The 121,896-nt window shown below is 50.6% G+C and overlaps 1 protein-coding gene and 1 long non-coding RNA gene across 8 annotated transcripts in view; one reads left to right on the forward strand and one right to left on the reverse strand.

Moving 5' to 3' along the window:
• LOC146766717 (uncharacterized) overlaps window positions 1–631 on the reverse strand; it is an 8,469-nt gene extending 7,838 nt beyond the window's left edge. The window contains exon 1 of the long non-coding RNA XR_014956983.1: window positions 264–631. This is a non-coding gene — a long non-coding RNA (uncharacterized LOC146766717). The remainder of the gene's footprint in view (window positions 1–263) is intronic.
• Window positions 632–26,534: 25,903 nt separating this feature from the next.
• LRRC7 (leucine rich repeat containing 7) lies at window positions 26,535–121,644 on the forward strand. 7 transcript variants are annotated; one of them, XM_085586075.1, is made up of 26 exons: window positions 30,591–30,884; window positions 69,739–69,941; window positions 73,233–73,350; window positions 74,188–74,266; window positions 75,033–75,122; window positions 77,603–77,659; window positions 80,649–80,712; window positions 83,389–83,463; window positions 83,910–84,054; window positions 84,858–84,930; window positions 86,431–86,560; window positions 87,554–87,669; window positions 92,975–93,044; window positions 94,773–94,872; window positions 97,458–97,582; window positions 100,504–100,704; window positions 104,457–104,570; window positions 105,867–105,978; window positions 106,184–106,364; window positions 107,232–108,906; window positions 110,565–110,714; window positions 114,091–114,210; window positions 117,042–117,260; window positions 118,689–118,781; window positions 120,155–120,229; window positions 121,346–121,599. In XM_085586075.1, the coding sequence occupies exons 1-26, from the start codon at window positions 30,707–30,709 to the stop codon at window positions 121,451–121,453; spliced, it is 4,671 nt and encodes a 1,556-aa protein (XP_085442201.1). In that variant the 5' UTR covers window positions 30,591–30,706; the 3' UTR covers window positions 121,454–121,599. The 7 variants fall into 7 exon arrangements, 5 of the variants coding, with proteins under 5 accessions (XP_077641424.1, XP_085442199.1, XP_085442201.1 ...); XM_077785298.2 differs by lacking the exons at window positions 30,591–30,884; window positions 104,457–104,570 and adding an exon at window positions 26,535–26,664 and having other exon boundaries at window positions 121,346–121,644; XM_085586073.1 differs by lacking the exon at window positions 104,457–104,570 and having other exon boundaries at window positions 30,536–30,884; window positions 121,346–121,644.
• Window positions 121,645–121,896: the final 252 nt, after the last annotated feature.

Below are 121,896 nucleotides of genomic sequence, written 5' to 3' on the forward strand. Positions count from 1 at the left end.
CAGCCCTGCTCCACAGGCAGTGCTGCCACCTGGGACCTGTCGAGCGTGCAGGACACAGCTGCTGGAACACCAAGGGAAGCCTTTGCTCTGGGTTTGTCACCAACAGCAGCAAATCCAGCTGGAATGGATGGTGATGGAGCCCTTTTCCCACCTCAGGGATCCCATGGGATGCACACCTGGGATGCTGCAGCCTCCCGGGGCAGGCAGGGCACGGCTGCTCTCCTGGGGGATGGATCCAGTGATCCCAGTGCTCCCTCCCTTACCTGCCACTGCTTCTCCAGGGAAAGCAGCAGAAACATCTCTGCATGTCCAGATCGGTGACCTTCAAGCCTTCAGAATCCAATAACTGTGGATTTCCCCCCTCCTCCCTGAAGTGCCACTTTCCCAGGTCCCAGGCAGTTGATTACGTTTAGCTGGATTTGATTCTTTTTGCTATCGATTTGATTCTTTTGGATCGATAGGCAGGGAAGGCAAATAAATATTTCTGCAAGATGAATATGAACTTGTGAGGCAAAATGCCAGTGAAGTCATCCCCGGCTCCTTTTTTAGCTCCTTTATTCCCTGTTGTGACAGCGCCGTTCCTTCCCTGCGCTAAGAATAGCCGCGAGTCTCCCAGGAGCAGCCTCAGCCGAGCGCTCCCTGGGCTTCCCGGGAAGAGCCAGCTCTGCAGGAGTGTGCCAAGGGGAAAAGCACCTCCAGCACCTTGGGTTTGTGTCTGGACCGCCCAGGAGGGATTTTTGTCCACTGCCCTCTCTGCTGGAATAAAAGTGTGGAATTCAGTGAGGGGGAGATTTGAGGGTAAATCCGAAGTTCTCTGTGCCTGCTGCAGAGATGCCTTGGACCAGTCTGGATGATTTTAATGCAGGAATGGACAAGTGCTGTGCCCAGGGGAGCTTTCCTGGTGTTCCCTTCTCCCTGCACGCTCCTGGGAGCAGAGGGGCAGGTGGAGGGGTCCCTGGCCCTGGCCCTGGGCAGGGGCAGGGGCTGCCTGCAGGCTGGAGCCTGTTTTTCCAAGGCAAAGTCATGGATTTGCAGCATAACCCATAGCTGATGGCAGGGAAGCAGCAGCACGGATGGGGACATCTGTACAACGTGCCACTCCCAGAATCCCAGATCACTGAGGTCAGAAAGGAACTCCAGCATCAGCAGGGCCAAGCTGTGCCTGATCCCCAGCCCAGAGCACCGAGTGCCACCTCCAGGCCTTGCTTGGACACCTCCAGGGATGGGGACTCCACCCCTCCTCCCTTTCCAATGCCTGAGCACCATTTCCATGAGGAAATTCTCCCTGAGACATGTCCCAGGTAGAAATAGAGCCACACCTCGCCCCAGGTGGGAGTTGAGTCCCTGCTGAGGTGTCCCACCAACCAAACCATGCCAAGTTCCCCACCTCCGTGTTGGATCCTGGAGCTCATCCCTGGATTTGGGACCCAGGGAGCTGCTCCTGTCCCCATGACCCCAGATAACCCCAGGCCAGATCAGAAAATTCTTCTTATTCTTCTATCTGCATCCAGCCCTCCCCATGCAAGGATTTGCATTTCCTCCTGAGGTGTTGCCACCATCAGCAGCCTCTGCACCGCACAGATTCCAGAGAGCTTGGGAAAGCAGCCCTTTCTTTCCAGGGAATTCAAGTCCTCCTTGACACAGCCATGCTCTTGGGGAGCTGCAGTCATTTTGCAGGAGTGTGGTGGCAGCAAATGGCATCTCCCACCAGAGAGGCTAAAATCACGGGCTGGCTTTATTCCCAGCGCTTTAGTTTGGATGGAATTTGCAAAGGTGCCACCCCGTGCTCACACCAGCCCTGCATTTCACCACGGAGCTCTCCAGTTGGGAATTAATTAACCCTGAGTGCTCAGCCATGGGAAACAATGGATTGCAGCAGCTCCAAACCCGCTTTTATGCCTTTGTGAGTATTTGTGAACCAAAGTGCAGAAAAGTCCCTCATACCAATTTTCTGGCAGCTTTTAGAGCTTAGAATTATCTCATTAAGCACTGAAGGAGAGATGAACTCACAGTGAGAAACCTCAGCTCTAAACTTGCAAATAATTGCTGAGAGCAAGGTGAATATTCCTGATGTTTTCCAAGGGCTTAATGTGCCCGACTTGGTTCCAAAGACATTTTCCCCCTGAGCTGTTTTTATTGTAACTTGTCCTGGCTCGTGTTTTTGTTCCTTTTTTTTTTAAGAATGTCAGTTTTTCTTTCAAGTCCTTACATTTTAATAATTGGTTTTGTGCCTTTGAATGTCTTTTGCTCCTGGCCACTGCTGCCAGTGCTCCTCCAGCTGCCTGGCTCCACGCTGGGATGCATCCAGCTGTTCCACACATCCTGGCATTCCCGTGCCCCTGTGCTGACTGGCAGGAGGAACTGCAATCATTCCCGTTGCCCAGGTCATTCCACCAGGAGCTGGAGCTCTTCCACCAGGAGCTCGTTCTGCCGCCGCTCCCCCCGCTCCACGATCCCTCGTTAAATCCGGGAACACTCGACATAATTGGATCCCAGTCCAGAGCTGGAGCTTGGAGTGCCACAGCAGCACAAATAAACATCTTCACCACAGCTGTGGGGATAAAAATGCGCTCAGCTCCTGAGAAAAACACAAAATCACGGAATCATGAGTTTGGAAAAGCCCCTGAAGGCCATCCAGCCATTCCCATGGCACTGCCAGCTCCTCCAGCTGGTCAGCAAGGGTTGGAGTGGGTGGTGTGGAAGATCCTGTCCAACCTTCCATTGATTGGTCTGTGGAATAAAACATCCACAGTGGGGAAGAAAGCTGGGATGGAAAAGGAGCTCAGGAAAGCTCAGGTTTCAGACGTGCTGCTCCTCACCTTAACCCTGACACAGCTGCTGAAGGTCGTCGGGAACAGGGATCTGTGATTTTCCTGAAATCAGGTTTTGTGGTTCAACCTTCAGTGTCTTAGTGCAATTACCATTTACCTAATGAACTCTTCCACTTTAATTAGCATAAGTGGGGCCGATTTTGTGCCATATCATCCATCCTGCTGCAAGGAACGTTCCCCTGGAATTCACCCATCCCTGCGGAGGCCTGGGCTGGCAAATCCTCCTGGGAATGCTCCTCAGAGCCAGGGGATGCTTCTGCACTGGCTTCTCCCTTCCCAGCTCCCCTGGTTTGCTGGGACAGCAATCCAGGACTAGGGTGCCCCAGCCAACCCAGACATGGGGTCCAGCCCAGCCAAGCCCAGCCCAGCTAAGCCCAGGTCTGAGCATTGTGTTGGTGTGGGCAGTGGCACTGCAAATATGGGTGAGACCAGGTTGGGAACAGAAATATCCATGGATATTTCTTGACCTGGATCAGCCAAGAGCTCACATCCGTCTCTGTGGGGCAGATGGGAAAGGGGTGGGACCTGATCCTGCTCGGAGTCAGTCTGGAATGCAAAATCTCTTCTTTCCATCCCTGTCCTGCCCACAGGATTCATCCTCCATTCGGCCATTGGGAGAATTCACAGTAATTTGGGATTTAAGCCCTTCCCAAAAGCGATGGAATGCCACAGAGTCATTAAGGTTGGAAAATTTCTTCAAGATAATCAAGTGCAACCTTCAACCAAACCCCCCCATATCCATTAAACATATCCCAAAGTGCCACATCCAGCTGGTTTTTGGACACTTCCAGGGATGGTGATTCCAGCACCTCCTGAGCAGCCCTTCCAAGGCTCAATCTCTCAGGGAGGAAATTTATCCCAATATCCCACCAATATCTACTCATAAAAATCTGGAGGTTCTGGCCAACATCCAGAGGGAGAAATTTGCTGTGTGACAAATATCCTTTACATCTGGCACAGGACAGCTGGCAAGGATTTCCAGCTGGGTTGGACAGAAAAAATGGAAAACTGCTGGGTGAGGGGCTGCTCAGCAGGAGCAAGGTCGGGTTTTGGAGAATCCCAGAATCCCCAACTGTTTTGGGTTGGGAAGAGCCTCAGAGGCCATCTTGTTCCATGAGCAGGGGTATCTTCCATAGACCAGATCTTTTCCAGCAGGAACTTGGGATGCAAAGCTGCCTTCTTGGAGTCCTCCCAGGCACCAAAATGGATTAATCCACGTTTTCTCCCCGCAGGTGTTTTTCCCAGCAGTACCCAGATTTGGGCAGTTTTACTGGAGCAGATTCCCACCCACAGCGATCCCATTTTAATGGGAAAAGCTGTTCCACAGCCAAGTCCTCAGGACAAAGCGCCAGTATTCCTGATTATTCCTCCTAAATGAACCTGACTTTGTTAATTCCCAGATACAAGAAGTGCAGAGGAACATATGTTCTGCCAAACAAGCTCTGTCCCTCAGGGCTCCCGTCTGAGCCGTGCTGCTCCACGTTCCACCACGGCACAGGAGCCCTTCTCCTTGGATAAATCCCGACTGGAATTTGCTCCAGCAGTCACAGTTGGGCTGAAGAAATCATTTGTTCCACGGGACTGGGGAGGGCCTGGCTCTGGAGCCTGGGGGAGATGTGGGAGAGCCAGGCCATGATTTATTCCTTGTGGGAATAGCAAGGATCCGTTGGGCCGGGTCAGTTTGTCCCTTCCCAGCTGAAGTGATGGCTGGAGTCTGGGTTAAAAGTGGAACTGAATTTAAAATTGGGGTTTATTTGCTGCAGCTCCACACCTTCTGTCATTCCAGTGGGCCCTCCTGAGCTGCTTGGCCTCCCCTCACGTCTCTGCGCCAGGGCTGCGATTGATGTGAAGCAGAGCAGGAAAAGGGGAGGTTGCAGACTGGTCCCAGTCCTGCTCATCCAGCGGGAGGGCTGACAGCCTCACACTGCTCCAGGAATTCCTGGGGGTTCAGCAGCCTCTTCCCTTGGGAGCCACCACTTCAAAGTGCCTTTCCTGAAGGAATGGATGCCCAAGGGCTCATTCTGGAATGGATTCACCCCTGCAGTGCCACCCCTGTCTCATTCCCAGCCTGGCACTGCCAGGCTCCTGTGGGATCCATCTCATCTCCTTGGTGACCACAGCAGCCTGGTTTTCCAGGGAAAAGAGCTCCTTCCTGCTGGTCCATGTGGATTTCCTAAATCCTCCAGCATCCCAGGATGCTGCAGCTCAAAGAGAGGGTGGCAGGAGGGAAAGCAGCTGGGAATGTCCTTGGAGCTGCAGATCTTGGTCTGCCCAGTCCCAGACTGGCAGCTGCTGCTGCTCAACTCTTGGGATTGGGATGTGTGGAAATAATCATGGAAGCCAGAAGAGCTGGAGTGTTAAACGTGCAGGGAGCGAGCTGCTGACACAGCTGCAGCCTTTGTCAGCCCAGAGCTGCTGGGAGCTGCAATCCCTGTGCTTAATCACGCAGGGAGAACATTCTAGACTTTTTTTGCAGTGTAGATAATGTTGAATTTGCCCTCTTTGCCTCCCTGATGAGGTTTCATTTGTGTTTACGGGTATCAGAGGTGAGGGGAGGCTGCTCTGGGCACAGCAGCAGCTCCCAGGTCGTGCCTGTGCCGGGAGAATCCCACCTCCAGTGCCTCCAGTTTCTGTGGAAACAGCACGTCTCCACAGCTCCCACTTCCACATGCTCCAGAAGTTATTAATAACACTGGAATTGCTTCCCTGGGAGCTCTCACTCCAGGGATACCAGGCTGGAGTCCGTGCCCGGGTGTGTGGCCTGCCCTGGATGCCAGCCAGAGCTCAGGTTGGAGGAGGTTGGGAATGGGAAGCGCTCCCAGAGCAGCTCCCAGACTCTGCATTCCTGGTGTTGGGAATTGCAGCCGTGGATCATTGTCCCGGGCTGCTTCATGGGAATACTGGGGGGTTTGGGGGCTCTCCTGGATTTCTGTCTGCCTGTAGAGCTGGGGCTGGCTGTGCCAACCTCAGGTCCTGCTCTCCACCGTCCCAAGCTTGAAAGAAAAACAACAAAATACAACAAAATTCTTCATCCCTCCCAATATCCTTAATTGTGTGGCCCGGATACAGCCAGAAAAACGTAATCTGATTTTTCCAGCATTAATTTCATTTCTGCTGGTTTGAATCGGTTAATGAGCAGCTTTGCTTTGCCCAGCATGTGTGGGTGGAGAGTTTTGGGGGGAATTTGCTGCTCCACTCGCTGCACTTGTCCCACATTGAGGAGGAATTCCCGTGGGCTGGGCCAGCTGGGACGGGAACACAGCGGTCACACTGCAGCTCCTGGTCTGGAGCATCCCTGCTCTGCTCAGCCACTCGTGCCATGGAGATGCTTTAGGGCTGGCAGGGAAAACCCCAAGAAGCTTCGCTGCCCAAGCGGTGACGGTGATGGAACGTTGGGAGCAGGAGCCTGGGAAGGGGGGATGGAGCTGGAGCTCACCAGGAGCTGCCGCTGCTCAGGAGATGGGCTACTCCCAGCTGAGGGGGAGAGGGGAGGGGAATTTCCCCCTGGAGCAAAAATTCGTTTAGGATTCCTTTAGTATTTCCCACGAGCAGCTGGCTTTTTGTGGGTTTGCCCCTTTGTTCTTGGTCTCGGGGGTGCAAACACCCAGAGCTCACCCTGAACGTTCCATGTCCAGGCTGGACCTGGATCTGGGTTGTCTTGTCCATGGGATGCTCAGCTTCCAACAGGAATTTCAGATTTTTGGGATTCTGCTGGTTTTTTCCCCATGGAAGAGCAGAGGGCAGCAGGATGAGGTGCTCAGTTTAGATCATCCTCGAATTTGGAGTGATCTCAATACAATTTTTAGGAATGCATTCCTTTCTAGGACAGATCCATAAAGGTTTTTTTGCTGCAGCCTCGTCTGTTCCAATTGATTTCAAGTGAAACTCACATAATTCGGTTTCTGCTTAATGAAGTTATGAAGCCTTGTTGCAAATTAGTTAAAAAACACATTTATTCTGCTTTGGAGTCTGCCAGGAAAAAGCAGCTGCAGTGGAAGGGGCAGCAGGACTGAGGGACCGAGCAGAATTTCCAGGGCATCACAAGGAAAGCACAAAAATTCTTTTAAAAGTGAAAATAACTTAGAATTTCCATTGTTGCAGCCTTGTAGCTTGGAAGATCTCCTTTAAAATGCAAGATTTTTAGGGAATAATATTCCCTTCTTCTCTTCCTTTTTTTTTAATGAGGAAAATATGGTTAGCACAAAGTTTGTGTTTTCTGCTGTTCAAAAATGTGTTAAAAATAAGGAGTAAACCTGCCAGTGGCCTTTAGAAGGTGCTAAATTTGCTCATGAGAGAGAGCCAGGAGTGTTTCCCACCTCCAGAGGATTTTTGGGATGCTTCCATATCCCGATTATGGGAGGGAGGCCAAAGTCTGTCTCTATAAATGTCATCCAAAGGCTGCCTAATGGAATTAGCAGGAATGAGGCAGTGGAACTCCACTGGAGTCAATTGAGTTGCTTCTACTTAATTGGTGAATTTGTCATCAAATTCTTCATTTGCTCTCGGAGGGATGGAAAGATGCCATAAATTCTGGATGCTAAAACAGTCCCCACGTTGGGCTTGGTGAATAAAACCCAAACAAGGAATTGTGTGAGGCAGGAAAGAGCCAGGAGAGTTAATGAGCATTAATTGGTGACGCAGGTTGGTTCTGAGGGAGGCCGGGGACCTGCAGGTGGCTCCAGGGAAACCGGGTGTCCCTCATTCCCTCTGCCTGCAGAGTTTCTTCCTTTATTTATTCAGATTTGTGGATTTACTCTTGGAAACACCAGTGATGGGAACAAACTGGGGCCAGTTTGATGCTGAAGTTTTTTCCCTTTTTCCGGATTCCAAAGACTGGAGGTGCTGGTGCTGTAAAATGCCAAAGTTACAGCCAGGAATGGTGACACCAGCAAGGGGAGCTGGATGTTCCCATCCTTGGGAGAGACGAGGAGCCCTCGGAGCTCCCGGTGACCCCAAAACTTGTGGAAGTGCCAGCAGCCTGTTCTGCTTCATCCTCCTCTTCCTGTGCCCGCTACCAACACAAAATACCCAGAGAATTTGTCTGCCAGCCACCCCCTCTGCCCCATGTCCCCAGACCCTCTGCTCAGGGGCTGTTTTAAACGTGTGGAGGATTTAGAGCCAGACCTGGCGAGCAAAGTGTGGCTTTGTCTGGGGTGGTTTATTTATGAGGTTGGGAAGAGGAAATGGTTTGTGCTGAGGAAGATGAGGGAGCTGGGAAGGGTCTGGAGAATCCCTGAGGGAGATGAGGGGGCTGGAGAATCCCTGAGGAGCTGAGGGGGATGGAGAATCCCTGAGGGAGCTGGGAAGGGGCTGGAGAATCCCTGAGGGAGCTGAGGGGGCTGGAGAATCCCTGAGGAGCTGAGGGGGCTGGAGAATCCCTGAGGAGCTGAGGGGGCTGGAGAATCCCTGAGGAGCTGGGAAGGGGCTGGAGAATCCCTGAGGAGCTGGGAAGGGGCTGGAGAATCCCTGAGGGAGCCGGGAAGGGGCTGGAGAATCCCTGAGGAGCTGGGAAGGGGCTGGAGAATCCCTGAGGGAGCTGAGGGGGCTGGAGAATCCCTGAGGAGCCGGGAAGGGGCTGGAGAATCCCTGAGGAGCTGAGGGGGCTGGAGAATCCCTGAGGAGCTGAAGGGGCTGGAGAATCCCTGAGGAGCTGAGGGGGCTGGAGAATCCCTGAGGAGCTGAGGGGGCTCAGCCTGGAGCAAAGGAGGCTCAGGGCCCTTGTGGCTCTCACAGCTCCTGCCAGGAGAGGTTTGGGATCTGCTCCAGGAACAGGGACAGGAGGAGAAGGAATGGCCCCAGGCTGGGCCAGGGCAGCTCAGGGTTGATATTTGGGAAAATTCCTTCCTGGAAAGGTTCTCCAGCCCTGGCAGAGCTGCCCAGGGCAGGGCTGAGTCCCCATCCCTGGAGGGGTTTCAAATCCCTGTGGATGTGGCCCCTGGGGACACGGTCAGGGGTGGCCTGGGCAGTGCTGGGGATGGCTGGACCCTCTCTTTGAGCTGTTCCCCTCAATTCCAGCTGGTTTCTGCCAGCAGGGTTGGTGACCAAAGCTGCTAAAAGGGCACTGACAATTTGGGTTTGCAGCATCTGCTGTTTCTCACTTGTTCCAACCTCTGCTTTTCCCAAATTGGCTGCAAAGATTTCCTGACAGGTTTTCAGCCTGTGTGAATTGCTGCAGCTCCCCTCAAGCCTGGTGAGGTTTCTGACCCCGTGGCAGCCAATAATTGGGCCCCTGGTTGTCAAAAAATACTCAAGGCTCATGTCCACGATGGGGAAAAGTTATTAGGAGGTGAAAATTGCTTCCTTGACTTTTCCTGCTTCTCATAGTGACAGTAAATAGCACAAGAACCCTCTGGTAAAAGCGCAGAAAATCTCTGGTGAAAGCACAGAAAGAAACAGGTAAAAAATCCAGCTGCAAGGGGGAGGCCCCAGGGTGGGTCAGGATTTCCCCTCCCTCTGCCAGGGACGTGCCCCGGGTGCCAGGGGGGCTGCAGGGGTGGTGTGGCAGCACATTTCTGTCCCTCTCAGGATTTTTCATAGAGGTGCACAGAGAGAAATGAAAGAGAAAACAATTTCTATTTCTGCTCCTTGTTTTCCCCATGTGGAATGTGCTTGGAGAATTGTTTCCCTGGGGTGATGCTTGGTTGGATTCTGATGAGGATTGTTTGAGCCTATGGCAAATCCAACCCACCTGGGGCTGGGCTCTGAGAGGGGCACCAGTTGTGTTAGAGATAGGGTCAGAGAAAGTAGTATGTTGTTTTAGTATTCTCCTTTTATATAGCATATTAATGTATTTTAGCATAGTTATAATAAAGAAATCATTCCGCCTTCTCAATTGAGTCAGACATCCTCATTTCTTCCCATTGGGTTTGTCTGCATTTACAATAGGGTGAGACCCAGCTGGAGGGAAGAATAAATGGAATTTCAGCTGCTCAGGCCCTGCCCAAGAGCTGAGGGTGGAGCTTTTCTTTCAGCAGGTTGGATCCCGGGATCTTCCCCTGGCCTGGGCTTACCCTGGGACTGAGAGAAACCAGGGCTGTGAAATGGAAAAATGAGCTGGGTTCTTGTCTGCATTGGTTCAATTAAGCTGAGTGAGGCTTTGAAGCTCAGGTTTATTTGATGGAATTATTGTGTGGAATTTATAAATGTGATGCTTTAACCCCCGGAGAGCCTCTCCTGCTCGGGTGAGGGCTGAAGAAGCTGAGCTGTGCCCTGTTCCCTGGGCTCGGATGGAATGAGTGTAATTCTTGCAGGCCTTGACCCAAATCTCTTTTTCATCTCTTGCTCCTGGATTAAGCCCCTGATCGAGGAGAGGCTTGAAGAAATTCTTGTCAGAGATGCTTCAGTCACTCAAGAAAAGGATGAGACAAAAAGAGCTGGGAGATTCTAGTAAACACTGAATGGTTTTTGCATGATTTCAGAGGCATTTGAGAACCCCACATGTAAAATAGAAACGGGGTCTGGGAGGATGAGGAGCTACAGGGGGTGTCCAGCCCCTCCTGGGCTCCAGCATCCTTTAATTAAAGAGAGAAAAACCAATGGGAGCCTCCACAATCTGAGGGCAGCCACATTAGTAAAGTCTTACTAATTTTGGGTAGGCAATAAATAAAGGGTCTGGGTCTGTTGGGACAGCTCAGCATCCTCAAAGCAGGGCACGGGACACCCTGAGGAATGGGGAGTTACTTAAAGCAGGCCAGGAGTAATTAGAGATGGGAGACTGGAATAATTAGAGATGGGAGGCTTGAAACCACTCTGAAGAAATTATAATTATTCTTGATACATTTTAATAAATGAGTTATTTAGAAATAAAAGAGAAAACTGGCTTGGAGTGAGAAAAAGCTGCGGATTTAGGGAGCAGCCTCGGTGCACGAGGGGAGGGAAGGAGCTGGGACTGCTCGTGGTGATGGCCAGGGGACAGTTATTGCTCCAGCAGGGTGGGACACAGCAGCTGGGATCCCCCATGGGAGCCTCATCTCCAGGGAATTTCTCCCTTTTTTGGTGTTTTAGGAACGTGGCAGATTGAAAAACTCCCCCCTGGCAGCACCTGTGGGTCCCTGAGAAGGGATTCCTGGAAAAGGGAGGATTCCTTTGGGACATTCCCGTTTTTTGCTGAGATATCCTTTCGGCCCATGCAGGAAGGAATGAGGAGCTGATGTTGGTGCTGATCCACTCCCAGCTCCTCCCGAGTTCAGGAGTGCCACATTCCAGCTGGGAATGAGGTCCAGACTCCCCGGGACTGGGACAGGAATAACTCCAAGGGCAAAGTGGCTCCCCATTGTTATTTTTCCAATCCATGGTTTTGTCTGTAAATTCATGAGCTTTCCAACAAACAAAAAAAAAAAAAAAAAAAAAAAAAAAAAAAAAAAAAAAAAAAAAAAAAAAAAAAAAAAAAAGGAAAGATTCCTAAAGATTCTTATCAAAGAGTGCTCCCTGGTAGCTTTTTAAATGGAAATGTTTGCAGAGGGTTCACTATTTCCCAGAAAGGAAAGAAAATCCATCTTGTTGCTGCAGTGCTCCGTAGCATCCTAAGGAGGGAAGCAGGGAAATGCTGCCCGGGAAGTGCCGATATCTCCAGTCTCCGCGCTCATTATCGGCAGGAGAGACAGCATCTACATAAAATGTAGGTCAGAGCATCGCGTTCAGCGCCGGGTTGATGCAGCCCCGGAGCTCCTCCTTGGCTCCCAGATAAGCAGGAGTGCCGCGGCCCCGGGGATGCTTTTCCAGCTCCTCCCGGGGCTGGCCCGGCCGGGAATGTCCCGCTGGAAGGGCTGGGGGCACCGCGGGGCATCTCCGGGGGCAGCTGGGCAGGAGGGAGGGAGGATGGGCGCTGCGGAGGGCAGGGCTGCAGGGAGAGGAGCCCGAGGGTCCTCAGGGGCAGGAATTGGGATGGAGCAGCCAGGGAATCCCAGAGCTGGGAAAATCCCAGACCTGAGAAATCCCCCAGTGCTACTGGAAATGCAGGCGAAGCCAGTGGGAAGAAATGAGGATGTCTGACTCAATTCAGAAGGCTGAATGATTTCTTTATTATAACTATGCTAAAATACATTAATATGTTATATAAAAGGAGGATACTAAAACTCCATACTACTTTCTCTGACTCTCACAACTGGTGCCCCTCTCTGAGATCCAGCCCCAGGTGGGTTGGATTGGATTGGATTGGATTGGATTGGATTGGATTGGATTGGCCACCAGGCTCAAACCATCCTCACCAGAACCCAACCAAGCATCACCCCAGGAAAACAATTCTCCAAACACATTCCACATGGGAAAACAAGGAGCAGGATTAGAAATTGTTTTCTCTTTCATTTCTCTCTGTGCACCTCTATGAAAAATCCCAAGAGAGAGAAAAATGTGCTTGCCACCCAGTGGGCTCTCTCCAGCAGCTCCAGGTCCCTCGTGTGCTGGGGTTGGTGCCAGGGCAGCTCTGCAGGTGGGGCCTCACCTGAGCAGGGCACAGGGACAGAATTCCCCTCTCCAGCCTGCCCGGGGTCCTTCCCTTCCCTTCCCTTCCCTTCCCTTCCCTTCCCTTCCCTTCCCTTCCCTTCCCTTCCCTTCCCTTCCCTTCCCTTCCCTTCCCTTCCCTTCCCTTCCCTTCCCTTCCCTTCCCTTCCCTTCCCTGGGAATCCTTAACAGGACACAGATCCAAGGAAAATCTCCCTTTGGGGAGGCAGGCTCAGCACCAGCCAGCTCCAGCTCAGGGAGGCAAAAAGAACCCAAAATACCAATTCTTGAGAGGAGAGCAGCTTGGAGCTGGATTAAAACCAGGACACAGGGTGTGTGTGCAGCAAATTCCCAGAAAAACTCACAAAATTCCCAATCCCTGCATGGATCACATGGAGCCCGTACAGGAAATATTCCTGCAGAAGCTCTCTGGACTGTTCATAGAATTTGAAATATCTGCTCCGTTTAACACCAGCAAAACCTCAGCCTCGTGTTTGCACCGCTCGTGGCTGTATAAATATAGAAGCTGCTCTCCTCCAAATTTTTTCCAGCTTAATTTAAGTTTCCTTGGATCGAGTAAGGAACTAGGTTCATTCCCTGTCATGGGGAATGTGGTTCATGGAATGAATTCAAGGGGGGCTTTCCAGATGGAAAGGAGAAAACAAAATATATAAATATATCTGTATATAAAAATACGTGTATATAAATTTCTTTTTATATTTATATAAAATTCTATATTTAATATAGAGTTATATATAATAGATAAGATATAAAAATACAATTTATATATATATATACGTGTGTGTGTGTGTGTGTGTGTGTGTGTGTGTATATTTAAATTCTTTTTAAAGTCAGGTTATGTGGGTTCCACAGGTTTAAAAATAAAACCTGACAGAAAATTTAGTGTAAAAAAAAAAAAAAAATGGGGAGGAAAATGTCAGAATCTGTCAATGAAACTGATCTTCAGCAGGAAGGACTCAAGGGTGGGACGTGTTTTTGCTGTGGCTGCACCCAAGGTACTGGGGAGGCCTGGCTGGTTCCTCGCTCCAGGAAAAAGCAGGAGCAGCGTGGCAGGGGATGGGCTGCAGGAGCAGGACCCTCCCTTGGCATCACCCCAGGGCTGCCCTGCCCAGCTGATTTTTGGGAATGATCCTCCGGAGCGGCTCCAAGGTTCCCAGCTCAGCGTCCCTGGAAGCGCTGAGGCCTCGCGCCCCCGCTCAGGTCTGGGGGCAGGAAGAGCCTGCAAAGCTGGGCAGCTCCAGAGCCTTCCTCATGCCTGAGGAACCCCGAAAATCCCGGCCTTTACCCACCGTGTCCTCCACTGCTCAAGGGAAATTCGGACTTTTCTCCTCTTCCAGCAGCCTGGGCTGGGGCACGGCTCGCTCCTGCTCACCTGGGCACGGCTTTATTTGATGTCTTGCTCTACTTTCCAGAACTTCCACACATCTAAAGTTGAGCCAAAGCACCTGAAGCTTCCACCCTCCCTCCTTCCCTCCATCCCTTTGCTCTTGGAACACCCTGGACTCGTCCCCAGGGGGGCTGGTGACACGGTGGCCTTTGCTCTCTTTTACTCCCCTTTTGCTCTCCTTTACTTGTTCACAGTTTTTATACTTCCCATGCTCTATAAAGGTATTTTTTCCCTCCAAATTCTTTTCCTGTTCCTGTCCTTAACCTCACGTTTAGATCCAGGTCCCTGTTCCCATTTCACACCACTCACAGATTTTTTTAATAGCTTTTTTCCTGACCTCTGCCACCACTGCTGCTCTTCCCGAGGAAGGATTGAATTCCCCAGCTCCTCATGCCCATGGCGAAGAAATGCAGATTTGCCCATGGGGAAGAAATGCAGATTTGTTGGAATGCTTGGCTTTAATTCCCCTTTGAGTTCCAGGGAATCTGGTGGAGCCCAAGGGGAAGGGCAGGCAGAGCTTTCCCAATGGCCAGAGGGCTGCAGGGAGGGATGGAGGGATGGAGCAGGATGCCAGGGAAGCAGGACGCCAAGGAAGCAGGATGCCAGGGAAGCAGGATGCCCGGGAAGCAGGATGCCAGGGAAGCAGGATGCCAGGGAAGCAGGACGCCAGGGAAGCAGGATGCCCGGGAAGCTGGGCACCCAGGAATTGTCCCTGCCCATGGGGCAGAGGCAGCTGGAAGGGCCCTTCCAGCCAAACCATTCCAGGACTCCTGGGGCTGTGGATGGGACCCCCAGGAGCCCCAGCTCGGACAGCTCTGGCCACCAGCCCCTGCCTGCAGCTGCCCTGGCTCTGGAGCTCCCCGTGGGCTGTTTTTGGGATGGGGAGGTGGTTCCAGGATCTGCTCCTGCTGCTAAAACAGCCAGAATTTGGGGCTATTCCCATTTTCTGAGGTGCTGGGGTGTCCCACTCCTGGGTGACTCAGACCCGTTCCAGCCTCTCCAGGCCCCATGGCTGCACTCCTGACATCCTGACTCCTGATCTCCGGGGCAGGGGAGGGCAAGCAGCATCTCCCTTGCCCGATTATTTCATCATCCCAATGGTTTTTCCCCCTCCTCCTCCTCCTCCTCCTCTCGTGTTCCCCACTTTGTCATTTCTGGTGCTGCTTCACCTGCAGCAGTTCCCGAGGATGGATCCGCAGCTCCTGCCCACTCCTGAAACTCCCTGGGTTTCTCCTGCTGCTCCCTCCATCCCTCAGATCTCTGGAGCTGCAGCTCTTCGGGTCCTGCTGGTGGGAAAAGCTCCCAGGGAGAGCTCAGAGCCCCTGCAGGGCCTGGAGGGGCTCCAGGAGAGCTGGAGAGGGGCTGGGGACAAGGATGGAGGGACAGGACACAGGGAATGGCTCCCAGCACCAGATATTGGGAATTGGGAATTGTTCCCTGGGAATTCAGCCTGTCCAGTGGGAGGTGTCCCTGCCCATGGCATGGAGCTGGAATGACTTCAAGGTGACTTCCAAGCCAGCCCATCCCAGAAGTGTTTGGTGGGGCAGGCTGTGCTCCTGCCGCCCCAGCGGAGCAGCGAGGGAGCCCAGCTCCCTCTGCCCAAGGGATTTCCATGCTTTTATCCCAACGGGCTGGCAGGAGAGTAAACACAGCAGCCGTGCCCACGTGAACAGTCCTGTTTCATTTTGATGGAATGTTTATTCACTGCCAGTTTAATATTAATCGTAAATTGATGTCTGGAATTTTTTTTTCCCATCAAAAATTAATGGGATGCACTCTTTGCTTTTGTGCATGGAAAGCATCTCCCAATTAATTGGGAGATCACCACTGGAAATCCAACACTGCCACTCAGCCAGTCTCAGGCCATTCATTTCCTTAAGTGCACAAGCACTCCATGAATAATTAATATTGATTAATAGTGGCATTAAACTATTACTGGTGGATCAGGAGAGCGGAGCAGGTACCAATTTGTGATTTACAGCCGGGAAGGAATCTGGGAAGGAATGAATCCCTGTTTGAGCTGGGCTCTGCACCCTGTGGGGGGATGCATTACAAATGTGCCTTCACCCCCACATGGCCACGCAGGTGCCACCTCCGGGGCTTGGAGGATTCCCAGACTTTTCCAGGGATTCGAACAAACTCCTCCCAGCTCGGTCCAAGGTGGGCGTTGGGCGCTCTGGGTTCTCTCCATGAGGGAGGGGGCAGAGGTGCCCCAGTGCCAGCGGGGTGTGACACAGTCATTGTGGGGTAGTGTGGGAACCCCGGCCTTATTCTGGGGTCCCATGTGGTGGTGAAATTCCTCCTCCCACCCGTGATTCCAAAGAAAAACTGCGCAGGCTCTTGTTGTTCGGTCTCAAGGCAGTTTCTTGTGAATTATCTAAAAGATTTTCTTCTCAGGCTGCTGCAGTTTGCTCAGCAGCTCTGGCAGAGGCACACACACACCCTGACATCCTCTCTGACCCCGACTGCTTCTTCTCTCCCCGCCAGGGCTGCTGCTGTCTTTCATATGATATATTATGTATTACATGTTTATAGTTTTCCCCCAATACCTACTACCTATATTACAAAGTGCTTTTCTACTCTAAACCAATCTGTGAGTGCCAACATCACCAAGAACATGGAGGCAAGGAAGAAGAAGAAGAAGGACAGGGTCAGCCCACTTTCCTCCATCTTAGAACTTCTGACCCCCATGTACAAAGTAAAACCCCCCTGTACAGGTGCTAAAACCCCCCTGTACAATACTAAAAAAATTTCCCCTCTATTTTGTAACTACTTTTACTATCCCATCTAACCCTTTGTGACTGCTTGTTCCACCTCCAAAGTTGGTAACTCATTCCATGGCTCAAACCCAAAATCACAGCTGTGTCCAGCTGCCTGCCAGGGTCTCAAATGCTTCTGACCTGGGCCTGAAACATCCAAAAATGTCTGAGGGACATTTTGAGTTCCGACAGGGCAGAGGCAGGGGAAGGGGAGAAGGAGCTTTCTCCATGGCCGTGAGCCAAGGAACAGCCCCACACCTCCATCCACGGCAGGATCCACGCTTTCCCTGGAGAAAGCTCCGTGCTGGGCTGCTCTGCACAAGGCAGGAACGTGCCTGGGCTGACAACATTAATATTGATTAAAGGCTTTATGACTAAGTGTGAGGAGGAAGCAGAAGCCTGTGCAGAGCTCGGAATAATTTGGAGTGGTTATTTTTGGGCCAGGATGAGATAATGGATTTACACCGAGCCAAGGGCCGGGTGCTTCATCCCATTCCCGGCCTTTATGGCTTCGGGTTCCAGAGTCCCTGGGCACATCACCCCTGGGCCACCCTCCATCCTCCTTCCCTCAGGAGCAAGCAGCACCTTCTGCAAATTCCACTGCTCCTTACCCGGTGCTTTCTGCCTCATCAGCACCTCTTGAATCCATAAGGAAACCAGAGAAGCTGGAAAGAAATTAGTAAATGTAATTAACCAGGAGAAACTTCTCCAAACCCTTCTTTCCATATGTTTGTTTGCTAAGCCATGGATTTTCCTTGGATGTTCTCACGCAACCAACCCGCTGAGATTAAAGAATTGTTCAAATATTCAACACAGAAAATGTGAAACATTCCAGCCTTCAAAAGAATGGTCTTGGGAAGCGCCGTTTGCACTGCTGGGATCCCAGAACGGGCTGGAACTGGGAAGGACCTTAAAGCTCATTTTGTTTACACCTTTGCCATGGGCAGGGACACCCTCCACTGTCCCAGGTTGCTGCAAGGTCCATGCAGCTGGCCTTGGGCATCGCAGGGATGTGGGCAGGGCAGGGCCACGCCTTTATCCCTGGGAATTCCGTCCCATCCATCCCAGCCGTGGCCTCCTGGAGGGAACTGCTCCTCCAATTCCTCCATGGAGATCGGAGCCAAACCCCTGCCCTTGGCCTGGCCAAGCACGGAAAGAGGAGGAATTCCATCCAGCCACGTCCTTTGGCGGGGCTGGGGAGGGGAAAGCAGGAACGGACCCCTTCCCCTGCTGTGCCATTCACCAGAGGAGTGGCTGCGATTTTCCCTGTCCCTTCCAGGGAAGGAGTGTCTCCTGCAGGAGAGCCGGATGATTCAGCGGCGTGGAGCTCTCCCAGCCTCCCCTGTCTCCCTCGGTTGTCAGGGAGGATGGGCTGAGCTGAATTTTAACAAACCCACGTCCCTGCAGCTCCTGCAGCACCGGCGGCGAAAAACAAGCGGAGGCTGGGAGCCATCCTGGGCAGGGATCACATCCCACTGCAGAGCTGGGTCCTGTGGAGCTCCTGTGGAGCTCCTGGCCTGAGCCCACAGAGATCCTCCGCACGGGCACCTCCTGCTCTCTCCATGCCAAAGAAAAGGGATAGAAAAAGCATTGGATGCACTTCCGTGTGTTTGGAAACAAATCCTCCTCCTCCAAATGTGTCCTGGGTCCCTTCGCTTTGGAGTCTTTGAGATTCAGCCCCTGGAGGGGCTCCAGGAGAGCTGGAGAGGGGCTGGGGACAAGGATGGAGGGACAGGACACAGGGAATGGCTTCACTGCCAGAGGGCAGGGACGGATGGGACATTGGGAATTGGGAATTGTTCCCTGGGCTGGAATTCCCAGAGCAGCTGGGGCTGCCCCTGGATCCCTGGCAGTGCCCAAGGCCAGGCTGGACACTGGGGCTGGAGCACTTGGGACAGTGGGAGGTGTCCCTGCCACGGCAGGGGAGGGATGGGATGTCCCACCAGAAATCCATCCAGGATTCTATGATGCTGCCGCATGGAAACGGAATTTTGGGAAACTCCCTGTGGGAAGGCTGTGCCCTGGGGGGAAGGCTGGATCCCCCTCATTCCCTGCAGGATGGGGGAGCCTCACTGGATCCACGGGATTCACCCCCTCACTGAGGGATTCCCTCCCTAGCAGAGGCTGCAGAGCCCAGGGTGGAATTTTATGGAAGCACTGGATCAGCAGAAGAGGAGGTGGAAGTCGAGGCTCCCCCGTGCCAGCCTGGGAGCAGGGAGCAGCTGCTGCAGGCACCACTCCTTCCACAGCCACTTGCTATTTTTTCCTGCAGAAAATAAATTTTTTAGGATTTTTTTTTTTTTGCAGTGCCTGTCCTAGAGCATGGACAAGAAAGGCTGGCTATAAATTATGGAGGGCTGAGTCCTCTGTGGAGGGGGAAGAAAAATCCAGGGATCTTCGGGAAGGGGAACGCAGCAGCACCCTGCATGGATGAGGATGAGCCAAGGGAGATGGGGATCCCACCAAAGCCATCTCCTGGCTTGGGAAGAGCTCCTGGGGCTCTCTGGCTGGGCAGGGAGCAGCCACATTCCATAACCCAACCCCAAGGTAGCTCCGGAGCCTTGCCAGGGCAATGAAAAACTCAGCAAAGGCAGTCGGAGAGAAAGGCAGGATCAGGGAATTCTTTAGGGTGGAAAAGGCCTCCAGGATCACCGAGTTGGAGCCTTGAAGCAGCAGCTGAGCACAGAAACTTTAACTGGGCTCTGCTCGGGGAAGAGGAGGCAGCGTCTTCCTCCCTGCTCCTTCGGCAGCTCCGCTGCTGGATTCGGGATGTGAAGGAAGTCGGGAGCTCCAAGAGAGGGAAATGTGGTTTAGTCACTTTGTGGGGGAATTAAACAGGTTTTGCTTTTGCCAAAGAGGGAAAGAGCAGAGCTGGGCAGAACCCAGAGCTCGGAGCAGCCCCTGGGTGCCAGAGGAGAGGAGCTCCTGGCTGCTGGGATTGGAGGGGATGTGGGATCTGGGGACATCCCTGTTCTGGGACAGAGCAGAATTCCAGCACAGGGAGAGGAGCTCCTGGCTGCTGGGATTGGAGGGGATGAGGGATTTGGGAGATCCCTGTTCTGGGATGGAGCAGAATTCCAGCACAGGGAGAGGAGCTCCTGGCTGCTGGGATTGGAGGGGATGTGGGATTTGGGAGATCCCTGTTCTGGGACAGAGCAGAATTCCAGCACAGGGAGAGGAGCTCCTGGCTGCTGGGATTGGAGGGGATGTGGGATTTGGGAGATCCCTGTTCTGGGATGGAGCAGAATTCCAGCACAGGGAGAGGAGCTCCTGGCTGCTGGGATTGGAGGGGATGAGGGATTTGGGAGATCCCTGTTCTGGGACAGAGCAGAATTCCAGCACCAGGACAGTGGCCCCTGGGCTGTGCAGGGATGTGAAATCCAGCATGGATTTCCAGCAGCAAACTTCCATGGGAGCCTGGGATCCTTTCCTGGCTGTTTTCCCACCTTCCCTGTGAGGAGCAGCTCCATCCCTGCTTTTCCAGCCCCCCTGGCTCCTGCTCCACCCTTGGGCTCTGGCTCGTCCCTCAGCAGCTTCTTGGGAAGCAACACGGTTTGGACAAAGAGCTCACCCCTTCCGTGTTTTCCTGCCATTCCCTATTCCCAAATTTTGGAGCCCTTTGGAGCAAACAGAAGGGTTAAGAACATTCACCCTCCCCTCTAAGCTGCAGCCTCCAAGTTGAACCCAGGGACCTCCCAGGAAAAAAGCCCCATCCCTGCTGGCTGCCAAAGGGAGATGGAGGGATTGGACTGGGCAAGGATTTGCTCATCCCAGTTTTCCTCACCTTTTCCCAGTCCAAGGGGAGCTGCTCCTGGAGCACACAAAGCCATCACATCTCACTGGCTCCCAGCCCTGCACACGTGGCTCCTGAAGCTCCCTCATTCCAGCCTCAAATCCCAAATCCTCCATTCAACGGGGGGCAGAGATCTGGAATCCTGCTGCTGAAATCGAGATTCCCAAAGAACTGTTGGGATGGGCTGAGCCTCCCCCTCCCACACGGCCACGGCTGCACGTGGGCAAAGCCAAGCTCTGCCTCTCCACTGCTGCATTCCCAATTATTTTGATACAGAAGAGCCTGGATTTGGGACAAATCCATCATTCCTTTGGATAATTTCAATGTATGAGTGGGATTCTTAATACCCAGGCTTCTCCAGCTGCATCTTCCCATTTTTTATGACATTTTCCCCATTTTCTGGAGCAGGCCAATCAATTCTCTGCTGCTTTCTTCCTCTTGCTTAATTGAAAATGTCACTTCTTGTATTTAATGAGAATTTCTGCCTTATTCTAACCCCGTCAGAAGAGACTTTATCCCAAATCCAGCCCTAAAAACCCACTGCAAAAATTTCTGCTGCCATAAATCCATAAGGGATTTGAGCCCATGTAGGAAAATTACAGCTATTTTTCCAATTTCTGTCCATCTTTTTATTAATTCCATAAATTTCCCTCGTCCGCCGGTGCTGCTCTTGGCTTTGTCCAGGGACACGGAGCCCCAGGAAGGGAAGGGAGCCGGAGAAGCAGCGGGTGCTGGGTCCCTCATCCCTGGAGGGATCCCAAAGCCCTGTGGATGTGGCACTCGGGGACACGGGGCAGGGCTGGCCTTGCCACTGCTTGGACCCCTGCAGCTCTCGCCCCCATGGTTCCCCCACCCCATGAGAAGATCATCCCACTTATTGTCTCTTTTATTTTGGAAAGATGTGTGGAAAATCTGGAAAACCTGGCCCGCAAAGCGAGGCGGAGTGAGAACAAACAGCTCCTGGTGCCGCTGCCACCGGTTTGGGGGTGATGGGAGAGCAGCAGTGGGGATGGGAGGGAGGGAATGGGGGCAGGCTCTGATTCACAGCTCCTCATCCCACAGTGCTTACAGCACTTGGGCTGGGAAAAATACCTGTTCCCAGGAATGCTCCTCCATAGGCTTGGCTTTCTCCTCGCTGCCATTGCTTAGTAACAGCTCTATTTTTAAATGCTAAGAGGGTAATAGACCAAAAAATGGGAGTTTGCTCAGTCTCTGATCCAACGGGCGCTAAACCCAGCGGGACGGGGCCCTTGGGATCACGGGAGGCACCTCAAACCCATCCAGTGCCACCTCCCGCTGTCCCAGGTGCTCCAAGCCCATCCAGCCTGGCCTTGGGCACTGCCAGGGATCCAGGGGCAGCCCCAGCTGCTCTGGGAATTCCATGCCAGCCCTGCCCACCCTCCCGGGGGATAACTCCTTCCCAATATCCCATCCCTTCCTTCCCTCTTCCAGCTTAAAGCAAATCTCCAGCAGTTTCTGCTAAAATGCACTCCCAGGAGTACCCAAACTTGCTAAAATCTCCTCCATCCAGCACATCCAGGGAGGTTTGGGGCTCTTCATCCAGCTCCACATCCTCCATCCAGAGCATCCAGGGAGGTTTGGGGCTCTCCATCCAGCCCCACATCCTCCATCCAGCGCATCCAGGGAGGTTTGGGGCTCTCCATCCAGCCCCACATCCTCCATCCAGCACATCCAGGGAGGTTTGGGGCTCTCCATCCAGCCCCACATCCTCCATCCAGCAGGCAGGGAAGCGGGGCTTGGAGGGGAAAGGATGGAAGGCGTGTCCCGGGCAGAGTGCTGCGGGTGGAACTGGCATTTCGCGGGTGTTTAAACCCGGAGTGAGCGCGGCAGTGAAGCCCAGAGCAGGGGAACCCGGAGCAGCCGCCGTGCTGCGGCTGTCGGGGAGGTTTGCGCCGGGCCGGCTCCGGGAGCTGCCCTGGAGCTCTCCTTGGTGCCATTCCCGTGTCCAGCTGGGAAGGGACCTTCAGGATGCTCCAGACCCTTAAAACCGCACGGAGCCCCAGGCACATCCCAGCAGAGCCGGGCACCGCCTCCGCCCGTGGCCGCAGCCGCGCACAGCGGGCACAGCGGGACTGGCATCCCTGCTTTCCCCTTCCCGGCGGGACTGGCATCCCTGCTTTCCCCTTCCCGGCGGGACTGGCGTGCTCCGGGGCCGGGGGCTGCCCGGGGCTGCCCCTCAGCCCCGCGGTCCCGTTCCAGAGGCCGAGAAAGCTCCGGTGGCCCGCAGGTCAGAGGACGTGAGAGAGGAAAGGAGGGAGCCCGTTCCAGCCTGGCCCGACAGAAGCTCCGCTGCTGCTGCACAGCCCGCAGCTGCTGTGCCACACGCTGCTGCAGCGCGCAGCCACTGCAGCAGGCAGGGAGAGAATTCCCTTCCCGGCTCTGTGCTCCGAGCAGAGCTCTGCCCGGGCTCCGGAGCATCCCTGCAGCAGGCAGGGAGAGGATTCCCTGCCCCGGGATGCTCTGAGCTCCGAGCAGAGCTCTGCCCGGGCTCCGGAGCATCCCGGCAGCAGGGCAGGGAGAGGATTCCCTTCCCCGGGATGCTCTGTGCTCCGAGCAGAGCTCTGCCCAAGCTCCGGAGCATCCCTGCAGCAGGGCAGGGACAGAATTCCCTTCCCGGGATGCTCTGTGCCCCGAGCAGAGCTCTGCCCGGGCTCCGGAGCATCCCTGCAGCAGGGCAGGGACAGAATTCCCTTCCCGGGATGCTCTGTGCTCCGAGCAGAGGCTCTGCCCGGGCTCTGGAGCATCCCTGCAGCAGGCAGGGAGAGGATTCCCTGCCCCGGGATGCTCTGTGCTCCGAGCAGAGGCTCTGCCCGGGCTCTGGAGCATCCCTGCAGCAGGGCAGGGAGAGGATTCCCTTCCCGGCTCTGTGCTCCGAGCAGAGGCTCTGCCCGGGCTCCGGAGCATCCGTGCAGCAGGGCAGGGACAGAATTCCCTTCCCGGGATGCTCTGAGCTCCGAGCAGGGCTCTGCCCGGGCTCCGGAGCATCCCTGCAGCAGGGCAGGGAGATGATTCCCTGCCCCGGGATGCTCTGAGCTCCGAGCAGGGCTCTGCCCGGGCTCCGGAGCATCCCTGGCAGCCCTGGCAGTGCCATATCCTGCCCTGGCAGCCCTGGCAGTGCCATATCCTGCCCTGGCAGCCCTGGCAGTGCCATATCCTGCCCTGGCAGCCCGGCAGCCCTGCAGCAGGGGGGCTCTGCAATGCTGCTGCCCCCACGCTGGCACAGCAGCTGGCAGTGACCTTCAGCTGCTCTTCAGACGGCAGCTCCGGCTGCGAGAGCCGCGCCTGGATTTGGGGAGCTGAGAGGGAATTGTGCGTCTGAGAGGCAGCTGCAAGCAGGGATTGAAACACTTTTTGTGTGTAAACCCGGAGAGCTCAGCTGCTCCAGGGAGGGACTGAAATGCCGGGGGAGGGTTTTGACGCCGCCTGATCTCCAGGTCCCGGCAAGGCGAGAATGGAAATTGGAGCGGGGATTCTTCTGGCAGCGTTCCTGAGCCCTGTGGCCAGCACTGGACATCCCAGTGGCGCCCGGGATGCTCAAGGGACCACGGAATCCCAGACTGGTTTGGTCAGAAGGACCTTGAAGCTCATCTCACTGCAGCAGGACACCTCCCGCTGTCCCAGGGCACATCCCAGAGCAGGAGATCGGGATGGTCCCAGCTCCTCTCCTGAATTCCTCTGTCCTTTTGTGAGACAGGGAAGAGGGAGCAGTTCAATCTCCCCGGTTGTTACATTTTAAAACAGGTTTTTGAGGTGCTTCCAGATGATAGAAATGCAATCATTTCAGTGTTAAAAGAAGAAATTAGCTGTTCCAGGTTTAAGAGTTATCATTTTTGCAGGTCCAGCCTGATGATGTCATCGCTCCAGAAAAAAGGAACTTTTCCCCAAATTACCTTTAGTACAGGGATGCAAATACCCCAAGTTATTCCAGTGTCATCCTGGTGGAACAGCTCCAGCAATTCCCCATGGACAGTGACAATTATCCACACTGGGGCTGAGGGGGGAGGGCAGCACCCGGCTGCTTTTTGGGTTTCCATTAAGATTTTCCTTCCTTTTCCACTCCCGTTTTTCATCTCCTAAATTCTGCCTCAATCAAAATCCCCAAACCCATTGGCCATTTTGGGCAGAGCCTGGCAGATCCCTCCTGCCCAGCTCAATTCTTTGCCACCTGAACCCCCCTTGTGTCTGTGGCACCAGGGCCGTGCCTCATCCCCTCCTCTCAACCCCACAAGGAAAGGCTCCAAAATTGGAGATCAGCTTTGTCCGGGAATACTTCAAGTAGTACTTGAGTGAACTTGGTGAAACCAGAGGGAAAAAATATATTGGGAGTTCTAAAGGGAAAATGTTCAAAGCTGTGCAGCTCCACCATTTATTGAACAGAAGGAGCTGAGTCCTTAAAACCGGTCCTTCTCTCTATAGTCCAGACTTTTAAAAAATGGGGAATAAAAATATCTTTATTTCAGGGTTATCTATGTGCTGCTTTGATTCACCCCCCTTCTTCCCAGCTGGACTTGACCAGACCCTTCTGAGCCCAAACCTGCAGAACGCTTCTAGGGAACACATCCAGCTTTCCTGGGAAATTTGCTGAAAGAATTTCATTGTTCTAATGTAGCCAGGCCCAGAGCAGGAAAGGGGAAATGCATGGAAGAGCAGAGGCAAAGCCCAGCTTAGGGACTTGTTCCACTGCCCAGCTGGAGCTCTGCCTCAGCAGAGCTCAGGGGGTGCTGGAACCCACATTTCCCACTGTTCCCTGGAGCTCACATTCCTCACTGTTCATGGAACCCACATTTGTCACTGTTCTCTGGAACCCACATTCCTCACTGTTCCCTGGAACCCACGTTCCTCACTGTTCTCTGGAACCCACGTTCCTCACTGTTCTCTGGATTCTCTGGAACCCACATTCCTCACTGTTCTGGCCTGCTCTTTGCTGCCCTTGCTTTTCCTGTTTGCTGGAGTCGGTGGAACCACTGTGGAACTGGTGTGAGGTGATGGGAATTGAGGGTTTCAGTTCCACAGCTCCAGCCTTGGCCTTCCCAGCTCCAGGCTTGGGGGGTTTGGTTCCCACCTCCCCCTGGCACATCCCTGTGTTCCTCCCTCTGCACATTTGTCTTTTCAGGGAAGAAAAGTCTCTGTTTTCTCAATAAGAACTCGGCTCTTCCAGGGGTTTTCCAGTTCCTTTGTGCCCTTCAGAATCTTGGTGTTTTTCAGGAACATCAGCACAGAGCTGTGATGTCACCGTGTCCCTGCGGCCACCCCGTGTCACCGCCAGGCCTGCCAGCACCCGTGGGTGGCAGTGGCTGCCCCGGAGCCCCAGAATGGGACACGGCAGGAGCAGGGCCGGCTTTGCTGCCTTTGGGAACACAGAAGGGAGCTGAGCAGCTCCAGGACTTGCTGCTGGCCCAGCTGCTCCGAGGGCCACCAGGAGAGGCTGCAGGAGCCCAGCCGCGGGCAGGGCTGTGGCAGGAGGTGTCCCTGCCGCGGCAGGGCTGGAACGAGGTGAGCTTTAAGGTCCCTCCCAGCCCAACGCGTTCTGTGTCTCCGAGAGCCCCGGAGGGTTCCCAGGGTCGCTGCAGGTCACACAGCGACAGCGGGCAGGGTGGCACAGGGTGGCACAGGGTGGCACAGGGTGGCACAGGGTGGCACAGGGTGGCACAGGCACGGGCGTGCCCTGCTCTGTGCTCCGGGGATGGAGGACAGCAGGGCAGCCTCGGGTCCCTGCCGGGGGTTCCCCATGACCCCCGCGGGTTTAGCCCGTGGCCCGTGACACCGCAGCCCGCAGGGGACACCGAGCTGTGCCCAGCACTGCTCCCGGGAGGCTGCGAGCCCTTCCCGCACCTTGGCCCGGGTGAGGAAACCGCTCCTGTGGGAAGGAGCGATGAGCGGCCCGGAGCTGCCCCGGGGCCGTGGCTGGGGGCCGGGGGATGCTCCGGGGATGCTCCGGGGATGCTCCGGGGATGCTCCGCGCGCGGGGCGCCCCGTCGGGACGGGGACGGGCGGGGACGGGCGCGGGCACCGCCTGCGCGCTCCGCTCCGCACCGCATCCCCCGCACATCCCACACGGCATCCCCCGCCCCGCATCCTCCCGCATCCTCCCGCATCCTCCCGCATCCCCGCTCCGCACCGCCCCGCGGGGGGGGCGCGGCCGCGTCCCGCCCCCCCGCACCGCCCCTGCGCCGCCGCGGAGCGCAGCGCGGGCGCGCAGCGGGACCGGACCCGCCCCGCCGCCGCCGCCGCCGCCGCCGCCGCCGCCGCCGCCGCCGCCGCCGCCGCCGCCGCTTTGTGTCTGGGCGCCGCCCGCGGAGGCGGAGCGGGCCCGGCCCTGGGCTCCGCGGCGCGGCGGGGCGGGCGGCGGGACAGCCGCGGGCAGCCCCCGCACCGCGGCTCGGCCGCGCATGGACGCGCGCTCCCGCCTGCACCGTGAGTAGCGGGGCCGGGGCCGGGGGGTGCCCGGGCCGCCGCCGGGCGCGGGGAGGGGGCGCGGGGCGGCCCCGCCGGGGACAAAGAGCGCGGGCAGCGCCCGGGGCGCGCCGCCGCCGGCCCCGCGCAGCCCCCGCGGCGCGGCCGCGCAACCTGCCTGCGGCGCGCTCGGGCTCGGCGCGGCTCCTGGAAAATTCTGCGCCCTTCGCAGCGCCGGTGGAGGCGCGGGGAGGTGCGGAGGAGGCTCCCTCCCTCCCTCTCTCCCTCCCTCCATCCCTCCTTCCCTCCCTCCCTCCCTCCCTCCCTCCCTCCGCGCAGGGACATCGCCGCCTCCCGCGGTCCCGCGTGGCGCTGCCGCTGCGTGCCCCGGCCCGTTCTGTGTCCGGCCCGTTCTGTGTCCGGCCCGGTGCCCAGCGCGGTGCCCAGCGCGGTGTCCGGGGTCTGGGGGCAGCGGGCGATGGGCACCGGCTCCCCCCGTGCTGGGGGATTCGGGGGAGGCTGGGCAGGAGCCGGGCCCTGCGCTCGGAGCCCGCGTGTCCGTGCCCGTGTCCGTGTCCCTGTCCGTGCCCGTGCCCGTGCCCGTGCCCGTGCCCGTGCCCGTGTCCATGTCCCTGTCCCTGTCCGTGCCCGTGTCCCTGTCCCTGTCCGTGTCCGTGCCCGTGTCCGTGTCCGTGCCCGTGCCCGTGTCCCTGTCCCTGTCCCTGTCCGTGCCCGTGTCCCTGTCCCTGTCCGTGTCCGTGCCCGTGTCCGTGCCCGTGCCCGTGTCCGTGCCCGTGCCCGTGCCCGTGTCCATGTCCCTGTCCCTGTCCGTGCCCGTGTCCGTGTCCCTGTCCGTGTCCGTGTCCATGCCCATGTCCATGCCCATGTCCGTGCCCGTGTCCGTGTCCGTGCCCGTGTCCGTGCCCGTGTCCGTGTCCCTGTCCCTGTCCGTGCCCGTGCCCGTGCCCGTGTCCGTGCCCGTGTCGCTGCTGAGGGACAGCGTGTGCCGAGGGCACCGAGCCGCCTTCGCTCGTTTGCCCTGGGAGGCTGGGCCGGGGAGGGTCACGGACAGGAGAGCCCTGCTGGAAGTTCCTTGGCTTTTGGGAAATGGAAACGGTCCGATGGGGATTTTTGCCGTGGCCCACACTCCATCTAAATCCCTTCCTTTCGCTCCTGTCCGCCCGTGATTTCCAGCTAAAAACTCCGGCCACGTGCCGTTGGTTGGTGCCTTTAACCTCAGGTGCTTGGGTGGGAATAATCCTTGGGAAGAGCTGAAATCCAACGCGTTTCCCTCAGCGCCCCACGAGCAGAGAAGTGACTTAACCCGCCGGCTTGTGCTGCTCCGCATCTGCTCGCTCAGCTCCTCGCGGAGGAGGAGGAGGAGGAGGAGGGAGGGATGCTCGCCATGGCAACCTCGCAGATTGCGGCCGCTCCGGGGAAGGAGCAGCGCTCGGGAAGGAGCAGAGCAGCGCTCGGGAAGGAGCAGAGCAGCGCTCGGGAAGGAGCAGAGCAGCCGAGCCGGGACCCGGCGTGCTCGGGCGGGACGGTGGCCCCGGGAGCGGGACCCGCTCTGGGGAGCGCTCCCGGTGCCTGGCCGTGGAGAGGGAAGGGCCCCGGGAGGTCACGGAGCCTCCTCTGCGTGCAGCCGCAGCGAGAGGAGGGCTCTTCGTTCTCCAAACATCATTAATTACCGTGATTATTCCGAAATTCAGTGATTTTATCATCCGGTGCCTCGCTGCGCCGCTTTACCTCGGTGTCCCTGTGAACTTTAACCTTGGCCTGTATTCCATCTGTAAAACTTTTTCTTTGGATAAAGCGGCGATTTTAATTTTTTAATTACCTCACGGAGGAGGAGCTTTGCTCTGTGCTTCTGTTACACAGTTGGTGTGAATCCCCTGAAAAAGGGGGGTTAGATTCCACTGATTTTAGCAGTTGCTGGAGTAACAAAAGCATTCCGGGGTGCCTGGTGGATCCGGGGAGCTGCAGCTCGGGAGCAAAGGCTGCGGAGGGCTGCGCTGGACTCCCTGGGAAGGTGCTGCCTGCCCAGCAGCAAATTCCCCACTCCCTGCTCCTGCAGCAATTCCTCGCTGCTTCCCACAATGCATTCACAATTGGTTCAAGTTTAAAACCCCACAGAAAGGATTTTAAAAGCTTGGGCGCTGTTCCTGGAATATTTCAAGGCAGCAGCACCGTTAGAGCCCCCAAAATTCAGAATAATCACCTGATTTAAGGTGTTTGCACCTGGTGAGGCTTTGCTGGGAGCGTTGATCCTAAAGCAGAGACTCCAGGGATCCCGAGCACAGCAGGACATGGCAATCCATGCCAGGACAGGCTGGGGCCGTGCGGTGGCAGCCCCCGAGTCCCCCCGAGCCCCGTGGCCACGGTGCCATCCCCTGGGCCAGCCCCGTCCCCTGGGGCAGCCGGGGCAAACCGGGAGAGGCCTGGGGTCAGGGAGGGGGACTGAGGGACAGCAGGGCTTCAGGAAGGGTGGATCCTCCTGGGCATTCAGGGAATTTTATCCTGCTGGAATTCAGCTGACACCCCTCCCCTGCCCGGCGGGGAGGCGCTCCAGGGTGCCCGTCCCGGCTGGCCCGCCTGGCACCGGGCTGGGCACGGTTTTCGGCAGGTGGAGGAGGAGCTGCTCCCCTGCGGGCTGTGGATCCATCGGGCTGAGCATCGGCACGGGAAAAGCCGCTGGGACACAGCTGGGGCCGGGAGCCCACCCGCAGCACCCCGAGAGGGTCCCAGGAGCAGCCAGGGCCGCTTGAGAATCCCAATTAAGGAATTCGGGATTTCGGTGGATGCGAGCCCAGCGCAGCCCGAGCTCCTCGAGGTGGTACCAAGCCCTATTTAAAGATTTCCAAGAGCCACGATGTGTCCTTGGTTTTCATCTCAGCTCCCTCTAATTTTAGCGTGGTTTCCGTAGGCTCTCATTTGCAGATTGCATCAAATCCTAGGACAAGGCTTGCAGAACTCGGGGCTGGGTTTTGGTGGCTTTTTTTTTTTTTTTTTTTTTTTTTTTGTGATTTTTTTTTTTTTTCCTTGGGAATGCAGCAATTTGTCGAGAGCAGAGAAATCCTCCGTGTTTGACTGGGCAGAGCCGCCCCTCCCGGTGCGAGCTGCGGAGAAGTTGGGGAAGGGAGGAAGGTGGAGGGATGAGCAGGGATGGCTGGAAGCAGCTCGAATGAGGCTGGAGAGCCCCGGGGAGAAGCTGCTGCTGGCGGGGCTGGAGCCAAGCGCAGAATCAGGGGAAGAAAGGAGCCTTAAATCCCCGCGCTCTGGGAAAAGGGAGCAAATACCGTGTTAATGGATCAGGTTCTGGTGAATAAAGAAGAAAAGAAGCTGTAAGATCAGGAAGGCTCTTTTTTATTATAAGGAGGAGAACATTCCTCATCCTTTAGTTCCCTTGGATCCGGAGTGAATGACTTTAGAGCTGCAAGAGTTTAAGCTCATCGGAGGAAAACGGTGCTTTTTAATTTTTTTCTTTTTTTTTTTTTTTCCTTCCCGAATATTTTTGCTGGGGAAAAGATTTGGAAATGAGACTCGGCGCCAAGAGAATCCGTGGAGAGCAAATGTAACCTTTTCTAGGCTAGGAAGCAGTGGCCAGCGGGCAGAAATAATCCGAATTCGTGCGAGTCGGGCGGAGGAGAGCGCAGAGCCGAGCCGATCCCGGCGCTCGGGATGTAGGAGCCGCGGCGGGACTGGGAGCGCCGGGCACATTCCCACGGCCGGGAATCCAGCGCTGCAATCCGCCTCCCGGGGGTCGCGGGGCGCCGCTCGGGCAGCGCCCGCGCCGGAGGTCCGGAGCGTCCTTGGGATGCTCGGCAGCTCGGACCGACTCCGGGGGATCCGCCGGGAATAAAACCGCCTCTGAGGAGCCTTCGGGCAGCCGCGGAGCTCGGGAATCGTCCCCGCGGGCCAGGCGCGCAGCGGGCAGGGCGAGCATCCCCCCGCGCTGCCCCGAGCGCTGCCCGGGCACCGGGGCTCGGCCCGGCCCTGGATCGCCGCACGACCCCGCTCCCGTCACTCGGACATCGCCGCCGCGGCGGCCCCGGAGCGAGGGATGGCATGGCACGGGCACGGGCACGGGCACGGGCACGGCGGCATCCCCGAATTCCCCCCGCGAGGAACGCGCCGAGGCAGCGGATTCATCCCTCCCCCGAGCCACGGCAGGAGCCGCGAGCGGGGCCGGCGCCGGCGCCTGGTGTCCCTGCTGCAGAACCCGAGCCTGCTCTGCAGAGGTGCTGGCGACACCCGGGGGACACCCAGGGACGGGGGGGACACACCTGGGGGGCCGGGGGGACACCCGGGGGGCTCGGGGGGACACACCTGGGGGGCCGGGGGGACACCCGGGGGGCTCGGGGGGACAGACCCTGTGGAGCTCAGAGCTGCTGCCACCAGGGGACACGGCTCGGGGGGGTGGGGGACACACCTTGGTGGCTTTGTTTGGGGACAAACCCTGCTGGGGTTGAGGAGATGCTGGCAGGAGGGACAGCGCTCGGTGCAGATGCGCCTTGGTGGCTTTAGGAAGGACAATGATGGCTTTTGGGGGAGACAAACCCTGCTGGGGTTGTGGAGATGCTGGCAGGAGGGACACAGCTCTGTGAGCACAGACCTTGGTGGCTTTAGAAGGGGCAATGGTGGCTTTGAGGGGGACAAACCCTGCTGGGGTTGAGGAGATGCTGGCAGGAGGGACAGCGCTCGGTGTGGATGCGCCTTGGTGGCTTTAGGAGGGACAATGGTGGTTTTGAGGGGGACAAACCCTGCTGGGGTTGAGGAGATGCTGGCAGGAGGGACAGAGCTCTGTGGGGACACACCTTGGTAGCTCTGTGGGGACAGACAATGATGGCTTTGGTGGGGGACAGATGCTGCTGGGGTTGGGGAGCTGCTGTCCAGAAGGGGACACAGCTCTGGGGGGACACACCTTGGTGGCTCTGGGGGGACAGACCCTGTGGAGCTCAGAGCTGCTGCCACCAGGGGACACGGCTCAGGGGGGTGGAGGACACACCTTGGTGGCTTTAGGAGTGACAATGGTGGCTTTGGCAGGGGACAAAACCTGCTGGGGTTGAGGAGAGAGCTCTGTGGGGACAGACAATGATGGCTTTGGTGGGGGACAGATGCTGCTCGGGTTGAGGAGATGCTGGCAGGAGGGACAGAGCTCTGTGAGCACAGACCTTGGTGGCTTTAGGAGGGACAATGGTGGCTTTGTTTGGGGACAAATGCTGCTGGGGTTGAGGAGATGCTGGCACGAGGCGACAGCTCTGGGCAGGGGGACTTTGGTGGCTTTAGGAGAGCCAAACCCCACTGGGGGTTGAGGAGCTGCTCTCCAGAAGGGGACACAGCTCTGGGGGACACACCTTGGTGGCTCTGGGGGGGACAAACCCTGCTGAGGGTTGAGGAGATGCTGCCAGGAGGGGACACAGCTCTGTGGGGACGTGCCTTGGTGGCTTTAGGAGGGACAATGGTGGCTTTGTTTGGGGACAAACCCTGCTGGGGTTGAGGAGATGCTGCCAGGAGGGGACACAGCTCTGTGGGGACGTGCCTTGTTGGCTTTAGGAGGGACAATGGTGGCTTTGTTTGGGGACAAACCCTGCTGGGGTTGAGGAGATGCTGCCAGGAGGGGACACAGCTCTGGGTGGGGAGACTTTGGTGGCTCTGGGGGCCAGGGAGCTGAGCTGTGGCTGCCAGGAGCTCTGTCTCCAGCTCTTCCCAGGTCAAACCCCAGCAGTCTCTGCTTTTCTCGCTTTTCCCCCCCAATATATAAAAAATCAGCTCCATGCAGACACCTCCACAAGTTCTGTTTCCAGCAGCACCTTCCATCTTCCCTTCGCCGCTGCCCTTCCCAGTGCTCATCTTTGAGGAGTCTCTGGGACAGAGGTTCCTCAGCTCTGGGACACGTCTGGGAGATGTTTTTGGCTCCGTGCTCCTGCCGGGAGGGCACTTGGACAGCCTGGGGCAGAGGGACAGGTTGGGATGGTGGTGGAGCCATGCTGGGAATGGAGGGATGAGGCTGGGAAGGGCCATTCCCTTCATAGGCAGCAATAAAATCAGGACTCTGGTGGTCCTCCCAGTGGGGGTATCCTGGCTCCATCCTCTGAAGGGGTGGGAATCTCGGTGCAATTTGATTTTGCCCCAGGTATTTGCTGTGTGTGCGGCGTGGAGGCAGCTCTGCCTGTTGTTCCAAGAAATATCCCTACATTCTCCAGCCTGAGCACTAAATTGGTGGCTTTCAGCAGTTCCCTAATTATGTGAGACATTTTTTGTACTTAACAAATGGTTCTGATTCCTGCCAGCACTTCAGCCTGGTGTTCCAGGCCCGTGGGTGTCGGGGAACAGAACATATTTCTGTGTCTGTGAATATGATCCCACACGTTGTCTTAAGTGGGAAAATGTTCGCAGCCCTTATATGGAGAGGGATTTTTTTTTGATTCTTTTTTTTCCCCCTCTAAATCCATCAGCGCTCGCTCCTGCAGCACGAAGGCAGTTTGATCCTCCCGGTGCTCTCCTGGCTGGATTGGGAAGCAGAAATACGCAATGGGCTTCCTCCTGCTCCTGGCAGGAGCGGGGCTCTGCCCTCCAGCCCTGCAGGAGTTGGGTTTGGGGTGGGGGATGCTGTCCCCACCTGCGGGGGAAGGGACCTGGGGGCTGCAGGTGCTGCTCCTCCTGGGACTGTGCTCCCTCCTTACCCTGCCTGGGAGCTCCCACCCCAGCCTGGGCTGGCATCGCTGCAGCCAGGAGCTGTGGGGAAGCTGGGGATTGTGGAAAAACCTGGGAATTGTGGGGAAAGCTGGGAATTGTGTCACAGCAGAGTGACGGGGCCCTGCTGTGCCGTGGGATGTGCCGTGTCACGCAGGGAAATCCGGGGAGCACAGCAGGGCTGGGAGCGCTCGGTGCTGTCCTGAGGGAGCTCTGGGGAGAGCCTGGGACAGACTCCTGGAGCAGAGCCTTGGGAGGAGCTCCTCGGGCTGATGGAGGGCTGGAATTGCCTTCCAACGGGTTTTGTCCAGGAATAGCCACGGCTGCACGAGGTGTTCCTGTTTGGGAGCATCAATCCCAAATCCTCTGGGCTTTGTGGTGCTCATGGGGGAGCAGGAGGGGAGTGAGGCCAGGCTGGAGTGGCCGTGGTCACTCAGGCTGTGGATGGGACCCTGCCCCAGGGCTGGGCACAGGGGCAGGATCAGCCCTGAGCTGCTGGGAATGCTCTTCCCAATCCAGGATCCACTGGGCACTGCTGGCCAGGGACATTTCATTGTCCCTCAGGATCCCACTGCTGGCCAGGACAGCTCCTTGTCCCAGGTCCCTGTCCAGGGACTCCTGCAGGTTGTGCCATTTTGGGAATGAGGTTCTGCATGAGCCTTGGGCACCAGCTCAGTGAATGGACCCGTATTTGTAGGAATTTTCCTTGGGATGTAGAACAGAGCTTTCTGGGTTGGTTGATCTATGGCTGAAGGTGCTGCAGTGTTTTTCTCAGGATTCTTTTTCCCGCAGCAAAGCCACTTCTCAGGATTCCTGCAGAAATACCTCTGTGGAAAGAGGCCACACTGAAAACTGGGAGCCTGGGCACAGAAAACCCTGAAAGCAGGGAATTCTGTGCATTTTCCAGGGCTGCCCTTGTCTCCACGTGCCAGCAAAAGGCACCCTTTGAACGGGATGTCATTGTCACTCTGCTGGATGAGCATTTCCAGTTGTGATGACAACCGAGTGAGGACTTGGAGGGGTGGAAAAGGGAGCTCCAGGAGCTGCCAGGCTCAGGCCTTTCCTCAGAGCTGCTATTTTGGGGGGACTGCTGCAGCAGCAGCAGGTGTGAGGCAGCGTGTCAGCCTGGATTTCATCCCTGCCCGAGACACCCTGGCCTTGGAGCGGTGACTTTGGAGAAATCCATCCCCGAGGTCGCTTGTATCCATGGGAAGGGCTGGCAGCATCCACCCACAGAGCAGCTGCCTGCTTTGTGTCCTCCTTCGGTTTCTCTTTAGTCCAAGTGAGTTTGGGGGAAATACAAACCAGGGTGGGGGCAAGGAGGCAGGAGAGTGGCATTCCAGGGAATTCTGGAGTGCCCATCCCTGGAGGTGTCCAAGGAAGGGCTGGGGGTGACCCTCAGTGCCCGGGCTGGGGACAGGGTGGGGATTGGGCACAGCTGGGACCTTGGAGGGCTTTTCCTCAGGAATTCTGGGATTCTCAGGATTTGCTGGAATCTCATGCACGGGGTCAGTGAAGCGGGAGACCCTGGTTGCTGTGAGCCCCCAGACGAAGCCGGGGCTGGGTAAATGAGAATTCGGGGCTGGGTTGGACCCTGCCTGGCCCCCTGTGCCCGTCCAGCCAGGGCCAGCCTCTCCTGCAGCTGCAGGCAGCAGCACAGGGGCCTGGAGCTGTGGGCAGCGAGAGTTGTGGTGCTGGGCACTCGCGTGCAGCTGTGAGCCACAATTCCAGTCACCATTTGTTTCCCAGGAATTCCCAGGCAGCTCGTCCCCATATCCAAACACATTTGCTTTTTCCTTGTCTAATTTAGTTCCTCTCTGCCCAGCATTTGTGACTGCATGCAGCAGATCTGACTCTGAGCTATCCCACAGCTTTTTCTTTTTCTTTTTCTTTTTCTTTTTCTTTTTCTTTTTCTTTTTCTTTTTCTTTTTCTTTTTCTTTTTCTTTTTCTTTTCCTTTTCCTTTTCCTTTTCCTTTTTCCTTTTTCCTTTTCCTTTTCCTTTTCCTTTTCCTTTTCCTTTTCCTTTTCCTTTTCCTTTTCCTTTTCCTTTTCCTTTTCCTTTTCCTTTTCCTTTTCCTTTTCCTTTTCCTTTTCCTTTTTCCTTTTTCCTTTTTCCTTTTCCTTTTCCTTTTCCTTTTCCTTTTCCTTTTCCTTTTCCTTTTCCTTTTCCTTTTCCTTTTCCTTTTCCTTTTCCTTTTCCTTTTCCTTTTCCTTTTCCTTTTCCTTTTCCTTTACCATATTCTTTTCCTTTTCCTCTGTATCCTCACAATTTGCCTGGAGTCAGGAGAGCTCCACGGGCTGCATTCCGTGGGTCCCAGTGCAGGGCAGGAGGCTGCTGGACCTGCAGGAGCTTTTGAGTGAATCCGCTGCTTTGTTGAGAGACTCATCCATGTTTATCCCAAAAAAAAACCTTCCCAAATTTCCTCTGGAGCAGCTACAACCCAGCTAATTAAAACAGGGATCAAAACGGGCGTTTGAAATGGAAGTGAAAATGAAATTAAGAGAAAATAAAGAAAATAAAGATTGAAATAGAAATAAAACACAGAGTGGTGGCTGCTGCCACCATTTAACTGCAGATACAACATGAGCACTTCTTCTTAATTAAGGAGTGGAAAAAGCTAATTAGCAAACTGCATCGTGGCATTGTTGTGGAGATGAGGGCTTTGTGACTAAAGTTGCTTTGAGGAAGCAGGCCAGGAAAGAAATCCAGGTTTCCTGCAAGATCTGTAACGATTTTGTAATTGATTTCCTGGAGCAGGATTCTTCATTTGATGGGATTTCAGCTGCTTGTGTGTTTGTGATTTCTTTGTCAACAAGAGGAGCACAAGCCAGGTTTGTTTGGGGCAGTTCTGAGAGCCTGGGACAAGGTTTAGTGGGTGAAGTGCAGTGGGTGGAAGGGAACTTGAGCTGTGGTTTATTCTGCACAGGCAAATTGGGAATTTGGGATGGCATTAGAGGAGCTTTGGGGGTTGGAATCAAATGATCTTTCATAGAGCCCCAGAATATGCTGAATTGGAAGGGACCCTCAGCATTATTGAGCCCAAGTCTGTCCCTGGTCAGGACATCCCAAGTGGGAATCCCAAAAAAGGGGAAAACACCCGAAAAAAAAATCAGCAAAATCCAACTCAGACCATCCCACAATCCTGTGACTCGGAACACATGCAAATGTTAAAAAAAACAAAAAACCCTTAATTTTAAGCACGTTCAGGCAATTCCAGGGCACGTGGAGAAGCCGAAAAGGAAAGATCCTTTCCCACAGGAGCCCTTGGACTGGGCAGACGCAGGGATGAGCAGGGTCTGGTTTGGAGCAGCCCTGGCAGGAGCCCACCCCACGCTCCCTGAGCGTCCCTGGGGTGGGCTGGGAGCGTCTGGTGGCCTCGGGCAGAGGGGACTGTCCCCTGCAGGTGCTGTCCCTTTTCCCTGCCAGGCTCCCGCCGCTCCCATTTGCAGCCTCATTTCACCTGGGACAGTGCCTGGAGCAGCCCGGGGGACCCTGGAGCAGCAGAGCTTCGTGGATGAGTAAATCAGCAGCTCCTGCAAGTGATTCAATGAAGGTGGCATCTCCGGGCAGCCTCCTGGCGTGGTTTTGCCAGGTTTGGATGGATTATTTGAGTGTTTGCAGGAGGCTTTCCATGCTGGGAGCAGCGGGCAGAGCATTAAATGCAGGGATGCCAGGTTGTGCTGAAGGGCAGCATTCCCCGTGCCAGGCGCAGGGCTGTGCATGCTGCACAAATATTGCAGTTTTTCCATTCAGGGGGTGGCGTTTGTGCCTTTTCCTCCCGTTCCTTCGGTTTCATTGCTGCAGGGTTCTCTGGAATAAATGGGGGAGAAGCTGTGGCAGAGCACAAACGTTGGGATTTCTCTGCCACGTGTTCCCTGCCTCCTGGGAGGCCGTGGCCTGACGGCTGCACTGATTCCTTTGGCCTTTCGGGCAGTTTTCCATGGAATCCCAGAGTGGTTTGGGTTGGGAGGGACCTTAAAGCTCATCCCATGCCAGCCCTGCCATGGCAGGGACACCTCCATGTCCCAGTGCCTGGGCACTGCCAGGGATCCAGGGGCAGCCACAGCCTGCCCAGCCCAGCCTGATCCCAGCTCAGTTCCACCCCAGCCTGGGCTGGAATTCCTGCCCAGATGATCCCAGCTCAGTTCCACCCCAGCCTGGGCTGGAATTCCTGCCCAGATGATCCCAGCTCAAATCCACTCCAGCCTGGGCTGGAATTCCTGCCTGATCCCAGCTCAAATCCACCCCAGCCTGGGCTGGAATTCCTGCCCAGATGATCCCAGCTCAGTTCCACCCCAGCCTGGGCTGGAATTCCTGCCCAGATGATCCCAGCTCAGTTCCACCCCAGCCTGGGCTGGAATTCCTGCCTGATCCCAGCTCAGTTCCACCCCAGCCTGGGCTGGAATTCCTGCCTGATCCCAGCTCAGTTCCACCCCAGCCTGGGCTGGAATTCCTGCCTGATCCCAGCTCAAATCCACATCAGCCTGGGCTGGAATTCCTGCCCAACTGATCCCAGCTCAGTTCCACCCCAGCCTGGGCTGGAATTCCTGCCTGATCCCAGCTCAGTTCCACCCCAGCCTGGGCTGGAATTCCTGCCTGATCCCAGCTCAATTCCACCCCAGCCTGGGCTGGAATTCCTGCCTGATCCCAGCTCAAATCCACTCCAGCCTGGGCTGGAATTCCTGCCCAGATGATCCCAGCTCAAATCCACCCCAGCCTGGGCTGGAATTCCTGCCTGATCCCAGCTCAATTCCACACCAGCCTGGGCTGGAATTCCTGCCTGATCCCAGCTCAAATCCACCCCAGCCTGGGCTGGAATTCCTGCCTGATCCCAGCTCAGTTCCACCCCAGCCTGGGCTGGAATTCCTGCCTGATCCCAGCTCAGTTCCACACCAGCCTGGGCTGGAATTCCTGCCTGATCCCAGCTCAGTTCCACCCCAGCCTGGGCTGGAATTCCTGCCCAGATGATCCCAGCTCAAATCCACATCAGCCTGGGCTGGAATTCCTGCCTGATCCCAGCTCAGTTCCACTCCAGCCTGGGCTGGAATTCCTGCCTGATCCCAGCTCAAATCCACATCAGCCTGGGCTGGAATTCCTGCCTGATCCCAGCTCAAATCCACCCCAGCCTGGGCTGGAATTCCTGCCTGATCCCAGCTCAGTTCCACCCCAGCCTGGGCTGGAATTCCTGCCTGATCCCAGCTCAGTTCCACCCCAGCCTGGGCTGGAATTCCTGCCCAGCTGATCCCAGCTCAAATCCACATCAGCCTGGGCTGGAATTCCTGCCTGATCCCAGCTCAGTTCCACACCAGCCTGGGCTGGAATTCCTGCCTGATCCCAGCTCAAATCCACATCAGCCTGGGCTGGAATTCCTGCCTGATCCCAGCTCAAATCCACATCAGCCTGGGCTGGAATTCCTGCCTGATCCCAGCTCAGTTCCACCCCAGCCTGGGCTGGAATTCCTGCCTGATCCCAGCTCAGTTCCACCCCAGCCTGGGCTGGAATTCCTGCCTGATCCCAGCCTGATCCCAGCTCAGTTCCACCCCAGCCTGGGCTGGAATTCCTGCCTGATCCCAGCTCAGTTCCACCCCAGCCCAGGTGAATCCTTTCCTGCCCAGCCCAGCCTCAGCAGCAGCACTCTGCACCATTCCAAACCTCGTCTAAGCCCTCGCATCAATCGGAGCTCATTTCAAATCTGGGAGTGCAAGCACTGAATATTTTAGATATTTTAGGAACCGCAGCCCGTGTGCTTCGGCAGCGTCGGGGTTTGGGTTTGGAGTTTGGTGGGGATTGGTTTGGGGATATTTATTTTTTTTTTTTGGTATGTTCATTGGCATGGCCAGGCACTTTCCTTTCAATTTTTCTGGATGTTTCCCTTTCCTTTGTTTGTTGGCAGCTGAACAAGTGTCTGTGCCTGATGGTTGGGTGAGAGTTTGGTTGCCCCGTGAAGGGGATGATGCTGCAGGGGGAGGATTAAACCCAAGGCTGGTTATTTTACGTATCCTGAGACTTTTCACCCTAAAATGGAGGTTGTGCTTCCCACTGTTAGCCTGGAGGAAAGGAGGAATTTCTCAAAAGGTGGTCAGGCCTTGGAGCTGCCTGGGGAAGTGGTGGAGTCCCCATTCCTGGAGGGGGTTCACAGCAGCAATGGAAGGAAGGTCCCTGTCCATTCTCCACGCTGGATTTGGGATCAGCTCCAGCATTCGGTGACGTAAGAATTCCAACAACTGCAGAAGAAGCTCTCAGGGACTCTGCCTGTCCCTGAAAGGCTTTGCTCCTTCTGATGGCTTCCAACATTGCTTCCAGTTCCACAGCTTTTAAAAATATCCTTCCCAGTTTTGGTAGGAGGAAGTTTTCCTGCAGGAAGAGCGAAATTGCCATAAAAGGCTTGTTATTAAATCTTACGAGCTCGGTGTTTTTAATTTAACTTGTTACATCACAGGAGTGTGAATTCATTAAACCTCCTATTCTTATATGTGGGATCTATTTTAGCTGATGAATCTCTAAGAAAAAGGTTGGAGATGCGTCAGCAGCTCCTGTGGCTCTCTGGGAGGAAAATAGATGGAACGCAAAAGGACAGTATGGAAGGGAAGGGAGCAGTGAGTGTGGCTGGATGCAGAGGAGGGATCAGCCCCTGATCAAACCTGGGGGGATGTTCTGGAATGTTCCCATTCCCGTCCCACCCTCGGGATGGGTTGGCTCCTCCTCCAGCCCCTCACACCTGAGGCTCTCTGGCAGCTTTACTGGGAACACATTCACCTTACAGCACCCGAGCAGGGCAAAATGGGCTTTTCTGGGGTCGTGCCAGTGCAGGAGAACGTTCCTGTGGGGCTCTGGAAAATCCCCTGTGCCCTCCTCAGGGGATGTGGCACTGTGGGGCAGCTCTGGGCGTGCTCTTTGCCTTTTATTCTGTTTTTATTCCACGTGTTGTAACACCCCAAGCAGATCTTGCTTGCTTCCTGCTGTCCCAGATCCCTCTGCAGCACAGCGTTCCCAAGGGAAGCTGGGCCTCCTGCCTTTGGCTCTCCCCGAGGGCTTGAACTTAAATTTAAACTTTGTTTGGGTTGGGGGGAGCTTAAATCCCACCCAGTACCACCCCAGCCACGGCAGGGTCACCTCCCACTGTCCCAGGTGCTCCAGCCCCAGTGTCCAGCCTGGCCTTGGGCACTGCCAGGGAATTCCAGCTGCTCTGGGAATTCCGTCCCAGCCCTGCCCACCCTCCCAGGGAACAATTCCCAATTCCCAATATCCCATCCATCCCTGCCATCAGGCTTGGAAGCCACTCCCTGTGTCCCGTCCCTGATTTTAAATCACTTTATATCACCTTTAACTCACTTGCCTTCAGTCTTGGAAGCCACTCCCTGTGTCCCGTCCCTGATTTTAAATCACTTTATATCACCTTTAACTCACTTGCCTTCAGTCTTGGAAGCCACTCCCTGTGTCTGTCCCTGATTTTAAATCACTTTATATCACCTTTAAGTCACTCTGGGGGAGATCTGAGTGTCCAAAGGCTCGGAGCTGTTCCCTGGTGATCCCGCTCTGCCTGTGGAGATTCCCACTCACAATTTGGCTTCTCCCCTCAACCCTCCCTGTGTGCACCCCAAGTTGTTCAGTGCAGCCCCCCGAGCTCCCCGTGCAGCTGGAGATGCATTTCTGGGCTCCCTGATCCCCCTAATCCCAGCAGCAGGAATGCTGAGGCACGTGGACTGGCATTAATTTCATTAAGCTGCTGTAATTCTCCCTAAAGAACAATCACGGTGCTGCTGATTCCGTGGCAGTGCAGGATCAGTGTCAGGCTGCCAGGCCTGGGACTATCCCCTTATCCCATTTTCCCCAGGAATTCCGTGCAGCAGCTGCCTGCTCCCTCCTAATTCCCTTCGCCAAGGAAGAGCCGTTTGTCACCAAAAAAGTGTTATTTTAGTTATGGTTTAGTCCTTGTCTCAGAACACAAAGGCTCCAGACACAATCCCAAAGATTTTTGGAAAAGAAGCACCACGAAAAGCAGGAATCTGAATCTAGTTCCTGCTGAAATAAACCCCCCAGAAATTCCCATAAATTCTCATTAATCCAGTGTTAGAGCCATCACAGAGGCATCAATATATTCACGGCTCCAATAAGAGATAAATTAATTTTATTTCTAGATTTCTTCCCTAAATCCTGACCAACAGGGCACCCCTTTGGCCTGAGCTCTCCCAGATTTGGGAAGCAGGGAAATTCCTGCAGAATGTGGAAACCTCTGCAGGCCAGCCCCTGCTCCTCCAGGGATGACTGAACACTCCAGAAATCAGGACACACACCCGAGCACTAAAAAGGGACAATAGCTCAAGGTACCCTAGAGAAAAGTAACATTATTTGCAAATTTTGGCGATCAGTGTCACCCTGCTTGCTTATTTACAAGAGGAATAATTCACCCAAACTCGGCAGTGAGGGGGGGGAGCTGCCATCTGAGGCTGGGAATTTTTTGGCAATTTAGTTGTCAGGAAAGCACTGCTGGGAAACACAAATTTTTGGATTCTTGGTTTTTTTGGAAAACACTGCTGGAAAACACAATTTTAAACAGGGAAAGTGCATCTGGGACTGGCCTCATGTTTCTCACATGAAAACATCCCTGGGTGGTGAATTTATACCCCAGAAAATTCCCAGCATTTCTGTCAGTGCAAGTCAGAAACATGGAAGGAGATGGGGAAAAAAAAATCCAGCAGTTTTTGGGAGAAATTTCTTTCCCTGCGGTTTGTAGGATATAAATCTCCTTTGTGATGAGAGAGTTGTTATCACCGGGGGCTAAACCCCGCCAAATAAAGCAGTTAAAAGGTTCATTCTGCTCCTAAAAAAGAACTCCTATAATTCCCATTACTGCCATTCCGAGTTAAGCATGCAGGATGCACAGGAAAGAAATTTCAGACTAAAATAATATTTTTACTGTGAAAATTAATATAAAATTATCAAATTTATATGTTAAAATATATTTATTTTAAATAGATCCCTCTTTTAATTCTGAAGGGACTCAGGTACATTAAATAATTTCTCAATGTTTCTTTAGTTAAAAGGTGAATTTAAAAAAATATTTATAAATCAATAACTATAATTATGTAATATGCATTTATATAAATATAAACAGACATTTATAAATGCCTCATGTACAAGTAGATAAATACATACATTTATTAATACAAATATGGACGTATAAATACCCGAGCCACACAGAAATTTAAATATGTAAACACGCAAATATAGCTTAATACACCAAACCCAGGGCTATTTCCATATGCAAACACACACACACATAAATAAATATAGAAAATAGAAATAGAGATGTTTCAGGACAGAAAGGAACAATTATAAATGCAGGTGTTTGGCTCAGATTTTGTAGTTTCTTTTTAAGCACTGCCCGGTTTCTGGGCAGGAGCATCCCGGGTGCCAGGGCTGGGACATGGATGGTGTTCCAGCAGGGATTTGGTTTTGTGGGATCGCCTCTGGGGCCCTCGGTGTGAGCAGGGTGAGAAGCTCCTCAGCTCCCGTGGAAGCGTGAGGAGCGGAGCTGGGGGGGTTAAGGTCCTTCCCAGTCCAAACCAATCCGGGGTTCTGGGATCCCGTTTTTGGGGGATGGAGAGGAGGAGGGAGGCGCCGGGAAGGGAACGAGGAATGTCGGAGCTGTCAGACTCTGCATCCACAAGGGAAATGTTCCACCTGAACAGAAAGAAAGTGGAATCATCCCAGAATCCTGGAATGGTTTGGGTTGGGAGGGACCTCAAATCCCACCCAGTGCCACCCTGCCCTGGCAGGGACACCTCCCACTGTGCCAGGAGCTCCAGCCCCAGTGCCCAGCCTGGCTCTGGGATCCAGGGGCAGCTCCAGCTGCTCTGGAATTCCATCCCAGCCCTGCCCACCCTGCCAGGTGATTGAGGTGAGGTGAGCTGAGGTGAGGTGCTGTTCCTTCCCAATATCCCATCCAGCCCTGCCCTCTGGCACTGGGAATCCATTCCCTGTGTCCTGGCTCTGGGGCAAGTTAAAACCTCTGTTCTCTGGGAAGTTAAAACCTCTGTTCTCTGGGAAGTTAAAACCTCTGTTCTCTGGGAAGTTAAATCCTCTGTTCTCTGGGAAGTTAAATCCTCTGTTCTCTGGCACTTTCTGGGAACCCGGGCGGGTGTGAGGGTGAATCTGCTCGCTCTGTGTGAGGGGGTCTGTCGTTCCTGCAGAGTGCCCTGGGAGCTGTCCCTGAGGGTCCCTAGGGTCCCACATTCCCAGCTCCCTGTCCTGTGCAGGGCTGTGGGTGCTGGGAATGGCTCCAGCCCTGGAATGTGGGAATGCACGAGTTCTTTCCTGTGGAAATCATGGGAAGCAGGCAGGAAAGCAGCCTGGCTCCAAATGCCACATCCATACACAAAACAGACAATGAATATGCATGGCATGGTTTTCAATGAGGTCGCTGAACACAGAATAACCCCTGGGAGAATCTGGGGCTGAAAACAGGGACAAGCCTCATGTGCTCATGCACTGGTGTGAAATGTCCTGTGAAACAGCTGGGATGTGGATGTGCAGTGATTTGGGATTCCTCCCCAAAGCACTGAGCACAGCTGAGTTCACTCTTGGCTTTCTAAGGAGCACAAAAGGTAAAGCCACGGCTAAAGTCCTGTCTCAGCTGCAGAATTCCCTGAGAATTCCTCTGTGCCTCTTGCCTGCAGCCAGCCCAGCAGCAGGCAGGATTCCTGACCCATCCCTGCCACCCATCCCTGCATCCAGGCTGCAGCAGCCTGGGACAGTGGAAGCTGTCCCTGCCATGGCAGGGGTGGCACTGGGGGGATTTTGGGGTCCCTCCCAACCCAACCATTCCATAATTCCAGCATCCTCTGACAGAAAACTCCAAACAGGAAAATCCTTTCTTAAAACTCCTTTTAGGAGAGACACCACGATGTAATTAAAACGCTCAGGGTGTAATTGCATTTACACATTTCAAACGTGGCATTAAAGGGATTTTAATTGGGATGTAGCCAGTGCCTCTCCCAGGAGCAGAGATCCTGGTTTTCCCTGGCTGCAGGCAGGGGAATTCTGCCTTCCTTTCTCTGAGCAGAGATCCTGGTGCACCTCAGTGAGGATCCAGAGGGAGGCCCTGGGGTTATTTAAGGGTGTCTGTGCACTTTCCCCAGCTTTTAGCAGCTTGGTAGCTCCTAAATGGGCGCCCAGGGACTGATTTCCAAACTGGGCTTTAACCTCCATCCATAAAAGGCACGTTTGGGTCTCTCCTGAAAGACATTTTTACGTGCAAGTTGGGTAATTAGGAATTTAATCACCCCGCCTCCAGCGAGGAGAATGGTTTTTTGCATGGAAAAAAATAAAGCAAAGTTTAAAGGTTTTATTCCAGAGAGCAATTTGAAAGATTGATAGCCTGAAATGACTTGTTTGCCTTAGAAATAACTGGATGGGAAATGCACTGGAAGTCACTTAGGTATCCAGGAGGGAAGGCAGGAAATGCAGGAATGGCGTTGTTTCACCCCAAAACACAAACCTCTGTCTGACATTTGAACGGCCCAGCTCACCCAGCGCTGGTTTTAAACCTCCAGAATTCTTTCAGCTGTTGGAACCATCACTGAGATTCCAGTGCCTTGCTGGGGTTGAGAGCATGGAGTTGTTTAGGTTGGAAAAGCCCTCTCAGATCATCGAGTTCACCATCCCTCCAGCTCTGCCCATGGCCCCAGACACCCTAAATCCTGCACATCCCCCAGGATCTGAGTGTTCCTGTGGGAAACGAAGCAGGATTTTGCTTTTCCAGGAGGTTGTGTTTGATTCAGGAGGGGATTCATGCTATTACAGGGAGTTTAGACCCTTTATTCCAGCTGTCCCAAAGCTGGTTTTCCAGAATGGGAGGGAGGCAGGATGGGGAAAAGGAAGAGTGCACTGCTGGAGCAGGAAGAAGGAATGGGAATATTCCACAGGGGATGTGTGGCAGCCAGGTCCTCACCCTGGGCTGGGGAGCTGCAGTTCCTGGGGCACAAATGCAGATCCAGGCTGTTCTCCTGGAACGCTTGGGCGGTTTTATGGATAATTAGGATAAAGTGGGGCGGCCATTTGCTGTGTAGGTGTGAGCTCCTGGCAGATCCTTAGGGCTCAGCATGGGAATTTAGTCAGGAATATCCCTTTCCTTGATGCTATTTGTTCCCAAAAGGCGATTTTATGCCGAGGTTTTTGGGTCAGGCTGTTCCATGCTGGATCCATCCGTGGGCACCAGGCTGACCTTGGATTTCTCCCTGCACTCCAGCTCTGGGGGAGAAAGGATTTGCAAAGTGTGAGTGAGACACCCAAAAAGTGGGGGGAAGGAGATTCCCTATTATCCGTGATGAGTTATGTAAGGAATCCTTGGTGAAAGAACGGGAGCCTGCCACGTTTGGAGATGTGCTGCAGCTCCTGGTGCTCTCCAGCAAATCCCACCTCTGCTGCTCACTCCATCCATGCTTCTGCAGCAGAAACATCCCCTGAGTGCCCTGGGGATCACCAGGCACGTGCAGCCTGGAAGGGATGCCTGCCCTTTGTGCTTATCCCAAAAAGCTGCCAGTCAGGATTAGGAATGGAAAAGTTCCTTCTGGAAAGGAAATGTTTTGCCTTTGGCCCTTTGGAATGTCTTTTCCAGCAAAATCCATGTTCCGTGTAAGGCCTGGAGGGCGACACTGCAGGTTACAGGCTGGATGGGCCTGCAGGTGTTTGGTGTTCTGAGCAGGAGAAAAGCTCCTTTGGGAGCTTTGGGATGGGGCTCTCCAACCAGGCATTTGGGATCTCCAGAGGATGGGCTCACCTCGGTAGCTGTGGCTTGAAGAAGCTTTTAAGTGGAAATCAGTGAAGTCCTTATGGGTTAATGAGGTGCTGACTGAGGGTGTTGGGTAAGGACAATTAAAATAAAAGGAATAAATATTCCTTAGGCCATATTCAGGGGTATTTATAGCCAAGAACGGCCAGAACTCGGGATTTTATGTTTAAATATAGCTGCTAGCTGCAGCAAGAGTTCCTCATCATTTATCCCACCTTTAGTGGACAAATTGATTGTGCTGTTTGCTCGGTGTATCCCTTTCCTCATAAAAACTTCAGGAAAAGCTGGAACTGCTCTGCTGTCCCCCAGAACTGGGGGTCACTCGTGTGAGGCTGAATTGCTGCTGCTGCATCTGCTCCCCTCTGCTTTACTGGCACAGCAGCACCAATATCCAGAATTAAGCAGGCTGAATAATTTCCAGGATATCAACACACTTTTAATTGTTTATAAATTGGCTGCATGAAGCGTTTGATTGATTTTTTTTTTTTTTCCCCTAGGCTTGGTTCTGGGTAATTTGTTTTGTTGTTGATTTGTGTTGGGGTTTTTTGAAGTTTGGAGGTTTTGCAGCTGAAGACCAAGGGAAAAAATCACTTTTTTGTTTTTAGGTGTTGTCAGAGGAGTTTTGAACATTCTGGGACCAGGACAGGGAAATGCAGCAGTGGTTAGTTCTGGAATTAAATTGTTCCTCTTCCCACATTTATGAGGGAGAATTCTGGACTGTGTCGTGCACAGATCTTTTGTATCCTTGGCGGACTTGATTCCTTGCTCAGTTGGATTTTCAGAGCGCGCTGGGCTCGTGTCAAAGTGATCATTAAACCTGGATCACGCTGTGCTCATAAAAATGGGTAAAACCGGGGTTGGGAGGGCAGCTTATTTCGGGCACTCCTTGCCTGTGAAATGCTGATTTCCCAGCGATCCTGCAGCTCCTCTGGAACTGGTTTTTGGGACGCCGAGGAGCACAATGCGCGCGCTCCCCGCTCACAACGCCCTGAGCTCCGGGGCTGCTTTGCAAACGCTTTCAAATATTATTGTCCCCGGCCCTAGAAATATGATTTAAAAGCCTTTCTGAGAGCGCTTTTGCCCCGGGGCTGCTGCACAGAGCCCCAGTGTTCTGGGGGATAATGCAGACGGGGCTTTTAGATAGAGCTGCTCTCCCTGCTGGCTTTCTTCTCCAGCGCTGAATGAAACCATTGCTGCCATGTGCTTTTTGTGTGCCTCCTCTGAGCCACGGCCTTGTCCTGGCTCCTGTCTGCCCGGGCTCCGGGTGACTGGTGCTGCCTGCCTCGGGCAGCTGCCAAGAGCTGAGCTTCCATCCTGCAAAGCAGCAAAAGGACAGGAGCCCTTGTTGGGCGAGCTCAGCCTGGGGAGATCTCTGCCTTCCTTTCTCTCTGCCTTCCTTTCTCTCTGCCTTTCTCTCTGCCTTTTCCTCTGCCTTTTTCTCTGCCTTTCTCTCTGCCTTTTCCTCTGCCTTTTTCTCTGCCTTTCTCTCTGCCTTTTCCTCTGCCTTTTTCTCTGCCTTTTCCTCTGCCTCTTCCTCGCAGACCCATCTGCATTTTCAGGGGGGCACTCGGCCACGCTGGCCGTGGCACTGCCTGGTTCCCACATCCCTGCTTTTCCTCTCGTGCTCGTGGCTACTCCTGGCACAATCCCCTGCCTTTCTCTGGGGAAGGTGCCGAAGCCACAGCCTGAACATCCTCCTTGGAGGAGAGATTTGGTTGCCTGGAAACTACAGCTGAGCCAACTGGAATTTCAGTTCCAAAGGAAATTCTGGGGGGTTCTTTCTTATTTTCCTCCTTTTAGGCTGGAACAAAGGCTGCAGAATTCCTTCCAAGCTGCCCTAGAAGTGCTCGTGGAGGCATTTCAGTGCCACCCGATGCAGATGCTGGATGGAGAGGCTGGTGCAGGAGACAGAACATTTGCACGAGGAAGGGTTGTGCTGTTCTGTCCTAGAAAGGTTAAAATGGATTTTCTGGAGCTGATTGAAAACTCTGACACCTCCCACTTGGGAACCAAAACTCTCAGAGGAAAATATTTGTATGGCGAGTTATATTTTTGGCAAAATATTGTCTTCACTTTTGAACTCCGTGGCTGGGAAATTTTAGGGGATTCAAGTAGTTTCTCCAAGCCCAGCTTTGGGTTTTCCGTTCATCCTGAAGCCAAGTGCTGTGATTTTTTTTTTTTTTTTAAAGCCTAGCCTGCTTTATTTCCAGCTGAGGGGCACTGCCTGTTTCTCCCCTGGGTTTGGATGTGTGAAATTTGGGACATTCCCTGCCAGCTGCAGAGGACACCAGGAAAAGTTGGAGCAGCAGTGGCTGGGAGGGCTCCTCCTGTGCCTCCTTCCCGTGGGTGCTGGGGGGATCTGGGAGGGGATCTGGGGACACTGGGAGGTGCAGGGCTGTGGCAGGGCTGTCACCTCACGGGGACACCCTGATCTGCTGTGCCACGGCACCGATTCCCCACCTGGCTCCAGGGCAGGGATGGGCACGGGCACCAGGAACCAGCCCTGCTCCCACAGGATGGACCCGAGGCAAAGGAAATCTGCTTTTCTGCCCTGAGCCCCCTGAGCTGCTTCTCCTGCCTGCTCCCACTCGGAGGGAAGGGACCGAGGATGGTGCTTGGCATTTCTTTGACATTGTGCTGGAGCTAATAATTCGTGGTGAAGAGCAGAGACAGAGTTCCTAAAAATAAATTACTGGAGAACTTCTCCTAAGAGGCACACTGACTCCTTCCCCCTCTCCCTCTGGCATTTTGTTCCACCCTAATTCGTGGCATTGACAAATTTAGGGATGGCAGGGATTTATTGTTGTTTCTCTATCAGCACTAAAAGGAAATCAATGGCATTTCTCCTGGATCTCAGATGCTCAAGGGGCAATGGCTTCCCACTGCCAGAGGTGGGATATGGAAAGGGAATTCCTGGCTGTGAGGGTGGGCAGGGCTGGAATAGAATTCCCAGAGAAGCTGGGATGCCCCTGGATCCCATGGCGGGGGTGGCACTGGGTGGGCTTTAAGGTCCCTTCCAACCCAAACCAGCCTGGGATTCTGGGGTGGGATTCTCTGAAATCTTGGCTGGAAGAGTTCCCTGTTGAGTTCATGGTGTTGAGGCAGCAGAACTCACCTGCTGGCAAAAAAATTCTTATTTATTATTACCAACCTTTCCTAAAGGCCATGACTGGGTCGGCTCAGGGACAGCACAAGGCTCCCATTTTTGAGGACACAGCGTAGCCCTTCTCTTTTTTGGTCCGTTTTAGGTTCTTTCCCTTTGCTTCCTGCATTTTCAAGGGAACTGCTCAGGCTGGGCCTGTGCTCAGGGTAGCAAGTGCAGATGAAAAGCTCCCAGCTCCAGCGCTGCAGCAGAGGCTTCATTCAGAGCAGCCTTTTCAAAGCAGGTGCTGACCTACTTGCTTTAAATTGGGCCCTTTTTAACGGTACTTAATTAAAATCTATTCCTTTCTTAACGCACTCCGTGAAAGCCCTTTGTGCATCCCAAGGGTCACTACCCAGAAGTGGCAGCTCTGGAGATGGTGTCCCGGGAGCCATTCCACTTTTCCCCAAATAAATTGATAAATTGTCCTGTCCTGGTGCTCAGAGCCCTTCAGCCCCTGCACGTGTGTTGGACACTACTTTGGGTTGTGGGGTGGTTTTGTGTGGTGGAAAAACTTTTCTTTTAACTTATTCTTCTAAAAAAAGGCTCAGTAGTCTTTTGTTGTTTGGTTTTATGGATGTTTATTGTCAGGTATCTAAAAGATTGTTTTTTTGGGGCTGCTGCGGTTTGTTCAGCAGCTTAGGTAAAGGCACATATACTTTTGACATCTTTTTTGTTTGCTGTGTTGTTGTTTTTTCTTTGTCTGCCCTTGGCTGCTGCTATCTTTTATATGGTACATTATGTGTTATATGTTTATAGTTTTTCCTTAATATTTACTACTTATATTAAATGGTGCTTTTTTACTTTAAACTAATTTATGAATGCTGACATTACTAAAAGCATGGAGGTAAGGAAGAAGAAAGAGGAAGGACAGGACTGGCCAAAATTCTCCTATCTTAAAACTTCTGACCCCTATGTACAAAACTAAAACCCCCCTGTATAAGCATTAAAACCCCCCTGTACAGCACTAAAAAATTCTTCCTTTTACTTTGTAACTGCTTCTACTCTAATATCTAAACTTTTGTGACTTCTTGTTCTTCCTGCAAGGTTGGTAAATCTTTCTATGGCTCAAACCCAAAATCACAGCTGTTTGCAGCTGCCTGCAGGGTCTCAAATGCTTCTGAGCAGAGTTTGGAACCTCTAAAAATGTCTGAGGGACATTTGGAGTTCCCACACACGAGGAAGCCTTTGTGATCCTGGAGGGAGCTCAGCAGCACTCCCTGGGTTTTCACTCCCCAAAACCAGGAGGGAATGGCCGGGAATGGTGGGGATGGATTCCCTGGAAGCGGAGATGAAAGCAGTGCCTGCAGAGTGCAATGAAATGTCACTCTGGGTTATGTCAGAGCAGATCTGCCGCGGCACATTATTGCAGATTTGCACTTGACAGCGGGGTCTGACCGCCCAACAATTATCATTTAACAGCTCATTTATCCCCAGGCAGCTCTGGCCATGACAGGGAAATCCCTGGGTCTCCAAGGTCACGCGTGGCCTGGATCAGCCTGGAATTGTTAATGAAACCTCGCGTGCATTGAAGGGTTCCCTTCTCCAAAAGGAAGCTTTTGTCTTGTTTATTGGGCTATAAATCTGCTGGAAAAGGTTGGATTGCAGTTAATTAAAATGCAAGCAAACAATGAGCAGGAGCTGCATCTGTCACGGGTTTGTTTTGGGGTTGTTATTGTGGCATTTGGGAAGGGAGCAGATGAGTTTGTTTGTTCCAAAGCCAATTAGGAAGGGACAAAATGATCAGTCAGCAGCAGGTACCAGTGTGGGAACAACCTTCCCAGAGCCTGTGGTGCTGGGAAGGAACCTTTTCCTTGGAAGTAAAATCTGTATGCTGGGAGGGGATGTATCAGTCAAAACCTGAGGGGTTTTTTGGAGCTTTTTTGAACTTTGTTTTGCAAGGTTTTGAGAGGGTTGAGAGGGACCTTGAAGCCCATCCAGTTCTTCTCCCCTACACCTCCCACTGTGCCAGCTGCTCCAAACCCCTCCAGCCTGGCCTTGGGCACTGCCAGGGATCCAGGGCAGCCACGGCTGCTCTGGGAATTCCATCCCAGGGCCCCAAACCCTCACAAGGAGGAATTCCTTCCCAAAATCCCACCCATCCCTACCCTCTGGCAGCAGCAGAAGCTCGGGACCTCACCTCCTGCTCTGCTCCCTTCCACATCTCCACCTCCCAGGGAAGATCCTGAGATCCAACTTCTTTATTCCTGACATTGTGGGGGCACAAAAGAAAATCAAGGAGGATTTGGCACCCCAGAAATTCATGTGCAGGTGATGAAGGTCACCCAAGCAGCCAGGGCTGCTTAGAGATGCTCATCCCTGTTTCTGGAGAGCGCTCCATGATTTCAGCTCCTTGCCTTTGGATCCACAGGCACAAAATCCAGGAATAAAAGCATTTCCAGCATAGAGAAATGGCCAAATGAACCCCATCTTTACTGTCTCAGAATTTTTAGGGCTTGGGACTTCCTGAGCAGCACCTCCCAGGCTGTTTTAAAGGGAGTAGAACTGCACGAACAATACTTAAAAAATTACTGAACTTGTCAAAATTCGAGGCTGGACAGCAAATTCCTAAATTAAGATCTCTCAGTGGGAAATGTCAGGATTGAGTTTCATTTCTTTTTCTATGAAATAGATTGATTTTTGCTCTAATTAGTCCATTACTTGTCACTAGAAGGTCCCAATAAGACCTGAGAATATTTGACATGACATATGGATGGCATTGATCTCAAAATCAAAATATTGTCTTTATTTCGTTTCCTTTCTAAGCCGCGCAAATTGTTACATCTTTTTCTGGTCAGAATTCCTCCTGTTTTGTTCTAATGGAACATCTTGACAGTTTGAATCAGAAAATATGGGATACCTTGGGACTGAAAGGGAGGAAGAGCTGCTTTCATTAGTGTAAAAACGTTATCACAGTCTCACACATGGGTGCTAAAAACATCTGCTCCTCTAATTAGTTCACTGAGTATTTCATTTTTCTGCATGGATTGGAAGGCTCAGACACGCCGTGCTGGGCTCCATTACAACTGAAACAACAGAAAATCAGCTCGGCCCAGGCCTAGACAAAGGCTCTCAAAACACAGAAATTCTGCTTTCAAACAGAATTTCTGGGGTTCGTGGCCTCAGACAAAGCCTTGAAAGCGTTAAAGCAAAAAGGGTTTGAGCAGGGATGGCTCCAGTGTTCTGTGTGGTGACTTTCGCAACGCTTAATGGCATCTGAGGGAATAATTAGTGCTTAATTTGGGCTTGGTTTTGTGTGCAGCGTTTGGGGAACGCGGACACATCCACGTCAGTGTTTAACATAAAGTACAGCAGGTTTCATTGCTGGGATATGGGATCAGAGTCGATTGTGGGGATTCTGCTTCCCTTTTTTCCTTCCTAGGGAATGCCCAGTTGCCTGGGACCCAAGCTTTGGGCTGATCCATCTCTTCTTTCCCTCTGGATTTGTGTGAATTCTCACCTCTGTGCCTTGAGGGATGGCAGGGAGTCCCCTGAGGCTGGGAATTCACATGGAACGTGTGGGAAATTCACATAAAACATTGGAAATTCACATGGAGCATGTGGGAAATTGTTCACATGGAACATGTGGGAAAGTCACATGGAATATTGGAAATTCACATGGAATATATAGGAAATTACTTGCATGGAACATGTGGCAAATTCACATAAAATGTTGGAAATTCACATGAAACATGTGGGAAATTGTTCACACGGAATGTGTGGGAAATTCACATGGAACATTGGAAATTCACATGGAATATGTAGCAGATTATTCACATGGAACATGTGGCAAATTATTCACATTGAACATATGGGAAATTATTCACACAGAACATGTGGGAAATTCACATGGAACATGTGGGAAATTCACATAAAACATGTGGTAAATTCACATAAAACATTGGAAATTCACATGGAATATGTAGGAAATTACTTACAGGAACATGTGGCAAATTCACATGGAGCCTGCAGGAAATTCACATAAAACATTGGAAATTCACATGGAATATGTAGGAAATTACTCACAGGGAGCATGCAGGAAATTATTCACATGAAACATGTGGCAAATTCACATGAAGCATGTGGGAAATTCACATAAAACATTGGAAATTCACATGGAGCATGTGGGAAATTGTTCACATGGAACATGTGGGAAATTCACATGGAACACTAGAAATTCACATTGCATATGTAGGAAATTACTCACATGGAGCATTGGAAAATTCACATAAAACATTGAAAAATCACCCAAAAAAATTGGAAATTCACATGGAATATATAGGAAATTATTCACATGGAACATTGGGAAATTATTGACACGGAACGTGTGGGAAATTCACATGGAACACATGGAAAATTTGCAAGGAATAGGCAGGAAATTCACCTCCAGCAGGTTTCCAGGACAGAAGTGCCAAGCAGTTGCTGTCGGTTCCCGTGGTCACTGGGGTCACCTGGAGCAGGGTGGCCAGGCCGTGTCCAGCGGGCGTGGGTTTCTCCATGGCTGGAGTCCCCACGGTCTCCTGGGATAACCCGTGCCAGGTTCGTGGCAGCAAACCAGGTTTTTAGCCAGGTTTGTGGCAGCAAACCAATTAAACCTGGCTAATTGCGAGGGGAGATGGTTTGGAATGCTGCTGCTTGGCCGCTGCACGTTAATGTGGAAGTGGAATTTTAGGAGGATATCTGTACTGCTGCAAGGAGATGTTTCCATGCCAAACTCCAGCCCTGATTTCATTGGAGTGCTCAGAGCTGGGATTTTGGGTGTGACTCATCTTTAGTCACAGCAGAGCCTGACATTCCCATTTGGAAAGGGCAAAATCTGCACTCCGAGGGGGAGTTGGGCTGGTTTGGATTTTGTGCTGGAATTTTTCAGCACTGGAGGAGAAAGAAAGAGGGAATATTCTGTTTGTCTCCCCCGATCTCTGATAAAATCCCAGTCTCATGAAGTCCTGGTTGTGCCAGGCTGCCATGGCTTTTCTGAGATTAAAAGCCAGGCCAGACTGTTTTATAGGCACATCAACATCCCTTGAAAAGCAACTTGGTGTGCCGAGGCAATGAATCTGTGGAATACATTTGGGCTGCTGCCCAGGGGCATAAACCAGGAGAAATACTCGGTGCCCTTGGTGAAAACACAAGGGGAATTGTGGAATCATGGGCTGGAAGGGACCTCAGAGCCCATCCAGCTCTGACCTGCTGTGGGCAGGGACAACTTCCACTCCAAACCCTGTCCAAGCTGGCCTTAAGGACATTTTTGTGCCTCACTGCAGCCCCTGCAGAGCTCCCGGGTTTTGGCTTTGTCTCTAAACTGATGGGTCCTCTTGAGAAAAATTCCCTAAAAGCAAAGAATTAAGTCAGGAAAATGTCACGAAAAAAAAACTTGTTCTAAACCAGGAGGAACTTCTTTCTCTGGCAGACTGACATCTCCTATAATCATCTTCTAAATCCAGAAGACAGGTTCTTTGTCATCTAAATAATCGCTTTTTTGCTCTCATGGGAAGTGACAAAGTGAAATCCTCCCCTCAGAATTCCGTCTGTTCCAAGTGGATGCTCGCACACCTCGCAGCCCTGCTGCAGCAGCTCCCATCTCATCTCAGGCATTGCCAGACTTCAGCTCCTCTCTCTCTCAGTGAGTGTTTATTTGTGTTTTCGACTCAGTGCAAGTCCCCAGAAATTAAAATTTAATAGTCCTGGGTCAGGATCGGCAGCTCTAACTCCACCACCGAGAGCTTCCGTGGATTAAATTCCATCCCAGCTCTGCCCTGTGGAGCGGAGGGGTGCTGAAGGGCAGGCTGGATGGAGTTTGGAGCTCCCTGGGATGCTGGAAGGTGTCCCTGGGATGACTGAGGATCCCTTGCATCCCAAAGCATTCCCTGATTCCAGGAGAGCTCTGGGGTCTTGCCAGGCACAGGTTCCCTTCCATGGGGATGAACACGGCTTGAAGGGCTGGGGCAGGAGCTGGGCTGGGATCCCATTCCCCACTGCCCCTGGAACGTTTCCCTCCGTCCCCTGAGACAGAGCGAAAACTGAACAGGGTGCAAATCCGTCTGGATTTAGGCAAAATGTGCCACTTTGAGCTCACTAAATGCGCTCTTTAGTCTGGTGACTGCAGGCCTAGCAAAACTAGCCCAGCGGAGGAGAAAGAATGCAAATTTCCACACTAAAAGATAAGAGATAAGAAAGGGACCTTAAAACGGACAGGGCAGAGCGACCCAGGAGTTCTGTCTGTACTTTCTGACAAAAACGGAGTACAAGTGTAACCAGCTGTAAGTGTAATGTAAAATCAGCAGAATGCATATGCATTAACTATTATAAAATTCTATGCATATGGAAATTAGTAGAGGTAATAAAATAGGATCGGGAGTTCTCAGAGGTACATATGTCCATCGAAGGGCAGTGAGTCCCCACATGTAAATAAACTTACCCAATCCCTACAAATCTTTATTAGAATTGTAGGGTTTGATTTTTCATCCCCACACCTGCACGGGGTAGCTCCTGCTGTGACATTGCTGTGACATCGCTCTGCTGTTGTCTCCTCCCAAAACCTTTCCCCTCCTCTGGATTCCCAGCAAGCTGCCGGCTTGTCCGGGGTAAATAATTCAGGAATTTCTGTTCACACCTCCCAGGGAGCTGAGGGGTCAGGAGGGAGCTGCTGAACCTTCTTCCCACTGGGAATAAACCCAGCAGAGCATGCCTGGGATATCTTGTCCCTGCCACCCCCTTGGGCTGTGCCGTGCCAGGAGATGATCCAGGGAAAGCACCTGTGGAATTTTATTGTTCATCTCTTCCTGAATATGGCACTAATCCTCCATTGGAGAGGATTAAGCCGGGAGAAATGTGCTGGAAATGACTTGGACCAAAAATAATTTAAGTGAAACATTCTGTCTCATTTTGAATTTTATTTGAATTTTACTGAATTCATTTTTTTCTGTGTGAGATCAGCGTTGCACCAACACATTCCCCCTTTTCAGAAGATTTCTCCAGTTTAAAAAGTGTTTAAGCAAAGGCATTTCCAGCCTGGTTTTGGCAGCTGTCATTAACCAACAGTTGGAATCCCAAAATGTTTCCTTAAAATAATTCACCTGCTGGTTGAGCAGGATGAAACCTGTGAGCCTCTGAAACACCAATTTTGTGACTAATGGGATTAAATTTCATAACAACAGCACTGAATTTCACAGCTAGGAAGGCAACAAATGTAAAAAATATGCACAGAGATGTAATTTATTTTTTCCTTTTTTTTTGTTTCAAACTTGACTTTGGAGAGTGAGAGCTCCAGAAGGAGCTGTAGATAAATATTAAAAATGGGGGTTAAACCAAGCAAACATTCAAGGCTGGAAGTTGTCAGGTTTCTGAGCAGGGAACAAGCTGGTTAAAATACAGTTTTTATCTCTTTTTATAGATCCACTATTCTAAAAGACTCCGTAACTATGGTTGCTGCTGTCTTTCTGTTCCATTTGTGCTGAGCAGAAGAATGGGGATATTTTTTGCACCTTTTGGGAAAGGGGAGTGGTTTTACTCCAGGGAAACTTGCTGTGAGGAAAGGATGGAAAGGAGAGCTCAAGGTGAACTCTGCCCTGCCTTAAATCTATTTCCAGCGGGCAGCAGCTGGAGGAGGAAAGGCGTGAGAGCCCGGATCCCTGGGGAGGTGAGGAGCAGCCAGGGCTGTGCCCCAGCTCGGCTTCAGAGCCAGCCTCTGGTGCTCACCCTGCCCAGGCTCTCAGCCTCCCACACTGCTGCCAGCCCCTGGGAAATGAGGGCTTTTTCCTGGTGGTTACTGAGAATTCCCAGCGCTGCTCCTTGTGCCCGTTCCCTTGGCTTCTTCCTGTGCCAGCTGGGGGGGTCGAGGTCTGTCCCCTCTGCCACCCTCTCGAACGGGGTGACAACACTTTGCTGACAGAGAAGCCAAATCCTGCCTCTCTTTATTGCTGTTTTCCCCTTTTCCTTAGGGTTAAACCCCCATAATTAGCATTGAAATAACGGGATTTTAGAACATTTGCTTTGCCCATACCTTACACAGCCCAAGAGGAAAGATCCTGCCAGGCTGAGGAAAGATCCTACAAGGTTCTGGTTTTGGTGACTTCGTGACAGTCTTTAGTTTTCCCTCTGGATTCCCACATCTTGCTGGACTTGTGTCCACTCCATGCAGCCCATCCCTATAACTGAGCCCGCTGGCAGAGGAAAAAGAGGAATAAATAAAAATCCCCTGGATGGATCCAGGCCAGTTAATGATAGCAGGGGGCTGCAAAGAAGTGGAGAAGATTGCAGGAGGAGCAGGCAGGAGCAGCCCTGCAGCTGGGGCAGGCTGAGCTGAGGGCTGAGGGGCTGGGAGCCGTGGTGGGGTCCCCCAGGGGTCCCTGGCCGTGCCCTGCTGCTCCCTGCTCGTTCCCTGGGAGCAGCACGCCCGGGAGCGTCGGGCTGTTGTTCATCTTCCCCATGCCATCTGCTTTCCTGGGTGGGAGGGAGGAATGGGATCCACTCCAAGCTGCTCCAAATGTTTTTCCCTGGTTGAGGCTGAGGTTCAGATGTTCATGTGCAGCTCCTGACGCCGTTCAGCGGCGCTGGCAGGGCTGGGCTGGGGCAGTCCTGATCCAGATGGATCCAAGGGAGCTGGGATCACCTCTGGGTGGGCATGGAAAGCTCTGGGGTCACTGCTGCACCCAGGGGCAGTGGGATCACCTCTGGGTGGGCATGGAAAGCTCTGGGGTCACTGCTGCACCCATGGGCAGTGGGATCACCTCTGGGTGGGCATGGAAAGCTCTGGGGTCACTGCTGCACCCAGGGGCACTGGGGGCACCTCTGGGTGGGCATGGAAAGCTCTGGGGTCACTGCTGCAGCCAGGGGCAGTGGGATCACCTCTGGGTGGGCATGGAAAGCTCTGGGGTCACTGCTGCACCCAGGGGCAGTGGGGGCACCTCTGGGTGGGCATGGAAAGCTCTGGGGTCACTGCTGCAGCCAGGGGCAGTGGGATCACCTCTGGGTGGGCATGGAAAGCTCTGGGGTCACTGCTGCAGCCAGGGGCAGCAGAGCTGTCCCTGAATTCCTGTGCTGCATTCCCAGTGTGTTCTGTCTGTATGGACTGAGTGCTCCCTCCTCAGCTTTTTTCCCAGCCCTACCCCACCCCTCTTTGTTCCCTCATCTTCTCCGTGACTGCTGCTGATTTTTCATTCTTTTTTGGATTCTCTCACGTCCCACCCCAAATTCTCTTTACTTCCCCTCCACTCAAACAGTGGCCAGAGCCCTGATCCCATTCTCCCTCTTTTTCTGATCCCTGTCCTCATTTTCTGATCCCCGTATTTTTTCCATAGGCAGCTGACACTGAGCACAGTGAGATTATTTTTTGATTTTCTTTCCCAGTTTGCAGTTTTCTGCCTTTAAATCAGTGAATCTCACCACAAAGCTGAGCCTGGGAAACTGAGAAGAGCTTCTGGATGCTTTTTCCTGTTTTTTTTTTTTTGCAGTGGCTCCTGCAGGAGAGTTTTCTACATGTGCCTCCCTTGAGTGACAACACTGGAAAACTGTCAAAGGCTGGGAGGTGGGAACTGTGGGGATTGAAATCCCTGCAGCACTTACAGCTCAATCCCAAAATCCTGCCGTGCTTTGGGACCTTAAATCCCATCCCATTCCATGGGCAGGGACACCTCCCTCCATCCCAGGCTGCTCCGGCCCCAGTGTCCAGCCTGGCCTCTCATGGATCCTGACTCCCCACTCCCTGGATGGCTGTAAAACAATCCTGGTTTTAGGAAAATCCTTTTCTTTCTCCTCAATTAAGTCCTGATAGGATGAGTTTGCCTCTTTTTTTAAGGCCGTGGAGGGATCGAATTTTTATTTTACCACTGGAGAACTCAGAGAAAGGATGTGTTTAATTAAATATTAACAAAATCCTCTCTGAGTTGTAAGAGCTCAGTACCTGTAGTAGATCAGTAAATTCAGGGTTGTCTTGGAGTCACCCAGCTCTGAGGACTTTAATGGATATAATTCAGTGTATTTTGGGTTGGTTTTATTGGTTTTTGGAGGTGACATCCCCATCCCCACAGGAACTCTTTCCACTGCCTCCTCCAGGTCTCCCAGAGAGAATCCACGTGGACTAAAAAGTGACAATGTCTCAAAATGGAGAAATTACCAATCTGTTAGAAATGTTTCAATAGAAATGAGCATAAAATAGAATAAAAATATTGATAATATAATCTAAGAATAAATAAAGTGTTTTGGCAATAACCAGAGAAAATTGTCAGGTGCCAAGGAGTACTGGAGGAGGAGCTGGGGACCTCGTGCTGCTCTGGGGACATTGTTCCACGTTTTTATTTTCATCATTGTCAGTAGAAAGGTGGCTGGGATAATTTAAATGGAAATAAACTGATGGAATCGTCAGCCGTCCAATGAATTTAGAAAAGCTTCGGGAAAAGCCTTAGTTCCTCTGCTGTCACTGTGGGAATGACAAACAGGGGTTGCTCAGTTTGGTTCTGGGGAAAGATCTGGGAAATATTCGATTGGTGCAGTTCAAAAAATCGAGTTAAATCTTTATAAAATGCATCTGTTTGATAGCTTTGCTCTGGAAAAGGTGAAGTTCTAATATTGGCAATTCCTGTCAGAATTAACCTGCGTTCTGTAAACTGGGATTTGGAGGATGCTGTAACAACATTCCAAGTGTTGCTGGGAGTGCTGTGGCTGTAATTCCAGGCAGAGCTGGGCAGAGCCCTCCAGATTTCTTTGGATGATTGGTGGCTTTACTTTGGTTTGTAGTTGTCCAAACAATTCAATATTTGGTACCTGCTGCAGAAAATGTCCATAAAATCCTCATTCAGCCCAGAGTGGGAAATTCCCTATTTCCCTTCCCCCTGGATTACAGATCCTTTGGGCCAGGCTTGAGCTCCTTTCCTGGAGTCACCAGAGCAGGTTGTAAATGGAAATTTGGTGGTTATTTATGAGCTGCTGCCAAAAAGCAAAAGCCCAGAGGCTCTCAGTGCCTGTACCCAGCTAAGGCTGAATCCAGCAGGTGGGTGGATGGTAAATTTATCCAAGGGTTTTGTCTGTGTTTCTTTAATCTGGCTGCAGGCTGTGGCTCTGGACATCCAGCACTTGTCAGGATTGCTCTGGGGAGGAATCTCAGCCTCAGCTAAATGAGTTGAGACAAGGAAAATCCTTCTGTTTTGTCAGAGTGCTTAGGATAAACAGGGGAAATAGTGAAAAAAAAAAAAATCCCACAGCATATCACTGTGGCTGAATGAAAAGGATGTGCCAAAGTCTTCCAGAGCTGTTCTGTCCACAGCTGCAATTCCCAAAGCTCTGCTGCTCCCTTCCCTTAGGAATCCAGCCCTCCTATTCCCAGAGTGGAACAATTTGGTGCAGTTCTGGTGGCTGAGCCCAGTCTACAACGTGAGTGATAAAAATCTCTTGAGAAAGTCATTGCTAAGATTGCATAATTGGGCATTAAAGTTCTGATTATACTTTCCAAACTCTGGGACTTTGTTAAAAACCTGACATTCCAAAGCACTGAATTTCAGTGTTTGACAGCTCAGCTGTGAGAGTTTTTTACAGAACATTTGTACCAGAAGAACAGCATGTTAATTGCCTAAAAAAAAAAAAAAACTGGGACAGATTAATCATGGAGCAGGATAGTTGGGAGAATGCAGTTCTGGAGCCCTCTGCTGATGGATTTCCTCGTGGGAAGGGTGGCCAGGCTTTGGAAGGGGCTGGAGTGGCCATCTCTGGGGGTGGCACTCAGTGACAAGGTGGGGATTTGGCACCGCTTGGACTCGGTGATCCTGGGGGGCTTTTCCATCCTCACTGAGATTCTCCTGGGATTCCACAACCACCCAAGCAGGCATCCTTCCTTTCTCTCGGGGTTCTGTGGCCGAGATGACCCGAGATCCTACAAAGTCTTTTCCTCCCAGCCCTGCAGCCAAGGAAGAAGTCGAGATGCATTGCTTTTGCTTCTCAAGGATTTTTATTTTTTCTTATCTGTAACTTTCTTTCTCTGACCTGCTGAGCTCTGTCTAGCAGGTCAGATCGTGGTACTCTGTCCCTCTAGGGTGGTGTTTGCATTTTACACCAAAAACCACGTGTGATTTATTTATGATTAATTCCCAATACCCATCACCCATGTTGGTGTGTCTCTAAACCAATAAAAAGTGTCACCATCACAGCGAAAGATGGAGAAAAAGAAGAAGGAGATGAAGGACAAAACACACCCAAATTCCTCCATCTTGCCTCCTGAACCCCTTTCTAAAAAACCCCAAAATTCTAATTTTTCACCCTGTGTTACATTAACTCAAACTCGTGTGACCTGTAACTCCTCACACAGAGCTGGCAGCTTTTCCCACAGGTTAAAATCTCAGCCACAGGTGTTTGTGACTTGGTGCCAGGGTCTGGAGCAGCCAGGGCAGCCAGAGGGATGTCCAGGGTCCCCACACCTTTCCATGCTGTCCTTGAACATTCTTGCCATCATCCTGCTCCCTAAACACTCTGGAGGTGCTCCAGCTGAAATATTGGAGGGAGCTCTGTGCGCAGCATTTGGAGAGTGACCAGCCCGAGCTGGTAACTGCATTTGGAGAAAGAGTTTACAGCCACAAACTGCTCATTGCTTTATTCTTTATTTTTACTTTGTTGTTAGAAGTGGAAGCTGGGTTTGTGTCACACAATAACATCACGGAATCGATCTCCTGAGTGGGGAGGGACCCACAAGGATCATCCAAGTCCAACTCCTGGCCCTGCACAGGTCTCGTTTATTGTTCCTGAGGTTATTTGAAGCAGAGAGAGCTCTGGTAGGGCTTTGTTTTCTCAGATCTATGAAGCCAAGGCTTTCTGGCACTGTCATTGCCTTGGAAAAGGGAGGAGCTGTCCTGGAGCTGCCCTGGATCCCCCATTTTCCTGTCCAAGGGCAGCTGCTCTGGGGGTGACTCTGACAACACCGTGACAAGGGTTGGGAGCCTCGAGGATTTAAATTCAGCCAGAGAGGCTGTGCTGAGTTCTGAGTTCTGAATTCTGAGTTCTGAGTTCTGAATTCTGAGTTCTGAGTTCTGAGTTCTGAGTTCTGAGTTCCGAATTCTGAATTCTGAGTTTTGAGTTCTGAATTCTGAGTCCTGAATTCTGAGTCCTGAATTCCAGACTCATCTCCCTTTGAAGGGGGACCTGGCCCTGACAAAACTTGTTTAAACCACAAAAGAGCAGGAGGCATTGGAGAGTTTAAACATGGGGTATGGGAAGGAAGTGAGGATGTGCCAGCCACAGGTTTCCTCAGGGAAGGGAAATCCAATTTCAAGGAACCACTTGCCAGTGAGGCATTCTATGAGGGAACATTCTCTGGGCAACCTGTGGCTGCCCCTGATCCCTGGCAGTGCCCAGGGCCAGGTTGGACACAGCCTGGGACAGAGGGAGGTGTCCCTGCCAGGGCAGGGTGGCACTGGGTGGGATTTAGGGTCGCTCCCATTCCAGGATTCCATGCTATGCACTGAAATACAGAAGAGACAGGCTCAGGAGTTCCCGGATAATGAGGTGTTTATGGAGATAAATGTCAGGTTTAATGTGAAATCATTTTCTCATATTTGAGCAACCAATTTTCATGACTGCTTGTGGGAATTGTGCCTTTGAGATTTCCCTGCTGCTGACATTCCCTGTACAGCCACAGGCTTTGGCATTCCCAGAATCCCATTTATGAGCAGCCACGGAAGCATCTTCCAGCACTGCATCCACAGCCAGGAAAGGGAAGGACAAAGAGGAAGGGTGGACAGCAAAAATTTTTGTGCTTTTTGCCAAAATATAAAGAGCAGAGTGAGCAGGGAAAAGTTTTTAGTTGGGAATGAAGAAGGGGAAGAACTAAATCTATGTTTGCTCATAGTGGAATGTTTCTGTAGGAATTCCTGGGAGAGAGGGTGATTCCGTAGTAAAGAAAGGATAATTCCATAGGCAGGAAATTATTGTGGAGGTGCAGGACTTTAAACCCAGATGTAGAGAGTTTGGGGAGATCAGGGAAGAGGGTGGGAGCCAGAGGGGGGGTCTGGGGCTGGGTGGGGCCTGTGCTTGGAATGGGAAGGGGATGTGTGGAAAGAGGGAATCCAGGAGCATCGGGGTGGGAAGGAAGGACAGGATGGCCCAGGTGAGAAGTTATTGCTGGGGAATAACGAAGAGCAGAGGAGGTTAAAGAAGGTGAATGAAAGCTGGGAAATAGTGGGAATATCCATAAGAATGGGCACCTCGTGGGATAGAAACTCTCCAGGTACAGTTGGAGTGAAGGCATGGGATCAGAACTGGAATTTTTAATGGTTCAAAAATCCCTGCTTGGTTCAGAAAGAAAAAGGTTCTGTGCCTGGATGGGAACATTTCCCACGCTGAGGGAGCCACACATTTTCCAGGCAGTTTGCTGTGTGCATCCCAGAGATTTGGGAACGACAGAAATGAGCTTAATCTCCAGTTTGGAACTTCAGTAATACCTGCTCCAGTGGGAATGTCCCATCCCATGGGAGAGAGGCAGGGAAAAGTCCCTCATCCCTCAGGATAAGAGGGACCCTGAGGGGCTGGAGCGTGTCTAGGGCAGGGAATAGAGCTGGGAAGGGGCTGGAGAATCCCTGAGGAGCTGAGGGGGCTGGAGAATCCCTGAGGGAGCTGGGAAGGGGCTGGAGAATCCCTGAGGAGCCGGGAAGGGGCTGGAGAATCCCTGAGGAGCCGGGAAGGGGCTGGAGAATCCCTGAGGAGCTGAGGGGGCTGGAGAATCCCTGAGGAGCTAGGAAGAGGCTGGAGAATCCCTGAGGAGCTGAGGGGGCTGGAGAATCCCTGAGGGAGCCGGGAAGGGGCTGGAGAATCCCTGAGGAGCTGGGAAGGGGCTGGAGAATCCCTGTCCTGGCTGCAGTCTGTGGCTCCCATTCCCCTCCCTGGCACTGCCAGCCTGGCAGAATTCCCCCACTTTTCCTGCTTCAGTCCTGCTAAACTGATTTGTGTGCCAGGAATAATGCAGCTGGATTGTGATGGAAACCACTGGGAAGTAACTGGGGATTCTGTAGGAACCTGTGAGGAAGAAACCCAGAAGTTTTGTTGTTCCTACTTAAATCCCAGTTTGTTCCCGTGGTGCCTTCAGCAGGTGAACGACGTTTTCTCTGCTGTTCCTCTGGAGAGCACTTCCAGCCATTGCTCCCTAAAGCATCAAATAAAGCCCATTTCATCCCAAATTTCACAGCACATCATCTCCTAAACGAAAGGATTACTTCGCATAAAAGCTGTGACACATCAAAGATCCAAGCAGAAATGTAAATTCCCTGATTTCCAGACAGCACGCTTCCCCAAGAAATGTCTCTTGTTTATTGGGATTCTCTCCTGCTGAAATGTCTGCAGGGTGAGCTGTCAGAGTGATTGGAATTCGTAGCAATTAACGGCATAATGATTAATTTTCAACATGTGCCACTAATGTGCAACAAATTACTGGAATTCTGTCACTTCTATAAAAAGAATACGGGGTTTTCCTTGAGGTTGTGCAAGAATTGTGTGTAGAGAGAACAGGACACAGATTATTGATAATCAAACCAACCCCTAGAACTGCTTTTGCTGTCACTAAAATGCCTTTGCAATTGGAGTCATCATCATCTAGGATTATCCAAAACCATTTGCTCAGAAAAGCTCCTTCAGGTAGGAATTTCAAGGAAGGAATTTGGGAATTTCGAGGCAAGGCCAATAGTAACCTTTGGAATCAATGAATATCTCATCAGAAAAGATAAAGATTTGCCTTTATATCCCAAAGGTGTAAGGTCTGGGCATCCAAAACTGATACTTGGTAGAAATAATTCTTCAGCTTTACTTCACCCTTTTTCTGCACCTTTCCCAGATCCCAAGGTGTTCAGGTCTCCAGGGACCTCCCAGGACTTGCAGCAAAGCCAGGGAAACTTCCCCTCATTAATATCCCCAGGAGACAAAAGCTGAAATCTGATTTTTCATGCTTGGTTATTTTATTTTAGGATTAGCCAAATCTGAATGTGAACCTGAATGCAGACCATTGTAATGGGGACATAATGAAGAGAATTCAATTACCAGCATTAAATGGCATTTCTGGAGGAGATATGCTGCTTATCTGGGAATTTCTGTGCAGGAAAACAATTCAGATAATATTGCACACCCCTCTCTTTGATAAGGCCAAGTCCCCTTTGGAAGCTCTCTAATCATTCTGTTATTGTGACTTTAGAGCCAGAGTTCCTTAATCTTTTAGGAAGGTTAATGAAGACTATTACCAATGGCTGCTACAACCGGAATAAATCCCGAATTTTGCATTTCCAATTAGGAGCAGAACAGGGACATTCCTGTCTCCCTCACCTGGCTCAGGGGGGAAGTTTGGAACAAAATGCTTCTTGCTTCTAAACAGGGTGTGGAAAAGCGGAATTTGGATAAAGTGGAGAGACTTGTAGTGGAGAATCCCAGGATTCCTGAGGCTGGAAAAGCTTTCCAAGGTCCCCGAGTCCAACCTGTGACTGGTTGTCTCTGATTTTTTTTTTTTTTTGGGACATCAAAGATTCCACCCCCCTGCCATGGCAGGGACACCTCCCACCATCCCAGGCTGCTCCCAGCCCTGTCCAGCCTGTCCTTGGGCACTGCCAGGGATCAGCTGGTTCCACAGCCGCTCTGGGCACCTGTGCCACCTTCCCAGCCTGGAATTCCTTCCCATTATCCCGGCCATCCCTGCCCCCTGGCAGTGGCAAGCCTTTCCCTGGCTCCTCCTTGCTGCATCCCTCTGCCCTCTGCAGCAGCCCCAGCCCCTGCGCTGGGCCAGGGCTGCAGGTGGGCTCTCCCCTGGGCAGAGGGCAGCATCCCTGGGAATGGGAAATGCTGGGAAAGCTCCTTCCCCTCGGGACGTCTCCTGGGGAAATCGAGCCCACTGCTCAGGAAGAGCAACGCTGCTTTTCAGGCGGAGAACAAGCAGATTGCACCTCGTCAGAGTTCTTTTCTGAATGGGAAAACGGGGAGGAAATGCAAAACAGCAGCAAGGACTGATGGCAGAGCTTACATAAGCACAATTCTCATGTCACAATACGGGGTTACAGCTGGAGACAAAAGTTTAGGATGAAGAATACAAGGTAGAGGTAGTGAGAGTTACACAACTCCCCGAGCAAAACAAACCAAAAGTGCTGAAAACTCCCAGCGTTCGTGCAAACCTGGTGCCCACAAAGCTGCAGCTCGCAGAAAGGTGAGCAGCAAATTGAAAAACCAAAATCTGGATGAGGAGGTGGCAGAGCTGTGGAAAGGCTCCACGTGGTTGTAAATGCAGAGAGAGCCTTCCTCCGTCCCTTCAAGGCTCTGAAATTATTAACAGGGTTGGGTTTCTAATTGAAATGTGGTGCTGGAAATGAAGATGGCTCCGAGAGCTTTGAAGTTCCCTAATTATTGCAGTGACCCAGACTGCAACTGGACACTGTGCAAATCAGCCTGGCAGCCCGCAGAATTAATTAAAGGGAAGAAAGGAAACACAAGTGCAAGAAAGGAAACACAAGTCTGGCCAGTGGCAGGAGAATATCTGTGGGGAAGAGACTTTGGCCTAAAGGAAATTTGAGGGTCGTCTTCTGTTTTAATTCCAACTTTAAGCTCAGCTTTGTTCCATTTCTTATGTGGAGTCGCTGTTATCAAATCTCTTTTTGCAGAGAAAATGTAAATTCTGGGGTGTGGAACAAACTGGGAATCTCCCAGAGCCTTCCTTAGGGCAGAGGAGGGAGCAGCTGCCCTGGAACCCCCCCAGGAATCCTGGCAAATGCTCCAGAAAGGGCTCCTGCTTTCCAAACAAGTCTTTCATGGGATCAGGAGAAAAGAGGGATGTGCTTTAAAGAAGGGGAGGCTTAGATTGGATTCTTTGTTGGAGATTTAGATGGGACACTGGGAAGGAATTCTGTATTAATGGCGTTGGTTGTGCTGCTAAAAGAGAAAGGAAACGGGAGCAGAGAATCCATCCCTTGTGTGAGATGTGTGACAAAGGAGGAACTGAGGAGAACTCCCTGCTCCTCTGGAAATAATCCCTATTTTCTGAACCCTCTGGCAAATGTTTTACTGCTCATTCCAGCCCTGCCACGCTCCCATCCACACTTCCAAGTTCTCAGTTTTCAGCATTTCTCGGTAACTTTCTAGCTCTGCCAGATCCCTGCACTGGGATTTCTTGGAGTTTTCTGAGTGAAAGTGGAAGGGCAGGAGGGGTTTGATGTTTGCTGCCTGGCCAGAGAGCTCAGATGGCCCCTGAGAGCCCAGACCCTGCTGCCTTTGGTCCCCATTGAATTTTGGCTCTGGTTATTCTGGTTACTTATTGAATTTTGGCTCTGGCTGTGGCACTGCAGCAACTCCCTGAGATACCAGCACTCCTGCGAAGTGCTCCGTGGAAAACTTGTTTGGGAGAAAAATAAAATCCATCATTAATGTATCCTGCAAAACAGCAAATTAAAGATTGATTCATCCTGCCAATCACACAGAGGGCACTTCTGGAGCTTTTTGTAGCAGCATTTTCACCACCTCTGCTCTGCACCCCCAGCTGGACTCTTCAGGAGATCCCAGAATTCCAGAATGGATGGGATTGGAAGGGATTCTTAAATTTCATTTGGAATGTTGGGATTTGGCGAGCTGTTTCATCCCTTCCTTAAATCAGCTGGGTGAACCCGCAGCAGTTTTCTCAGTCTTTCCAGCAGGTGAGGGAAATGTCTTCTCCTGTGGCTCCTGATAAACAGGGATTAGTGTTTTCCTGCACAAAAAGTCTGTGAATTGAGAAGGGATTGTAATTTATTGTAATTGATTTCCATAAAGCTCCTGTTTTCCTCAGATGAAGGAGTTTCTTTATAAGACAATAAACTGCAGGCACTGATAATGAGCTGCTTGCTGGAGCTGAAAAGGAGCAGGTTATTTTATGCTGCTTTCCTCATTTATTCAAGAAATAATCTGATTTTTGTGCTCTGTTGGAGGCTCTGATCTGCCTGTGTAATGTGTGACGTGGGGCAATGACCTCAGGACTCGGCTGTGGGGAACTTTGGTTCTCAACTGGGGAAAAGCACCAAGCTCTGGTGCTTCCAGGGGGATGGAAGAGGGATGAGGAATCCGGGGCAGGGATGAAGGAATGGACCGAGCTGTGTGTCCCTGACTCAGCTCAGTCAGGGGTGGCTCCTGGGCTGAGCCTTTTCCAGCAGCAAGCACCAGCACCAAGGAAAGGATCTCTGAACATCAGGACAGAGCAAAATGTAGGGAAAGAAAGTGTAATTACCAAAGCTGGAATTAATCCAGAGTAGGAATTAGTAATGCTGAAATTAATAAAAGGTTTAATTACCATGAGCCCACAGGGTGTGAAATTCCACCCCTTTCAATCGTGGCCCTGGTCCTTCGATTCCATACTGGTGCTTGCTATAAAAAACTTATTTTGCTTTATTTGGACTAATTTAGCGTGTTTTTTTTCCTAAATATAACTCAAAGCCTTGTTTTGGAAAATGAGAGCTGAAGGTTGAGCCCTCCTTGCCTTCGTGGTAAATATGTTTCAGGACAGCCTGGTTTATCCAGAATGTTTAAGTAACTCCTAAAGGTGTCCAGGATGGATTTAGGGACTGCTTGACGTGTTCCAAATCCGCTTTTGGAGCGTTCCCTCCATCCTGAAGTGGTTTGTTGCACAAGGAGTAGGGCACTGTGTAAAGTTACTCGCTGAGTTAGAGGTGCCCAGGCACGCTGGGGGTGAGGAGGGTCTGCACCCCTGGGACTGAGGGTGGGAGAAGTTTGGGAAAACTTCCTGGATGCATATTTTAGTGCAGGAAAAGGAGTAGATTTTGCTAAATCCCCTCTTGGAGCTTCCAGCAGAGCCTGGTGGCACAGGAGGAGCAGGAAGGGTTTGGGGTCGCTCTGTAGCTGAGGGTTCCGTCCCTGTTTCCCTCGGCTGCTGCAGGAGCCCGTGGGAGCAGCTGAGGGAGCTCTGCAGGTGTGGGGGATCCAGGGAAAATGCCCATTCCCCACGGGAATCCCACCCAGGTCCCTCCAGCTGCGTCCCGGCCAGCTCCGGGCAGGGAGCGGCGCTGGCTCTGTGCTCCCATGGGTGGGTTTGGATGGGTGGGCTTGGATGGGTGGGCTTGGGTGGGTGGGTTTGGATGGGTGGGTTTGGATGGGTGGGTTTGGGTGGGTGGGCTTGGATGGGTGGGTTTGGATGGGTGGGCTTGGATGGGTGGGCTTGGATGGGTGGGTTTGGGTGGGTGGGTTTGGATGGGTGGGTTTGGATTCCATGCCTTCCCACTTTGCCATGAAAGGCGGGCTTGCGGCCGGGCTTGGCGTGTTCCCTTCCACCCCAGAGCAGGGAACAGCTGCAGGGTCCAGGTTTGCTGCACTCCAAATCCCACCTTCCCATTCCAGCAAGGTGCCCCGGCACCGGACACGCTCGCTCCCGCTGTCCCTGGGGAAAGCTGCTTTGAACGAGCTGCACTCCGGAGAACATTCCCAAGAGCATTCCCCCAAAAGGCTGCTGAAATCCCGTTTTCCCCCCCTTTTCCCCCCAGTATGCTGCTTGGAGATGACAAGCAAAAGGAAGCTGATCGGCCGCCTGGTGCCGTGCCGCTGTTTCCGTGGCGAGGAGGAGATCGTCTCCGTGCTGGATTATTCCCACTGTGGCCTGCAGCAGGTGCCAAAGGAGGTCTTCAACTTCGAGAGGACCCTGGAGGAGCTTTACCTCGATGCCAACCAGATTGAGGAGCTTCCCAAGGTAACCCACGTCCTGCTGGGGCACCAGGGCAAAGCCTGGGACGTGTGCCCGGCTCTGGGGCGGCTGGAGCTCCCGGGGGCAGGCGGAGATGGGGGCTCCAGGAATATTCCTTGGAATCGGGGCTGAACTGGGAGGAGAAGGGACTCCTGCTCCTTCTTCACAGCACAGGAATGGGGCAGCTTGGAGCCTGAAACTGGGAAAAACAATTCTCCCAAAGAAACTGTTCCGGCCCCGGAAATTCCTTTGGTATCCAGTACCTGGATCAGGAGCCACCACTGCCTTTGGATTCTCTCCATCCCTGCTTTTCCTTCAGGACCAGCCCTTTATCCCTGTGGGATGTTCCTGGGAATTCCTGTCCTCCCTGTTAGGACCAGCCCTTTATCCCTGTGGGACATTCCTGGGAATCCCAGTGTTCTCCTCCCTGTCAGGACCAGCCCTTTATCCCTGTGGGACATTCCTGGGAATTCCAGTGTTCTCCTCCCTGTCAGGATCAGCCCTTTATCCCTGTGGGACGTTCCTGGGAATTCCAGTGTTCTCCTCCCTGTCAGGACCAGCCCTTTATCCCTGTGGGACATTCCTGGGAAATGCCAACTGTCCAAGCAGGAGTTTCCTCACTGCCCTGAGACCATCCAAGCCATCCTTCCCGTGTAAAACTCCCCTTCTGGAACCTTCCAATCCATTCTCCCGCTGATCAATGTTTGCTATCAGGAATGAGAAGTTACTGCAACCAAAATGTTCTGGAAACAAAGGAGGGAAAGGTGGAGAAATCAATCAATGGCAGGTGCTGGCTCCGTAATGAAGCACGGAGGGATGGGATCCAGGCCATAATGGCATTTTTCTCCACAGTAATGAAAGATGCTTACAAATATTTAATTAAACACTGCTTCATTCTCCATCATCTCTCAGCAAATTTCCCATTTTTGCTGCACAGAGACTCTGACAAAGTTCCATTTACAAAAGTACAAAATGGGCTTTTTCCAAGCCATGGGGTTGCTTCTCTGGGATGTGATGGTTCATTGCCTGAGAGGTCTCACTCCATGGAGGAATTCTGCACAGATGGTGGGGCAGGGCCACCAAAATCCTTTTATTTTCATGGAAAAATGCTGTGGGGAATTGCCTGAGCTCTCCTGGAGACACAGCACGGAACCAGCTGGGTTCTATCCCCAGAAATCCCAAACGGATCCTGGGGAAATCCTGCTCAGGAAGCCCTGAGGTCCCATCTTCTCCTTCTTCCTTTTTTCTCCTTCTTCCTTTTTTCTCCTTCTTCCTTTTTTCTCCTTCTTCCTTTTTTCTTCTCCCTCTAATAGTAATAATAATAATAACAATAAATTCCCTTCTTTTCCTTCTGCCACTGAGGAATATTTGAAGTGTCTCATTTAGGGAGGGATTTTTGGGATATTTGGCTTGGGCCTCTTGGAATGATCAAAGTGTTTCAGAAAACAAATATATCCAAGCAGGATGCCAGAATCCTGTATGGGAAAAATGATGACCAAAGGGAAGAGTTCCAAAATGCTGGAACTGGGATGAAGGTGATAATTTTAATTTAGAGTAAATCAAATTTAACATAATCTTGGCCATGTGGAAGAGAAGATTAATGGCAGTGTTAATAGCACTCATCGGTTTTTGTCTTAAGCCTTTATTAATTGTTACCAGGAATTCAACAGCTGAAATAATTCCTTTATCAAGTTTTCTGCTCGAGGTGTTTTTGCTGCAGAGCTCAAGGCTTTTTTTTCATCACTGAATTAATATTCCAGGAGAGAAAATGCCTTTATTCCCCCATGAAACTGGCACTGCATTACTTAACAAGAACTTTTGTGTTATACATTAAATTCTACCATTCTCTCCTCCCTCTGTAAATGTGTTTTCAAAGAATTTGTTCCAGAGGAAATTTTTGGTAATTTTCCATTTTTTTGCCAAATATTCTGTGCCCCTGATATTACAAAATTCTTTTGAATCAAAACTTTTGATCATGTTTTATTATTTAATGAGGAAACAACTAAGTCCAGCTCTATTTTAATTTCATGTGATGCTTTAGAGTCCGGTAAATTATCTTATATTGATGCCTTAAACTCATTCTTTCTGATTTTATTTTTACTTTCCATTTCAGGTATCGTAATGATGATTCTTTTCCTGCTGATTTTTAGTTCTTCATTTCTTGTATTTCTCTGGTTTATTAAGGATTTACAAGATGTTTTTATACTTTTAACTCTCTTTTTTGGCTAAATCCAGCAAAGTCTTTTTATTCTCTTTGCCTTTGACTTCATTCTCCTGCTGCAAAAAAAAATCCTTTATTTGTATGAGTCAAGTGAATTGATGACTAATAAAGGGAAAATTGATCTGGATGAGAGTGGAGTCATTGGAATCAGCATCCAGAAAAACATGAGTGGGCTGGAATTCTCCCCAGAGGTGCAGAATAAATCCCTGATTTCATAACTCGGATCTCAGCAGCATCACTTGGATTTGGTCTGAGAGGAATTAGAGTTGTTCATGGGCAGAGGGGATGATGACTCCAACAAAATCCTGATGGCCAGGGAGCTCTGGAAACTGGGAAAAACACAGTGGGTGAAGAAAAAAAAGCAATTTTGGGACCTCATTCCCTCATTCCATGTCTCATACTCCTTCTGGTGCAACAGCACTTCATGAAACCATTCCAGAGGGAAGATTTTTAATTTGGCTTCTCCTTCCAGCACTTCCAAAGCCTTGGGTGTGTCCAGGTGGGGTCAGAACTCCGAGTTCCCAGCCCTCCTCAGCTCCCAGAGGAATTCCTGGTGAAAACTGGGAATCCACTTCTATAAAATTGGAATTTGATGGAAAAATTAGAATTGAGTCCTGAATTTTGGGCAGGGATTTCAAGGAAGTATCCTTTGGATAACGCCAAAGCATTTTTTGGATCTTGAGGATAATTACTTAACCCGAATGCAGTCACAGTCATTCAAAATCTGCCGTGAAATTTAATTATGAAATCAAGTATTTTAATTCGCTGTGAGGCACAAAAATTTGGGGATTTCTATGACAAATGTGAAACACAGCAATAAATACGAATTATATGCAGTGATATCAGAATTATAAGGTATTAATTGGGGTGACTTTACAGCTTTTGAGTGTCTTTGAACATCCCTGCTCCCCATGATCCATTCATCTCATCCCTGTCAACGGTGGGAACGCCATCCCAAAAACCCCACAAAAACTCTGCTGTGGCCAGCGGGGGATTTGCGCTGTTTGTGTGTCAGTAATGATCCCAAATGGATTTTTTGGGGTTTGTTTTTGCCCTCCATGGAACCCCCGGAACAGCAACTGTTCAACTGCCAAGCCCTGCGGAAGCTGAGCATCCCCGACAACGACCTGTCCAGCCTCCCGACGTCCATCGCCAGCCTGGTCAACCTCCGCGAGCTCGACATCAGCAAGAATGGTGAGGCCTCCCCCCAAAAAAACAACAACAAAAAAAAACTTGGAGCTGAGATGAAGCTCCCAAAAAACTGGGAGCCAAGATGAAGCTTTTCCTCCTCGCGGCGTGGAAATCCGCGCTCCGTCTCGGGTTTCCCGGCCGGCGCTCTCGGGGAGGGTCTGTGCAAATCCAGCTCTGGTTTTTCCTGTAAAAATTCGAGTTTTCTTCAGCATCCTGTGCTCTGGGAGCTTCTGCCCAGCTGGGAACAGGAATGTGAGGCCAGTTTTCCCTGCACGTAGGAGCATTCCACTTCCAAAGGGGTTCAGAGCTCGCTGGGCTCTGATGTGGGGGATTTGAACAATTCCCAGGATTTATCTGGACTGGTTTGCTGCTGTGCATTCCCAATTCTGCATTTTCATTTCAGACAGCCTTTGCTGTCTGAATTCTAGGGTCTTAGTTTTTAAAAAATGAGGCTTAGGAATTCCTGGAAGTGTTGGGAAATTTCCTGTTGAGGCGGTCTGGAGACTGAGGATTCTCTGAGAGAAAAGTAGCTTGGCAAGGGATGAAGTCACAAATCTCAGCACAAATTATGTCACTGTTAATTCTGGAGCATTATATAAATCAAGCAGTAGCAGAAGAGTTATAATTTTGTATTTTTATGTATTTATTTAGGGGTTGAGCATCACCTTTTGGATGGCAATTCCAAACTCTGTTTCCTTCCTGCTCAAGCTGAAGTCTGAGCTGGAAATCCCACTTAAGCATTTATTGACAAACCAGGCTGAACAGTTTTTGTGTAGATAATATTTGTCTGTGTCTAATAAATATTTCTGTGTATCTAATACTTTTTCTATGTTTTTTTAGGCATCCAAGATTTCCCAGAAAACATTAAGTGCTGTAAGTGTTTAACAATAATCGAAGCCAGCGTCAACCCCGTGTCCAAGTGAGTACCAGGAGCTCATTTTGCTCATTCCAAGGGCACAAAATGAGCTCAGAGCTTTTTACCCAGTCCTTTTGCAGGGTTAATCTGAATGTCTTTCTAATTGTTTAAATTCAAACAATTTAAATAGTTTCTAATTTAAACTCAGAGTGGGTTTGTCTGAGATCTGTTAGTGCCAGTCAGGCTGGGCAGTCTCTGATCACAGGGTGAGGCTTCACCTGGACACTTGGCCAGCCCTTATTCCTTATTCCTTCCAAAATCTTGCTAAAATAGCAGCAAAAAAAGAGTTGTAAATCCAGGATTTACAAAGTGGAGTGAAGGGGAGAAAGGGTGAAATGTTGATGTTTCAGTTTAAGAAAAATAGAGAGAAAGGGAAGAGTGAGAGGGATGAAGGAGAAAGAGAAGAGAAGAGAAGAGAAGAGAAGAGAAGAGAAGAGAAGAGAAGAGAAGAGAAGAGAAGAGAAGAGAAGAGAAGAGAAGAGAAGAGAAGAGAAGCAAGATGAGATGAGACAAAACAACTTTGGTTTAAATCCCTCAAACAGGATGGGAGAAAAGGCTGCTGTCCCCTGAATGTGCCAGGCCTTTGCATTTCCCTTTTGTAGCAATGCAGGGAAGGTGGGAATGGGCAAAACTGTTAAAAGTGAGTTCTTCAGGAGAATTTGGGTAGAAGTAGGTGAGAGAGAAAGTCACCTTTCTGCTTCTAAATATACATTGTTATTATCTCCATGGCAACTCGGGGTGAGCATTAAGGTTTGCTCTGTTTTTTTAGGCTGCCAGATGGCTTCACACAACTTCTAAATTTGACCCAGCTCTATCTAAACGATGCCTTTTTGGAGTTTCTTCCAGCTAACTTTGGAAGGTAAGGATGAGTCACCACAGCACATTCCTGTGCTTGAACCCAGCTCAGGCTCCAGGGGACCGGCCCAAAGCTGGCTCCCCTTGGGAAGTGAGCACAAACCCCAGAGATTTTGGCTTTTCTGCCCTGTTCTCCTGGGTGAGTGTTGTGTCAGCAGGAACGGGGTGGTGAGGGCCAGCAGGGCTTGCAGAGGCTCATCCCTCTGCAGGGACTCAGCTGTGTCACCTCAGGTCCCTCCTGGTGACAAAGGGACAGGAGGGTTGGAGCCCAGCACATCCCTCTGGCTGCCCTGGCTGCTCCAGACCCTGCAGGGGCTCAGGGACCCTGGCACAAAGTAAAAACACCTGTGGCTGAGATTTTAGCATGTGAAAAAAGCTGCCAACTCTGTGAGAGGAATTACAAACCACAAGGGTTTGAGTGGTGTGGTAGTGGAATTAACAATGGTGAAAAAGTAGAATTTTGGGATTTTTAGAATATAATTCAATGGGGTACAAGATGGAGGGATTTGGGCGTGTCCGGGCCTTCTTCTCCTTCTTCTTGCCCTCCATGTCTTGGTGTGATGGTGACATTTTCTATTGGTTTGGGATGGGGACACACTGTCCACCGTAAATGACAGACATTGGCACGTTATTGTAAACATGGCACAGGTAGTTTTTGGTATAAAATGCAAACACCCCCTGAGGGCAGACAGAACACCACGGGCTCCTTGCTAGGCAGAGCTCAGCAGGTCAGAGAAAGAATGTTTAGATAAGAAGAAATAAAAAGCCTGGAGAATGCAATTGGAGACATTCCAGGCTCCTTCTCGGGCTGCCAGGCCAGGGAAGCAAAGACTCTTTTTGATCTCTCGGGGTCATCCTGAGACCTCTGAACCCCAAGAATTCCACAGAGGGTGAGGAGCTGTGGCTCAGAAGGGAGGTGGAACATGGAAAGGTGAAATGTGGAAGCAGAACGAGGGAGAGTCCAGAGACAGCAGGGCAAAAATAAACCCAGCGAGAGCAGAGCCAAACATGTCAGGTAAGGACAGAGCAGAGGTGGTGGGGACCAGAGCGTGGTGGGTTTGGCTGGCCAATTAGAGATTTCACCAATTAGAGATTTCACCAATTAGAGATTTCACCAATTAGAGATTGCACTGGGTTTTTAGGTCTCCCAGCCCCTACACCGACCGCTGTGGTGGTTTCAGTGCTGGCCACTGACCAGTGCACTCACTTCCTGGGAGACAGGAGTAGGAGAAAGGCTCAAAACCCTTAAAGGATATAAAGAAAATTTCATTAACTAAAAGGAAGTAACTAAAATTTAGTAACTAAAGGGAAGAAAAGTAGCAGGAATCAAAGCTAACCCTTCTGAACGCTTCTCCTGCCCCCACAAGCTTTTCTTTTCCCAGTGGACACAGAGTTAACCCAATTCCCACAGGAGCTGGGGATCCCCACCCTGCAGAGCCCCGGCAGAAATGGGGAGTTTATCCCGCTGGGAACTGCTGGAATTTCTGCCCTGGGATTGTCCCCCTGGGCGAGGAGCTCAGGAGACAGAAGATCAGCAGAGCAAAGCTGTGGTGTTGTCACAGAACTCACCCAAGCCCAGCTTTAGGCTGGTCCCTGCAGCCACTTGGGTGAAAGTTTTATTGTTTATTTTATTTATTATTAATTATTTTATTGATTATTAATTTTTTTAATTTATTTATTATGTATGGGAACATCAGCTCAGCTCTCCAAATGACAAAATGTGACAAAATGTGACAAAATCCTGCTGGGATTGATGCTGGACTGCTCAAGCCTGGGAAGATAAAAATGCTGAGGATTATTACTATTATTAGTAGTATTATTAGTATTGTTATTATTTTTTATTAACTATATATTCTTTTAATTCTTATTACTTTCATAATAATTATTATAATCACATCCCCTGGTGTCAGATCTAGATCCAAATATCCAGGGGAAGGGATGGATGGAACGCTCAGTGTCTGTACCCATCCTGCTCTGGCAGAGCCCTGCTGGGGCTTGGGCTGATAATTTTGGGATTAAGGACAGGTTTAGGAGCCCAAATCTTTTGGCAGAAAAAATTTTATTCCACAAGTGCTGATTTTATATGGATTAAGTGACTTTAATTCCTTTATTATTGTTGCTGTTTCCCTCCTGCCTGATCTATTTGACCTTACACTTACAAACCTTGCTCTTGCATTCTTGTTGCCTTTTTTTGTTCCTTCCAAACTTCTCAGCTTTTCTTGTGTTTGCCTTGCTGGAGTAATGATTAAAATAAATTAAAAATTGCTTAAAAACCTGATAAATGCCAGAGGTTTTCAGGAGAATTCAGATCAGGGCAGACATTACATTACATTACAGAAATTATTTGGCTCTGATTTTTGTCCCACAAGAACTGGATGTTGGATTATTTTGCATAAAACACATTTCTTAAAATTAAAAGAATAATTTCAAACGGTTCTGATAGACTCTTTGAATGCATTAATTATTTTTTTCTCCTATTTCCAGACTTGTCAAATTGCGAATTTTGGAGTTAAGAGAAAACCACTTGAAAACTCTACCAAAGTAAGTGCTGGGGTATTTACATTTATTCACCTGGAATTTCCAAAAGTGCCAAATATTTGGATTGGTAGCAATGCAGTGGTGATGGTTCTGTGAGTTTTTTGGGGGTTTTTTTTGCATTTTTAAAAGAAATTCTACTGAAGGTTTTTAGTTATTTTTTGAGCTGCTGCTCCACTTTCTCCCGAGGTCCCAGTGAGGATGGGAAGTGTTTGCCAACTTTGGGGTTACAAATATTTGCAATTTCCCTGGCGCCCTGTTTTCCTAAAATAGCAGCCCTGGCTGACCTGGGGAACTCAACCCCCAGGTTCACTGCCCTATTAAAATATTGGCAATATTTTAATCAGCAGCTGCTGCCTCGAGGTTCCCCTTGAGGCTTTTCCAAGCTGGATCCGTTTGCTGTTCAGGGAAGAGGCTGGAAATGCATCCCATTGTTCTGCTTTAGGGAAAAAAGGCTTTTCCCATTGTTTTGCTTATGGAAAAAGGGCTTTTCCTATTGTTAAAGGGGGTAAAGTTATTGGAAAATGTATTATTAATTTTTATTTTTAAATTCTTTTATTAATTTATTTTATTATTTTATTGAATTTTATTTTACCAATTTGTTTTATTGTATTATTTTATAAATTTATTTTAATTTTAAATATTTTTATTTTATTTTATTTTATTTTATTTTATTTTATTTTATTTTATTTTATATTTTATTTTATTTTATTTTATTTTATTTTATTTTATTTATTAATTATTCTTCCTAGAATCCCAGAATCCCAGGCTGGTTTGAGTTGGGAGGGAGCTTAAATCCCATCCAGTTCCAAGGACAGGGACACTTTCCTTGGGCCAGATGAGCTTTAAGGTCTTTTCCACAGAACTCTGAGGTTCTTTTCTGAAGGAAAAGAGAAAAGATTCTTTTCCATCTCCTTAGGAATGCTGAATTCCAGAGAAAAACCTGCTGGCCTGAGTGGTGGGAGGGGAGAACGTGGATAACCCTGGAGAATGCCCCAGCCTCACCCTCCTGTTCTTGATTTCCTCTGGAGCCTTTTAAAAAGCACATTCCACATTTTAAAATGCTTTTTAAATAAAATAATTTTATTCTGCGCCTCGTGGGAATTCCACGCTCGTGGCCCCTCCCGAGTGGAAGGAGAGCTCCAGAGCGGATCCTTCGATGGGATTCCCCATTTTTGGGAAATCTCTGTTCATCCTCACTGGGGCAGTGAGTAAATATTTCACTGAGCATTGCTCAGGATTTCTCCTTTCCTCATCCACCTCTGTAAAATGACCCCACGCAGCAACTGCAACGAAGCTTCCCACAAGAAGAATATAAAGAATGATATGAAAGAGAGAAAAACAGCAGCAGCGAATGGGAAAATCTCGTTTTCCATTGGCAGCGTCGGCAGAGCTCCATTTTTTGATGGAGCCCCAGATCCCCGAAATTAATCTGCCCCCGCATCAATTTTAGTCTCTAATTGTTTGTTTGACTGTAGAAATGGCACAAATAATTAAAAGTTGCATTTGAAGCTGTATTTTTGGTGCAAAACTCAAAGTTGTTGAAGTTGTGTTCGAAAGAATTTGGGATGAAAGACAAAGGGTTTTACCAATTTGAGTGTATTTAATCTCTGAAGAGTTCCAGGATTTAATCATTGAAAAGACATGACGGAGAAATCCAAAATATTAAAATATATATAATATAGTAAATATATAATGTGTGTAATAATTAAAATATTCATTATAATAATATATGGTGATACATTTCAGTGGAGTTTGTCTCCCTGGTTTTGTGGCGTTTATTTCCCTGTTTCTGTGGAGTTTATTTTCCTGTTCCTATGTAGTTTATTTCCTATTTCTGTGCAGTTAATTTTCGTATTTCTGGGAAGTTTATTTTCCTCTTCCTGTGGCGTTTACTTCCTATTTCTGTGGAGTTTATTTTCAGGTTCCTGGGGAGGTTATTTCCTGGGTTTGTGGGGTTTCTTTCCTGTTTCTGTGGAATTTATTTCCCTGTTCCTGTTTTTATGGAGTTTATTTCCTATTTCTGAGGAGTTTATTTCCCTATTTCCATGGAACTTATTCCCTGTTTCTCTGGGGTTTATTTCCTATTCCTGTGCAGTTTAATTCCTGGGTTTTTTTGAGTTTATTTCCCTGCTTTAACAAAGGGAAAAGGACATTTTCTGGCACTAAAAGAGCAGCAGTGCTCTCAGCACAGCCAGGCTGAAATGCTGGACCAGGGCTCTGGTTTTCAGGCACAGCCTTTCCACAATAATCACATTTACCTCTGGTACAAATTGCAGAGACAGAATGGTTGATATTTTAGATCACAGCAATTAAAGCTATGCTAATTTTTTTGATTAGGATCTGATTACCTCGGGAGGCCTCTGAACTGCCTGTTGCAGTTCATGTTAAATGATTTCATTATTTTTATCCTCTTTTTTCACTGCACCCCTCCACCCCCCCAAACCCAGCGTGGTGTTTGGTTCACTTTGGTCTATCTGGGCTTAAGGAGAAATTCTGTACTTGGGATAAAGCCCTGCTCCAGTTTTGTTCACGGCAACAAAGGCAAAATTTAATTTATTAACTTTGAACTTGATTAAATCTGAACCTCATAGCAGGGGACCTGGCTCAAGAGTCCAAACACTTTCTTTATGTGGTTTATAAAAAACTACAGCAAGTGCACAAATCTCTCTCAAAAAGCCACAATTTCTGTTGTATTTCATTTCAATCACTCATTGATATAACATGGGGCATTTTCCCTGAGCAAATACGCAAAAATATGCCAAGATTTTGTTTTATTTTTATATGGAAATAACTGTTGCTGGCTTTTGAGTCCAATGACTTCCGTCAACGTCTCAAGGATGGAATGGATTGTTGAAATTTGCATCAGCATCCAACTGGTGCGATTCTTTTTTGCCACCACAGTGTCACTGCAGCTTTATTTTCATCCCCCCAAAACCTGGCCGACGTTTTGCCAGTTAAAATCTCATTTTGAGTCTTTGCTCCTCTGTTCCAGGTCAATGCACAAACTGACTCAGCTGGAGAGGCTCGATCTGGGCAATAATGAGTTCTCTGAGCTGGTAAGAAAGGCTCCAGTTTTTAAGGGGAAACCTGGGGGGTTTGGGTGCTCTGTCCACAGGGAATGAAACTTTTCCTGGAGAGGCTTGGTGGGATCCTGCCTTGGGCAAGGGACACATTTCCCTCCAGCCCAAACCAGTCTGGCATTCTGCAGTTCCAGCAGAGGTCGGTTCTGATCCTTATAAGCGGTTTCTGCCTCCAACTCATCCCCAAAATCCAAATTATTTTCCCTGAAATTGAAATCTTTTGGGAATTTTTCCTGCTGTCAGCACAGGAAGTGAGAGATGGGAGCCATGGAAAAACAGGAGCAGGGATTGCAGCCCTGCAAGGGAATAGCTCCTGCAGCTTTAGTTAAAACTGAGATAATTCCACTTCAAACAATCCCTGAAATGTCTCCTGGTGCTACGAAGCTGCAGCAAAGTCTCTACATCTGTTTTATGGAGCAAAGTTCCAGGCTGCTCATTTATTCCGTGCAGGAGGAAAGAGAGGATTTAACTCCGATTTTTAATTAAAGTCTTCAGCGTGGATAAACAGAGCGAAATTTTCAGAAGAGCTGCTTGGAATTTTAATTGTAGGAATTAAATCCTGCCCGAGTTCAGAGCTTCTCTTCTGGGGGCAGCTTGGGTTTGTGGTGTTTGAAAGGAATTGGACAATATTCCATGTATTTCCATTCCCTGGCAGCCCAGTGACCCCACGAGTGATCCATCAGGAGAGGGGAGATCCCATCCTCCTGTTAGGGCCAGAATTCCCAAGTTTACTCATTTTTCAGCCAAAATGTAGGAGCTGGAATCAAGTGCCAGGAGCCAAATGGGCCAAGAGGCCAAGGAAGAGTGGGAATGTGCAGGAATGTCAGGAAGGGAGTAGGGAGGGAAGGAAAAGGAGAGAGGACAAAGTAGAATTCAACTTTCTCCTTAATTCCTGTGAGTCTTCCATTCAGGCTCGATCCCAGGAAGCTTTTCTGCATGGAGAGGGTGGTCAGACCCTGGAATAAACTCCTGGAAAGGGGGATTAAGGGACATCTGGACAATTCCCCTAATAATATCCTTTGAGGTTTGGTCAGAGTGACTTGGTCAGGGAGCTGGACTGGGTGGTCAATGTAAAACCCTTCCAGCTGGTTCCCTCCTGTTCCTATTCCTGTTCCTATCCCTGTTCTATTCCTGTTGCTATTCTCTATTTTATTCCTATTCCTTTTCTGTCCTATTACTATTCCTATTCCCACTGTATTCCAATTGTAGCAACCTATGTGGGAAATGGGAATATTCCCCAGACAGGCCCACACCAAAGCATTTCTAACAGAGACAAACAAGGTTTTGATGGCACTTTTAACTTTTAATGGCACTTTGATACCAGCCCGCCCACGAGATCCCATCTGGATCATGGTGTGCCATAATGTGGAATATTCCACGGTGCTCCACAAGAATGGGAAATTCCATCATCCTGGGGAATTATAGTCCAAGGAATTCCCCATCAAAGTGTGCTCCGTACAGCCCAGGAACAGGCTTTGAAGAAAGGTGTCTGTTAATGAGAGGGATTGAAAAGCAAATTAAAGTTGAGAGGGGAAATTATGATTATCCATAATGACCTCAGCCCGTGAACACTCCAGAGGGATAAAGAAACATTAATCAGCACAGGAACAAATAGTATTAAATGACCATTAATCAATTCAGCCTGGAAATGAGAAGTGGTTTTAATCATCGAAGGACAGCAGAATTTCAATGGAATTAACAGAGGCAGAATAAATCATCTTTAAAATGCTCAGCACTAGTTCTTAACAGGCACTGGTTATGTGGAGATGTGGCAAACAAGGAGTGAGTTCTCCTGTTCCCCAGCTTTGTCCTCACCTGCTGAGGCACCAGGAGCTTGTCCCACCATTCCCTGGGCGCGTGGGGAATCCGATTTCTCCTGGGAATGGCAACATCCCAACCCAGAGCACGCGGGGAACTCCAGGCCTCCCCTGGGCTCTGCAGGTCCATTTGCTTCTGCCTGTGTTGGAATCACTCCAGGGCAATTGAACTGCTTCCAAAGGCTGATTTGGAATGGAATATTTCCTGGAATATTTCGTGGAGAGTTTAACACCAGGTTCTGCCAGGCTTTGGGGAAAAAAATCTCTACAACCTGGGAGAGCAAAGGCAAATTCCAAGTGTTGGTTTGCTGAGGAAAGTGTTTAGTGGGAAAGGAAAACACTGCTGAGGAAACCTGGGAATATTTGTGGCCTGGGTTTGTAATTCTGGGATTTCACAGCTGTGAGGAGTGAGGAGTGATTCGGGGAATTGCCTTTTTTTAGCTCCTCTCACTGATACCCTGAAAAGAATAAAAGAGATGAAATTTTGATTCTGCCATTCCAGGTTTTATCAGTGCCCATTATCCCCTGTGTATCCTGACTCCTGGCTGTGCCAACTGCAGATATTAAATCTCCCCAGGATGTGTCCTCTGGGCTCATTCCTTTTGCAAAAGGTTCTTAAATTTTACAAGTTTTGGTAAAGAGCAGCAGTGGTTAAATTGCACAAAGGGAATGTTCTCTTCTTGTCCTTAAACACCTCGAAGGCTGAGATGGGGTGTAAAAAAACAAAGGGAAGTAAAAAGAGCTTTATTTTTTTTTTAAGAAAATGCTGATTTTTATTTAACTAGAGACACATTTCTTTGCTTAGATACCCAAAATTATTTATTCTTTTCCTCAGCCTGAGGTTCTTGAACAAATCCAGAATCTGAAGGAGTTGTGGATGGACAATAACTCCTTGCAAGTGCTACCTGGGGTATGGACATTTATTTTAGGGATTTATTGGGTGATTTGGCGATTTCCCTGTTTGCCTGCCTGTGCATTTCCTTGGGTGGGTGCAGAGAGTCATTCATTAATTAATTAGTATAAAAGTTTTGGGATGGTTCAACACAGAAAAGCTCCTGGAAGGTGGGAATTGGGAATATCCCTTGGATCTGTGTCCAGATGGAGAAACATCTCAGCTGCATGCCCAGGAATGGCAAATCCCCGCAGATTTAATGAATTTGGAGTACATTAATTAACTGGGAGGGTTAATTTTGTTCCTTTGAGGCTGAGCCCACCCAGCCCTGCCGCGGGGAGAGCAGCGATCCCAAAGGGTGCTGAGCTAACTCCAGATCAGCTGGATGTGTGTGTTTGTCTCTAATTAACGCTCTAATTAACAGCTCTATCTGCTCAAGTAACTCTGTCTCACGTGCTATTAAGTCTATAGGGAAGTTAAAACAGCTCGTGTACCTGGATGTGTCCAAAAACAGGATCGAGACGGTCGACCTGGACATCTCAGGCTGTGAGGGGCTGGAGGATCTCCTCCTCTCCTCCAACATGCTGCAGCAGCTGCCCGATTCCATAGGTGAGGGAAGCTCTGGGATTCCTCTCTATTTGATAGGTTTTTAAAAATTTTTTATCTTTTTTCTTTTTTAATTTATGGGTTTTTCTAATCACGCAGCGAGGCCTGCCATTAAATCCCAAAGGAGGTAGAAAATGGTGTCTGGACTGTCCCATTTTGGAAAGTCAGGAGCACAATTCCCTGTTGCTCCATCTGGTTTGCTGTTTTAAGGAAAAGAAGCCAAGAAGGACAGAATTAATTTCATTTAAATGTAAAAATCAGTCTGACAGTAATTATGGGATTGCTGCTCATTCATAGTGGAAAAAGGAAATAAAAAGGAAACAATTCAAATTATTAATTTCCTTTTGACTTTTTGACATGCATGGAATTCCTGGATTATTTAGGATCTGTGGAAGTTCTGGGAGTGAGTGGCTGTAGGGACATTCCTCTGTCCATTGAGATATTTCCTTTCAGTCCTGAGCCCTTTTCCCTTTCCCTTTGAACACAGAACTGTAAAATTCCTCCATTTTAAATCAATTTACTCAGATTCCAGCATGGATTGCTAATTCATGCTGCTGATTATTGACTCTCTTACTGGGTGTCTTCTCCTCATATTTTCCATCTTGTTCTTCTACGTCTCCCCATCAATCCCAGGATTTTTGTTCCGTGGTTTTCTGCCCAGGTTGGTTTTCAGAGGGCATTTAGCAGGAATAAACCCATTTGGGATGATACTCCCTAAAATCCAGAGCAGAGCTGTTCAGGGTTACAACCCGTGGCATTCCAGGAGATCCCCATGGGAGCTCTTTATCCATCATTTCTTCCTGCAGGATTGTTGAAGAGACTGACAACTCTGAAAGTGGATGACAACCAGCTCACCATCCTGCCCAATGCCATTGGAAAGTGAGTCCAACGTTCATCCTTTTTAATTAAAACACCTTTCCCCTTCTGCTCAAGGAGTGTGGGTTTTCAACTAGAAAATCAGACAAATATACTGAATTGTGAAGTCATTTCCAACCCTCAGGTTGCGACATTTAAATTTGGAGCACCGCTTTTAATCCTGGGGATTTTTCAGTGCAAGGGAGAAGAAGGTAAAATATATCCAGTTTTCCAAGAGGAAAACCAAAGATTTGGGTGTGAAACAATCTGGATGCTGCAGAAAGATGGATTTAAATCCAGCTTCAGCAGTTTTGGGAGTCTGGTTCTAAAACCTTTTAAACCTTTTTTGTTTATTGCTGAAGGGAAACCCCCTTTTTTAACCCAGTATCTCTTCAGTGTTTGTCATGGAGCCTTGATTACATTTCCAAAGGCACAGCCACGGCTCCAAAATGGGATTTCAGAGCAGCCAGGATCACCCGAGATCTCCACCTTGTGCTGGAGCCACTGGCTGTGCTTTTCCAGGGAAAAATTCCCTCTCCTCTAATGAGGCAGAGTGTCCCACATCACAGGGCACTTGGCTCTCTGACTCATCCCTTTGGATGGATTCCTGCTGGGTCTCTTTCTCCAAAATTCCAGAGGCTGTCACTGTCACCCAGGGATGGGCAATGTGGAGGAGGGAACATTCCCTCTGGGATTCCTCCCTGAGAGCACTCGGTGCTGGCTCCACGCTCTGCTGGGCAGCTCCACCCTCATTTTTGGGATTTCTCTTCAAAGGACAGCCCGTGGTGGCTGTCAGAGCCTGCAGCAGCCCAGCTGAATGCAACATTCCACACAGAGCCAGGGATTCCCGCTAATTCCCTGCTGGAGACGCTCCCTGTGGGATCTGGGTGGTGGGAAGGTGCCAGGGGGAACTCAGGGCCCCCAGCTGGGCCTGGGGCAGTGTTTGGGGCACAGGTCCAGCCTGTGCCAGAGGAGATTTGTGTTCCCAGGTTTTAGCAGGGAATGGAACTGGAAGAGCTGAGATCAGTGATGAGGAGGAGGAGGAGGAGGACGGGGAGGGCGCAGCTGAAGCTGTGGCTGCCCCATCCCTGGAAGAGTCCAAGGCTTGGAGCACCATGGGATAGTGGGAGGTTCCTCTGATCTCTGTCTGAAGTCCTTGGAATTCTTCCCCACGTCCTTCAATATCCTCAGTATCCCAGAAAATCTGAACAGCAGCAGGGGCAAACCAAGCGGCCTTAAAGTGGGTTCCAAAAATCCCGTTGCTATGGGCTTCTGCCAGGGAAATCGTGGAACGATTTGGGTTGGGATGGGCCTCAAAGCCCATCCAGTGCCACCAGGGACACCTTCCACTGTCACAGTGTCCAGCCTGGCCTGGGACACCTCCAGGGGTCCAGGGGCAGCCCCGGCAGATCTCCCCCGGACGTTCCCTCGCAGGGCTGGAGGCGCCTGGGGCTGGTGGATCTCCCGAGGTTTGGGGCTGTTCCTTTGGTGCTGCAGGCCCTAACCAGGGGTTTCCCATTCCAGCTTGTCCCTGCTGGAGGAATTCGACTGCAGCTGCAACGAGTTGGAGTCGCTGCCCTCCACCATCGGGTACCTGCACAACCTGCGCACCCTGGCCGTGGACGAGAACTTCCTCCCGGAGCTGCCCAGAGAGGTGAGTGCCCCATGCCAGGCTGGGGTGTCCCCGGGAGCCAGGAGCCAGCATCCCACCCCTGGAGTGTTCCTGGGAGCCAGCCTCACATCCCTGGGTGTCCCCGGGAGCCAGGAGCCAGCATCCCACCCCTGGAGTGTTCCTGGGAGCCAGCCTCACATCCCTGGGTGTCCCCAGGAGCCAGGAGCCAGCATCCCACCCCTGGGGTGTCCCCGGGAGCCAGCCTCACATCCCTGGGTGTCCCCGGGAGCCAGGAGCCAGCATCCCACCCCTGGGGTGTCCCTGGGAGCCAGCCTCACATCCCTGGGTGTCCTGTGGGATCCATCCCATCCCTGGGGTGTCCTGTGGGATCCAGGATCCCATCTTTGGGACGTCCCATGGGATCCAGGATCCCATCCCTGGGGTGTCCTGTGGGATCCAGGATCCCATTCCATCCCTGAGGTGTCCCATGGGATCCAGGATCCCATCCTTGGGATGTCCTGTGGGATCCAGCATTCCATCCCTGGGGTGTCCTGTGGGATCCAGGATCCCATCCCTGGGATGTCCTGTGGGATCCAGCATTCCATCCCTGGGGTGTCCCATGGGATCCAGGATCCCATCCTTGGGATGTCCTGTGGGATCCAGCATCCCATCCCTGGGGTGTCCCATGGGATCCAGGATCCCATCCCTGGGGTGTCCCATGGGACACTGGATCCCATCCCCAGATCTCAGGTGCTCCTGGAATTCTCTGGGCGTGCCAGAGCGAACATTCCCGAGGTGCTGGGTGGTAAAACTGAGCCGTAAATCCATGGGAAATTGGGAATATCCCTGTGAGGAGCAGTGGGAGGAGCCCCAGGCGTTCGCTGAGGTTCCTGCCAGCAGGAAAATGTCGTTTTCTGGTCGAATTCTGGATTTTCTGCCTTTTGTGGCTTCCAGGAAAACCCAATTTAGGCACCAAGTGAAAATAAGCATTCCCAAGTTTGGGATTCCACCACTGTGGCTTTTCCATTCCCGCAGATTGGGAGCTGTAAGAACGTGACTGTGATGTCCCTGCGCTCCAACAAACTGGAATTTCTGCCCGATGAGATTGGCCAGATGCAGAAGCTGAGGGTGTTAAATCTGAGTGATAACAGGTACAGTTCACAGCATTCTTTTTTTTTAGCCAATTTAAGAATTTTTTTTTAATTTAAAGTTTTCCTTTGAGGCCTTTATAAAGATACATTTCTCTAAAATATATTTTAAAATGTAAAAATATCTTTAGAATTCTAGTTTTAAAATAGCATCATTATAATTTAATTTATTTAAACGATAAGGAAAGAATCTTGGTTGTTTTTTCTTAATCTTTATGGTTTGATCTCAGCTCTTTTGACATGCAAGAGAAAACTTCAGGAAAACTGAATAAGGCAAAAACCTGGATCTTGATGTGTTTTAATAGTTTCAAACCCACTTCCTTCTTTTATCTCCTGCTGTTTCTGTGCAAAAAAATGAGATATTGTCCATAGACTTGTAATATCTAATGATTAAAAAGCTGATGCCCAGGGAACCAGGAAACAGGAATTATCCTGCATCCACTGAAATCCAAGGAACATTTTTAATTTCCTTAATCAGATTTTTTTTTTCCAAACCCCAGATTTCATTTGTCAAACCCCAGATTCATTCATTGAACCCACAGTCCTTATGCACAGGACTGTGCTTAAAAGAGAAACAAATGATCTGTCCTTGATCCCTGTCCTGTGCTGCCACGGGCACATGGAAAATCTGAATTTCCTTGGGATTGATCCATGTGGATGTGCCAGGAGTGTGGTGATTTGCAGTACCAGCACAGGTTTGCTGGCTAGTGCAGGATGTGGGAGGGCGAATTCCATTTTCTCTCCAGGAGTTGCCATCCACACTCAGCAAAAATCAGGGAAGGATTTCCCAGCCCGGTTTCCTTGCTGAGATCCAGGTTGGACACAAAAATGTAAATGAGATAAAGGCATGGAGACCCCCTGGAATATTGTCTCGAATGCCTTCATTCTGTTCCATTTTATCCTGCATTGCAATTCCATACAAATTCCATCCTGTCCCGAATCCAGTGGATTTCCAAGTGGATCCCCCCGAGGCTGGTCCCTCCTCTGCCCCATGGGAACAAAGGAGGGGACACGGGGCAGAGGACAGTGCTGATCCAGGATTTCTTGGGAGTGAGGAATGCAGGGAGCCTTCCCTGGCACGTTAAACCACCCTGAGCAGGGTCCCTGCCCCCTTTTCCAACCCGGAATTGTGCCGGGAATTTGAGCTGGAAACTGTTGGGAGGTATTTGGGGTTTTTTCCCATTTTTTTCCCCCAGTGATTTTCCTGCTGGTTCCATCACTGCTGTGTAGGACTGATGGGAATGCTGAGGTGGTTCAGGGACAGGCTCTCCACCTTGCTGGGTTCCAGCAGAATTCCAGCTCCCTGCCCAGCTGGGAGAGCATTGGGGTTTCCACTGGAGAGGAAGGGGATTACGGGACCAGGATCCCACAGATGTGGGGTGGGATGTGCTGTTCCATGGGGTGGGATGTGGTGTCCCACGGGGTGGGATGTGCTGTTCCATGGGGTGGGATGTGGTGTTCTATGGGATGGAATGGGGTGTTTGAAGTTCCATGGGGTGGGATGTGGGGTTTTTTCCATAGGATGGGATGTGGTATTTGTTCTATGGGGTGGGATGTGGTGTTTGTTCCATGGCATGGAATGTGGTGTTCCATGGGTTGGGATGTGGTGGTTGAAGTTCCATGGGGTGGGATGTGATGTTCCAGGGGTGGAATGTGGTGTTTTTTCCATAGGATGGGATATGGTATTTGTTCCATGGGGTGGGATGTGGGGTTCCATGGGGTGTTCCATGGGGTGGAATGTAGTGTTTGTTCCATGGCATGGAATGTGATGTTCCATAGGGTGGGATGTGGCAGCTGTGCCCTTCCCATTCCCCTCAGTGGTGTCTGGTGACCCAGATCCCAGACCTTCAACCCTTAAACCTGACTGCATTGTCTTTAAACCTGGTGGAATCATCTCCTCTACTCTTCTGGAGTGGTTTGGGAAGTGAACCTTCCCAAATTTTCCTCCTCTGTTGCTCCCAGCTCCAGCTGAATTTGAACATTGCCCTGCTGAGATAATTCTTTTGCCATGGAACTTCCCACATTAATGAAAACTAAAAACTTCTGACATTCTGCACCAAAGAGTTTGGATTAAGTCCAGAGACTTTCTTGATGTTGGAATTTTAGTGGTTTTTTTTACTTTCTGTGGTCCCAGCTTCACGTTCATCACCATTCCAGCAATCCCAGTTGTTCCTTTGGATGAGCCCACGCGTTCACACCAAAGAGAGCTGGGGCTCTGCTTCCTGCTGGAACATTCCCGTGTTCCCACAGCAGCTCTGGCCCTCTGCTGTTCCCTGGACCTGGCAGAGGAGGGAGATCCCAGGAGCTCTTTCCCTGGAGCCCTTGGAAGAAGGGACGCATTTTGCTCAGGGGGAATCGGTGGTTGAGTGTCTGGAGCATTTTGGATCGAGGGCTGATGGGAATCCCAGATCCCATCATTCTGCTCAGGGGAATCAGTGTCTGAGTCCCTTCTGGCACGTTTTGGGTCTCTGATCTTCGCCACTACAGACCTTCACTCTGTTCCGTGTCTTCCCCTCATCCCTGGATGTTGGGACTTGCTGATCTTTGAGTTTCAGGATTTCCTTCAAACTCCCATGTTGGAATTCCACTCAACCCAAGGCAACGCCTCCAGCTTTCCTCCCCCATGCCACACCCTCTAAGCTGTGTCCAAACTTCTCACCTCCACACCTGGGAGTCCTCTCTCTCTTTATCTTCCCAGCTCCAAGCCTTTCCAAGGGGAACGCAGGATTCTCTCACTCTGCCCAGCAGAGCCAGCAGGGCTGGATCCAGATCCAGGAGGTGCCCGTGGTGAGGTGTTTGTGCAGGAGCAGCTCTGTGGAAGCTCTGGGAGCTCCAGCTCTTCCCAAATTTCTCCCAGAGGTGGCTGCTCGGCCTCAGGCGCTCACGGGATTCCAGAAATCCCAAATTCCTTACCAGTAACCGGTGACCCTGTCCATGGGTAGCCACAAACACCTTGTCTCCCAACTGCTTCTCTCTCCTCAGAGTCCTTCCAGGTCTGAGCCCTGTGATTGAGAGGTAGAATTGTTAGAAAAGTCCATTTGGGCTACACTTCCCACAGAGCCTCGGTTACTGGTAAGTGACCTTTCTTTTAGTTCCAGATTGTTCTTAAAGAGCTGAGGGAGCCCCCACTTCCTGCTCTTGAAAGGACTGAGGGAAACCCCTCTTTCTGTTCCTAAAGGGATTGAGAGAAACCCCCCTTTCTGTTCCTAAAAGGATTATGAGAAACCCCTCTTTCTGTTCCTAAAGGGGCTCAGAGAAACCCCTCTTTCTGTCCCTAAAAGGACTGAGAGAATCCCCCATTCTATTCCTAAACAGAGTGAGAGAATCCCCCTCTTTCTATTCTTAAAGGGCTGAGTGAATCCCCACTTTTTATTCCTAAAGAGCTGAGAGAATCCCCATTTCTGTTCCTAAAAGGACTGAGAGAATCCCCCCTTTCTGTCCTAAAAGAGCTGAGAGAATCCCCCCTTTCTGTCCTAAAAAAGCTGAGAGAATCCCCCCTTTCTGTTCCTAAAAGAGCTGAGAGAATCCCCCCTTTCTGTCCTAAAAAACCTGAGAGAATTCCCCCTTTCTGTCCTAAAAGGACTGAGAGAATTCCCCCTTTCTCTTCCTAAAAGGACTGAGAGAATTCCCCCTTTCTGTCCTAAAAGGACTGAGAGAATCCCCCCTTTCTGTCCGTGATTCTGGGGCCTCTCCCACAGAAGTCAGCAAAGCTCCTCAGACCTGACCATCCATCCCCACAAATTCCATTCCCCCTGTCCTTTCCTCCTCCTGGTCAGCAATTAGGATTTAGTCAGGGTGTTTGCACGTGTGCTGCTACAGATGAAGAATTTTTCCTGCACTGCACAATTTAAAAAAAAAAAAAAAGATTGTGTTAGAAAAAGAGGCTGGGGCTTGGCTTGGCTGGAAATGTTCAAAGCCCAGCAATTATTTTGGGTGCTCCCCATCCTTGAGCTTGAATTTGAGGTTTTCCCTTTCAAAAGCTTTAAAATCAGGCCTTGTTTGATGTTTAAAAGTTTCAACCAGGGGTCTTGGCAAAGCAAATGAAAAATATAGAGTGCTGTGATTGGTTGGGAATGGAACTGGAAAATCAGCATGGAATGGTCTTGTCCCACATCATTCCAAGGGGTATGAACAGTTCCTCTCCCTCTGATTCCCACCCCTCCACCCGAGTTCCCTGAGCGTCCCAGTGCCCTCCCAGAGGCACTTTTCCATCTACTCCTGACTTTTGTGTTCCACTCTGAGGTGCCCAGAAACGTGGGAATCACTTCTGTGGGATGCAGGCTCCGAGTCTGGCACAAAAGGGCTTTTCCTCCTGAATTTTCCCAAGTCCCATTTAGGATTTGGTTTTTCCAATGCTCCTTCAATTCCCAGGTGCTGGGAGAGCCTCGGTCCATGGGTGGGCCAGGCCAAGTGTTGGGAAAGAGCAGAGTTAGGTGGGAAATGGGAAGGAATTCCTGGATGTGAGCGTGGCCCTGGAATGGAATTCCCAGATTTGCCGTGGCTGCTCCATCCCTGGGAGTGTCCAAGGCCAGGCTGGAGCAGCCTGGGATCGTGGAAGGTGTCCCTGCCATGGAACAGGGGATGGGATGATGGGATTTGAGGTCTCTCCCAACCCAAACCATCCTGGATTCCATGGTTCTATAAAACACCCTGTTCAGAAGGAGCTATGGCAAAAACTTCAGTGAAGATTCCACAAATATCCTGCCATCCAGTCCATTCCCACTCCCTTTTAGGAAATTGTGTTTAAATGTCTCATTAAAATGTTGATTTCTTTTTTTTTTCCCTGCTCCATTTAATTTTGTCATTTAGGTTCACTGTGAATATTTATATTATTTTAATCTTTGGTCTGATGCTCTGATGAAAATGAATTTTCCATCATCTTGGAATATTTCTATTCCAAATCTCCCGTGTCCAATAAAAGGTGCTCTGTGAGTGGCACTGAGGTTCCTCTAAAGCTCTCTGGGACAAAGATTATTTTTTCTTTTTTTCTGTCTTATAGGTGTAATTTTATTGCACTACAACCAAAGGAAAATATCAGTCTTTCCTCAGTACCAAAGGATGTGGTGTCAGCAGTTCTACTTTCCAAACAGAACTCTTAATGTGGAATATTAATCAGATATATAATACTAATAATAGGAACGACAGGAATAACAATAACATTGATAAAATATTGCATTTTGTTAAAATTGATTTTTAAAAGCAGTGAAATTTTAGCTATTTCAGTGTGATAAACATGCTGCATACAAATCTTTAAATAAATTACTTTGGAAATGAAGGATTCACCTTGTCCCAATATTCTCCTTTACAGACTGAAGAATTTGCCCTTCACTTTTACCAAACTCAAAGAACTGGCTGCCTTGTGGCTTTCTGACAACCAGGTAATGCCTTTCAATATTCCCATTTTCCTTAGGAAAGGGGCTGTCACTCAATACAAGATTTAGGAAAATTTTGGAAGGGTTTGCTCCCAGCCTGGCTGTAGATTTCCATATCCAGCCATAAATCCTGCTGGGTGTCATTTTTTACCACGGAAAAATCACTTTTGCAGGATTTATTTTACCAGGATCAGCTTCTGCCTCCTCACCAGAGTAGTAAATAAAGGGCAGAAGTAGCACAGGAGTATTTTTGAAGTAGAAATTCAAGATGTTTGTTCCCAAGCTCGTTATTATCCTGTTCCCACCCTTTGCTCCATCTGCTCCTCGCTCCTTGGCTTCCTCTTCCCTTTTCCCACCCATTCTCCCATCCCTGCACGTTTTAAACTCCACTGCAGTCAGGGAGAGTTCAAACAAGTCAAAGCTGCACAAGGACTCTGGCTCTGGCTTTGGAGAAACTTCATTGCTGTGCCTTTGAAATCTGAGGGGGCATTTCTTTGTTCCAGGACTCTGGTTTATAGCACATATTCTTTGGGATTCTATTTTAAATCGAATTATGCAACAGGAACCCTGAGAAATGCAATGGTTCCAGCAGCAGCTGAGTCCTAAAATAAGTCTGAAATGTACGTTTAGTTAAAGAGCCAAGCCAAAAATGTGAAAGCTGAAAGGGGGGGGGGGGGGGGGGGGGGGGAGCAATACAAAAATATTAATAAATTTTAATGTGTTAAATAAGGAATCTTGGGGGTTTTTCCCCCTGTGATTTGCATTTTTAAAAATAACATTGCCTGGCGGTGCAGCCCAGGCACAGAACACCCCCAGCCCTTTAAATATACAACATTTTCCAGCATTTTGGCTTTCCTGTGGCATAGCAAGGATTGATTCCCACTCTCTGGGCTGTGACAGTCGCTCCTGGACCAGAGTGACTTTGGGTAGAGCAGAGCAGTGATCGAACATCCCCAGCTGCAGTCAAACTCAGCAGGAATTCCCAGGGAATGCTCCTTGGGAGTTCTGCTGTGCCCTGCACCAGGTTTACTCCCGGGTGAACTGCCAGCCACCAGGAATTTACTCCTCATCATTAATTAACGCTTCGTTAGGATGTTAAAACGCATCCCAAGGGGTGTTTAAATGTGCAGTGCCTGATCCTTTTCCCTCGGAACACCAGGCGGGATTGCCCATGTCCAGTTCTGCTGGGAATGCCAGGAATCGCGGGAGTCAGGGGGCTGCACACCCCTGCAGCCCCGGGAGTTCATTTTACCTGTGTAAAATAAACTGTGTAAAATAAATGTTGCTCCTGCAGGGCTGCAGCCAGCCTGGCATTCCCTGCACAGGGAAAGCTGGATCCTGCCCAGCTGCCAGGATATGGATATGCTCAGTTCAGTCAGAGAGAAAAGGAGAGAGGTTTCTGCCTGGGAAAAAGTCCCAGAGGGATGTAAATTATCTATTATCTCTCTTTCTGTTCATATCGTTCATAGATATGTTCTGCCACACTGACCTGAGTCCAGTGCACCAATCAGGTGAAATGGTTTTACCCTAAGACCAGTGGAATTCATGTTCACGATGCTCTCTATAAAAGAGCAATGTACTTTGAATAAACGGATCGTTCTTTGCCTTCTGAACTTTGAGTCATTTTATTCCCGTCCCCGCCTCAACAGCGACACCGGGAATGAACGGAGGCTCCCGTTCTATTGTTAATTGTGACCAATATTCTCATGGTTGTCATTGTCCCGTTCCCTGCAGTCCAAGGCCCTGATCCCGCTGCAGACCGAGGCGCACCCCGAGACCAAGCAGCGCGTGCTCACCAACTACATGTTCCCCCAGCAGCCCCGCAGCGACGAAGGTAAAGCCCAGCAGCTCCTGCTCGGGGCTCGGCCCCGGCGCCGCCGGCGTCCCACGCCACGGGACACCCCCAGTTTGGCCCACGCGCAGGAATGACGGGGTTCCCGGGCGGTCAGACTGACGCTCTCCGATTGACACCTTCAGACTGACATTTTCACGGTGACATTTTCTGAGTTACACTTTCAGACTGATGTGTTCTGATTTACGTTTTCATACTGACGTTTTCTGATTGACATTCTCTGATTGACACCTTCAGACTGACATTTTCACGGTGACATTTTCTGATTTACACTTTCAGACTGATATTTTCTGATTTACGTTTTCATACTGACGTTTTCTGATTGACATTCTCTGATTGACACCTTCAGACTGATATTTTCACGGTGACATTTTCTGATTTACACTTTCAGACTGATGTTTTCTGATTTACGTTTTCAGACTGACGCTCTCTGATTTACACCTTCAGACTGATATTTTCATGGTAACATTTTCTGATTTACACCTTCAGACTGACATTTTCACGGTGACATTTTCTGAGTTACACTTTCAGACTGATATTTTCTGATTTATGTTTTCTGAATGACATTCTCTGATTGACACCTTCAGACTGACATTTTCACGGTGACATTTTCTGATTTACACATTCAGACTGATGTTTTCTGATTTACGTTTTCATACTGACGTTTTCTGATTGACATTCTCTGATTGACACCTTCAGACTGACATTTTCACGGTGACATTTTCTGAGTTACACTTTCAGACTGATGTGTTCTGATTTATGTTTTCATACTGACGTTTTCTGATTGACACCTTCAGACTGACATTTTCACGGTGACATTTTCTGATTTACACTTTCAGACTGATATTTTCTGATTTACATTTTCATACTGACGTTTTCTGATTGACATTCTCTGATTGACATCTTCAGACTGACATTTTCACGGTGACATTTTCTGATTTACACTTTCAGACTGATATTTTCTGATTTATGTTTTCAGACTGACATTTTCTGATTGACACCTTCAGACTGACATTTTCACGGTGACATTTTCTGATTTACACTTTCAAACTGATGTTTTCTGATTTACGTTTTCATACTGACGTTTTCTGATTGACATTCTCTGATTGACATCTTCAGACTGACATTTTCACGGTGACATTTTCTGATTTACACTTTCAGACTGATATTTTCTGATTTATGTTTTCAGACTGACATTTTCTGATTGACACCTTCAGACTGACATTTTCACAGTGACATTTTCTGATTTACACATTCAGACTGATGTTTTCTGATTTACGTTTTCATACTGACGTTTTCTGATTGACATTCTCTGATTGACACCTTCAGACTGACATTTTCACAGTGACATTTTCTGATTTACACATTCAGACTGATGTTTTCTGATTTACATTTTCATACTGACGTTTTCTGATTGACACCTTCAGACTGACATTTTCACGGTGACATTTTCTGAGTTACACTTTCAGACTGATATTTTCTGATTTATGTTTTCAGACTGACATTTTCTGATTGACACCTTCAGACCGACATTTTCATTGTGACATTTTCTGATTTACACATTCAGACTGATGTTTTCTGATTTACGTTTTCATACTGACGTTTTCTGAATGACATTCTCTGATTGACACCTTCAGACTGACATTTTCATGTTGACATTTTCTGAGTTACACTTTTAGATTTACATTGTCATATTGACATTTTCTGATTTACCTTTTCAGTTTTATACTTTCAAACTGACATTTTCTGATTGACCATTTCAGACTGACATTTTCTGATTCACAATTTCACATTGATATTTTATGATTTACAATTTCGGGCTCACATTTTCTGATTGACAATTTCAGATTGACATTTTCTGATTCACATTTTCACATTGATATTTTCTGATTTACATTCTCACACTCACATTTTCTGATTCACATTTTCAGACTGACATTTTCTGATTTACGTTTTCAGGCTGACATTTTCTGATTTATGTTTTCAGACTGACATTTTTGGATTCATGTTTTCAGACACATTTCCTGATTTACATTTTCACACTGACATTTTCTGATTTATGTTTTCAGGCTGACATTTTCTGATTTATGTTTTCAGACTGACATTCCCTGATTTACATTTTCACGCCGACATTTTCTGACTGACACTTTCAGATTGACACTTTCTGATTTATGTTTGCACACTGACATTTTCTGATGGAAACTTTCACCCTGACGTTTCCTGAACCCCTTTAATTTTCAGCGAGGCTTTGCAGGGGCAGTGTGAGCCCAGCTCTGGGTGTGCACACACCAGGAATTGCTGGCTCCAGACAGGAGCTGGGGATGTGCAGTCCTTGGCTGGGCTGAGGCTTGGCTCCTGCCACAGCTCCACTAAATTCACATTTTCACGCTGTCCCTCTGCTCCAGGGCTGCCCCAAGCCCTGGTGGCGCTTCCCACCACTCTCATCCCACTTTTATTCACAACCCTGGAGTGGTTTCTCCGTTCCCACCGGAGTTTCCAAACAATCACCCAGGTGAACGAGGAAAATCCGTTTGGGTCACTCCCACTCCCTTTCCAACTCCCTGCAGATTTCCAGTCAGACAGTGACAGCTTCAACCCCACTCTGTGGGAGGAGCAGAGGCAGCAGAGGATGACGGTGGCCTTCGAATTCGAGGACAAGAAGGAAGAGGAGGAGAATCCAGGGAAAGTCAAGGTGAGCACTGCTGGATTTATTCTGGGACTCACTTCTTCTGGGCAGAGTTCAATATGCAGGTCTTGAGTTGAGCTGGCTTTGTGTTTGAATGTCAGATTCCTGCTCTGTCCCAAAGGGAACTGAGACTGAATTACTGTCTGACTTTTTAAATTGCAGATTCTATATTATAAATTATATCATTAATTATATTGTTATATATTCTATATATATTATATAGAAATATAATTAATTGTATATAATTATATATCTATTATAATAATATGTTAATAATTTATTAATTATATGTTAAATATAAAATATGTGTTAATTATATATAATATACATATATATTATATTATATTATATTATATTATATTATATTATATTATAGTATAGTATAGTATAGTATAGTATAGTATAGTATGGTATAGTATGGTATAGTATAGTATAGTATAGTATAGTATAGTATGGTATAGTATAGTATGGTATCGTATAGTATGGTATCGTATAGTATATTATGTTATAGTATATTATATTATAGTATAGTATGATATATTATAGTATATCATAGTATATCATAGTATATCATATTATATTATTAATTTCTACATAATTACTGTCCAACCACTGCTTTTTCAGGAATATGGGAATCCCATAGGGAATCCCATATTCCTCTCAAAGCAGAAGTCAGCGAGGGCTTTGCAGCCTCATGGAAAGGGCATCACCTGTGAAAAATGAAGTTCAAAGCAGGAACTTCCTCCCCCAGTCCCATGAAATTTGTGTCATTGCAGAGTTTTCCCCCAGTCCCTCAATCAGCTGCACTGTCAGGAGGATATTTTGGATATTTTGAAACCTGCCAGCCTTTACATGGCATGGAAATGTGTCTTTCTTGAATAATATCAAGGAATTGTCCCACACTTCAACCCTGCAGATTTCTAACTGTGGTAGAATACCCAGGGTAAAATGTAGGGTCACAGATAAAATCATCTGAGGAGGTTTAATTTGGATTTTACTTCTCAAATTAACAGATCTCTTATCAGTAGCATTTTAACACCCCATTGAGAACTTGGTGGAAATTCTTGATTTTTCTTTCCTATGTTTTTCCCAGTTGGGAATTTCTCTCCAGCTCCTGTGCCCAGAGCTAATGGACTCTTCTGCTTTAGTGAAACAGAAAATGAAGCCAAAAAAAGCCTTCACCTCACAATAAATAAATTAAAATTGAATTTTACCCTTGATGAATTGCAGGTTTATGGGTCATGCATGGAAAACAGCATCTGGGAAAGTTTTCTGTTGTTCCACAACCTTTATCAGAATTTTCCCTGGGGGTGACATGACTGAAGGTTTCAGCATGAACATTTTTAGCAGTTTCCCTGGAGCTTTAAGGAATAAATTCAAATAAACATAAATTCTCAACAGGCAGTAACCACCAACACTGCAGGACTTCAAAACAGCGGAAGAAGTTTTCACTTTTTATCTCTCATCAAACTGAACTTTCAGCCAGACAGATGCTAAAATAGATTTGATAGTTGGGGTTGTTCAATAGCTTTTTTCCATCAAGGATTTTGAACTTCTGAAAATTCTCTCTTCGGGGTCAGGCTGCTTTTGATGTAGCCCTGGAATGGGACTGGCAGGGAATACAGATTTCCTCTGGGATGGCGAGTGTGGATCCGGGAGGGAAAGATCTGCACCCCACTGCTGTCCCCCACCAGGGCTGCAGCAGTTTGGCTGTTTGATATTAATGAAGATTAACGCTCCCAGGGGCTGGAACTCCTGCTGAAATCCCAGTTTGGGATTGTCTGTCTCATCCCAGCCTCCAGCCCCTTCTCCCTGGCTGATTCCTGAGGATTTGCTCTGTGCCTTGCTCTCAAGCCATGGCCAGAGCTCTGGCAGACACCAAGTGCCTCATCAGACCACCCCTGAGCACAAATCCATTCAACCATAATTGAAGCAGAGCTTTTAGTGCTGCTTTCCAGACTTGATCTGTCTTTTTCTGTTGGAATTCTTTATTAAAAGTGACATCCCACTCAGAGATTTTAACATTTTCTGTTCTACCCCATGACGTTTGCTCTCTCCTGGTTCAGATCTGGATGCCAGCACTTGACACGGTTTTATTTACCAAATCAATCATGCTTTTGCCTCTGAAATATTCCTATGGACAGACCATTTTCAGTTAAATCCAAAAGTGTGTTTTTCCTGGTCGTTGGGAATTTGAATGCAGCAGCTCTGGCAGGGAGCTATTTAAATCAGCTCACCTGCACCACGAGGTAAAAGCTGCCGTGTGCTCAATTCCAGATCCTTTACCACCAGCAGGAATTTGAATTTGCCCAGCCTCATCACCCTGACACGCTCTAGGAAAGCTGGGAAGTTCAGATTATTGGGGTTTTGATGGAAATCTGTGGTTCTGTCCCTCAGCAAAAGCTCAGTCAAGCCCTGGGGACTCCCTGGAGAGCTCTGGGTCTGTTCCCCTGTGCCAGAAAAGAGCTGCAGACACCCGGCTGTGTGTGAGCATCATCCATCTCCAGGAGCCAATGGCTCCCAGAGGATCAGATCCTGCTCTCAGCTGCCATCCATAATTCACATTAATTGAGTACACAGAGCGTGGCTGAATTAATTCTGCATTTACAGCAGGATTGTTTGGGAAGGCGTGATGGGATGTGGCAGCAAAGTGCAGAGCTACCAACCAACACCCTCCCAGGGGGAGAGATGGGCTTGCAGGGAACCACTCCATCCCTTATTTTATTGCCCTAGGATTGCATTCGATGCTGACACAGAGGGACTGAACAAATTTCAGTCCTTAAACTCCTCAAACTCCCCAGACAGACCCACCAAACCTCGAGGAAAGCGCCCTCAGCCCACAACTGTAACCAGGCTCTCCTTTGCGCTGTTTCCGTCCTGTACTTCTGCTGCCATTCCTCACTAACTCCTCCTTCCCCGCTGCTCAGGTGGAGATAAACCTCAAACGTTACCCCACGCCATACCCCGAGGATCTGAAGAACATGGTGAAATCCGTGCAGAACCTGGTGAGCAAACCCAGCCTGGGGGTGCGGCCCGAGAACTCGGCCCCAGCTGCCACCACCGACCCCACGGGCAAGGACAAGTACGAGCACAAGTGGCCCCTGACCCCCAAGGAGATCTCCGTGGAGGTACTGTGAAGGACCTTGCTCCTCTCCAGAATTCCAGACCCATTTTCCAGGGTTTTGAAGCCCCAGAGGATGTTCTGATCTGCTGGGAGCCTCAGACCCGAGAGTTCCTTGTTCTACCAGTAAAGTTTTATGTTGAGTTGCTGGGTTGCATTCAGGTTTAGATTGAGCTGCTGAGTTTCGTCCAGTTTTAGACTGAGTGGCTGTTGTCCCCAGTGCTGCTGAATTTTTGGGTTGAAATCCCCCTGGATGGGAGTTTTGCTGTGGATTTCTCCCAGCACTCTGCTCAGTTTCAAGGCTGTGAGGTTGGCAGGTGACAGGAGGATGGGCCCAGGCCCCATTTCCATCCCATTTCATCTCTTCAAGACTCCTTGGGTCTGTGTGCCAGGAGGTTCTGCCCTTGGGATTGCTGCCAGGAGCAGGAATGCAATTAACCCTGCCCAGAGTTAACGAAGGCTTCAGGAGAGCTCCTTGTGCAGGGAGCAGCCCTGGATGCTGAGAGCTGCAGAGCCCAGCTCTTCCCGGAGTGTTTGCCAAGCACAGGGACAGATCCTACCCCAGGATTAATCCCCAAAAGGTGGGTTCCTAAATCCTGCAGTCCTGCTGGAGCTTGCTCTCATCTACCCCACCAAACAAGGGGAATCCCTTCCCACGGGAGCTGAAAAGCTTGGAGAGGTCTGCAGGAATGCCAGCATTCCTGAAGGTCCTGGCACAGTTTTAATGCTGGAAAGAAATAAAGGAGGAGAAACCTTTTCCTTCTTTTTCACTCCTTTGTTATCTGAACATTGTAATAAACTCCTTGTCTTTGCAACAGGCATATCCTTGAAATCTCCCCTGTCTGTGGTCAGCCCTGTGTGCAGGAATTGTTCTCCCTCAGATTTCCACGTCTTTGGCACAAATATTGCACATTCAGCTGTGGCTGCTCTCTCAGCGCTGTGTTTTAGTTGCAGTCTAACATTTTCATTCCTTAAAAAAAATAACCCCCCAAAGTTTGCTCCTCAAGTTGGCTTCGGAAGTCTTCTACTCTAGGCACTATTTCAATTAGAACCAAAATATTGAAGTTAAATATTTTATTTCAACTAAAATAGCTCAGTTAAATCACTCACATTTCCATCTAAATCTGAGCTCTTCAATTGAACCATTATTCCTTTTTACTCATTAAATTCTCACTGCGTAAATCTGGTCCTTGAACCAGCTGGTGACTCAGGCCACGAGTCTTGACATTCTGCTCTTGCTGCTGAATATATAGAATTTATTTTGTATTATCTATCATTTGAACTTGAATATTCTCAACATCTTTCTGTGGGTTTTTACTACATGTTTCTATCTGGAATTTGACCCACATGTCCTGACAGAGTTTTTAGGTGTTTGATCTCGTGGCTGTGGCTGGCGATGCGGCCTCCAGAAATCAGTGGTCTGTGAATATTTGTTAAAATAATGTTCATTTTTTTCAATGAAAACACAGACATCCCAGTGAGCTGAGCCCCAGCAGGGTCCTGGAGGCTGGCAGGAAATGCAGCTGAAGGGAGGAATGGCAGTCACAAACATGGGATGCTGCTGGGGAGACATCCCTGGGCTGCGTGGGTGCAGGAACCTCGCAGCTCTCTGCAGGGAGAGCTGAGCTGCTGCAGCCAGAGCCTGGGGTGACCCCTGGGGTGACCCCTGGGGTGACCCCTGGGGTGACCCTTGGGGTGACCCCTGCAGTGACCCCTGGGGTGACTCCTGGTGTGACCCCTGTGGTGACCCCTGGGGTGACTCCTGGGGTGACCCCTGGGGTGACTCCTGCAGTGACTCCTGTGGTGACCCCTGGGGTGACCCCTGGGGTGACTCCTGGGGTGACCCCTGGGGTGACCCCTGGGGTGACTCCTGGGGTGACCCCTGGGGTGACTCCTGGGGTGACCCCTGCAGTGACCCCTGGGGTGATCCCTGGGGTGACTCCTGGGGTGACCCCTGGGGTGACCCCTGGGGTGACTGTTGGGGTGACTCCTGGGGTGACCCCTGGGGTGACCCCTGCAGTGACTCCTGGGGTGACTCCTGGGGTGACCCCTGGTGTGACCCCTGCGGTGACCCCTGCGGTGACCCCTGCGGTGACCCCTGGGGTGACCCCTGGGGTGACCCCTGCGGTGACCCCTGCGGTGACCCCTGCGGTGACCCCTGGGGTGACCCCTGCGGTGACCCCTGCGGTGACCCCTGGGGTGCCACTCGACAAGGGGAGTGCAGGTCCCTCCCTCATCCTGCCCCACAGCAGGGCTGGGAGCTCCCCCTGTTCCCACGGGCCAACAGATGAGATTTCACATCCCGTGTTGTCATGCTGGAGGTGGGGGAACTTTTCCAGGTTTTCATTTCCCTGGAACGGAGTCAAGAGTGGGACCACAACTATTCCAGCAGCTGAAGAGGAGAAAAGGGATGATCTTGTCCTTCCCAGACATTAGGAGGGGTTTTTAGCTCTAATCAGGGTGGTGCAGATCCATTTCCCTCTCCTTGGCTTCCTGCACCAGGATAAAACACACGGGAAGTGTAGGCAGAGTGTGAATGGATTTGTGAACAATATTGGCCTGATTTCAGTTGTAACCCATTAAATAAAACATAATTAAGCTCCATTTGCTTTGCAGATAATTAGCAGACAAGCTCAAGCCTCGAGTTAAAGTGCACTTTGAAATTGCAGGTGTGTTGTGATGTAGCTAAAGGCTGAAGGCAGTTTCTGATCCCAGGTAATTGAATTTCAGGTGCAGCGCTCACTTTTCATCCTCAGATAAGCTGGTTTCTGATCTCTTTTGGCTTTTCCTGCAATTAATTTGCATGTGTCTCTTCAGAAACTGTTTCTAAATAATGAAAAGGAGCATCTGGAATGAAGAGCTGCATGTCAAATCCACTGTACCATCCTTCACCTCCATGCTCAATAAGCAAACAATATCTTGATTAATCATCAATTATAACAAACCTCTTCATCATTCTCATTCTTTCTGGAAGATGTGAGTTTTGGCCCAAGAGGAGTCTGGGATTATTCCGGGAGTTGTGCTGCCTTTCCATGAGAAAAAAATGAGGAACATCAAGATCAGCAAGTCAGGTCTTTATAGTTCCTGTTCTTGATGGGTTTGCATTGAGAATATCCCACATTTCCCCTGCCTCATCCCTTCCCAGAGCCCTGGGCTGCTCCAGGCAGATTGCAGGAGTCTGGTCATTCCAAACATTCTGTCCCTCCAGATTAGAATTTAATGTTCTTGTGTCCTCAGCCCAAATATTTGGTGATATTTCTCTTGCCAGTTGTTTTAATGGTTTGTACCAGGTATTTTCTCCTCACCACAGTTCTCTGCCCTCTTCCTGCATCCTTCCCCAGTTAATCCTGAGGAATAATCTCCAGGCACCCACTCAAACACAATTGCAATTCCTTTCTCCTTGCAATTTTCTTCCTATTAGTGACCTTTTGGTTCTTCATCTTGTATGAAAAAGGTCCTCTTAAAGAGAGTGGAATTAAATGGAATGTTATTTGGGGTTTTTACAGCATATTTCACATATTCATGGCAGATTCACAAATGCCAGAGTGGTTCTTTCAAAAGCGCATTGGTTTTTGTTGGATAGCTGGGCTGGGGGATGAAAAGAAAAGGAAAATACAATAAAATGAGGAACTTCACGCACCTGAAGTTCACCATCTTGTCAAAAATGGAACTGCCGGGTCTCCCTCTCTTCCAGCAAGGGAGGGAGCAGTTTAAGCCTCAAACTCCTGGAAGCTTCATGGCACAATGTTGGGATTCCAGGTCCAAGCTAAAGAAACCAAAGAACCCCCCGAGAGCCCCCAGGCTGGCCCTGAGCACAGCCCGAAATCCCCTCTGGAGGCCCCGGGCGGGCAGGACCGAGCCCAAAGCTCAGAGGTACCGGCACAGCCGGGCTGCTCAGCTGGAGAACGTCACCCCTGCACTGCTCTGCACCCAGCACTGGGCTCCCACCAGTTCCTTCCACTGCGCTGGGAAAGGGCTCTGGGGGTCACTGGGCACCTGGGGAGCACCAGGGAAATCCTCTGCATGGGGAAGGGAAGGCTGGGCTGGGTCACTCCACGTGGGAATCACCACGGAACTGCCTGAAGAACGAGGATGGCTCTTCTGGGAAGGCCCTGCCTCCAGCAGAACATCAGACACACAGGGTTTGAAATAGCTCTGGTGTAAACAGAATTAAATTCTCCGAGGATAAATCGCATGGCAAATGCTTCTACAAATCTCTGTCACTACAAAAAGTACTTAATGGCAGTAAACCTCTGAAAGTTTCCTCCTTGCAAGTGAAAGCAAGAAGATTTTTTTAGACCTTGGTAGCATTAAACCCTCCAGCAATGCGGATTTGGTTTGGGTACTCCAGTTTAAATTGTTTCTCTAATTAATACATCTCTCCCTCTTGCCTTCCCTCTCCAAACTCACTGGAGAACCTTTACAACCCGTCAGGGTACAGAGACCCTCCTGTCTCCCCAGGACACTCGTCCTCCTCATCTCCGAGCTTCCTGCAGGGATGAGAAAAGCCCCAAAATTCCCATTGGTGCCTTCATTCCCTCCTAGCCGCCCTAACTCTCCTAATTTAAAATTCCTCTTTCTAAGAACGAGTCCCCCTTTCCTCCCCCAGTTTAACTGGGGTTATTTTCAGCACATGTCCTGTGGCAGGGCTTGTGTGAAGGTCAGGTGCGCTGAACCCTCAGGCAGAAGTTTATTTAATCCAAATAATTTTAATTTAGCCACAAGCTCCTCAGAGACAAAGCCATTTTAATTAAGTACAGCTCCAGGGACAGTTGAATCTCTGGAAGGACTCGCCAGAAATAACTGAGGGAGGAATCCTCCCTCCTGAAATACCAATTGTTTACACTCCATTTGGGTTTGTTTCTTTCTACTGGCAGCGTTTCTGGTGACCTTGACTTCCTCAAAAATGTTTGCACGGCCTTGATGTATCTTGCAAGTTCCATCTGGTTTGTCCACATTTGCATAACGAGCACATCACCCTAATTTTGAGGAGGATTTGTGTAGGATTAATTAGAACTTTCTGCTGACTAATTAGAACTTCCCGCACTGCCCGTGTGATGGGTTTGGGGTGCTCGAACGATCACGAGGAGAAGGCTGTGAGCTGTTTGTGTGCTGCAGTTTGAAGTGCTGCTGTTCCCTGTGCTGACTCTGCCCTGTTGTGTCCCTCAGGATGCCTTTGGACATCCTGGCAGCGAGATGAGGATAGGGGAGCTCCGTCCTTCCATGCCCGAGACGCCGCTCTACCCCCCAAAACTCGTCCTGCTGGGTAAAGACAAGAAAGGTACTGATGGATTTACAGCCTTTGAGATGAGTCCTTGTGGTGGGGGTGCTCCTCCTCTGCTTGTAAACCACAGCCCGTGGACATTTGTGCACGTATCAGTACAACCCAATACAGCACAATAATAGATTTAACTCAAAAATGTGTTTTTCTGGTGTTTCCTTCCCAAGTGCCACCCCCTGAAAGCGTTTGCTGTGTTTTGTTTCAGAGTCGACAGATGAGTCTGAAGCAGATAAGATCCATTGTCTGAATAACAGCGTTTCCTCAGGCACTTACTCAGACTATTCCCCTTCCCAGGCTTCCTCAGGGTCCTCCAACGCGCACGTAAAAATGGGCTCCCTGCAGACCACGGCTAAAGAAGCAGTGAATAACTCTTTGTGGGGGAACAGGTGTGACATCTTTCCTGACGCAGCTTCTGCTTCCCTTTTAGTCCTCTCTGGGCCCTCAGAGCGACCCTGTTAGGGCGTTTGGGTTTAAAAACCCACGTTTTTTGGTCCCTTGCTGGCTGTGCGGGGATGGCCGCCCTCCGTATTCCATAATCCCACAGCTGGTGGTTCAGCTCTGTGCCATCTCCAGGCATTAAAGCTCCTGCAGCTGTTGGCGTCCCATTATTGCTGTCGCAGCTCCCTTTGCCCTGGACCTCCCAAAAGGTTCTTGGAAAGCCATAACCTGCGCTGGAAACGTTCCAGGACCAGCCTGTCCTGTCTGTGCCAGCCCTAAATCCCCTCACATTGTTCCCTCAGCAGCTCTGCCCCGTTAAAGAGCTGGATGGGGAACAGGCAAAAACTGCCTCTGGTGTCTCCGGTTAAAAACGGGGGGGGAAACCTTCTGCTGCTCTCATCCGTTATTTTTACAGCAGGAAAATCTGTTCAGCAGGATTTCTGGGAACACAGCATGGAGCCAGCCAGGCCTCTGAGTGACTTCTTAGCTTCTCCGTGCGTGTCCCGACGGAGTCTGTGCTCCGGGGCAGAAACCTGCTGCCGCCATTCCCGTGCCAGTGGCACGACATCCACGGAGTTCCCAACAGCCTGAGAGTAGCTCAGTTGGTGCTAAGAACACCGAGGGGGCAGGTTTGATTTCCTGGACTCAGTGATCCTTGTGGGGCCCTTCCAGCTGGGAATATTCCGTGCTAAGAACCCCCAAAGTCTCCCGGTGCGATCAGATGGGAGAAGGCCGGGTCGCTTTCCAAGGACGATGAGCGCTGACGTGCTGGGACAGAGGACATTTTATCTTGTTCCCCTCTCTTGTCTTTGCAGGCTGGCCCAGTCGTTCCCACAGCCCCTGGAGACCAAGCCATTGCTGAGCCAGCGGGAAGCGGCTCCGGCCGGGAATGTTCCGGCGCGCCCGGAGCGGCGTCCGCTGAGCGACGCCTTCGCCGACAGCTGGAACGACAGCTCCCACTACGACAACACGGGATTCGTGGCCGAGGAGAGCGCGGCAGAGAACGCCGGCACCAACCCCCTGCTGAGCACCAAATCCAGGAGCTCCTCCGCCCACGGGCGCCGGCCGCTGATCCGGCAGGACAGGATCGTGGGGATCCCCCTGGAGCTGGAGCAGCCCGCGCTCAGAAACACACACGACTCTGAAGTGCCTCCTCCCAATCCTTGGCAAAATTGGACCAGAACCCCCAGTCCTTTCGAAGACAGGACAGCTTTTCCTTCCAAACTGGAAAGCACCCCCAACACCAGCCCTTTGCCCGAGAGGAAAGATCACGTCAAGGGGTCTCCCGAAATGACGAGCACTTTCACTCCAGGAATTCCGTGGGAATATCACGACGCCAACGCTAACAGGAGCCTCACGAACGTCTTTTCCCACATGCACTGTCGCCCAGACCCTTCCAAAAACGTCATCTCCATCAGCAAGAGCACGGAGCGGCTCTCCCCGATGATGAGGGATTTAAAAACGAACAAGTTTAAGAAGTCGCAGAGCATCGACGAGATCGACATCGGTGCGTACAAGGTGTACAACATCCCCCTGGAAAACTATGCATCCGGGAACGACACCGTGGGCCCCCACGAGCGGGTGGACAAGCTGCTGGGCCCGGAGCACGGCGTGCTGAGCATGTCCCGCAGCCAGTCCGTGCCCATGCTGGACGACGAGCTGCTGACCTACGGCAGCGTCAAGGTGCAGCCGCAGCACAAGGCGTCGGTCACCAAGAAGGTTTACCAGTTCGACCAAAGCTTCAACCCCCAGGGCGCCGTGGAGCTCCCGGCCGACAAGCGGCTCCTGCCGCCCTTCCAGCTCCACGCCGAGTACCTGCCCCAGCCGGCCAAGAGCCTGCCGCAGGAGCTGGTGAGCCCGCGGGGCTACCGCGGCTACGGGCCCGTGGAGCCCATGTTCTCCTTCTCGCAGCCCTCGGTCGGCGAGGAGCCGCCGGCCCCGTTCCCCGGCCAGGCCGCGCGCCCCGGCTTCCCGCGCAGGGCGGACTCGCTGGCCAGCTCGGCGGAGGTGTCGGTGTTCCGCAGGGTGGGCGAGCCCCAGGAGCTGCCCCCGGCCGACAGGTACGGCCGGGCCGCGTTCCGCGGCGCCCCGGAGCGCCAGGGCGGCGTGGCCGTGCCCGAGGCCCAGTTCCTCAAGCGCAACGGGCGCTACGAAGACGAGCACCCTTCCTACCAGGAAGTGAAAGCCCAGACCGGGAGCTTCCCCGTTAAAAACCTCACGCAAAGGAGGCCCCTGTCGGCACGAAGCTACAGCACAGAGAGCTACGGCACGGCCCAAACGCGGCCGGTCTCAGCGAGGCCCACCATGGCAGCTCTGCTGGAAAAGATTCCGTCAGACTATAACTTGGGTAACTATGGCGACAAGCCTTCCGATAGCAGTGATATAAAGCCGAGGCCTCCCCCTGGGAAGGGAAATGAGAGCTGTGCTAAAATGCCCGCTGACTGGAGACAACAGCTACTTAGACATATAGAAGCTAGAAGGTTAGACAGGGTATGTTTGGCATTTCTCTGCAATTAATGCCTTTAGTTGTGTGTTTCGCTCTGTCAAACGATTTGCACGTGCAGTGGTGACCACCAGAATTGCCAGGGTTGAAATTCCTGCCGTGGTGTCAGAGGGACCGGCCCGCCGAGGGCCCTGGGGGTGCTCAGCTGGAGTGAGGGATCCCAGAAAATCCAGAGGCTCCTCACTGATGGTGCCCCTTGGGACAGTCACCGGGGTGGTGGCTCCGGGTCCTGGGTAAACCCAGAGGCTTCACGCTGGTGACGTTCCCTGGGGCAGTCACTGGGGTGGTGATTCTGAAGCCTGGCTAAATCCAGAGGCTCTGCCCCGGTGCCTGTCACTGGGGTGCTGGCTCCTGCAGCTCTGCCCAAAATTAGGAAGAGCCCTGAGGTTCTCCCCTGTCCATGGAAGCGCTGCTGGAGCCACCAGGTCAGTAACGACCGAGAGCTTGGAGAGGTGCTGGGCCCGTCTTGGCAGTAAAAGGGAACAAAGGAAAAAGAGAATAAGTAATAAAATGTATTTTAGCTCTGGTGTCACTGTCAGTGCAGGGGGCTTAAAAGTGTCTATAACTGAGAAATATCCCTGGGTATCCACTGCCACGGTTCTAATGGGAATGTGATCATAACTCCTGTTAGCTGTAGGAAGTTATGCTGATTTGCCTTCTATCCAAAGGGTACTTTAGTGCATGATTCAGTCATTACCTATTTAATGACCTAATCCATGAATCCGATTTACTCCGTGATCTGAAGTGGTTGTGACAAATTCCTGTGGTGAAACGCTTAAGGAGTCATTGCCAAATGTGTCCATATACTGCTTTATGCTAGAGCCTCCTGAGTTTGGTGTTAATATTCTCCTTACCTTCCAGTTGCTGGGATGTGATGATGTTAAATTATCCTTGAGGATCAAATGGGGAAACTTCAAAAGGGGGCTCCAAGGCTGAAGCATTTTCCTCCCTCAGCTCTTTTCCTTGTGCTGTGTAAACCCACTGGAAACCACCTCCTACCCAGGGGAACCAGTGCACCCTGAGCAGGGCCCTTCCTGGTGCAAATAAACCCTTGCCAGGTGTTGTTGGCTTAAGGAACATCTTTACACTTGGTTTACAACGTGTGTGAAGGGTGCTTTAACCCTGCCAAGCTGACGCTGGTGGCTGTCCCTAACCCCTGCGAGGTGGTTCCTGCTGGGTGCAGAGCTCCAAGGAGCTGGGCTGGGCTGCCAGCTGGAGGCTGTGCTCGTGGGAGTCCCTGGGGTGGGCACAGCACCCGTGTCCCTGCCCTGCCCAGCTCGTCCCGCGTGGGCAGCCAGGTTTACATGGAGCAGGACTTCCCCAGGGGCTGCTCCTCCACGCCAGGCACAGCCCACCCCGAATTTGGCCGGGTTTTTTTTTGCAAAAGCAAGACTTGTACCAGGTGAACTCCAGGTCCCACCACCCCCCTTGTGCTGTCAGCGTGGAAGTCCTCTCTGGTGCCCATTTTCTGTACGAGGAGCAATGTACTCGCTTTGTGTGACCAGTGCATGCCTGGAGGAGCTATCGGTACTCGGTACTGTTTGTTGGCTTAAACTAAAACTCTGTGAACTTAACCATGTATGTGTGAGACTTAATTCTGAGCATGTGTGTTCATATGTGTCCCGTGGTTGTTTCCTCTACTCAGAGCGCTGCTTACAAACACCACACAGTTAGCCTTGGCATGCTGCACTCTGGAGGGGTTTCAGCCATGCATGCCGGCCGAAGCATGACTTTAAACTTGCAGCCTAAATCTAAATTTGAAAACCAAATGCTTCAAGAGCTACCTCTACCGAAAGTAAGTATGGGCTAGCCAGCATTCCCGGCATTCCCGGTTAATTAATGATCCTTGCTTCCTCCTGGTTTAGCTTCTGCCTCCTCCTCGTGCTTTTAGGATGCCCAGTCCACAAAGCAAGGCTGGCAGGGATGCAGCCCTGCCCCTCGGTGGCCTTGCTTTTTGGATTCTGGAGCTCCCTGGCTGCCATTCCTGCTCTCCTGCTCTCCTCAACACGCCAGCGCTGTCATTGGCTCAGTGGGGAATGTGGTTTGCTCTGGGACTGTTTGATCCTAGAAAAATGGGTGTGGAAATGTTAAACAGGCTCCGGGAGACAGGGGTTTTAATATCTGAACATTAATTGGGTGTGCTGTAATACCTGATGGGTTTTGAACACATTACCACACCCCAAACCCGTTTTAAACTTTGAGAAACACCTGAAAAAGAGACTATTTTCCTCATTCATTTTCTGTTTATCTTGTATTTATTATCAGTATATTGTTGACTAGCACAGACATGCAAAACTATGTATTCCCGAGGAATATCTGAAGGGAGAGGCACACAGGACAAGGCAGAGAGGGCCATTCCTGCAGGATTCTCAGTGCCAGGGAGGGATGCTGAGACCTTTCCCTGCATCCCAAGGGATGGGCACGGCTCAGCCTCCCCTGCCCTGGCACAGGAGCTGAGGGCACAGATCAGCAGCAGCAGCTCTGCGAGTGACAGGAGGGCAGCAGAGCCCGGATCCCAGTGCTCCATCTGTGCTGGGAATTGCCAGGCTGGCCCCTTTGGAGCAGCCTGGCCAGCAGTTCCCACAGGAGGCTCAGATCCAGGGGTCTGAGGAGAGCAGGATGATGCAGCAGCAGCAGGAGCTGGCCCAGAGCTGTGCCCTGCTCCGCTTGCCCACGCGTGCTCCAGCCGGAATTCCGGCGGTGCCGGGCAGGATGGCAGCACACAGGGAGCAGTGCCACGCCTTCCCCATGTCCCCAACCCTCCATCCCCTGTCACCTCCATGCCATGTCCCCCCGGGCTCCCGTGCTGCTCTGGTGGGCGGGAGGCTCCGGGGGATCCCACCTGGATGTGTGTGCTGGGCAGGGACATCCCGCTGTTGTCTTTGCTTCCCCAGAACTTGTCTGTCTGCTCAGGTGCTTGTCACGAGTCCCTGCCAAAATCCATTGGGCACCAACCCCAAAGAGTGGGGCTGGTTCCCTCCACACGTTAGGAATGAGGTGGTTTGTGCCACTGCCAGGGCGTTTCAGGCTGTAGGTGAATATGGATATTAATGATGGATGTCTGAGGAAATCTGCTCTGTGATCTATTTTGGGGTGCGGGTCCGATGTGGTTTATTCTGCTTTTCTATCTCACCAGCATTCCATTGATCCATATCCATAGAAACTGTGACGCTGAACTGCACTGAGGGGTTGTTCTCTGGCTGTACTCTTTGGGAAAACGATTGTTGGGAAAGATCACCGCAGGGGGAAATGACTGTTGGAAAAATGCCGTGTATATTTAGTGCTGTTTAATTTGATTGCTTCACACCTTCCACAGAATTTGCATTTCCTAAAGAATCCAGGCCACAGCAATTTAATCCTTGCCTCTTCTGCTCCCTCCTTCCCGTGGCCTGGATTCAAGAGAGTAATGAGTGAGCTCTGGATGTCAGGAGATCAACTTTAACAATGAATTACCTTGAAAATGTTCATTACATCAATCTGCTCCCTGCAGAAAATGTGGGAAGTGCCGCTTTTCCTTTTCCCCAGATTTCATGGAAGTGGAGCTGGGTTGCAGCCTGTCCCAGCTCAGAAAACAGCCTAAATTTTAGGGATAAATTCCTTTTGCCACAACAAATGAAACCCCAGGATCTCCCTGTTTCCGAAGGAAGCTGAGAGCACTCTCTGCATTTTCCTTTTTCCCTCTGGAGTGCAAACTCCCCTCTGCAGGGCCAGCCACCTCCAGAGGGATCCCTTCCCCTTCTGGCTCCCAGTGAAAAGGTTTAAAAGTTCCTGGTTTGGTGCAGCCCATTCCCAGGATGGGAATTCCCACGTCCCTTGGGAACAGCAGGGATGGGGGAGCAGAGGCTCAGCCTGGGGAGGGCTCCAAAAATCCATCCCTCGGGATGTGAGCAGATTCCCAGCACAGCTCTGGAGGGGATTGCTCGTTTTTCCATTTTAATGGGGTAAAGAAAGCTCTGCAAGGAGATCCTGGGCTTTAAACAGGGGAAATGTTTTTTTTCCTAGTGTTTTTTCATAGAAGGAAAATCACACATTCCATGATTTTTTTTCTGGAAGATATCTTGAATGATAAAAAAATAATAATGGAAGTTTCCTTTAATTTTAAATAATTAGGGTTGGCCTTTTTTCACCTTATCTCAGAGATGTGATTTAAATCATAATTTCCTTCTTTTTCAACTTTTTCAATTTTTCAACTTCTGTTTAAAAACAGTTTTTAATGGAAAAATCCCCACATTTCAAAGCAAATTTGATTAATTCTTCATCCATCTAGAGAAGCGTATCCTGATTTTTTGTTTTTACTCAAAGCTGGAGAAGAAATGCCTGGAATGGCAGAGGGGAAGAATATTACTTTGTTCCTTTTGAGATTCCCATTAATCAATAACCACTGAACTGTGCCAGGTGCTGTCAGTGGCAGGACAATGCTGGAATTTTGGGAAGTATGACACGCAAAAAGTGTTAGGAAAACTCCCGGTGATGGTCGAGAAATAGAGGGACAGATAATGGAAATTCAGGGTGAGGCAGGAAAAGTCCAAACCCCCTCCAAAATCCTGCAAACAGGAATTAAATAAAAAGAGGGGAAAGCGACAAGGAAGAAACATGGAACAGGAGGGAAAAGGGAATGATGAGCGTTGAGGAAACTTTTCCTGTATGTTGTGACCATACATGATGAGACAAACATCGAATTCCAGGTTAATATTGTAAAAAATGTCCCTGGCACAAGCCAGGAGGTTCTGGGAGCTGCACACGGAGCCAGCACAGCCTCGGCGCTGCCAGCAGGGGATGTTTGCTGCAGAAAACACAAACAGCTCGTTTTCCTGGGTGGCAAATCCTTCCAAAAAAAGTTCCTGCTGCTGGAATGAGCAGTGAGGAACTCCAGAATTAATGCCAGGCTGTATAAATATTGGAATTTTGCCAAAACCTGCTCCTCTGAAAGCATCGAGTCCCGTTCAGTGAATTTTCTCTTCTCTCTCACCATTCATTATTCTCATTATTTCTGTCCTGAACCTCTCAAGCCCTCCTGCTTGCAGAGAGCCCCCCCAGCGATGCCCAGCAGCGGGCAGGCTGGGCGCTGTGGCCACAGTGCGCTGCTGGGGTGTTGTGGAGGGTTGTTGTGGCTCCGCTGAGCGTGGAGGGTTTGTGCTGGTGACTAAAGGCTGCCCTGCCTTTGTGAACAGACCCCGTCGCAGCAGAGCAGCCTCCTGGACAACGGGCAGGACGACGTGGCCGTGGGCAGCCCCTGGAACCCCTACCCGCTGGGCCGGCGGGACGTGCCCCCCGACACCGTCACCAAGAAGGTAAGGGGTGCCACCAGCCCGCCCTGGGGACACAGGACAGCTCTGGGCAGCAGGACAGCTCTGGACAGCTCTGGGCAGGAGGACACAGGACAGCTCTGGGCAGCTCTGGGCAGGAGGACACAGGACAGCTCTGGGCAGCAGGACAGCTCTGGACAGCTCTGGGCAGGAGGACACAGGACAGCTCTGGACAGCTCTGGGCAGGAGGACACAGCACCCGGGGCTGTCCCAAGGCTCAAAGCAGGAGCTGCTGTGAGTTGAGGGCAGTGTTGTCACTTTGGCCTTGATGCCTTGTTCAGGCTGCCCTGGAGCAGAGGCTGGGCAGAGTCCCAGAATAAAGCAGGGATTTATCCAAAGCATCTCCTCCATGGATCCACCTTGGGCAGCACCAGAGCCCAGCCAGGGCTGCACCCAAATGACCCAAAATGGTCCCAAAATGCACGAGCGCTCCCGGGGCTCTCCCTGGGATCAGTTCTGCTCCATTGGCACCTTGGAGTTCATTGTCCCATTCCAGCTCCAGCCCATCAGTCCCACCCTGCTTGTTTTTTTCTCTCCAGCCCACGCTGTTTGTGCTCCTGGGCTGAGGTTTGGATCATTTGTCCTTGGTGCCCAGCTGGAGCAGGAATTGTTTTGTCTCTGCTCTGTGCACAGAGCTCAGCATCCCCTGGTGTGAAGCTCAGAACTGCAACTAAAGCAGCTCAGAAGCTGAAAAATAGAAAAGCCAAAACCTGAGGCATCACCCCTGTGTGTGCTCTGGCTCTGCTGTGGGCAGTGGGCACAGAGGGCTGGGCAGGGCTGCTCCTGCCCTGGTCCTGCAGGGTCTCATGGCAAGGTTTCACCCCAGAGATGTTCTTCAGTCCATAAACACACGAGTGCTGGGGTGGCTCCAGCCCAGCCCTGCCCAGATACAGCTGATATTTTTGCTGATAAACTCCCTTTCTGGTGCTTCTGTGCTGGTGGATACTGGATTCCAGTGGTGCCCCTCCCAGCCCCAGCTCTGCTGGTGGGTTCAGGAGCTGCTCCGGCCATAAAGCTGGAGAACGGAGAATCCTCAGGAACTGTGCTGGAGGAGGAGCTGCAGGGATGAGCCGGGATAATGCAGGGATCACTGTCAGGAGATCCATCCCACCCACTGCAGTGCAGCAGTGAGTGACACCGCGATGTCACACCGGCACCTGTGAGGATCCCAAGGAGCTCCAGCTGCTCCAGGCTTTTATCCTTGGCCTCACAGGGAGATGCAGCTGGGGATCCCTGAGTGCAGGATTGCCAGGAGGATTGGCCTCCATCAGGGCACGGGGAGGAGGAGGAGGGAAGCTGGTGGTGAGGGATGGAGCTGGCCCTGACAGACGAGTTGTTTGTCCCCTGATCTGGAAGAAATCGGGCTGAGCAGCGTCCGAGCCCTCATTCCCAGCCCCAGAGGCCAGCAGGGGATCTTTATCCCAGTGCTTAAGTGAAAAACTTGCCCAGGGTGAACTTCTCTTTCACAAATCTAAAGGATTTTTTTTCCTCCTTGAAAAGAGAACATTAAAATCCATGCAGAAATCTGAGAACCACAGGGAACGTTCTGGTATTGCTGCCGTGTGGGAAAATGCTGCCAGTCCCTCCAGTTGATATATTTTATAGCATTTTTATATTTTAGCAATATCCCAGTGGCTTCTCCCATTTGGTGGGGTGCAGGGGCTCAGCTCCTCCAGGGAAATGGGATGTGAGGGAAGGAGGTGCCTGCCTGGGGCAAGGTTTGGTGTGGGGGCTCCGGAGCTGCGGGGCTCTGGATTTGCGGGGATGCGGGAGCTGCGGGGCTCTGGGGGAGCTGCGGGGTTGTGGAGCTGTGGGGTTTTGGAGCTGTGGGGTTTTGGAGCTGCGGGGTTGTGGAGCTGTGGGGTTTTGGAGCTGCAGGGTTTTGGAGCTGCAGGGTTCTGGGGCTCTGGGGTTTTGGAGCTGTGGGGTTTTGGAGCTGCGGGGCTCTGGACCTGTGGGGTTTTGGAGCTGCGGGGCTCTGGACCTGTGGGGTTTTGGAGCTGTGGGGTTTTGGGGCTGCAGGGTTTTGGAGCTGCAGGGTTCTGGGGCTCTGGGGTTTTGGAGCTGTGGGGTTTTGGGGCTGCAGGGCTCTGGGCACTGTGGGGTTTTGGAGCTGCGGGGCTCTGGGGAAGCTGCGGGGCTCTGGAGCTGCGGGGTTTTGGGGCTGTGGGGTTTTGGAGCTGCAGGGTTCTGGGGCTCTGGGGTTTTGGAGCTGTGGGGTTTTGGAGCTGCAGGGTTTTGGAGCTGCGGGGCTCTGGACCTGTGGGGTTTTGGAGCTGTGGGGTTTTGGAGCTGTGGGGTTTTGGAGCTGTGGGGTTTTGGAGCTGCAGGGCTCTGGAGCTGCGAGATTTTGGGGCTGCGAGGTTTTGGGGCTGCAGGGTTTTGGAGCTGCGGGGCTCTGGGCACTGTGGGGCTCTGGAGCTGCGGGGCTCTGGATTTGTGGGGTTTTGGAGCTGCGGGGCTCTGGGGCTGCAGGGCTCTGGATTTGCAGGAATGCAGGAGCTGCGAGGCTCTGGAGGTGTGGGGTTTTGGGGCTGCGGGGTTTTGGGGCTGCAGGGTTCTGGGGCTCTGGGGTTTTGGGGCTGTGGGGTTTTGGAGCTGCGGGTCTCTGGGGAAGCTGCGGGGCTCTGGAGCTGCGAGGTTTTGGGGCTGCAGGGTTTTGGAGCTGCAGGGTTCTGGGGCTCTGGGGTTCTGGGGCTCTGGGGTTTTGGAGCCGCAGGGTTCTGGGGCTCTGGGGTTTTGGGGCTCTGGGGTTTTGGGGCTGCAGGGTTTTGGAGCCGCGGGCCCGGCTGTCGTAACGCGCTGGTTGCCCACAGGCAGGTAGCCACATCCAGACGCTGATGGGCTCGCAGAGCCTGCAGCACCGGAGCCGGGAGCAGCAGTACGAGGGCAGCATGAACAAGGTGACCATCCAGCAGTACCAGCCCCCCCTGCCCATCCAGATCCCGTCCTCGCAGGGCTCCCGGGCCCCCCAGCCCCAGCGGTGCCTCATCCAGACCAAGGGCCAGCGCAGCACCGACGCCTACCAGGAGCAGGTGAGGCACGGGGGACCAGGCAGATCCAGGCACCAAGAGTCCCAAAGTGCCTTCTCCAGAGTGCCCCCGGGAGAGGGGAACCCCGGGCAGGAGTGGGGCAGCCCAGGGGAGCTGGGACTGGAGAGCTCTGGTTGGGCTGGAGGAGCTCTGGATGGACTGGGGGAGTTCTGGTTGAACTGGGGGAGCTCTGGTCAGACTGGAGGAGCTCTGGTTGGGCTGGAGGAGCTCTGGTTGGACTGGGAGAGTTCTGGTTGGACTGAGGGAGACCTGGTTGGGCTGGAGGAGCTCTGGTTGGTCTGGGGGAGCTCTGGTTGGACTGGGGGAGACCTGGTTGGGCTGGAGGAGCTCTGGCTGGGCTGGAGGAGCTCTGGCTGGGCTGAGGACAAGCTATGTCCATCCCTTCCCCAGCACCAGCCACCAATACCCATTTTCTCCCAGACTGACCCGGTGACACCATTTGGAATTGAGGTTCCTGGGCAGAGCTGGCACTCCTGGGTCAGACTGAGTTAATTTTCAGCTTCTGCCCTTTCCCCAGTGACCCGGTTCAGTGCCAGCAGGGCAGGGCTTTGGTGGGACCCTGCTCTGCTCAGACCTGCCCAGCACAGCCCAGCTGCTGCCCCAGTGCCCCAGCCTGGCACAGGCACTGGGGAGTTTCATTCCCTGCTCCTGTCCCTCAGATTTGTCCTTCAGCAGGGCTGTGAGAGGCCCCTGAGGAGCAGAATGAGGTGCAGAGGCGTCCCCAAACCTGCCTCCTGCGGGGAGTGTCAGTGGAGCCCCGGAGCAGGTCCTGCCCCACATCCCCGATGTTCCGAGCCTGCTGGGGGAGGATGTGCTCACGCCAGCTCAGGGCACTCTGAGCTCTCTGAGCTCATTTTGATTGTATTCCCAGTTCCCCGGCGCTCTTTGGAGCCAGCCTGACCAGAAGAGGAGGCTCAGCTCTGATTCCTGTGGCAGTGCAGGCTCCCAGATCCCAGCAGTGCCCCAGAGATCCCAGAGGAGTTTATCCCTTGGCTTTGTCCCAGGGGTGCTGCACGCCTGGCTCCTCCTGGGAAAATAAAATGACACCAAAGCCTCACTTATGGGTTTATCCCAGTGTTCATGTGAGAAACGTAGCCAGGGTGAACTTCTCTTTCACAAATCTAAAGGGGTTTTCTTCCTCCTTGAAAAGAGAACATTAAAATCCATGCAGAAATCTGAGAACCACAGGGAATGTTCTGGTATTGCTGCCGTGTGGGAAATTGCTGCCAGTCCCTCCACTTTGTGTATTTTAGAATTTTAGAATATGTTTATATTTTAGCCATATTCCAGCAGTTTTTCCCGTTTGGTGGGGTGCAGGGGCTCAGCTCCTCCAGGGAAATGGGATGTGAGGGAAGGAGGTGCCTGCCTGGGGCAAGGTTCAGGGCTGACATCCCTGTTTTCCCTACCTAGTTTTGTGTGAGGATAGAGAAGAATCCCGGCCTTGGGTTCAGTATCAGCGGTGGAATAAGTGGACAAGGAAATCCATTCAAACCTTCTGATAAGGTGAGTTTGGAATCCCTCCCTCCCTGCTCCTTGTTGCAGAGGTCACAGAGCGGAGGCAGAGAACAATGAGGGGGATGTTCGTGCCTCTCTGTTGGTGGAATTGAAAGATTATTTTTTTTTCCCAAACTCGGTTTTGTTTTTGGGTTTTTTTTGGTTGTTTCTTTATTTTAGCAGAGTGTTGTTTGCTTGTTTTCCCAGTTAAAGAAGATGAGGGAATCAAGCATCAATCCCATGAGTGTCTGGCCCATATTCCCTTGACAAGATAATTTTTTGGGCTGTTTTCTGGAGAATTGTCTCCGTCACTTTTTAAGAGTCACCTTAGGCCACAATTAAACTTCTAATCAATTAATTAGAGTATATGATAGTATAGTATAAATTATATATATTATATAGAAAAATATTTTATACAGTATATATTATATTATATTATATTATATTATATTATATTATATTATATTATATTATATTATATTATATTATATTATATTATATTATATTATATTATATTATATTATATTATTTATTATATTTATTATATTTATTTATTATATTTATTATACTAAAGTACAGTATCATCCCTGGAGGCTGAAATTCCAGGGTTTGTAGCTGCGGTGTCAAATAAAAGCAGCCTGGAAACCCCTGGATCCTTACAGACCCCACGGCAGCAAATGCCTCCTGTACTGGGAGTTAAAACTGACACCTGGTGGTGGTCAGGGACACTCAGGGCTCATTTTGGGAATTGCACATTTAAGATAAATGGATTTGCAATAGAAGGAGGCCACAGAAACTCCAAGGTGGGCCGAGTCCCGGCTGCCAGGGCTGTGGGAGTGGGACGTGTGCTCGTACCCTGTGGATTTGTGCGTGGTGCCATGGAACTGACTGCAGGCTGTTGGAAAAGGAGGCCTTGAGGGCATTCCTGGGGCCGATGTGCTTGGATAAATCTGCATTTGTGCTGCAGGGACACTGAGAACTTCCACAAATATTTCAAATAATGAAACTGAAGCTGTGCTTCCTAAAGGAAGCAAAGATTGCTGTATCGATTATGATGCACATCATTCCAATAATTAACACTTGTTCCATTTTAATTACCGTCCTGACAACCTGCCACTCCTGCCCTGCTCATGTTGGACTTTCTTTTTGATGTGGGATTTTAGTTTAAAATGACCCCCAATTACTGATAAGTGCTGAATGTCCCAGAGAGCTGCTCCACCCCCAGACTGCTGTTTGGTGGCAAACACAATAAACCAGTTTGCTGCTAACCCATCTCCAGGGCACGCAGAGCCCCCAGGCCCCAGCTAGGCAGGGAGCCCCGTGTTTTATGGGATGTAGTTATTGCAGAAAGCATCCTAACCTGTGTTACTTCTGACTTATAGGGTATCTTTGTTACTAGGGTTCAGCCTGACGGCCCTGCCTCCAGCCTGCTCCAGCCCGGAGACAAAATCCTCCAGGTAGGGATGCCGGGGAGTCCCGGGCTCGGAGCTCCGCCTGAACGCGCCGTGGGTGGTGATTGCAGCAGGGCTGAGCTGCCTCTGGGGTTTGGGGGTCCCCAATGTCGACTTACAGCTGTAAAGCACTGTTTGTCCTGGTTAACACCGGCCCTGGTTTGAATCAAAGCCCGTGGGCAGTGCCCAGGGACACGGATTGTCCCGGGTGCTGGGGCACCTCCACCCTGCGCCCACTCCTGGGCACCCCAAAACCACAGCCTGAGGGGCTGGGGCGAGCCCAGGGCAGGGAACGGAGCTGGGAAAGGGCTGGGGGATCCCTGAGGAGATGAGGGGGCTGGAGAATCCCTGAGGGAGCTGGGAAGGGGCTGGAGAATCTCTGAGGAGCCGGGAAGGGTCTGGAGAATCCCTGAGGAGCCGGGAAGGGGCTGGAGAATCCCTGAGGGAGCCGGGAAGGGGCTGGAGAATCCCTGAGGAGCTGGGAAGGGGCTGGAGAATCCCTGAGGGAGCTGGAAAGGGGCTGGAGAATCCCTGAGGGAGATGGGAAGTGGCTGGAGAATCCCTGAGGGAGCTGAGGGGGCTGGAGAATCCCTGAGGGAGCTGAGGGGGCTGGAGAATCCCTGAGGGAGCTGAGGGGGCTGGAGAATCCCTGAGGGAGCCGGGAAGGGGCTGGAGAATCCCTGAGGAGCTGAGGGGGCTGGAGAATCCCTGAGGGAGCTGAGGGGGCTCAGCCTGGAGCAAAGGAGGCTCAGGGCCCTTCTGGCTCTGCACCGCTTCTTTGGCACAGTTGTGGGTGGATTTGGAATCTTCCCTGCCCGGAATCTGGATTCCTCTTTCCCAGAGGAAAGGTGTTTTATTGTGTTGAGGCTTTGAGCGTGGTCAGACCCCAGAGCCATCCTGGAGTCACGGCGTGATTTCAGTGGGAATGAAATCCTTCCTTGGAGCCCCCAGCCCAGCCCTGAAGCCATCCCACAAAGGACAGGAGAAACGTCTGCTTTGTGTTCATGAGAAACCCCCACCTGTTCATTATTTATTTCAGCCTTGCTCTTAATTGCCAAATAGGCCTTTTTTCCCCCAGAACAAGCCACTAAAGCCTCTTCCCTTGTGTTTTCCCTGCTGCAGGCCAACGGACACAGCTTTGTACACCTGGAACACGAGAAGGCTGTGCTCCTACTGAAGAGTTTCCAGAACACAGTAGACTTAGTTATCCAACGTGAGCTTACTGTCTAAATATTTTTTTATAAATAGTAAATATGTCTAGCCAGATCTAATGTTCAAAAGGATTTATACATAGGAAACCAATTTTTTGCCAATTGCTGGACCAATGGCAAACAGTAGTGCCAAATGTATAATACTCTATGTTAGTACCAATCATCGGGAGAAAATATAAGAATTAACTCTATAAATATATTGTTCATGTGGCTCCGTATTAGTTTTACTTGTCAGCCTCTGGCTGTGCATTGGTGCGTTTTTTTAACCAAGTTCCTTCTTAAAAGTCAATTTCATATGATTTCAAAACACAGAAGCACATACAAATCCTTTAGGAATTCTGCTGTCCATCTGAAACACTGCCTCAAAGTTGTATATGCCTTTATAAAGATGAAATATATTAACCTGTACTTCCCATGAAATATTTCTATCATGTCGCATACAAAAGTATAGAGAAGAAAATA

This window comes from Lonchura striata, chromosome 8 (genome assembly GCF_050655825.1).
Source record: "Lonchura striata isolate lonStrDom1 chromosome 8, ASM5065582v1, whole genome shotgun sequence".
Classification (NCBI taxonomy): domain Eukaryota; kingdom Metazoa; phylum Chordata; class Aves; order Passeriformes; family Estrildidae; genus Lonchura; species Lonchura striata.

What these genes read in the sequence shown, in the direction of transcription:
- LRRC7 (XM_085586075.1), top strand. Translation starts at nt 30,707, where the DNA reads ATGGCATGGCACGGGCACGGGCACGGGCACGGGCACGGCGGCATCCCC. An exon ending in CACTTGAAAACTCTACCAAA is followed by an intron (nt 77,660 to 80,648) that starts GTAAGTGCTGGG and finishes CCTCTGTTCCAG; the next exon opens with GTCAATGCACAAACTGACTC. An exon ending in CCTTGCAAGTGCTACCTGGG is followed by an intron (nt 83,464 to 83,909) that starts GTATGGACATTT and finishes CGTGCTATTAAG; the next exon opens with TCTATAGGGAAGTTAAAACA.